Genomic DNA, 144,179 nt, shown 5'->3' on the forward strand with positions numbered 1-144,179 from the left:
AGCACACTTTCCTTCCCTGTCTGTCCCCCCTCTCTGTGTGTGTCAGTCAGTCAGTCAGGGATTGTTAAGTGAGTACAGACATAGTCTAGATGTGTATATTCATTTCCCCGTTGACAGAATGCTTGCCTCAGTGTACTCCTGTCCTGGCTGCCTGGGCCTCATGCCCTCTACGCTGACAGACGTAGGAGGCATGTATCCCAAATGGCACCCTATTCCCTAAATAGTGACTACTTCTGGGCCCTGGTCAAAAGTAGTGTACTAGATAACGAATAGGGTGCCATTTGTGACGCTTCCACAGACCACAGGCAGCGACACGTCTCCTCATCTCTCTATATCTCTCCGTGTCCAGCCAGCCGTCACTCTCTGCCACACACTGTGTGTGTGTGTATGTGTGTGACGTGCCTATGTACACTGTGTGACTGTTTTTTGTTGTGTCACTCACTGCGGCAGTAGGAAATGGAGCTGAGAAGACTGATCCCGTCTCCTGATAGGGGGTGACTGACAGGACAGGACAGGACAGGACAGGACGAGGGGGGTAGAGGAGGTGATGTGGCGCCCCTGGCAGACTGATTGGGCAGGTAGCAACATGTGGGCTTCATTCCCATAATCCACCTGGAGATCTGAGCTCTGACTGCTCCACTTACACACACACACACACACACATGCAGACAAAACCAAGGTCTTCACGTCACTGTGTCCAACCACAAAACGCTCAGACAACACAAAACACACAGAAAACATCCAGGCAGAGAATATCCATATAGAACACCTAGACAACATCCAATAGAACATTCACTTTAACTAAAGACTACTAGAGGCTCCAGAGAACAGAGCACACGAATGCAATGCTAACATTAAGTATATTGCCTAGAGAACACAGAATACTCAAGAACAGCACTTCATAAGCCAGTGTGGTTTTCTGTAAGGCAGAGAGGCCATGTCCTTCCGACTGCTCCAGTAGTGTTATAACTGAAGGTAGAGAGACTGAAGGTGGAAAGAATGATGTGTGCAGGGGAAAGAGGGGGAAGGCAACAGCAGGAAGCAAGCTCCTCTCTAGTCCCCCTGGCCCGCTCCATTCCCCCCTCTCACAACTGTGTGTGTGGGTAATGTCGAGTGACACGTGTAAGCGGGCGCTGTCAGCCCTGTGTATGTCACCCTGAGTGGCAGTGCTACTGAGGTCCAGCGACAGGCAGGCAGGCAGGCAGGCACACACACACACACACACACACACACACACACACACACACACACACACACACACACACACACACACACACACACACACACACACACACACACACACAGAGAGAGAGAGAGACACCATTCTATACTATCGTTTCACTGGGATATACACTCTTAGAAAAAAAGGTGCTATCTAGAACCTTAAAGGGTGCTTCAGCTGTCCCCATAAGGGAACCCTTCAAATAAAAATGTTTGGTTCCAGGTAGAACCCTTTTGGGTTCCATATAGAACCATTTCTACAGAAGGGTTCTACCTGGAACCAAAAAGGGTTTCCTATGGGGAAAGCCAAAGAACCTTTTTGGAATCCTGCTATATGTATCTGCTATACATTACACACACCACCAATACATTCACACCCACGCCACCCTGTTTTCCTTTTCAACATAGACACACACTCCTAGACACACTGCAAATACAAATGAACTCAAAAATGCATAGGCACACTCACAAATGAAAACCCACTGCTCACACAAACTCACATTCACAGCACTCTCTCGCAGGTACACACTTGCATGCTACATGGACCCGTAACATAGCTGGGACCGTTCTGTTGCTGCATGGACCTTGCTACATGGACCCGTAACATAGCTGGGACTGTTCTGTTGCTGCATGGACCTTGCTACATGGACCCGTAACATAGCTGGGACTGTTCTGTTGCTGCATGGACCTTGCTACATGGACCCGTAACATAGCTGGGACTGTTCTGTTGCTGCATGGACCTTGCTACATGGACCCGTAACATAGCTGGGACTGTTCTGTTGCTGCATGGACCTTGCTACATGGACCCGTAACATAGCTGGGACCGTTCTGTTGCTGCATGGACCTTGCTACATGGACCCGTAACATAGCTGGGACTGTTCTGTTGCTGCATGGACCTTGCTACATGGACCCGTAACATAGCTGGGACTGTTCTGTTGCTGCATGGACCTTGCTACATGGACCCGTAACATAGCTGGGACTGTTCTGTTGCTGCATGGACCTTGCTACATGGACCCGTAACATAGCTGGGACTGTTCTGTTGCTGCATGGCTGAGCAGTGTGTGTCAATGTTTCTTTCTGACGACTGTGCGTTCTGGGAACAGCATCTGTGTTGTCATCGGCCACTCTCTCACACTCTTTTCTCTTTCCCTTTTATCACCGTCCAGCTCTCTCTCTATATATATATCTCAGTCTCTCTGTTTCAGCACAGTACAGCCATAAAACTGTCAACAGCTCATCTAGAGCAGAGTGAGGAAAAACTCAAGCATGAAGCACTGTCAGAAATATCCCCTTTCTGGCATGGATTTGCACATCTCATTTTTCTGAGTGACAAAGTATATAAACATGCTTGGAGGAGCTGGGGCTGGCTTGGCAAGTGATCCTCACTACTCTGGTTTAGTTGGGTGGAGGAGTAGGGATTTGAACATTACTGTTTGATCTACAGGGTCCACAATCTCTTCTGGTGGTGATGAACGATGAGTCAAGTCAGATGGAGGGATTTTCATTTGCAACGCTATACAGTCTATGATAATTTGGGGTTAACCAGAGGCAGCTTTTGTCCTACATACACGTAAAGTTCCCTGAAGACTGTGTGTGTGTTTTTGCAGACAGACAGGTGTGTGTGTGTGAGCCCAGACAGGAAGTGGGTCAGCCTGAACGGAGCGGCAGACGACTGGTGTCCTTCAGCGTCTCATTTTCTCCTCCTCCTGGGCAGGCAGGCAGTGGTGACAGGTGACTGATGGGGTGACACACACCTGTCAGTGCTTAGTCTCCCCGCACTGACAGCCACTGACAGGAACGCCACCACCACCACAAACACACACACACACACACACACACACACACACACACACACACACACTGACTGGGACGCCACGAGACAAACACACAGCCCTTGAACCAACTCAAGTACAGCACAGTGTGTGTGTAGAAAAACTTGCCGCAGTTCACCGAAGTTTAAATATAGTTCTATTTTTGCATGTTGACTTAAACAAACCATAAACAAACAAACCATTGGGGCGGCAGGTAGCCAAGTGGTTAGAGCGTTGGACTAGTAACCGAAAGGTTGCAAGATCAAATCCCCGAGCTGACAAGGTAAAAATCTGTCGTTCTGCCCCTGAACAAGGCAGGTAACCCACTGTTCCTAGGCCGTCATTGAAAATAAGAATTTGTTCTTAACTGACTTGCCTAGTTAAATAAAGGGGGAGGAAAAAAAAAAAAAGTATAGGAATAATAAACCATACATGTCAACCTAAAGCTACATTATAAAAACATGTCACCAACCCTAAGCAAACAATAATAGCCATTGTCAAACACTGTCATGTCTCCTACTGTACGGCAATGATATTCATAACCAGTACAGTATAGAAGAAACACTCACAATACAGGTTGTAAATCATCTCTCTCCTAAACTACCACCATTGTGCCCTTGAGCAAGGCACTCCCAGTGTGTCGTGTGTTTGCTTGTTGGTGTGGTTGGGTACTGTGTCAGCAAAAAGAAGAATTTCCATTCAAAGATGTATAAAGACTTTATTAAGAGATTTACGTAAATCAAATTGATCGTGTTCCGTTTGGAGTAATTCATCTTGTGGTATCCAAGCAGAGGGCGGGGGTGTAGCGGAGGTTCATAGGCGGTGACTGATGGTCTTGGCTCTCCTCAGGGTGAGCAGGTGACTCTGGTGGAAGGGTACGGAGCAGAAGACTCTGTCTGAAGACAACAACGGGAGCTCTGCTGACGGGTTGGTGATTACAAACCTGCAGAGACAGTGGTACAGTAAGTGTGTGCCAACAGCAGAGGGAAGAGCAGCAGCATAGGTAGTGTACCTCTTCATGGAGGGGTTAGGAGGGTCCAGCAGGCGATACAGCCCAAAACACAGGATCTCCAACGAGTCCAGAGCCTGGCAGAACAACTCCTTGAAGTCCTCACACTGCAGAGGATATGGATGATAGGGAATCACTAGGACGTTTGTGTAGGTTGGCCTGTTTCTGTGTGTGTCTATATGCACTGAGAGTACAAAGCATTAGGAACCCCTTCCTAATTTTGAGTTGCGACCATTTACCTGGTCAATCTATGTCAGAGAAAGAGCAACTGTTCCTAATGTTTTGTACACTCAGTGTAGATGTGTGTCCATATAGGTGTATACTGCATGACCAAAAGTATGTGGACCCCTGCTCGTTGAACATCTCATTCCAAAATCATGGGCATTAACATGGACTTGGTCCCCCCTTTGCTGCTATAACATCCTCTTCTCTTCTGGGAAGGCTTTCCACTAGATGTTGGAACATTGCTGCGGGGGCTTGCTTCCATTCAGCCACATGAACATTAGTGAGGTCGGGCACTAATGTTGGGCGATTAGGCTTGGCTCACAGTCGGCGTTCCAATTCATCCCAAAGGTGTTCGATGGGGTTGAGGTCAGGGCTCTGTGCAGGCCAGTCAAGTTCTTCCAAACCAATCTCGACAAACCATTTCTGTATGGACCTCGCTTTGTGCACAGGGGTATTGTCATGCTGAAACAGTAAAGGGCCTTCCCTAAACTGTTGCCACAAATTTGGAAGCACAGATTCGTCTAGAATGTCATTGTACGCTGAAGCGTTAAGATTTTCCTTCACTGGAACCAAGGGGCCTCATCACGACTCAGGATAAGACCCAGATGTGGATAGTACGATTCTCTGAATATTTATTGTAACAAAGGGGGCCGGCAAAAGGCAGGTCGTTGGCAGGCAGAGGTTTGTAAACCAGGTCAGAGTCAGGCAGGTACAGGACGGCAGGCGGGCACAGGGTCAGGACAGGCAGAAGGTCAGAACCGGGAAGACTAAAAAACAACAGGAAAAACGCTGGTATGACCTGACAAGACAAGACGAACTGCCAACAGACAAACAGAAAATGCAGGTATAAATACAGGAGACAAGGAGACAGGAGACAATGGGGAAAATGGGGGGTACCTGGTGGGGGGTGGAGACAAGCACAAGACAGATGAAACAGATCAGGGGGTGACAGGCCTAGCCAAACCATGAACCGAAGCAGTCCCGTTCTCGTGTGAGCTTGTGTGACCTACCACTTTGTGCCTGAGCCGTTGTTGTTCCTAAACGTTTCCACTTCACAATAACAGCACTTACAGTTGACCAGGGCAGCTCTAGCAGGGCACAAATTTGACAAACTTACATGTTGGAAAGGTGGCACGTTGAAAGTCATTGACTTCTTCAGTATGGGCCATTCTACTGCCAATGTTTGGCTATGGATATTGCATGGCTGTGTGCTCGATTTTATACACCTGTCAGCAATGGGTGCAGTTGAAATCGCCAAATCCACTAATTTGAAGTGTCCACATACTTTTGTATATATAGTGTATGTCTGTGTGTGTTAGTAGTAGAAACTCACAGCGAGGCTGCAGAGGGGCTCATCTTGCAGTGCCAGCTGTGCCAGTTTGGAGCGTTGGCGCAGCGCCCACATCTTCATGGACATCTCCCCTCCCCGCAGCTGGTTGTCCTCTGCCAGCTGGGCCTCCAGTAAGGGGGTGTCGCCACCCGTCACCAGCGTACAGATCAGACCAGGCACGTTGGCGTTGAAGTACGTCTACACACCACACAGACAGACAACAGACAGGCAACCACTCAGAGGTAAGGTCAGATCAGGTTAGTTATTGGTTATGTTCGCTAACCCTCAGCTCACAGTGACACTGTGTGTTCTACCCAAGGCCAATAACTAGAAATAGAGTTCCCCCACCCTGTTAAAATATACAGGCAGTTTTTCAGGTTAGTTGACTGGTTAGCTAGCTATCTTGGGGAGGCTATCAATCGTCCACCATCTTTGGTGCTCCAAATGCATGATCTTATAGCATTAAGAAGAGAAGAATGGATAAAGTAAAACATAAGTGGTATCATGTGTCCCAATGGTAATAATACTTTCAAGCCATGAATTATAGCACTATTATAAGCAACTAAGTAGTACAACTATTGATGAATTACTATTGCTATGGATTGAATGCTTTCCAAATGGCTATGGCTATGCCTATGGAGAGCTGGTCAAAAATAGTGCACTATAAAGGAAATAGGGTGCAACTTAGTACTCAACCGTTGTGTTCTGTTCTGTCTACTCACGGCTGCCATGAGAGAGTCCAGTAGGTCGACAGAGAATACGGAGCCTACAGAGAAGGCCTGGCTCAGGGTCAGGCTGGAGGAGTCCTCTTGGCTGTCCGCCTCATTCACAAAGCACACGTTAGAGCTGTTCACTGGGGGAGAAAGGGACTAGTTAGTAGCCTAATTACAGTACAGTCAGTATAGAGGTCAGTGAAAGTTTCTGATTGGTCTAAAAGTTTTCGTTTAAACAGGGATCGCTGTGAATAATAATACTGTACTTAAAAAATGTTTTTTTATCAATTGTCACCATTCACCTATAACTACATGGTATTTCCTGGTTTTCTCTGACCATGTGACCAGACCAGGAATGTCAGAAAAATAAATCCTGTCCCTGTTTTGATGTAGCAAAGCACTAGGGATTGAAATAGGCACAATACCCAGCTCTACCAGCAGAGGGACAGTGGTGCCGGCGCTGTGTGCAGGGGTGACCTCAGCTTTCTCGGGTATCGTAGGGACGTGGGAAAAGTCTAGTGTGTCTGCACAACACAACACATAACACACTGTTACAATGGCACACGCTGAACACGGCAACTACAGAAGCATAAATCAGTGATACACATCTATACCCTTTTGACTTTACATTTTGGTCATTTTAGCAGACGCTCTTATAGTCAGTCAGTGTTATCAACTAAGGTAAAGCCTTCAAACGAATGGGATTCCCAAAAGCATTTGCATAACATGATTGGTAAAACAGTGATAATTTTGTCACTAAACACGTGAACATTTCAGGTATTAGTGTGTATTACTAGGACATGATGCACCAATGTCCCCTACAAAAAAATAACCCAACCTCAACACACACACACACACACACACACACACACACACACACACACACACACACACACACACACACACACACACACACACACACTCCTGTAGTACAGATAAACAGTCATTGATTGGCAGCCCAGGCGGGTCGGTCCAGCCACTGTATGGCTCCAGTGAGACAGCATGCCTTAATTATGGATTAATTGTGTCATTAGCACATTCTGCTGTTGGCGACACATTGAGCCTGTCAAGGTTAATTACTGGAACATGTTTATTTTCTGTCAGCTTCTATGGCAGGCTGTCGCGTACACACACACACACACACACACACACACACACACACACACACACACACAAGACACACACACACACAGAAACGCCATTCGCTCACACAATTCCCGGAACACTTCTGCTCAGCCTTCAGGACTTTCCCTCAGCTCCTGTCTGTCTGTCTGTCTGTCTGACCACAATCTGTATGGCGCTCATACCACGGACATGACACACACACTCTTCACAGACAATATAAACACACACACACACACACACAATCTCTCCTCTCACACTGACAGTCCAGCCTCGAGCCAAGCCAACTAATCGAATATTAAAGCAGCCAACAAACATTTAACAGTAACATTCTCCCAGCCCCTGAACATTCTCCATGAACCTCTCTGGTCCCTCTCACTGACCGTGGCTCGGACCACGGTTATGACCACCAAACCCATGACCAAGCTCCAGCCCCTGTCCGTGGCCGTGACTTTGAGTGTGACTGAGTGTGCAGCGTGGGCCTGGCTCGGGGCTGAAGCGGATGTGGTAGAGGTTGACACAGAAGTGGATGGTCTCCTTATCCTGCATGGAGGGCTCAATGTCGCTGGAGCTGGACAGAGAGCTGAGGACCACCACCATGGCACAGCGCTCCACCCTCAACGCACGCAGGTCTGCCCCACACAGAGGAGAGCCCTGGGGGAGAGAGTGGGGAGGGGGGAGACGGAATGAGAATAGGGATGGGGTGAGGGGACAGGGGGAGTCAGGCAAGGCTAGAGGACTGATACGTTCTATAGTCCTAGACACCTCTTCTACCTAGTTAGTCTCTTTACTAGGTCTTCTAGCGAATAGAGTATCCTGACCAGTGGAGGCTGGTGGGAGAAGCTACAGGAGGACGGGCTCATTGTAATGACTGGAATGGAATTAATGGAATGGTATCAAGCACATCAAACATATGGATACCCCCCCCCCCCCCCCCCCCATTCCATTTATTCCATTCCAGCCATTGCAATAAGCCTGTCCTCCTATAGCTCATACCACCAGCCTCCTCTGATCCTGACCTATGCCTGTCGTGCATGTCAGCAAAAAGTCAAGTTTCTGTAGAATAATGGATAGATTTCAGATCTATGATAGAGTATTCCCACATGTCCAGAGACTCACAGGCAGGAAGTAGATGTTGGGGAAGTATTGTATGTTGGCCCACTCCCTGCTGAAGTAGTGTGGGTCTCCCAGGAAGACGACCGTCCTCAGCTCTGGGGCCGTCAGGCTGCTGGCCCTCAGCGGCATCATGAAGTCCCCCAGGCCCAGCAGGCTGGAGCCCCCGTCCCCAAAGACACACACCACCACGTGGTCCTGCAGTGCCAGGGTACTGGCACTCTGTCTGGTCTGAGGAGGATACACACAGACACACTCAAATGCATGACTGTTGATGTTTATTATGTTATTATTACATGCATGTACTCTAGCTGGCTAGGTACAAGTAAGCTAGTGCCAGTGTGTGAGACAGTGAGTGTGTTCCTAATAGTGCTATTAGTACTTTTTGAGGACGGTTCGGTTTCGGTTCGATTCTTAGAAAATTATCACGGTTTTTGATTTCGGCTTTAAAAAAAAAAAAAACATTTTGAAAAATGTACATTCCAAAGCCAAATATAGTGAACATTCAATTGTCAAAACATTGAAAATATTCCATTGTCTCCGTCAGGTCCACATTGGGTAGACATCAACGGAAAAATATTAAATTATTTCAGTTGGGTAAATTACTATTTTATTTGTTGACTTTATTATTTTGAAAGTGATCATCTCACCTCTGTTCAGTCAGTAGCAGCCATTCAGCCAGCCAGACAACATTATCTCTGTGCACCCCAAACTGTACTGTCTTTAGTCATTCTATTCAGCTAGTCTAGCCTGCCTAAATATGCTGCAGAGCTGTCTGATCAAATCATTTTGCTACTTCTTCAAAGTAGACAACACACACTTTCAGGAATCAATCAAATCAAATGTATTTATAAAGCCATTTTTACATCAGCAGATGTCACAAAGTACTATACAGAAACCCAGCCTAAAACCCCAAACCGCAAGCAATGCAGATGTAGAAGCACTGTTTCTATCCCTCTCTCTCTTCTTGTTGTGTTGTGTACGTTCCTCTCTCATGCAGTCTAGGCAGTCTGTGTGTATCTTACCAAACATAGCAAGCGTAAAAGTGTCCGAGACAGAAATAACAGGCGCAATGGATTATGGTCATTGTAGTTAATTAACGTGTTTCTGCGCTGAACTAGGTTGAATATTTGCTTAATGAAAACTACAACTCCCTTCAGCCCAGAGTTGCACATAGTTCTTGACTTGATTTCTCTCGTGAATTATTTGATTTCTCTCTAGAGAAACAGCACGTTGTGCTCACACAAAATATAAACTAAATGGAATTCAAGTAATTGAACCGACGTCGGTCAATTAGTTGTTTAATAACCGGAAGAAAAAATATATGTTAATCGCTCACCATTAGTGCCTAATTGCCTATCTGTCCATGTCCCAGTCTTACCAGTGAGATGTCCTTCAGGGGAACAGGTGGGCACCAGTGGAACAGTCCTGTAGAGTCCAGCCCCACCTCCTGCTGCTCCTCCTGCTGCTGCTGCTGCTCCCACACACACTCCCTCTCTCGAAGAGTCTCTCCCTCTGGGCTACAGCAGAGGACACACACACACACAAACAAACACAAGCCTCAGAGAGAGTAGGGAAGAAAGGGTGGAGGGAGAGAAGACAGGAGAGGCACACACAGACTCATGCATAAAGACATATTACATACACACTGTCCAACCACTCTGGATGTCAAGAGCACAAAAGGGAAAATGAAAGGTATTCACTTGGGTAGTGGAATCACAGATAAAAAGGGTGGTGACGAGACCGGATAGACGGAGAGAGATAAAGAAAGAGAGGGAGACAGGAGTGAGAGGGATGGTGGGGAAGAGAGAGGAAAGAGAGACACAGAGATAGAAAGAGAGAGAGAGCAGGGAACTACAATTTATTTAATCTGTATTCTGCTCACTAACTCACCTTCTGACCGTGCTCTCTCCTCCCCCCTCTCTCCTCCTCCCTCTCTGTCCTCCCTCTCTGTCCTCTGACAGGATCTCCCAATATTAATGCCCAGAATGGGTTGAGTGAGGCGGCTGGGGAGCCGGCCCATTAATCAGCCTGTCAATCCCAGCCTGCTATTCCACTGTGCTCAGCTGTCCAGGACATAGCCTGCCCGCCCGCCCGCACCAGGCAGCCTCCACTAATGACAGTGCGATATATCGTGGTGAGTTTTAAATTAAGTATTTGTCTCAGCATGTTCAAAACAAACATATTCCTGTGTAGAAGGCTGTGATTTCTCACCTGAAGGGCAGAACTCCCAGTGATGGACGTCTGAAGCCTAGACTCATGGCGGAGGTGTTAGATGAGACTGATGGGACACACACACACGCACGCACAGATGAGAAACACACGGGTGAGAGACAGTCTTGCGGGTCAGACACACCCATAGGTGACAGACAGGCTCATAAGAGACATAGAAGGGTGACAGACAGCCATTCTGAGTCTCTGCTCTGCGTGAAAATGTGTAATGAGGCGAACAGGACAGACAGAGGCGCTTGGTGCTTTCTACTAATATAGGTCCTAAAGAAAAGACAGATTTTTCAGCCCAGTGGAGAAAAGTGGGATGAGGACTCCCCCTAGTGGAGGAGTTAGAGACTGCACCATCTCTGCACCTCTCAACATGCCGTCTCAGTTGCTTTGCTTCTTGTGAAACTGAGGTTAGTACTAAAAAGGTCTGCGAGTGTAAAAAGTCGTGTCTTGGTCATTGCATTGTTGCCGTACCATCTTTCTGCTCAGTGCACCTGCAGGGTCTCATCCTGGGCAAATCCTTGATGTCTCTGTGACACACAGAGCAGTACATACTCGCCCTGACAAACACACAGGTACGCAAAAATGACTAAGGTGAATACTCCCACTCCCTACATACAGTATTTGAGTCAAGGCTCTAGTTTATGAACTAATATTAGAGTGGCACAGTACCTTCTGGCATCACTGGCATTGCTGGCTATGAGGAAACCCAGAGTCCACAGCTTTATTTTGATGTGACTGGGAGGATTCACCAACACACTGAGAAACAACAAAACAACTTTACCAGGCAGGCCGCAGCCCATCCACAGAACTACAGTTAATGTGTAAAATAATCAAATACCTGTAAGCATTATAAAAATGACTGTCTACTACTACTACTGCCGCCTCTACCACTGCTACAACTACCACAGATAGAACAATGAAACAGATATTTTACTGTATAAATGTGAAGCATCTGCTTGGCATTTCCACTCACTACTAAATATGGTAGTTTTTTTAAATCGCGTTGTTTAGAAGGACTGCAAAGGCGAATTGAGTTATTGCACTTCCGCACTTCACTAAGTAGGCGTTCCCTAACGGATATATGCAGATAATGCTAGAACGTGCCAATAGGATCTCGCTAGCTCGTGCTTGGCTCTACCCCCCTCCTTGCATGTTCTGCCCACTATGGCTCATTTTCTCCCATTGGAAACAACTGGCTGTGGTCGATCTTGGTTTAGTTCTGAAAATCTTTGCTGCTGCTGCTACTACTACTACTGCTGCTACTACAGGAAGAGTGGAGATCCTTAATAAATACAAATACTACTGCTGCTACTGATACTACTACTACTTCTACTGCTCCTGCTACTACAGGAAGAGTGGGGATCCTTAATAAATACAAATACTACTACTACTACTACTACTGTTACTACTGTTGCTACTGCTGCTACTACTACTACTACTACAGGAAGAGTGGAGATCCTTAATAAATACAAATACTACTTCTACTACTACTACTGTTACTACTGCTGCTACTACTACTGTTACTACTACTACAGGAAGAGTGGAGATCCTTAATAAATACAAATACTACTACTGCTACTGCTACTAGTTACTTACTTGAAATCTTGGTCTCCGCTCTGATACTCAATCCCAATCAACAGCAACCTCAGCTTCAGGAAACATAGCCTGACACACAGACAGGCAGACAGGCACACAGGCAGACAGGCACACAGGCAAACAGGCAGGCAGACAGAGAGAGATCATGTTTGTTTGTAGTAATAGAACACTGATATGTCTCTCTGTAGCAGACTGACAAACTGACTTGCTGGCCTGAGCGAAGGACATCCCTATGAAGGAGGGGGACAGGTGCTCTGTGTAGATCTCATTGTAGAGGCCCTCTCTGTACAGGTTCTGCCAGGTGTCTCCATCCTGCTGTAAAACAAAATGGCAACAGATATTCAGTAGCAACAGAGATACCTGATAAAAAGTACAGCACTGTGATGGAGTCTAGTATAACAGTTAAAGCTCCTGACTTCGGACCACATACTCCCTGGCGACAGGGGTTGGCGCCATGTCTCTCGGCCAAGCCTGTCTGTGCCCCCATCTCCCTCTCTGCTCTCCCACCCTGCTTTCAAAAATACATTCAAATACTTAGTAAGGGATCAGAATAGTGCACTTTATTGTTGACGTACCTCGATCTCACTCTGCATGGTGAACAGGTTGGTCAACAGCGTGGAGAGGCCAGGCACCAGGCAGCTCTGAGACATGAAACCCAGTTTGAGCTCTGCCAGGCAGATCACTGCATCACCTCGACTCCAGTCCCAGTTAGGCACGTTCTGCAGGAATGCCTTGGGAGCACACACATAAGCACACACATAAGTGCATACACACACATGACACATCATCTAGCAACAATAGCCATACTTGTTTGTAAGATGTATATAGGCATCGGGGACAGGCAGCCTACCTTACTGTTGTGCTTCAGCATCTGAACTATAATCCTGGTGTTGGGACAATACTGTTTGATGGAGATCACCCTGACAGAGGACAAACACACTCTTAAAACATGTTGTTTTGTCTTATTATTTATCTTTAGTTGTGTGTCAGAAGGGATAACAAGGTAGAGAGCAGGTGAACGTGTGTGTGTGCGCACGTGTGCCTGTCTAGCTATGTGTGCATGCACCTGAGCCCTCCCTACCTCATGAGATTGGCAGCGTCCTCCTTATGCTGGTCTGAGGTGAACCTGTCACAGATGATCAGGCAAGCTCCTGCTTTATGCATCTACACACAGAGGATAGCATCAAGCCAGTACTACCATGTACCACAGTCACTAAACCATCATTACTCTGCATCCCTGTGTACCTCCTGTACCCTTCCCAGTTGTACGTGGTAAGCAGAGGCTAGCCAGTAACTTCTAGCCACTGTGGTGACGTGTTACCTTCCTGAGATCTAAGAGCCAACAGTCGCTCCAGGAGGAACAAGCTAGCTTCTTGCTCGAGATTCCACAACTGTGTACAGCTGGCTTGGAGTACAAATGCTAATGTTAGCATCCGACTGCTAGATGGTAGTATGTCCAGTAGCACACTCAGTCAAGTCGTAGAGTTTGTCTGGACAAAAATGATTACAAAACCATTGTGTGGTGTCCCCACTATTGGTGTGTGTTATAATATTTGTGCACACTAACTTGTTGTATCAAAACAGTTGCGTCAAATGTGTTGTACATCCGTTATCCAAACTGAGTTTGTACTTGGCTCCAGTACCTTAACTCTTTCCAGGTCTCTCCTCTGCATCACTGAGCCCTGGTAGAAGGTGACCTTCAGGAACCACCTCAGGAAGAACGCCTCCAGCTCCTGGTTAGGACGGAAGCTGGCAAAGTCAGAGATAGCAGTGTCTGAAACGGGACCCTAATCCCTATGTGGTGCACAACATTTGACGAGGGCCAAGGTTGGGCTCAAAGGTAACGCTGTGACTCACTTTCCCAGGAAGAGCACCTTGACGTCGACCTCTCCCCTGTCCTCATGTAGAAAATCTTTCATGAAGGCAGAGGCGCTGCTCAGAGTGATGTGACCACACACCACCACATGGCTAGCGCACGCGCACACACACACACACACACACACACACACATACACACACACACACACAGGGAGGAACATTAACATAGATCGTTCTTGTTCTAAGAAGCATTATATCAGATATACGGAGGATTTAGTCGTTTTTGTTTAGGTCCAGTATATATTATCATGTTGTGTGACATAAAGATGTACCTTGTAGCTGCTACTACACCAACTGTTTTATTTTGGTCATCTCCCATAAACTGTAGAAAGATGACTCACGTCTTGCCTGAGACACCCGTGAAGCTACCATCAAACCTCTTCCTGTTGATGATGATCTGAACCACCTCTGGGACAAAGTTGGCAAACAGACCCTGAGAGAGACAGAGAGACATGATGTGTATCTAAATCACATCCTCAATGGACCACTGACAGTGACTGCATCCCAAATGGCACCATATTCCCTATGAAGTGCACTATTTTTGACCAGAACCCTATGGGCCCTGTTCAAAAGTAGTGCACTATATAAGGCAGGGATGGGCAACTTTGAAAAAAATCTGTAGTTTGCGGGTCTGCGTACCTACATCCATACCCAGATATGCAGTCAGAGCCAGTCCTAGCCTTTTGGGTGTCCTAAGCAAAATCCCCAAAATGTTAGCTGACATGGGCTAATTTGTTTATTTTTGGAAATTTATCCACAGGCCTACAAAATGGGGGGCCACGGGCCGTATCCCTGATATAGGGGGATTGGGTGCCATTCGGGAAGCAGACAGTAGCTTTCATGGATTGGATTTCCATAGCACTTTCCTATGCTTTAAGACTCTTTACATTGTATGGGGGGAGTCAATACTGTCTTATGAGATTTACCAGTCCAATAAAGATGAAGATGATGACGAAGAGGCGTCCCAGGGTCGTCCTCAACTCCACGTCACCATAGCCCACCGTTGACATGGTAACAACCAGGAAGTAAACACACTCAAAGTAGTGGAGAGGTTGGGGGTTGGAGAAGTCCAGCCAGGGGTCACCTGAGTTCTCCAGCTGCAGCAAGACCAGGTCTCATGAGAGAGATTGGTTAAAGTTGAGATCTGCATAAGGTGAAACAGTGCCACTGGTCGCCCCAGGCCATTTGTTATAGTTTTGTTTATGAAACGGAGGAGATGAGCATCCAGCATTGTGGTAAAAAAAATTATATTGCGCGTTCAATGATGTCCAACATCATTTTTGTTGTTGAAGTATTGTCTTTGTTGTTATATCGCAAACAAACATTGCAGTTTCACCGCTACGGATTCCAGCTTTAATGTTAGCAGAATTACTCATTTTAGTATTAGATGAATTACTCATAAAAACACATTTACAACATTAGTGCAATAGTGCCTCAACTGTCTATCAAAATGGTTTGCTTATTTCTCTATGAATGTAAAGAGTGTGGAGAGAACCAAGACATGAATGCAAAATGACACAAACACACCAGGTGGATGAAACCAGCTGAGGTCAGCAGTGTGCCTGTTAGGATGGCAACCAGGCGGGAGAGTTTCAGAGTGGTGCTGGGAATACAGAGTGACAGAACATGTGAGCTGGGGCTGAGAGAATGTGAGTGAGAGAATGTGTGAGAGAGAGAGAATGTGTGTGAGAGAGAGAGTGAGAAAGTGCAATTGTATTAACAGGCAGACATGCATTTAAAACAAGTCACATTGCTTGTATCTCATACATGCTGAAAATGTGAAAGTCAATGGAATCATCATCCTACTTTTCATCCCTGTTCCGGCCTCTATTTGATGCACATTTGATGGAAATTGCACATTGTAAATATGGTACTGGAACGGACCCTGTATATAGTATTCTTACTTACTTTATCATTTTCTTCTTATTTATAGATCGTATGTGTTTTTGTTGTACCTTATTTTTAGTATTACATCGTTATTGATTACTGCATTGTTGGGGTTAGAGCTTGCAAGAAAGACATTTCACTGTACTTGTGCATGTGACATTTAAACTTTAAACTTGATGTAGATGTACCATATGTGTTGCTGTGTTACCTGTTGCTGTTGAAGACGTTGAGAATCTGCAGAACGACTGGTAACTCCAGTATGTGCAGAGCTCTGATGAACCTCAGACCTGGGCCAGATATACAAAATAATACATTAGCTTATAGGGTTGCAAAATTCCAGTAAATCTTCCAATTGGTGTTTCTGGAAAACCTGGGAATTGTAGGAAAGTTACCAAAATCTTGCAACACTAAGTAAGCAACACTAACTTTTAGGAAAGTTACCAAAATCTTGCAACACTAAGCAACACTAACTTTTAGGAAAGTTACCAAAATCTTGCAACACTCAGTTTGAAGAAGAAAAAATACAATAATAATAATAATAATAATAATAATAATGAAAAGCTTATACTGGTTATTAAAACCAATATTGGGAGAGATTTTGAACATCCCATCCCATGTTGCTTTAAATTACCCATAACTTTGATGGCGTATAAGTGTGTAGGCCAACTGTATGTGGGTCGTTCCACCAATTCGGTGCCTTTAGAGAAGTGTAACTTGGTAAAAAAAAAAAAAACGTTTCATTTCAACTAATTTTAACATTTTGTCATAATGCCTATATTCAACAAGTTTTCCCATATCAAGAGGTTAAATTAAAAAAAAAAATACTATAGTAAGTGCCAAATAAAGTTACAGGGTTGACTGTAACCGGTTGCCGATTTCATCATTAATCAGCCATAAATCCCATTGTGACAAGGCGAATGGAAGCTTGTTGTGTGCAACAGGGAGTGGAAATTGAATGCAAGCTTCACAAAAAAAAAGGTAATTGTAAAAAATAAATAAAAAATCTAGCCTATCTATGGGTAACTGGATTGACATGTTATGCTCGACCAACTCATTATTTTACCACAAAATGGACAAAAAGAGTAGAACCAGCTAACCTCCTTTTACACTATGTTTTGACTATTAGATGTTCAATGTTTCTTTTGAAAAAAATATTGTAAAAGGAATTATTTCACCAAATTAAAATGAGAGTTCAGTTCACGTAACAGGGTTGACCTTAAAATGAGGGGCCAACGTAAATGAATTACTAATGACATTAAATAAATAATAATCTTCAGAGATTACTTTGTCAAGCAAACAAAATAACTAGGGCTTTACGGTGGTGAAAAGTTGGGAGAAATGTTGGGGTTAAGTGGGTTAGAATCTTCCTAGAAGTGACAGAGGGTGCAAAGCGGGAATGGTCAAAATGCTGAATTTTGGCACTTTAGCAAGTATGTCAGAGGAGGCTGGTGGGGGGAGCTATAGGTGGACAGGCTAATGGTGATGGCTGGAATGGAATAATGGAAAGGTATCAAACATAGAGAAACCATATGTTTGATTCTATTCCATTGTTCCTTTCCAGCCATTACAATGAGCCTGTCCTCATATAGCTCATCCCACCAGCCTCCTCTGGTCTTTATTTATATAAAAAAATCGGATTAATTGAATTCTCCATGTGGTCTATTTTAAAGGGCACTTCATTTAATATACAGTAACATGCTTTCAAAATGCAATATTGGTTAAATACAATTTATAGTTAAAATATCAGAGGCACAAAAGGCACTATTTGTGGAATGACCCATGTATGAGTGTCTTACCCAGCCAGGCTCGATGGGAAAACAGGGTAACTAAGGATGGAGTGATGGTGAAAAAATCCACCAGGGATCTCAAGTCAACCCAAACCGTCAGCTTATCCTGGGCCGCCAAAAACTGGTGAACAATGACACACAGGAAAGACAGAGTAATGCACACTGCTTTGTCTAAACCCAAAATGTGTGACATTATTTTGTATGTGTCCTATTGGCTAACTGCCTCACCCTGAGCCCAAAATACAGAAGGTGGCAGATGTTGAAGCTCAAATCAATGAGGAAAGCTATGCTGTATTCTTTCATGCAGGACTCTACTGGGCTGAGAGGAGCAGGAGAAGACATTTTAGTTTCCCTCTGGCTCTTTGTCTTGGACCTTTCTAGTGAACAAACAAAACTTTGTTTTGATCCCATCACCATCATATCATGATGCAACTCACTCAGTAGAAAGGATAATATAGGTCAGGATGGAGCCAATGTTGAAACAGAATATCAGCACCATCTGTTCAGGAAGGAAAGCGTGAGAAACACAATAGCAGGACTGAAGAAGAAAAACATAAGAGTACTCTTCCTGCATGTCTTGTGACTTACTAGGACTTTGCCAGGCAGATGTTGAGCCGATATCACAGAGAACGCCCATTCCTTCAAGGCATTCCTCAGATTGAAATCTGTCTGCACACTAATGCTCTGCAACATCACAATAACAAGACAAGACTCTACCTGTTCATAGGCCGGCACAGTACACACCAGATTGACATGTGGTCACACTGTAGATGTAGGCTTACATAACTCTCCCTTCGTCATCCCTCTACTCTCTTCCTCTCCACCTTTTCCCCTCACCTGTCTGTGTGCCCAGCGCTGTCGTCGGGGTCTGAAAATCCCAATGCTATTGAACCCTCTGTGAGCAACCTTCCAGAGCAGCAGGGCCAGCAGCCCCCCCAGGAAGACAGACAGGGAGGAGAGGAGGAAGGCCCACCACAGCCTGTGCCCCCGGTAGAGGCAGTGGGTGTGGGAAATGGGAGTGTAAGTGTGGGGGATCTTCATGGCCATGGGGATGTGCCAGTGAATGTGCGGGGCAAAGGTGGGCGGGGTGGTGTAGGTGTAAATGGAGGCAGTCACCATCAGTTTTGCATTTCCTTTTGAGGCCAAGAAAAATGTGTTAGTCTAACTTGGCCTGTGTTATAGTGGAATTAATGGTTGTTCCATCTACTAGCTAGCTGTCAGTTACATTGTGGTATCCCTATGATGGCATCACATCATTGGTAAAGAAAATAAACCATTACATTACATACAAGTGTCAGTAAACTCCCTAATCAGCAGATGCCAATTTGTATGTTTTTGTGAACGACATAATGGCTAACTAACGTTACTGTAGGCTACAAACTTTAGCTAGTTAGCTAACGATAGTTAGCTGGCTATTACACAGATAGCTAATTTAGCTAGCTCGAATAGGATTCTGTGGCTAAAAGTCTAATTTTAAGGTCCCACATAACTACAAGATATGAAGTATTTAGCTGCAAAATCTGCTAACAATCCTAAATTGACAAGAATTGTAATTCAATTTGTGATCATCAGATAGCTAGCTACCTGAAAGGCAAAGCTTGTCTTCATCAAACCAGCCCGCGAGGATCGGTGGGCGTGGTTCATAACAAGGGTTCCGAATGATGATTGGTGGACAGTACAACCAAATATGAATCATAGTATGCAGAACAGGCAATGTGGTTAGTAGAGCCAAGCCCGAGCTAGTGAGATCCTTTTGGCGCGTTCTAGCATATTTGCACACGCTTACTTTGTGAAGTGCGTGTGTGAAATAACTCGTTGTAGTTCTTTCGCTCCAAACCTTTGACAGAGTAAAGTCTACAAAACGTAGTCCATTCTGCCAAAGTTTAGGAGAGCAAGAACGACAACGAGTTTTCACATAACATATTTTAGTTTTGGTAACTGAAAACTGTATTGAGATAAGAGAACATTAGCACAATGTCGCCCAAAATCTCTCACGCTCCATCTTGGTTTCACCAGTTACCATGGCCACAAAGGGTGTGTTCGTAAATTCACTCTGGAGTGCGCTCTGGGCGTTCGTGTCCGTTCGTACATTCAGGGCGTTTCGCTCTCGGAGCGCACACTGGACGCTCTGGCCAAGGAGTATGGTTGATCCGATGAGAGAACTCACTATTTTGCTCGCCATAGCAGAGCTGGTTAGGCTATTACCATGTAATGTTTGCTGCTGGCAACAATTTAATAACGGGGTTTTTTGCCGACGTTTACTGACACTGGTCATATTCGATAGGTGTCGCTGGTTCGGTGTTTGTATATTCATCAGTTGTTCTGCGCTCTGGCACACTGATGAGTGCTCTGAAATCAGTAGATCGCCTGAGTGAATTTACAAAGCCACCCAGTCTGTCGCTATATCCTAAAAATGTAATGTACAAAAATGAGCTGTTTTGTCTTCATTTAGGCTTCGGTTAGTCATAAGGTTAGCAGTGTGGCTAAGGTTCGGTTTAAAATCACATTTTATGAATATAAATTACAGAAATATTTTTCCAATCTTCACTGAATCACATTGGACACAGAAAATTGTTTATTTTGCACATCAGCATTTTAATTGGACAATGCAAGAACAAATATAGTAGCAGAAACATTACCAAACCCCCAGAGGAGAACACTTTTCAAAACTAAAAAATGTCAGAAATTGTCTGTAGACTGCCTAATCTGAATGATATTGTGTCCGTTCAAAGCAATCAATTCTAAGGCAACACAATGGGTCTGGTATTAAAACATGTCCACATATCTGATTAGCATTTCTGGTTCAGGTTTTCCATAAAAAATACTGATCTTACTTCATAGAAAATGGCAGAAAACTAAATTTATGCACAGAATTAGTATTCAAAGTCAAAATTGAGTGAATTTATGCACTGCATAGCAATGCCCTTTTCCCTTCCCAGAAGTCCATGCATCACTGTGCCAGTTACCATGGGTATGCACTTGATAGTGTTGCTACTAACAATGTTTAATTTCTTCAGTTAACAAAACAAAAAGATAGCACCAAACTCCCATTGTGAACATTTGCATTTTCCTTTATACAGTTTGAAATATATGTATGGTTATTTACACATGAAGCAAGTTGAGGCCTTCCAAAAGAAATACAGGGGAAAAATTGAATGCAAAAAGAAATTCTTGGAATAATTTTTAAAGAATGGAATACTGTGCAATATGTCTGCCCTTACAGAAAAAAAGCAGTGGCATCTATCCCTGCAATTGGTTTAATTGAAATCAAAATGAGAGAAGAAAAATAGATCCATTTTGATTACTTCCATTACTTTTTACATGATTCATTGCATCACTCAAAATGGAACATTTATCTTAAAAAAACAAAAAACAAATCACAACCACGTTATGTTGACTGTTCAAGAGTCCTTATGAAAATGGTAGCAGTTCGAGACACTAAACAAACCAACAAATGCACAAATCCAAGTGTCTCCTTAACAATTATATTACATTTACCGTTCACTTAAAATGGTACCGTCCTGCCCATGTAGTCTGTCTAACACAAGGGCAGCATAATACCTGTGTAGTTTATTCCAGTTCTCCATGGCTCCCCTTAACCTCCCATGAAATCAGTTTCATTGGCTTTAGTAGAGGTCAACTTCCACTTCAAATTCCATGTACCAACAAGTCTTAGTCTGCCACAAGTGGATGGGATATAACACAGATCCCGGTGATGCTCCAGTAGCCAGTAAAGAGTTGACTATCCCCCTATCAGTGTGTGGGGTATCCAGTGGCTCCCATACCGGCCTGGTTTGCTAACGTACTCCCATTCAATCCCTGTGTAGCTTCCATAACCCCACCGTTACTGAGGGCACTCACACCTGTCCACCCAGCACTGGCCGGTAAGTGACTGCAAACGGGAAAGAGAGAAAACGCCAGCAAGTTAGAAAAGAGGCGGCGACAGGGGCAAGACAGAGGCTTTGTCTCAAATGGTACCCTATTCCCTTTATAGTACACAACATTTGTCCAGGGACCAGGTAAAAAGTAGTGGACTTATATAGGGGATATTGTGCCATTTGGGACACAACCATAGAACACACCAAACTGAGCAAGAGCCAGCTGAGGAGAGGATGAAATAACAAAGGTCAGGGTGTGTCGGAGGATAAACCAAAATCTAAGACAGCAGAGAATATGGTAGGAATTGAAAATGGTAGGAATTGAAAATGGTAACAGGGCGAAGATATGGTACTTGTGGGTATGCGGACAGAGCATAGGCTCGGTGTATAGAATTAGTCACAATCCACTGCGGTGGAGATTTACTTAAAATAAATACATGTCTTTTGACTCCTCACATCCCAAACAAAGCTGCTGAAATTGGTCAATGTTGCAGAGCGCGGCTGAAGCAGGACCATCTGCATTTAAATTTGGCCGTGGAGTTGAATTTCACACTTTTTCCCTGAATCCTGTACCACTGCAAAGGGAAAAACATTTATAATTTCATGCCTAAACCCCATTCATGACTTTTGTTATTCCTAGTCAAATCTTTAGCAACATCCATTATGCAACAAATACCTGAATGGAAAAGTTAGCAATTTGGTCAGTCAGCACATTGTGTATTGAAAACAGTAACAGATAAGCTCAATATAGTAACAAGTAGGAGAACATGTAGCTCAGGCTGAGATTTATTTTAGGATTAAACTTCAAATATTGTTCATGGTAGCCTACTATATCATAATATTTTCATGGGCTCTCAAACAAAATCAGACATTTACATACAAATAAAATGTAAGCACAGTGCCACTGTAAAATATTCACATCCCTTGATTTATTTCACATTGTTGTTACAACCTTAATTAAAAATGGATTAAATGGATTACTTTTTTACCCATCTACACACAATACACCATAATGACAAGTTGAAAACATGTTTTTAGAATTTTTTGCAAATGTATAGAAAATATTGCATTTACATAAGTATTCACACCCCTTTGCTATGACACTTCAAATAGATAGAATTGTGATGAGGCCTATATCCGGGGAAGGGTATAAAGCAATTTCTACAGTGTTGAAAGTTTCCAAGAGCACAGTGGTCTCCATTATTGGGAAATTGAAAAAAACAGACTCTGGCTAGAGTTCGCCGTCTGACCAAACGGTCAAGGACCTTAGTCTGGGAGGTAACCAAGAACCCAATGACGACTGACAGAACTACAGATCTCCTTGGCTGAGATGGAAGAACCTGCCACGACAACAGTCTCCACAGCACTTCCCCAATCTGGGCTTTATGGGAGTAACCCGACAGAAGCCAGTCCCGAGAAAAATGCACGACTGGAGATTGCAAAAAGGCATGTGAAGAGAGATCATAAACCCGACAGAAGACTTTGTGGTCTGAAGAGACAAAAATTGGCCTGAATGCAAAGCGTCATGTCTGGAGAAAACCAGGCAGAGCTCATTACCCGACTCACACCATCAATACCGTGAAGGATGGTGGGGGCAGCATCATGCAATGGGGGACACTTTTCAGCGGCAGGACCTGGGAGCAATGTTCCCTCAAAAAGATTTCAGCACTGAGCAAATTTCAGGTCTGTTGAAGGAAAACTTCAAAGTTGTGAAAATTCTGGTGCACGTTTAATGTGAACAGAGGCTGTAGCCGCTTTAAGTTAAAACTAAGTGTTCAAGTAGGCTTCCGTGGCTATTTGATTATAATGTAAGCCTACCATAAACAATGGAAAATGCATCCCATAACATTTTAACATGGAAATAGCTGTTCTATTGTTCAGCCTATAGTAGCAGCCAATGTGTGGTGTTCAATGTAGACCTACATTCCATAACTTTGGGGAAAAAAACATGCACGGCTAGACATTAAACCTGTTCATCCACTATTCCTTCAGACAAGGTGGTGACTGAAAATGTGTTTGATGCAAGAAACCACTTTACAAAATAAAACGCATCATTATTTCCATACCATTAATACAGAGAATCAGACAAATTATGCCATCCTCTGCCAAATTGGCAACTTAGCTTATTCAAGCCGGTCTCAAAATACAACAATGACCCTTTAAGACAAAAGAAAAGTCCTTTACCTGACTCGTTTTTCAAAGATGACTAGAAACGGACGTTTTGTGCTCTCGTAGGAAGCAATAAATCTCCCATTGCTGACTACATATTATCTAGAACTTGGCTAATAACTCACTAACAAAGGATATGAACAAATGTGCACGTCGCTACATGTAGCTCTCGCTTTGATCTCAAAAAAGGGCATTTACTCACGACCGCACATGCTGTTAACAGTCCAGTTCCAAGAGAACGGCACAGATCCATATATGGTAATAATCTATTTTCATATAGCCCTACTGCAGCAGATTGGTTATGGCGCAGCGGCCTGTGTAGATTACGGGCCTGAGTTGTGCCTGTTAATGCAATAGAATCCTACTCCAATGTGTTCAGCCAACAACAAAATCTCTTGCATAGTTCGCTTTGTTTCAGTATGTTGCATTGAAAGTGGCTAATAGCGTTGATTCGATCACAATTCCCACAGTAAAAGGAAATGTTGAGTGTTAACAGGGAAAACTCCCTAAAGTTGAGTTAAGTTTAATCTGGTGCTTTTTTGTGCAGGCAGATATTTTTTCTGTGTGGCAGTCCCGGGGGAGGGAACATCAACTGGAAAGGATAGAGGGAACAATTAATGGAGCCAAATACAGGCAAATCGCCGATGAGAACCTGCTTCAGAGTGCAAACAACTTTTAACTGTGGCGAAGATTTGTTCCAACAGGACAATGACCCTAAGCATATAGCCAAAGCAACTCTGGAATGGTTTCAGAACAAGAATGTTATTGAGTGGCCCAGCCAAAGCCCAGACTTGAATCCCATTGAAAATCTGTTGAATGACTTGAAGATTGCGGTTCACCGCCGCTCCCCATCTAACTTAAGCGCTTGAGAAAATCTGCAAGGAATGGGCAAAAGACAAACCCAAGACAACTCAGCTGTAATTGATGCCAAAGGTGTTTCTACAAAGTAGAGACTCAGGGGTGTGAACACTTATGTAAATTGGATTTCTGTATTTCAATGAATTAGCTTTATTTTTCATATTTAAAAAAGAAAATGTGCATAAACATTATAGGGTATTGTGTGTAGATGGTTGAGAGAAAAAGCGTATTCAATTTTGAATTCAGGCTGTAACATAATGTGGAATAAGTCAAGGGGTATGAATACTTCATGAAGGCAATATATAATTGCAATTTCTATACAAGGACTTCTATTTCCAAAACTAAAACTTTCAACAAATGAATGGTTCATTAGATTAGATTTTAAAAAACAATCATATTACATAACTGCTGTGATATACAAGCAGTTAAAACAGGATTATTGTCTTATGCAGCACTCAAACCCCATTATCAATTTGAGACAAGAAAATGACTAGTGATATTTCAAATGTAGCTATAATCTAAACAAATTCATACTACACCCCATTTCTAGTAGCAATGTACTTAAACTCTTCAGGAGAAAAAAATATATTCAAATTTGGATGGCAAATGAAAGTTCATACAGCAACAACAAAACAAAAAATATGCATGAAGTAACAAAAGATGACATGGCACAACAAAAAAATGAATAAAGTGGATGTAACAATGGCACAATAAAATGATGTATCCCTCTGCACTGGGAGAAGCTTCAGAGGGCAGGAGGTCCCGTTTGTGTTTCAACAATCCCACTTTACTCACTGTCTGGGACTATTTAGTTCATTGAGTAGACACTCATATCGGGGACAAGCCCAATTCAACCCAGAACTGTGGCCATTTTGAAAGTCCAAAAAGGGCATTCATTAGTGCTCATTTTATTTTTTTTAAATGGATGAAAATGCTGTTATCTTGACCAATAAATCAAATCAACCAGATTTTTTTTATGTGTTTTGTCATTGTCCTCGTAAGCTGGATACGGTGGCGAGGGGAGGTTGAAGGACATTATGGCTCCTTCCTTCTCCTGGCCAGAGCTGCAGGCAACTGAGCTGGAGCCTAGCTGCCCTTGGGAAGCCCAAGGAAACTCAAAAGACTCAGCTGCAGCCCTGGTTGCTGGAAGAGAAGGGAGCCCTGCTGATGTCCGTATGTACTTACTTAAAACCCTGCTGGTTCCAGGCCTGGGCCTGGCCGTAAACCCCATAGGTGGGTACCTGCCACCCATTGGGGACGTACTGGCCAATCTGCTGGGCATTGCCGTACCACTGGGCATACTGGCCGTAGGGCTGGGCCGCAAAGCCCACTTTGTTCTGTCATAGGGGAGAGATGACAACAGTGTAAGAGTGTGTGTTTAAGTGGTGTCGATAAGGGGGAAGCCTCTGGATGTGGTTTCATACCTGGGGAACTTGTTGCACCTGCTGCATAGGACTCATCATGTCTGTGGTCTCTTTACCCCAATAACACTTCACCATATGGCCCTCTATCGAAGTCCCATTCACAGACACAATGGCATGGGCTGCTCCCTCGTGAGAGGTAAACCTGCACAAAGGAGAGGCGTCAAAATACCGATTGCAAGGTACTGAGAAACATACGCAGAAATTATATTTCACGGATACTAAATGTTTGTCAGAGGTCTGTTTAGTGATTTGATCATGACATACCGCACAAAAGAGTATCCTTTGTCTGGGAACACACGGATTTCCATGATTTGTCCAAAGGGGGAGAATGTCTGTCTCATCAATTGTTCTAGAAAAAAGGAGGGAGACACGTCAAAGACCTGTGTTTGTTTCTCTCACACACACACACACACTAGAAAGTGACCACTTCAATAACAGACTACTGACCTGTTAGACCGGTGCCGACTCCTCCACAGTACACAGTGCAGTTACTGGGGCTGGACTGGTTCACAACCTCATCAAAGGACAGATGCTTCGTGTTTGCTTTTGGAAACAGGGGAATTTAGAGTGACTAAATGCATTGCCATTCAACAAAAGAGGATCCGAGGGACATAAAATATAGTAAAATGTATATCATTTTTATCTGCACTTAACCAGTTTTAGAGGACAAAATAGATGTAAAAAAAATTATGGTAAGATAAAACCAACCATTTCTACTCAATGGCAAATTGGCTGGAAAGCCTATCTTGTCTGGACTCACTTTCATAGGTGGTTTTAGGAGCAGGGGGCTTTCTAGTGGCCCAGTTGGTCCTGATCTGTCTTCCACCTAGCCATTGACCACCCATCTGCTGAATGGCGTTCTCTGCATCCTGTTGGTAGCAACAGATATATTAAATCACATGACCCAGCGACACACCCAAATACCAAAGGATAATGTTATGACTACATATACAGGAACCCCTTCAGTTATGAGTTATGACTAAATCCTCTATGGAAGTGATTTCATCCAGCTATAACGCTTACCCACTTGTTGAAGAAAGAGACAAAGCCATAGCCTTTAGACTTCCCTGTCGCCACATCTTTGACCACGCGAGCATCCCTGAGGAGAAACACACTATTTACTCAATATGAAGGAGTAATGTAACCATACAAACTACTGTCTGATATGTCCTAAAGAGTAATGTGTTATATCAAGCCATCCAATGTATTATTATTATTATTAACTCATGAGTGACTTACTAATCTTGTGAGATCGACAGAGCACATAAACATTAATGAGGTACTTACGATATCCTCCCAAATGGACCAAAGGCCGCTTTTACATCATCTGTGGTGATTTCGGGGCTGAGGTCTCCGACAAAGACATGGAAATGATCTGTTGGGAGGACAGGAGATACGACTACTGTGACTCCTTGCTGAAAGCAGCACTTTCTGAAGAAATCAAGAATTGCCTTGTTTTTATTTCGAGGGGGGAGGGGCTTTATGGTCTTCCACACCATAGAGATATGGAAGTCTCCGGATAACAGCATCTGCTAATTGACTAAAATGTCAATTTAAAATTACCACATTCTCAGAGGAACCCTCACTAAGGTTTTCTATGGAACTGACTGAAAAGGTAGCTAGGCACTTACTGCTTGTGTCTTTTTTCTGACTGCTTGGCGTTGTGGCCCAGTTGACTTTAACCTCCTAAAGAGAGAAGGGAAGAGAGAAAACAAGCCAGGTAGGGTACGTTTATGTCATTTAGATACAGTATTACTACCTCAGTTTGTGTGGTGCTTTGTGTGTGAAAGAAATGAGCCAGCCATGACCAAACACAGTGTGAATCTCTGAATGCAGTGATGAGCAGAAAACAGAACACCTGAGCACTCAAACTGGAACATAAACAACGGAATAAAAGGTCCAAGTAACAAAGGACTTACAAACCAGTGACATTATCAACTTGTATTACTCTTCAAATGGTCCTTCATTACCTGTTGAGGATAACATAATTTGCACTGAATATATTTCTGCTGAGGTTAGGACCTATATTTGTTGTAAAGCTGTGGGTCTGGAAAAGGTACAGAAATTGTTTTAGTTGGCTATTGCACAGCTACTGTGGATTCCTTTGGATAAGGAAAGGGCCCATTTCCCTTGAAAAGATAGTGGTTTTCCAAAATAAAACAGTGATCGGTCAAGAACATATTTTAAATCTCTAAGCTATAGTCAAATCAACCACTAAGAGAGAATGCACTTGATGTCCATACAACAGACCTAGCCCACTCCATATCTGAAGAAACGGAATCAGACATTATACATGGACATGTCAGGTAATCAGCATTGCAACCAACTATGCAGGTTATGTCATTATTTTAAATCAGATCACACATCTATTAGTCTCATTTACTCTGGGGATGTACTTACTGCTGGACGGGAAATCGAAATAAGCCATCCTCACTTTACAAAGCAATTCATAACTTTGCCATTTCAACTTCGGTGAGATAGTCGCTGCCGACTCAGATAATGCTCTCATAATTTAGGCCTACTGGTTGGTCAAACTTCTGCAACAACCCACCCATCCCAACTCACCCTTTAGATACGATAGCTTACCTTACCCATAATTTTACGTCCATTCATGGCAGCCAGTGATGCGGCAGCATGCCTGTGCTCATAGAACTCCACAAAGCAGTATGGGTCATTGCCTGCAGTCTGTAAGAGGACAACAAGAGTTAGGCTACAAAGAGTCCAAAGCATTGTCTGTCAACCACATGTACATATCAGACAGTTAACATCACCATAAACATCTTTCGATTAAGAGTGAACGTTTTAACAAAATTGGGATAGTTAACAAAAAATCCCTAACCGAAAACAAATGCTGTAAGGTTAGATATACACCTTTCAAATTATTTTCCACAAATATAAAGCACTCTGCACGTCCGATGTTAAGTTGGGAAAATGTCCTGTATGGCAATACATTTTGGCGGTGAAATGTAAACTTTGTTACGTGGAACAGAGGCACAGTAATGGTAGCAATATTTAACCATCTGAAAAGGGTGAGAGCCAAACCGTTGCTAGCAGCAGCACAGGCCCCCAACAGACAAGACAGCTTCGCACAAAATAAGTGCGATAAGGTACGGAGTGAGAATATCACAGCTCTGACTACATAAATGATTGCAGTTCAAATGCAGCCATTGTCAATGGTTGAGGGTGTTGGCTTCAATACCCGATGGCATATCTAGAACAAGACTACAACATGGAATGTGGAAAAACCATGATGGCCTGGGTAGAGAAATCGTATCACGATTGCTCTGCAAGAACAAAGCATGAGCTCTCAAACCCCATAGGTGGCGTTAAGAAGAGATTGTTGGACATCTGAACGTGCTGTCATACATCATTGCAATGAGTCAATTACATTGATGATCAATTATATTGATGAGAAGTGGGACTTGAATTCGCTTGTACTGACCACTAAAAACATTGAGAAGCACACAGCCATAGAGATTAAGGACACATCTGTGGCATTCTAGCATCTGTAAAATCATGGGCAGTGCCATTGAGGCCATAGCCCATAGGAAACCCCACCCAGTTGACTACTTTGCAGGGGTTGGAACCGAAATGATCATTGTTCTCCCCCCCCCCCCATTACACTGTTACGACCAGCAAAATAAAAATTCTGAACTAGTTCAAACCCAAAAAAAGCACTGGTTTATATCATTCCCTTGTAAACATGTTTTTTTTTTACATTTAGTTCGACATTAAATTACTTCAATCAGTGAGGATAGAACAGCTTGCTATATAGCAGGTAAGCTATTTTATCTGTGTAGGAAAAGTAGTTAAAAGCTAAATTGTATTTTGCCAAAAGAGAATGGTTTAATCATATTGAAAGACAAATGCACTGTGCTGCCAGTCACTATAGACAGACCAGTTTAGGGCGTGATATGAGACATTTTATGGGTGGAAAGAAAGCGAGAGGGTGGAGGAGGCTTGGCGAGCATCTTGTTATGAGATGCCTGGGCATCTTGTTATGAGATGCCTGGGCATCTTGTTATGAGATGCCTGGGCATCTTGTTATGAGGCCCATAGAATTATACCTAAGGAGGAGCGGCTTGTATGGGAGAACTTTGAATGTCTGATGGCTTAACGTTGGACCAGACAAACAATAGGTAGCTAACAAGCTTGTGTGTGCCGAGCAACACGAGTTAAAAACACATCTTACCTTCTTGTAGTTAGTAAATCCAATGTGAAACGTGATATAGTATCATTAACTAGGATTAAACATTTTAAACAATTCTCTAATTAAACATCTCCCTAATTTCTGGATCACACTTGTAACATAAGTAGGGAAAGTAGCCTACAAACACACTGACAAAGATCGAGCTGGAAGGCAGGTGCTGGAATATGTTTGAATAACGGAGTGAAGACTTTGCATAGGTGCTTTGTTGCGATTTCTGTGGGACTGGGAGGAGAAAAGAAATGCCCGAAACCATAAAAGAACGTTATTAACCGGTTCCCATACTTTTAAAATAACAGTTCTGTTCCGGGAACAGTATAGATCACACTTTCGTTTGATTCTGTCCCTAAAATGATTGTTATTTTCTGGTATTCGGTCTGGTTCCGTGAACCAGTTCCAAACCCTGTTACTTTGACTACTTTAAAATGGAGGAAGCATGGTGGAAGCCCTCCATAGAGCCCCACGGTGGAGGGAGGTGTCATAACACCCATAAAACCTAGCAGTCAAACAGGGAAATATTTCCAATCGTTTTCCCACTACTCATTTTTCCCATAGATTTAATAAACGCTTAAAATAAGGACTGTGTTTTGAGTAGGCTTACCCTGGCGTGCCGTTTTGATAATCATGTAAATCTCAGACAAGGTGACTTATCAATATAATTTGGCTCTATTTACTTAGATCCAAAATGCTAATTAGCATCAAAGTAGACATCATGCAAGACTACAAATCCCTGCAAGCTCCTGCACGTCATCTCTAGCTGGCACCTTTGCTAACAGGTACATTTAAAGAAATGCAACCAATTTAATAATTACTATTACCTTTGCCTTGTTCGGAAGTCTCGTCCATATCATTTGTAGTTCTTTACGATAGCCACATTAGCAGCTAATTAGCCTTTAATTTTTTGGGAGGTAAATACAGGTGAGTATATTGATAAGCCACCTAGTCCGGAGAAAGATGTACATAAACTCAGCAAAAGAAACGTCCCTTTTTCAGGACCCTGTCATTCAACGATAATTTGTAAAACCCAAATATCTTCACAGATCTTCATTGTAAAGGGTTTAAACACTGTTTCCCATGCTTGTTCAATGAACCATACACCATTAATGAACATGCACCTGTGGAACGGTCGTTAAGACACTAACAGCTGACAGACGGTAGGCAATTAAGGTCACAGTTATGAAAACTTAGGGCACTAAAGAGGCCTTTCTACGGACTCTGAAAAACACAAAAAAAGAAAGATACCCAGGGTCCCTGCTCATCTGCGTGAACGTGCCTTAGGCATGCTGCAAGGAGGCATGAGGTCTGCAGATGTGGCCAGGGCAATAAATTGCATTGTACGCCTAAGACAACGCTACAAGGAGACAGGACGGACAGCTGATCGTCCTCGCAGTGGCAGACCACGTGTAACAACACCTGCACAGGATCGGAACATCCGAACATCACACCTGCGGGACAAGTACAGGATGGCAACAGTTACACCAGGAACTGCCCGAGTTACACCAGGAACGCACAATCCCTCCATCGGTGCTCAAGCCACAATAGGCTGAGAGAGGCTGGACTGAGGGCTTGTAGGCTTGTTGTAAGGCAGGTCCTCACCAGACATCACCGGCAACAACGTAGGCACAAACACACCGTCGCTGGACCAGACAGGACTGGCAAAAAGTGCTCTTCACTGACGAATTGCGGTTTTGTCTCACCCTGGGTGATGGTCGGATTCGCGTTTATCGTCGAAGGAATGAGCATTAGACTGAGGCCTGTACTCTGGAGCGGGATCGATTTGGAGGGTCCGTCATGGTCTGGGGCGGTGTCTCACAGCATCATCGGACTGAGCTTGTTGTCATTGCAGGCAATCTCAACGCTGTGCGTTACAGGGAAGACATCCTCCTCCCTCATGTGGCACCCTTCCTGCAGGCTCATCCTGACATGACCCTCCAGCATGACAATGCCACCAGCCATACTGCTCATTCTGTGCGTGATATCCTGCAAGACAAGAATGTCAGTGTTCTGCCATGGCCAGCGAAGTGCCCGTATCTCAATTCCATTGAGCACGTCTGGGACCTGGTGGATAGGAGGGTGAGGGCCAGGGCCATTCCCCCCAGAAATGTCCGGGAACTTGCAGGTGCCTTGGTGGAAGAGTGGGGTAACATCTCACAGCAAGAACTGGCAAATCTGGTGCAGTCCATGAGGAGATGCACTGCAGTACTTAATGCAGCTGGTGGCCACACCAGATACTGACGTTTACTTTTGATTTTGACACCCCTTTGTTCAGGGACACATTATTCAATTTCTGTTAGTCACATGTCTGTGGAACTTGTTCAGTTTGTGTCTTAGTTGTTCAATCTTGTTATGTTCATACAAATATTTACACGTTAAGATTACTGAAAATAAACGCCGTTGACAGTGAGAGGATGTTGTTTTTTTGCTGAGTTTAGTCATCAAAACATCACGCCAGGGTAAGCCTAGACAAAACACAGCCCTTAAGTGTTTCTAAAATCCCTTATTGGAAAAATTAAATGGTTGAAAAACTATTGGAATCATTTCCCTGTTTGACTGCTAGGTTATGGGTATCATGACTCACACTGTCATACTTATGGCACTGCCCATGCCAAAACAGCCTTTTGGCCACTAGAGGCCTCTATCATTCTCTAAGCACACAGCAGAGAACCTAAAATGGAATAACCTTTTAACGTGCAAGTTCCAAATATCTCTAACAGTTCCCCGGCGAGATTCTTTATGCGATGTCAAAATGCACTCACTGTTCCAAAATTCGATTGTTATGCAACAGGACAGTTAACCTCCACTTCACCTAGAAGTAGCCCATTTCACTGTGGTGGGCAATTTAAGTTTGGCTCATAGTAATGTCTCAGACAAACTTCTCTCTTCGATGAGAGCCCAAGCACTTCCCCAGGTCAAGTATGCATTTTCCGATTAGTGCCTGCATTGCTTTCATTGTCATTTTCCTTACTAATAACTTTGGACATGATTGCATTCCTAGCTAAGTGCCTAATTATGCTATCATTAGTGTATGTATATCGTGTTGTTTCTTCTGTAGCACACTGTATGTATGGTGCATAATGTATACTGCATGCACTTCTTTATAGCCACGTACACATATGGTACTAATTTCATAACCTATATGGTGTTATACTCAATTGCGCTCATGTAGCTAGCAAAATTCTATAAAAACTCTGTAAAACAATGCTAACGGCATCAGAGAAGTATTAAGTTTGTGTTGTATCCTTTGAAGCTGCCCTGGCCTTATGACCATGGCATGGGTTTTCTGCCCTGCCCCCTTGTGGAGCTCTTTGGTTACAGTTTCTTACGGTTATATTATTCATAATTGTGATTGTCAATGCAACTTATTTTTTATAGCAGTTACTCTTCTTAAAATGGTTTTGTTATATCCTGATATTGTATCCTAGTAATTCCTCTTTATTCTGTACTTTCAGAAACCACACACAGTATTGAACATAATTTGCCAACATCATAACTGGAGTTGGACATCTGTCTTGCCTGAAGAATGAGGACATCTTTTGTATTCTAGCAACATACTGTTTGGAGAGGGAGTAAAGAGGATGAGGAGTGGGGAGGTGGGTGAGATATTTTAAATATAATTGCAGAACAGCATTTGATTCATTTGTGAACTGTATGTCCCCAGTTCACCTGGCCGTGCTGCTGTAAACTGACATTTACTCCTGAGGTGCTGACCTGTTGCACCGTCGACAACTACTATGATTGTTATTATTTGACCATGCCGGTCATTTATGAACATTTGAACATCTTAGCCATGTCCTATTATAATCTCCACCTGGCACAGCCAGAAGAGGACTGGCCCCCCCTCATAGCCTGGTTCCTCTCTAGGTTTCATCCTAGGTTTTGGCCTTCCTAGGGAGTTTTTCCTAACCACCGTGCTTCTACACCTGCATTGCTTGCTGTTTGGGCTTTTAGGCTGGGTTTCTGTAGAGAATTTTGAGATATCAGCTGATTTAAGAAGGGCTATATAAATACATTTGATTTGAAAAAAACATGTTCAATAATCTTCTCACTTGTTAGCTGGTGGTGAACTATGTGGCTATTGAAGATAGCAGTGTCGATCAGATGTAAATTCTCATACCAATTGGTGGGTTTTAAGAGTGCATGCCACAAAGCTGTTTATCATATCCACCTTATCCAGTACCCCCGTTTTGCAATTATAGTCAAGCACATTGTCTGGTTTGATCTTTCTCTCTCCCATCAGGTGGTCCACCTTCGCTGTGGCTCCCTCTTCCCCTGTAACTCCAAGGCCTAGCGATTGGTGTCCTCCACTATGTCCCTGTCAGAAACAGCTTGAAGCACTCTGCTTCAGAGGGAGATGGCAAGAGACTTTGCACTCCAGACTGGGACTCAACACCAACAGCAGGGCCAGGAGGGGTGAAATGGCTGGTAGCCTTCCAACTACCGCAGACCTCTAATACTTCACTACCAGCATCTTAAGAGGGACCTGGGACTTTGTCGGTGGTCAGGGTTCTCAATGGCCACAAGGTTGGGAGCAGCTCCTCACTGTCAGAATCTGATACCTCAGAATAACTGTCAGAATTTACAAAAATCTCCTGAATTTCCAAATTTGTGAGTTGTCTCCTTTTGAAAGGCATTGCTAATGCTACAGCTTAGCCCACTAGGTACATACATAACACTGAATGGTGTCACATGAGTGTCGAGGGTGATGTGATTGGTTGCCAGTGTGGTGAAACTGATGACTTATTTACACAGATTGACTGTTTACATAATATGGTTAGAATTATTAACATGGCAAGTTAGAACTAACGCAGTAGGTTATGAAAATTAACGTAGGAAGTTAAGAGAACAAGGTTAAGGAAAGAGTTAGGCTTAGTTACAGTCAACAACTGTTGCCCCCGACGCGACCACTAGATAGAGATGTTTGTCGGCCTAACTACTCTATCTAGCCACAGTGGTAGAAACGTAAACAAACCATCTGTGGCAACAAATCACCACTATCATAATACAGGCACAGACCATTTGTATCAATTAATCACTATCAGAAAATGGTTTGTGTGGTAATAATTTATTTACTGTTTTATTCACATTTTGAAGTACTGGTGACATATCATACATTATGCAAGAATCAGAATGCAATGGACACATACTCACTGGTCAGTTTATTAGGTACACCCATTAGTAAAGGGTCAGACCCCCATTTGGTCGTCTGCTGCAATAGCCCATCAGTGACAAGGATCGACGAGTTGTGCGTTCCGAGATGCTTTTTCTGCACCGTTCCTTGTCTGTTCGTGGCCCACCTGTTAGCTCGTACGATTCTTGCCATTCTCCTGCGACCAATCATCAACGAGTTGTTTTCGCCCACAGGACTGCCGCTGGCGATGTTTTGTTTGTCACACCATTCTCAGTAAACTATAGACACTGTCGTTCGTGAAAAGCCCAGTAGAGGGCATACGTTTCTGAGATACTGGATCAAGCGCATCTGGTACATACGATCAAACCACGCTTAGGTCACTTGTTTTTCCCCATTCTAACATTCAATTGAACAGTAACTGAATGCCTCTGCCTGCTTTATATAGCAAGCCATGGCCATGTGACTGTCTGCAGGAGCGATCCGTTTTCGTGAACGGGGTGGTGTACCCGATAAACGGTCCAGTGAGTGTATGATGTGTGCAAAATATTTTTGGGCAGGTTGGACTGATTATGATGAGCTAATGCTAAACTATTTGCTGGCTATGTGTGGAACAATGTTTGTTTACATCATTCAATCCATTCTGGGGGTCACGTAAACGTCTGTCAGACCAAAGATGCTACGTTAACGGAAGTAACTGATGGTAGACCACACACCCCCTTCAATACGCATTCTGAAAACAGACCCAACTCATCACCTCTCATCTTTGGTTGACGCAGAAAAAACAAACATTGCGGCACACACAAACTACCCGCCGTCGGATTACTTTCGATGTTTAGAAAGTATTTTACTCAATTATTTAAATCACTGGTGAGCTCACCCGTGATGTGATGAATTGTAAATAGTAACTGGTTTCTATCAGCCGAAAGCTGCTAAATATGACCGCTTGTGTTAGCTCACTACTCAGAGATAGTACTACATTTCCAGATTTGGATGAGAATTGTGTTATGCTGCTTCTACTTCTGTGAATGTCTGAACATTGCATCCAAAAATAAACTGCTCACATTGAGGACATAACGTTGTAAAGACTTTGTGCTAAATATGTCAGTAAGACAAACATTATGGCCAGCTCGAACGCTAACTGTTGAGTTAATCGTAACTAACTTTCTAATGACGTGTTCTAATTACACTGGTTTGAGTATATGCTGCAGGGACTACTGTAGAATGATCACACCTGTGTGTTCATACACATCAAAGGGGTAACTACGTTACTGAGTGGGTGGGGGACAGCAGTAGATATAACTTCATTGCCTCCCTAGCGGTCATATGGAATAGGACGCAATCTGACCATATTTTGCATTGTTAATTCACATGGAATTTAATACATTTTTCATATCATTTTAATGGAAAAAAACAAAAATGGCATTTTAAACATTAAGCAAACATTACATTTGTCACATCCCTAATATCAAAATCATACAAATCCCAATCTCTCACTTGGGTCCAGGACCCAGGGATACTCACATCAACAATCATTTTACAGCTCTTGCAGGGGCCGATCTGTGTGAAAACCTGTAGGATGAGGGGCTCAGTGACATCCCTGGACAGGTTCCCTACATACCTGGAGTAGAGGGGAAAAGACAAGCACTTGTGACCAGAAAGTTACAACTTCCAGCAAGTTTACTTTGTCCAGGGAAGCAAAGGTTTAGGGTGATATGCAGTGGTGTACAGTACTTAAGTAAAAATACTTTAAAAAGTACTACTTAAGTAGTTTTAGAAATCTGCACTTTACCATTTTTGACAACTTTTACTCCACTACATTCCTAAAGAAAAGAATGTACTTTTTACTCCTTACATTTTTGCTGACACCCAAAAGTACTCGTTACATTTTGAATGCTTAGCAGGATACGAAAATTGTCTAATTCAAGCACTCAACAAGACAACATCCCTGGTTATCCATACTGCCTCTGATCTGGCAGATTCACTACACACAAATGCTTCATTTGTAAATGATGTCTGACTTGTGTACCGTTGGTTATCCGTAAATTTAAAAAAAAAATAAGAAAATTGTGCCGTCTGGGTTGCTTAATATAAGGAATTTGAAATTATTAAAACTTACTTTTTGATACTTAAGTATATTTAGAACCGAATACTTAGAATTTTACTTAAGTACTATTTTACTGGGTGACTCACTTGAGTAAAAGTATAAATACCTTAATATAAAGTTACTCAAGTATGACAATTGGGTAATTTGGTGGTATGGCTGCACTTAGCTACACTAGCTAGACAGTTACACTGAGTTATATAAGTTAACCTTCTCTAACACTTGTGTTTGAAGCATGGTTTTTCAAGTTCTGGCCTTCCCACTAAACTGAAAGCTACTTGTTGTCTGACTGTCGTTGACGTGGCCATCTTCCTCCCCAGAGGCTGGTAGAAAGGCATGCATTTTATTTTATAAAATAAGTGGCGGCCTCGATTTAGCAGCGGCAGTACACCACTGCTAAATGCATATCCCTTCGCTAGTTAGGCCACCTAGCAAGCCATCATATTAAACTAACAATCAGTCCATAACATACGGATAAAATGCAATACTAGGAAAATTGACTAACGTCACAGGTTCGTGGATGAGACGTCTGTCTCTGCATACCGTACTTGTAATTTGCCACTCTGTTAGCCAACAATGCTTGCTTCTCTGCCAAACCGGTACATGTAACTAGTAACACAGTAGTTAGTACCTAGCTAGAATTTCTGAAATGGACAAGTGAACCATGGCTACACTTAACTCACTGCCACGTTATTTTTATGATCAAGTAATGAACTAACTAGTTAACACGATATCTAACTAACCAATGTATTTGGTGAGATAACGTAACGTTAGTTAGCGAGCTAGTAGCTAACGTTACCTAGCTTGTTTGCCTAGCTATGTGTTCTGAGAAGGCTCGAGCGACGGACTGACATGATTGATTTGCACCATCAACTTTCTCTTAGTTAATGGTCACACCGTGACAGTCGACAAGACATGAGTACATATACGTTTTTAAATGCTGGAATATACTTTCTTTGTAGCCCCATTTGAAGTAGCTAGCTAACGTTACTGGATTGATATGGCTAACTAGCCCGTGTTAGCTACTTACAGGGTTTTGGGCTGTTCGTCGTCCATCATCATCATCATGTTTTCGTAGGTCGTGCCCTGGGTGAGTAATCCGTGTAGCTATGGTATTTTGAGTAATGCACACACACTTTCTAAATATGTGATATTTTGGATAATGCTCATGTAGACTTAAACAAGTTATAAAAAGGCGCATAAATCAACCCAGTCGCTGACCGCACACCAACAATTAGCTTGTATGAACAATGGTTGTACAACCGAAGAGGAAGATGGCGGAAAATCAGGGGATGTCCACCACCGTCGCATGCGCAATGAATGGACCATAATTAAATAATTTGTTTCGCATTTCAGCAGCAGCAGGCGTCAGTCAATAAACCACAAATACTAATCATATTTCAAAACAATCTCTGCGATTAATCTTTAGTTTTAGAATAATGACGACATTTTAATGAACAAAAAGAACACACGTCTGGGAAACCCACGTGACTGATCACAATTTGCCAACGTTTAGCTCGGACCTTTGGGAATGTTTGCTTTGCTTTCGTGCGTAATAAAAGCAAACACATAGGTAACGGTTGACAAATTACTCAATCCATACCTTTTTCAAACGGATAAGGAGTTTGGCGAGAGAAAAAAATGTGCGCCGCCCGGGAATCGAACCCGGGTCGAAAGAATGGGAATCTTCCATGATACCATTACACCAGCGGCGCAGATAATTTGTCATGAACATCCAAGGATCATAATGATGAGATACATGATTTCATAATTCAAATGATTACATATGTGTTTGTTGCATATTAGCTTTTATTTATTGTAAAACATTGTAGAAAAAACAAACAGGAAGGAATATACCTATGCATAAGATTAAATAGGCCTATACTTCAGAATAAATAGGCCTACCCCATATAAAAACGTACAGAATGTTTTTTTAATTTCAGTCAGTCTAGTCTAGTTAAATAAAGGTTAAATAACAAATACAAATAAATTGATAAGTGTGTGAATTGGACAATTCTCCTGTCCTGTTAAGCATAAAAAATGTAACAAATACTTTTGGGTGTCATGGAAAATGTATGGAGTAAAAACTAAATTATTTTCTTTAGGAATGTAGTGAAGTAGAAGTTGTCAAAAATATAAATAGTAAAGTACAGTTACTATCACGTTTGAAGGTAAGACCCGGGTGCAGACAATGTTGAAGTAACAAAAGTTTATTAATTAGAACACGGGCAGGCAAAGGTCAGGCAGAGGTCAGTAATCCAGAGTAATGGGGCAAAGGTACCGGAAGGCAGGCTCTGGTCAGGCAGAGGTCGGTAATTCAGAGTAGAGGGTAAAGGTACAGGACGGCAGGCAGGCAGAAAGGACAAAACCGGGAAAACTAGAAAACAGGAATATAGACAAGGCAGGAGCAAGGGGGAAAACGCTGGTAGGTTTGAGGAACAAAACGAACTGGCAACAGACATACAGATAACACAGATATATATATATACACAGGGGATAATGGGGAAGATGGGCGATACCTGGAGGAGGATGGAGACAATCACAAAGACAGGTGAAACAGATCAGGGCGTGACAGATGTCCCTAGCGGAGACCCAGCACCTCTCCTTCGGGCCATAACCCTCCTAGTCAACCAGGTACTGGAATCCCCTGCCCCGGGGTCGAACCTTCAGGAGACGCCTCACCATGTACGCCGGTTGGCCGTCGAAGAGATGGGGGAGAGGGGTGGGCCTGGAAACAGGTAGGAAGTAGAAGGAGGGTATGGGGCAACAGAGGACAAACAGCAGAGGGGCTAATGATCTTGGAGCAGAGGGGAAAGGTCTCGGCTACCGGAGGTGTAGCCGCGTGGCTATAGCAGCGTGCCAGCGCATCTGGCTTGACCTTCTTTGATACCAGTCGGGGCTGCGGAAGCGAAGTGGTCCGGGACTTACTGAACCCCTCCCAGAGGTCCTGGTACTACTCGGGGCTGGCGGAGAGATCCGTGGGAAATTCCAAGCACCCAGGAAGACATCCCGAGGCAGGCAGAGCTAACTTCAGGCAATGAGTGTGGCAGAACGGACTCCAGCCCACGATGGCACCAGTAGACCAGTCAATAGAGGGATTGTGTCACCGGAGCCAAGAGAATCCCAATACCACGGGAACCTGTGGAGACTCACCAGCAGGAATTGGATTGTCTCGCTGTGGTTCCCCGACACTCGTAGGTTGACTTGGTGGTCTGGTGGGTGACCCGGCCTATAGAGCGCCCGTCCAGTGCTTTAACACCCATGGGAATGGAGAGGGGTTGAGTGGGGATGCCCAGCTCGGATGCCAGAGTAACGTCCATAAGACTCGATAAGTACCTAGAGAGACTTGGACTGGTTGCCCCACCGCAGGATGGCGGTTCCGGACCGTGGACCGTCGTTGGAGGTTCCGGACCGTGGACCGTCGTTGGAGGTTCCGGACTGTGGACCGTCGCCGGAGGTTCTGGATTGTGGACCGTCGCCTGGAAGCTCAGGACTGGGAACTGTCGCCGGAAGCTCAGGACTGGGAACTGTCGCCGGAAGCTCTGGACTGGGGATCGTCGCCGGAAGCCTGGTACGTGGGACCGGCACTGATGGTACCGGGCTGGTGACACGCACCTCAGGGCGAGTGCGGGGTGGAGGCACAGGACGTACTGGACTGTAGAGGCGCACTGGAGGCCTGATGCGTGGGGCCGGTACAGGTGGCACCGGGCTGGTGACACGCACCTCAGGGCGAGTGCGGGGAGGAGGCACAGGACGTACTGGACTGTGGAGGCGCACTGGAGGTCTGGAGCATAGAGCTGGCACAAGGCGTCCTGGACAAATGACCACCTTCGCACGGCAAGTGCGGGAAGCTGGCACAGGACGCACTGGGCTGTGAAGGCGCACTGGGAACACAGTGCGTAGAGCCGGCGCAGGATGTACTGGACCCTGGAGGCGTACTGGAGACCAGGAGCGCTGAGCCGGCACAACCCGTCCTGTACAGATACCCACTTTAGCATGACAAGTGCGAGGAGCTAGCACAGAACGCACCGGGCTGTGAATGCGCAAAACATGGTGCCTGACCGGTAACACGTTCCCCACGGTGAGTACGGGGAGTACGGCCAACCACCCCGTGTGCCCCCCCTCAAAAAAAAATGTTGAGGCTGCCTCTCGGGCTTCCGTCGTGGCCGCACCTTCGCTGCTTCCGTCTGCTTCCACGGCAGGCCTTCATATCTCTCCAAGACTTCCTTCCAAGTCCAGGATCTTCTCTCCTCAACCTCCTCCAAAGACCAGGATGTCCTCCCGGGCACGCTGCTTGGTCCAGTTGTGGTGGGATCTTCTGTCACGATCGTTAGAATGATTGGACCAAGGCGCAGCGTGCGTAGAGTTCCACATGTTTTAATCAATGAAACTCACCAAAACAAATACAGAAAACAAACGAACCGTGAAGTAATTGCAGTGAAAACAGGCACTACACAAAAACAAGATCCCACAAAGCACAAAGGGGAAATGGCTGCCTAAATATGATCCCCAATCAGAGACAACGATAAACAGCTGCCTCTGATTGGGAACCATACCAGGCCAACATAGAGATATAATCACCTAGATGACCCACCCTAGTCACACCCCGACCTAACCAACATAGAGAATAAAAAGCTCTCTATGGTCAGGGCGTGACAGTTCTTCTCAGGCAAGATGAACCGTAGGCCTATCCTTACTGCAGATATGAACAGCAATATATGATTTTAACAACAACGATGTGTTACTAAACTAACGCTGTATTATAGCACAAAGTATGCGAAAACATGGTCCTAGTGTTTTTTTTTCTAGTTCTTATTCATTCTTGTTATATAAGGAGGCCATTGTGCTGATGTCTCAGTTCTCTGGAGCAAGATTCTCTCACTCATGAAGGTGGGCTCTGGCTTCAATCGCCTGGCTGTGTAGATGCTGAAGATCACTCCAGGGACCAGGAATGCACAACACCATCCCAGACACAGCCAGAATGTCACGACTTTCACCGAAGTCGGTTCCTCTCCTTGTTCGGGCGGTGTTCGGCAGTCGACGTCACCGGTCTTCTAGCCATTGCCGATCCATTTTTCATGTTCCATTTGTTTTGTCTTGTTTTCACACACACCTGGTTTCAATTCCCTAATTACATGTTGTATATGTTCCCTCTGATTCCCCCATGTCCTTGTCGGGAATTGTTTATTGCAAGTACGTGTGCTATGTTTGACTGGTGCGCTACGGGTTTTGTGCCCATGTTTTTGTTGTTTTTGTATGCCGGTAGTTATGTATATTAAACGGCTCCGGCTATTTACCAAGTTCTACTCTCCCGCGTTTGACTTCCCTGCCATCAGTTATGCACCCCTTACACAGGATGCATTCTTCATGCAGAGAGAGACAAAAACCTAGAGATTAAGACAAGTACAGACAGAGAGAGCGAGAGAGAGGTGAGTTACATGCTCAGATTGATTAGACAAAAGAGAGAAAAAGGGACAGAGAGAGGGAGATCAGATGACGTGGTATGTTTGGGATATAGTAATAGGGAAATCTCTCACCCGTGGATCAATCACATTGAGATAGACTGCTGTATACACATTGTCCAGAGACACAGCAAGTCAATGGCAATCCAAGACCTCATATAAGATCTATAAATCTTATAAGTACAGTCAGTGTCAAATATCAAGTTGGTCTAGTTTAATTATATTGTTCTCCATGGAAAGTACTCTGCATAGAAAAATTATATAATATAGGCTGATGTTTTGTGTCCTGTATGTAGGCTACTGTACATATGTACATTGACAGCTATTGTATGGAGATGATAATTAACCAATCCATCAGAGCAGTATGTTACTTGTCATGTCACTTGCTCAATGTACCCTCTTTAAAACCAAACAAATGGGATATCCTCACATCTATTGACACCCTACCAGCATGACATTATGGAGAACATTCCTCTGTCTTAAGAATCATGGCATTGGAACAACTGTCCATTACACCTTACTATTGCATAAGCTTTGGGGAGGGGTTATCTTTAGAGAAAAGTTGTCTCTTATGACTGCCTTAAGTGATTTGGTTCTGGGTGCTGAGATTAGAGAAAAGGGAAGAGCATGCAGAAGCAACTAACCAATATTTATATTGTATTGTATATGGTGTCCGAATGTAATACTCAGAGGCAGCACCATGGTGTCTGAAATACTTCCTGTGCATGACTTTTATTGTGTTTATTATAATATTGAGGCCCTGTATGTTAACACCATCACAAGTTCGTAAAGTTTGTGTGGAAGAGGAGGAAAAATGGTTGTTATTCATCCATAATGATAAGCCACCAAGTTTAGATAACCTAGATGGGAAACTATTGAGAATAGCAGAGGACTATATTGCCACCCCTATTTACCATGTCTTTAACCAAAGCCTAAAGGAGTGTGTGTGTCCACAGGCGTGGAAGGAAGCTAAAGTAATTCTACTGTCTAAAAATAGTAAAGCACTCTTAGCTGGCTCTTACAGACGCCAAATCAGTTTGCTCTTAGTAACTGATGGAGTGAATTGTGTTTGAACAAATGCAATGCTATTTTTTAAAGAACAAGTTAATAACTGACTTTCAGCATGCATATAGGGAAGGGCACTCAACTTGTACTGCACTGACTCAGATAACTAATGATTGACTAAAATAATGGATAATAAGATGATAGGTGGAGCTGTACTGTTTCAGTGTAGCCTTGCTGTTATTGATCATCATTTGTTATTGAAAACACTCACTTGTTATGGCTTTACATCACCTGCCATCACATGGTTGGATAGTTACTTTTCCAATATAACTCAGAGAGTATTCTTCAATGGAAGCTTTTCTAACATTATATGTGTACAGTGCGGTATTCCTCAGGGCAGTTTCCTTGGGCTGTTACTCTTCTCTATTTTTACAAATTATTTGCCACCAGAAATTAAAATTACTATGTATGCTGATGATTGCACACTCTACACATCAGCACCTACAGCCGGTGAGCTCACTGAGACTCTTAGCAAGGAGTTACAGTCAGTGTCAGAATGGGTAATTAACAATAAACTGGTCTTAAATACAGTACCAGTCAAAAGTTTGGACGCACCTACTCATTCCAGGGTTTTTCTTTATTTTTACTATTTCCTACATTGTAGAATAATAGTGAAGACATCAAAACTATGACATAACACATATGGAATCATGTAGTAACCAAAAAAGTGTGAAACAAATCAAAATATATTTTAGATTTTAGATTCTATATTGTGCACTACTTTTAACCAAAGCCCTATCAACATTTGTGACTGTAAAGGAAATAGGGTGCCATTCGGGATGCATCCTAATTGTAAGGTAGTTCCCGACCAAGTGCATAGTAGAGAACAGTGAGAGTACAAAGGAAAATAATGTAATATTGGTTAGTCTTACGTTTCCCACAATGTAAGGGATTTGGTAGTGGAGTGTGACTTGTCTGGCTCAAACTTTTCATGGTTTTGTCTACATTAACATAGTGTGAGAGAAATGAGCTGTTAATAGAGGGATCATCATATTCAAATAATCACATTTAAGGCTGTTAAAAACAGTTTTTAATGCAATTTAATAGTGGCACTCTAATAAGGAATTGAAAACCTACCTGATCTTGTACTTGAATCTGTGCCTGAAATTCACTACTCGATTAAGGTACCTTACAGATAATTGTATGTGTGGGGTACAGAGATTGGATAGTCATTCCAGAATTATGTCTATAAAAAATGTCTATAAACCAAATTCCCAATTTGATATTATGGGGTATTGTGTGTAGATCACAGACACAAAATCAAAATTGAGTCGATTTTAAATTCAGGCTGTAACACAACAAAATTTGGAAAAAGTTAAGGCGTGTGAATACTTTCTGAAGGCACTGTACCTGACCAATATTGAAAACTCAATGCCCCTTTTGCAAAAAATATTTGCTGAATACTCAAAAATGTCAGGAAGTAAAATTATCGTTAATAATAATAATAGGAAAAATACAAAAATAACTTACGGATCTACAGCAATCCTTTAAGTGAACCAATAAAAATATTTAAAACTTAGGATGCTTAATAAGTGACAAAACAACAAATAGATAAATAACTTCATGCATTGCAACTTATAAAATAAAGGTTAAATAAAATGTAAAAAAAAATAGAAAAGTACAGTATATTGTTCATTGTCCTACGGTTCTTCAATAAAAAAACATACAGTATATTGTTCATTGTGCTATGGGTCTTCAATAGACTTACTGTATATTGTTCATTGTGCTATGGGTCTTCAATAGACTTACTGTATATTGTTCATTGTGCTATGGGTCTTCAATAGACTTACTGTATATTGTTCATTGTGCTATGGTTCTTCAATAAAAACATACAGTATATTGTTTATTGTGCTATGGTTCTTCAATGGAGACTTACCGTATATTGTTTATTGTGCTATGGTTCTTCGAGACTTACTGTATATTGTTTATTGTGCTATGGTTCTTCAATGGAGACTTACCGTATATTGTTTATTGTGCTATGGTTCTTCGAGACTTACCGTATATTGTTTATTGTGCTATGGTTCTTCGAGACTTACTGTATATTGTTTGTTGTGCTATGGTTCTTCAATAGAAACTCACAGTATATTGTTCATTGTACTTTGGTTCCAAGCTGTTTAATGGCACAGTCAACTTAGTGTATGTAAACTCCTGACCCACTGGAATTGTGAGACAGTGAATTATAAGTGAAATAATCTGTTATCAATTGTTGGAAAAATGACTTGTGTCATGCACAAAGTAGATGTCCTAACCGACTTACCAAAACTATAGTTTGTTAACAAGAAATTTGTGGAGTGGTTGAAAAACAAGTTTTAATGACTCCAACCTAAGTGTATGTAAACTTCCGACTTCAACTGTATAGTCACCCTTTCAAGCTGCTACTAGCTTTCACGGTTCCTAAGGCCAAAACTGAAATAGGATAAATATAATTTTCCTATAACGCTCCTTGGTCTGGGAACGAGCTGCAAAAGACTTTAAAACTGGAGGAGAGGGTATCAATTGTTGAGTTTAAAGCTCTGATAGAGAAATGTTTTTGAATTGTATTTTGCTCTTTGTATATACTGTACACACTGACTACTTCCTGCAGACCTCTTGGCCAGGTCCCTCTCGCAAAAGAGGTTTCTAACCACAAATGGTATTTTCCTGGTTAAATTAAGGTAAAAAAATACAAAATAACACACACACAGATTTGCTGCTCCTATACATTATATACCAGCAGTAATTGCCCATCGTAGTTGAAGTTCAGCAGGCCCCGTCTGCCATTGTCAGGTATTATTTCAAGCCATTTAGGTTAACTGACCAATTCTGAGCACTCTGATTGAATCCATCCAAGAACTACAATAAATAAGAGAAGCACACAGGCACATAAATAACGGTCATAGGCAGTATAGTTCATTCAATGCCAATATACTGTAATGAAAGGTAGGCTACAGTAGTAACAGTGCCTTAGATACACTGGGGTATTTTTTTTATTTTTTACAGAAAACAAAATATGACACAATGTCAAATTGAGCAACACTTTGCTAGCATTGAGGAAGTCCTCCAGATCAAATAGCTGCTCCATGCGCATGCTAGGGAACAATGACTGTCATCTCGTACAGCCACTGAAACAAAGAGCACAGACAGGGAGGTATGCATGAGTACACCCAGAAACAGTGTACAAAAGCTGTAATCCAGTTTAAAGGGCTGAGACACCTTGTGACTGTGACTGAACATCATTGTGGAATGTGGGGGCAGTAAAACAGAAAAGTACAGATGCTCTTAGAGCAGCAATGGAGAGGTCACTGGTATATTGCTGAGGTGCTGGGCTGAATTTAGTGGGTATTAAAGCTGGTCTCTTCAACTGCTGTTGAAGTTTTGACTGATGTTGTTGAGGCTGCTGAAAATATCCTTCTGCTGGTCTAAGAACTGTGATAGAAACAACAGCAGGGGACAGAATCATTTGAATTAGTTGGGATGTGTATTTATTAATTTACCTATGGGTAAATAGGTTTTTACAATAGCCAAGTACCTAAAGATTCCCTATGCACAGATATTTCCCATTCGCCATCACTCACCTCAAAGATCTGTCCATGGGTCCAGCTCTGGCAGCCCAGGGTGTGGGCCTTCCCCCCATAAAACAACCAGGCTGATGAAGGGCCAGCAGAACACGTCATGTCAGAAGAGGACAGGATATGTAACCTGTGGGAAGATGCAGAACAGGGCCCGTATTCCTAAAGCATCTCATATTAGGAATGCTGACCTAGGATCCGTTTTTCAATTTACATCACAATGAATATGATTACATGGACGGGGGACTTGATCCAAGATCAGCACTCCTGCTTTTTGGCGCTTTATGAATACGCGCCCTGATTTTCTAAATCAGTTATACTTTGCTTATGCTTTGAACAGGCCAATTGCCGTGTGTTCCAGTTGAGCATCTGGGTACGTGGAGTAAATGGTAGGGTAGAAGATCGCATTCCCAGAGAGTGAGCAGCCACCATCAGAAGCACCATGACCAGCATCACCATGCTGTGTCACCACCACTGCCCACCTGCAGAGCACGCCAGAGAGCACACAGACGTCAATCCACATCGTTGATATGTAGCAAAAAGTATGTCAACGTCATTATTTTATAAGTGATGGAAAAATGTGTGTGCCACTATAGGGAAAGACAAGGGAGACAGATGTATACAGAAGTCTGTGGGTAAACACTATCATAATTGTTTTTGTTTGTTTAAGTGACACTCATGAAAAAGTGCTACTGAATTACTAGGCTACTCATCACTACAACACAAAACCTGTTGGTTTTACTACTTGATTGCTATTGAGATGTGTAGTAAACCAGTTGTGATTTATAAGGACGTTTCACTACTGGTGAACACTACATATTTCCTATTCAAATCACTACATAATTCTTCCTTTTAAATGACTACTGTGTAACTACTGAGCTTTTGGGTATATACACCACATAAAACCTACACAATTCTTACATGTTCACTATTGAATTACTACACAATGCTTACATTACTGCTGAATGCCTACTCAATCCCTATTGAATTACTACTGTAGTGTTCTGTCGCTACTGAATTGCTCCTGATCCTTTTTCCATTTTATACATAAACCCCTTTGAATTACTATTGGAAACTGAAACATTTACAACTGTTTGCCTATTCAAAATCACTATTGACATCTTGTTTCAATACTGCGTCACTACTAGACAAGTGCACATGTAATTTCCTCATGTTTTCTAACTGTAGTTATATCAACAAACAATAAGCTTGTACAAACTTATTTGGAATTTTTGTATTTATAAAATTATTCACATATTAAATTACCTATTTACACATTTTTGTTAATCCCATTGAGGTCTTCATTCAGCTTTGACTAAACTATCTTCAGAATCAATTTTTGTTGCAGCCACATTTCTCCACAACATAACCTTTTAGAAAATAAAGACAAACACAAGAGACAACCAATTATAAGCCATTATCATGCATTTGCTAACAGAGGTCACATAAGACAAGACAGATAAGATGAACATTGTTTAACAGCAATGGCCTCCAGTTTTCTTATTTGGAGGGCCTCCTTGGCAACAGGTAGGTAACTATTGCATTTTATCAATGGCAATTTGAATTCAGAGCTACGATAAGATCCTGAGGCCCATTATCGTGCCATTCATCCACCGCCGTTCACCTTATGTTTCAGTATGATAATGCACGGCCCCATGTCGCAAGGGTCTGTACACAATTCCTGGAAGCTGAAAATGTGCCAGTTCTTCCATGGCTGCATAATCAGACATGTCACCCATTGAGCATGTTTGGGATGCTCTGGATCAACATGTACGACAGCGTGTTCCAGTTCCCGTCAATATCCAGCAACTTCGCACAGGCATTGAAGAGGAATGGGACAACATTTCACAGGCCACAAACAGCCTGATCAACTCTATGCGAAGGAGATGTGTCACGCTGAATGAGGCAAATGCTGGTCACACCAGATACTGACTGGTTTTCTGATCACACCCCTACTTTTTTTTTAAAACGTATCTTTGACCAACAGATGCATATGTGTATTCCCAGTCATGTGAAATCCATAGATTAGGACCTAAGGAATTTATTTACATTGACAGATTTCTTTTTATGAGTTGTAAAGCTGTCAAATCTTTGAAATTGTTACATGTTGTTTAATTTTGTTCAGTATACATTTCAATGGGACTACCAAATAGCTAGGTTTAACACAAAACATCTATGACAATGGCTAACAGCTAAGACCATTTTGGATAGCAATCTTTTTGATGTTGTAAAAAGTTATATAAAAACGGCTTTACAATGACATGGGAGTATTCATAAAACAAAGGAAAGTTAAACTTAAAAATGGGCTATGAAAGACAGGATGACGAAAAATGAAAGATGATTACAGTCGGGATTGTCAAAAACTAGCTAACAACAACCAACTACTTCCTATTTTGTCTTCTGCCTTTGTAAAAAGCCAGTTTAGTTTGGCTGTAGTGTTGTGACTACTTATTTAGAACCAACATCAAGTAGTAAAATCTCTACCTGATAACTATTGAAAAGCCTGAAAGGTAAAGGAGTAGTGTTGTGACTACTTATATACTACCAACTTCAAGTAGTAAATACAGTTGAAGTCGAAAGTTTACAAACACTTAGGTTGGAGTCATTAAAACTCGTTTTTCAACCACTCCACAAATTTCTTGTTAACAAACTATAGTTTTGGCAAGTCGGTTAGAACATCTACTTTGTGCATGACACAAGTAATTTTTCCAACAATTGTTTACAGACAGATTATTTCACTTATAACTCATTGTATCACAATTCCAGTGGGTCAGAAGTTTACATACACTAAGTTGACTGTGCCATTAAACAGCTTGGAAAACTCCAGAAAATTATGTCATAGCTTTAGAAGCTTCTGATAGGCTAATTGACATCATTTGAGTCAATTGGAGGTGTACCTGTGGATGTATTTCAAGGCCTACCTTCAAACTCAGCCCCTCTTTGCTTGACATGGGAAAATCAAAAGAAATTGGCCAAGACCTCAGAAATAAAATTGCAGACCTCAACAAGTCTGGTTCATCCTTGGGAGCAATTTCCAAACGTCTGAAGGTACCACGTTCATCTGTACAAACAATAGTATGCAAGTACAAACACCATGGGACCACATAGCCGTCATATGGCTCAGAAGGAGAAGCGTTCCGTCTCCTAGAGATGAACGTACTTTGGTGCGAAAAGTGCAAATCAATCCCAGAACAACAGCAAAGGACCTTGTGAAGATGCTGGAGGAAACAGGTACAAAAGTATCTATATCCACAGTAAAACGAGTCCTATATCAACATAACCTGAAAGGCCGCTCAGCAAGGAAGAAGCCACTGCTCCAAAACCGCCATAAAAAAAGCCAGACTACGGTTTGCAACTGCACATGGGGACAAAGATCGTACTTTTTGGAGAAATGTTGTCTGGTCTGATGAAACAAAAATAGAACTGTTTGGCCATAATGACCATCATTATGTTTGGAGGAAAAAGGGGGAGGCTTGCAAGCCGAACACCACCATCCCAACCGTGAAGCACGGGGGTGGCAGCATCATGTTGTGGGGGTGCTTTGCTGCAGGAGGGTCTGGTGCACTTCACAAAAGATGGCATCATGAGGGAGGAAAATTATGTGGATATATTGAATCAACATCAAGACATCAGTCAGGAAGTTAAAGTTTGGTCGCAAATGGGTCTTCCAAATGGAAAATGACCCCAAGCATACTTCCAAAGTTGTGGCAAAACGGCTTAAGGACAACAAAGTCAAGGTATTGGAGGGGCCATCACAAAGCCCTGACCTCAATCCTATAGAAAATGTGTGGGCAGAACTGGAAAAGTGTGTGTGAGCAAGGAGGCCTACAAACCTGACTCAGTTACACCAGCTCTGTCGGGAGGAATGGGACAAAATTCACCCAACTTATTGTGGGAAGCTGTGGAAGGCTACCTGAAACGTTTGACCCAAGTTAAACAATTTAAAGGCAATGTTGCCAGAAACTAATTGAGTGTATGTAAACTTCTGACCCACTGCGAATGTGATGAAAGAAATAAAAGTTGAAAAATCACTATCATTCTGACATTTCATTCTTACAATAAAGTGATCCTAACTGACTTAAGACAGGTAATTTTTACTAGGATTAAATGTCAAGAATTGTGAAACTGAGTTTAAATGTATTTGGCTAAGGTGTATGTAAACTTTTGACTTCAACTGTATACCAAATAATGAAGAGGAAGGTCACTCTCACCTGCTATTGTGGTTGGAAGGTTAGGTTCCCCTAGATTAGAAGACACCCACTGGGCAAAAACGTCAATTCAACATCTATTCCAAGTTGGTTAACGTAATGTAATTTAATTTAAATAACGTTGATTCAACCAGTGTGTGCCCAGTGGGCAGCCGATAAACATGATTTCAGTTTGATTTCATCCATTCCAATGCAACAACATATCAAGAAGAGTTTGGCAAACATTTCCATTCTGGTATGGTTAAAACTAATCCTGTTTGTGTGCTCACCTGTTCAACAAGGCCTGCAAGGCTGGATACAGGTGGCACGTCATTCAACTTTTCAGCCATACTGGGGATCTACAATAAAAACACAAATGGATACTGTAACATTATTTAATACCAGTGTAACGAGTGCGCTGAGAGTCGGGAAGCAAGTTCAGGGAGTGAGGGTTTTAATAAATAAAATAAACAATTAACACAAAACACACACGCAAAACAGAGTCAATAACACCTGAGGAAAGAACCAAGGGGAGTGACAGATACAGAGAAGATAATCAAGGAGGTGATGGAGTCCAGGTGAGTGTCATGAGGCGCAGGTGCGCGAGACGATGGTGACAGGTGTGCGGGATAATCAGCAGCCTGATGACCTAGAGGCCGGAGAGGGAGTGTACGTGACATAACAGACACATGATACAAAAAACAAAGGGAAAATGTAATTTTCCTTGATCAGTCTCTGTCATATCCTTGGTTTTCGACAGACAAGAAAACTAGATTAGAGAAAGAAAGACCTGGCCTGTCCCCCAATGGCACCCTATTCCCTAAAAGGGTTATTCCGCTGTCCCCATAGGAGGACCCTTTGAAGAACCATTTTAGGTTCCAGGTAGAACTGTTTTGGGTTCCATGTAGAAACTTTTCCACAGAGGGCTCTACATGGAACGCAAAAGGGTTCTACCTGGAACCAAAAAAAGGTTATACTTGGAACCAAAAATGGTTCTCATATGGGGACAGCTGAAGAACCCATAGGAGAACCCTTTTGGAACCCTTTTTTCTATGAATGTAGGGTCAGGGACTTCACAGGTGGGGCACTTTCCCAGAATCTCCAATCAGCTCTGTAGCTCCTGGAGGCTTTTCTGCATCATTGTGTGATTGGCCTGCAAGTCTGTCTGGTCGCCTGATACAACTGCAAGTTCTCAATGGTTCTAATAGCATCTGTGGCCATACAGAGAGACACATGGGCCCATGTGGAGGAAAATGGAAGTCAATGAGATTCATCCACACTTGAATAGAACATTATAAACAACTGAAAGGCTGTGTATGTGTTATCCTATATATACACACTACCAGTCAAAGGTTTGGGGTCACTTAGAAATGTCCTTGTTACTGAAAGAAAAGCACATTTCTGTCCATTAAAATAACATAAAATAAATCAGAAATACAGTGTAGACATGGTTAATGTTGTAAATGACTATTGTAGCTGGAAACGGCAGATTTTTTATGGAATATCTACATAGGCGTACAGAGGGCCATTATCAGCAACCATCACTCCTGTGTTCCAATGGCACATTGTGTTAGTGTAACGGATGTGAAATGGCTAGCTAGTTAGCGGGTACGCGCTAGTAGCGTTTCAATCAGTTACGTCACTTGCTCTGAAACCTAGATGTAGTGTTGCCCCTTGCTCTGCAAGGGCCGCGGCTTTTGTGGAGCGATGGGTAACGACGCTTCGTGGGTGTCAGTTGTTGATGTGTGCAGAGGGTCCCTGGTTCGCGCCCGTGTCGGGGCGAGGGGACGGTTTAAATTTATACTGTTACATTAGCTAATCCAAGTTTATAATTTTAAAAGGCTAATTGATCATTAGAAAACCCTTTTGCAATTATGTTAGCACAGCTGACAACTGTGGTTCTGATTAAAGAAGCAATAAAACTGGCCTTCGTTCGACTAGTTGAGTATCTGGAGCATCAGCATTTGTGTGTTCGATGACAGACTCAAAATGGCCAGAAACAAAGACTTTCTTCTGAAACTCGTCAGTCTATTCTTGTTCTGATAAATCAAGGTTATTCCATGCGAGCAATTGCGAAGAAACTGAAGATCTCGTACAACGCTGTGTACTACTCCCTTCACAGAACAGCGCAAACTGTCTCTAAACAGAATAGGATGAGGAGTGGGAGGCCCCGGTGCACAACTGAGCAAGAGGACAAGTACATTAGAGTGTCTAGTTCGAGAAACAGATGCCTCACAAGTCCTCAACTGGCAGCTTCATTAAACAATACCCGCAAAACACCAGTCTCAACGTCAACAGTGAAGAGGCGACTCCGGGATGCTGGCCTTCTAGGCAGAGTTGCAAAGAAAATGCCATATCAGACTGGTAAATAAAAAGAAAAGATTAAGATGGGCAAAAGAACACAGACACTGGACAGAGGAACTCTGCCTAGAAGGCCAGCTTCCCGGATTTGCCTCTTCACTGTTGATGTTGAGACTGATGTTTTGTGGGTACTATTTAATGAAGCTGTCAGTTGAGGACTGGTGTCTGTTTCTCAAAGGATATTTTAAAAAAAATACAGAACAAAACTGGCAAGATTACATCATAACCAGTGCAAATTTCAAATAGCAAATACTTCATAACGGTCAGACTGGTTTTATCAATTGATGAAAATCTGAATGAGGAAAGAATGATCCCTTAGTCAGGGGAGACAGGTTCACCTCTTTGAAAAGCATGCGTTGCATACTGTTACCCCCAATGTTACCAGTGTGGGACAGAAGTTATGAAATTATCTGTTGAGCTGATATGATTGTAAAAGCTGTCCATTTGTCTTCATGTATCCTTGACACTGACTAAACAGTTACCAGTTAAGAATGGTCCCTACAAAAGGGATGTCATGCAATTGGACTCAATGGGCATAATGGGTATAACAGCAACATATGAATCAATATATCTGAGGGCAAGGGAACATCATGGAGACAGACAATTTTATCTCCATGAGAAACACAAGCACATACTTGTAGAATGTCTAATTGTTCAGTCTTTAAAGCTGTACATATGATATCTGAAAATAGAAATCATATCATACTAGTGTCATTGTTTGTCCCTTGAATCTGCCACTAAAACATACCTTCTATATGAGGGGATTGAGAACTAGTTGTACAGGGTTATATATGTTTGTTCCATGCAACATCTGAGTTGATTAATTGGCCCAATATATTCATAGACTTTAAAATAAAGTATTCAGTTTAGAGTGATTAACACAATGCTTAGCATATGTATATATTTTCCCTGACTGTAGCTAGGTTTCGATTCAATTGGCGACAGATTGTCATGATAATATTCTAAAATCTGCATACAAACAATATGAGCATTTTCCCACCAGAGATGTGTTTCCGTCAAATGGACTTGTTTTGCAGATAAAAGTTTGTGTGTGATGACGTAGGGCACATAAAACTACCTTTCGCGGTAAAATTTCCATGTACCGAATTAAAAAAAAACACAAGTGGGTTTCCATCCCATTGTCAACTCTTCTGATGGTTCTCACAAAAAAAAGTGCATTATATAGTGAGTGCCCACTCTCTAATGGGCACGTGCGCTCTAGGCAACAGCTTGCAGATACAGTGCAGATGGCCTATGATGAGATCATTATGGACAAAAAAGAGAGAGAGAGAGAGAGAAAGAGAGATTGTGTGTGTCAAGTCGAAATCAAATGAAAGTTTATTTGTCACATGACAGAATACAACAGGTATAAACCATACAGTGAATATTTTATATATATACTTACAAACTCTTCCTCAACAATGCAGGGTTCAATATCAGAGGTAAGATATTGTGTGTGTGTGTTAAAGGTATTACATTTTATTTGGGGTATCATCATTTAACTATTTTTCTCTTTTAGCATGTGATGTCTAGGGAAATAAACGTTTCATTGGTCAGGTGTATGCACAGTCGTCCTGGACAATATAGTGAGTGGCGAGGAGGAGCTCCACAGACCTGAAGTTATTTAGCCATTCATTGTTGCCATTGCGATCTGTAGATTGTTATTTTCTAGAGTTATCGTGTCAATTAATTCGTAATATTCCTGGATTACTCATTATATTAATAAATGCTGATTTAATCAACAAATACGATAGGCAGTTGAAAATGTTTTAATGGTACAACAGTGTCACAGGAGGTTGGTGGCGCCTTAATTGGTGAGAACTGGCTCGTGTTAATCACTGGAGCGGAATTAGTGGAATGACATCAAATACATCAAAAACATGGTTTCCAGGTGTTTGATGCTATTCCATGTGCTCCATTCCGGCCATTATTATGAGCAGTTTTCCCCTTAGCAGCCTCCTGTGATTACAGTGTACATATCTGCATGTGTTGGCAAAATCCCTACATATCCTATTGAACCAAGCGTGGAGAGGCTGCCTGTTGTCACAGTTCCAAGACCAGTCAGAAACGTCCAGTAAATGCCGCGTTCATGTGCCAGTCGGACCTACGAAATTTGCTAACAGCTAACTGGTTTCACGCGGCACGTGTATAACTACAACCAGTTAGCAAGTCTACAATGTCCGAGTTTCTTAGTTCCGAATAGCACATGAACGCGGCATACCCCTACGCCAATGACGCCGGTGGAGCTGATGCCGCATTCAAAACAACTGGAAACTCGGAAAATACGAGATCAAATCATGACGTCAGTGAAGAGGCCCGAGTTGGATGGCCGTTCAAATCAATTTTCCCAGTCGGACCTCGTTTTTTCGAGTTCCTAAATGGATTGAACGGAAGTCGGATATTTTCGAGTTCCCCGTTGTTTTGAACGCGGCAAATTATATCCTTCGCCACGGTGGTTTTATGGCAGACATGTCGAACCATGAGTATTCAACAAAACAATACATACTTTAAGTTTCTTTCCAGCGAATTTCTTAGTTAAATGATTGTATAACTAGCAAAGGAGTTTTGAAGTTGAGGGAGTAGTATTTATGAAGTTTGGCAATGAGGACTAGCCAACTAGTTTAGGTTTAGCCATAGAAAACCGGAGAAAATGAGCTCACGATACAGTTCTTATGCCCTGATATTAGGAGCTGGTGGCGAAAAGTTTGATTAAATAATTCAGAGACTGAAACAAATAAATCAGATGACTTATGTTTAAGGACAGCAGATCGATATACAATCCTGAAGTCAGCTGTAACCGTCGATAATAAAACAAAGTTTAAAACGATATTTGAGTGACCCTGAATACATCAAATGAATGGTGACTCCTCATCACTATCTATGGTCAAGGCCCTGCCAGTGATGTTGATGGGTAATGTAGTCCATTAGTCTTTGTCCTTCATCCATTGTCTCGCAAAAAAACTACAGTGTCGGTGCTTGAGTGGCACGCGCGATCGCGTGGGGCCCGAAATATTGTAGTTTTAAAGGGAAACCAAGGTTGTTGAGGTTCGTGGTGGGAGTAGCAGGATCTGGGGTATGTAAATAGGGATTTCCATTATATATATATTTTTACAGATACAATGTTGTGGACGTTTAACGAGCATGTGTAAACGTACTGTTCTTTTCAAAAGCTAACTAGCATAAAATAGCTTGGTGGGTCAAAACTAGCCAGCCAGGCAATATAGCCCCTCTTTTGTTCGATTGTCAGCCCGTAGCCAGCTAGCGGTCTAACTAGCTAATTGCTGTGTGGAAATTTGAAAAAAATGGCCACCTAACCGTTGTGCCATCTGAAACAATCTGGCTGTCTGAACACATTTTACATGTACGACCGCTCTAAAGTGTACCGGTGTCTTGTTAGCAGCACTGAATGTTGGCTAGCTAACAACTAGTTAGCCCTTAGTTAGCTTAGCTAGCGTGTGTTAGTCCATACACAATCAGTTTGAGGTGTCGTTAGCTAGGAGGAAAGACGCACTGGGATAAAATGCATGAGCTAGTTAGCTAGTTTACCTGTCACATTTGCAGGGTGTACTAAAATGTAAACAATTTTAGAATATAGCTTTAATTAGCTAGCTAACACAGCCGGTGTTCTGACAATCTGCTGATGGTGAGTTGATAATCCATTCCAGCCACAGTTCAACAATGCATCATACATACATCAATTGGAGGTACCCCAAACCTTTTTGCTTGCTGCAGGTGGACCTCAAATAAACTACCACTAGTTAGCTTGATAGAGAGAGACCCCCGCCCTAGCCTTACAAAGTCAGATGCTGCAGTGGAGGGGTTGGTCATTGTGAGACTTGAGAAGAGAGAGCCAGTTAAATGGGGAAAGCCTAGACAGGAAATAGGCCTAAACTGGCTTAGTATCATCAACCTCTCCCTGTATCTGTTCCCTGTGTAATTGTATAAGGAAACAATTGTCTCTCATTTGAGATGTGTTCACTGCACAGCCCCCAACATTGTAGGAAAACCTATTGCATACCTCTTCACCAGTTGTTATTTCTCAATGTGGTTATGGAAAACAAGAGCTTGTTTTATTTGGAGCATTACAGTGGGATTTCCTCTGAAACGGTCATTTTTAGTTCATTCTAGTCTGAGCAAAGGTCAGTGCTAAACTGCACATTGTGAAAAATTACCACTTTATGATGGCCTCTGCTTTTGGCCTCATTCAACACACTCATTTGACCAATTACCTGTTGTCAGATTGTTTGTCTTCTGTAGGTAGGCCAACCTTTGTGAAAAAGGCTTATTTTATTGTGTTTGTTCGTAGGCCTAGGCTATCTGATTTTAGAATTCCTGAGGTGTCTGATTTTATTTATTATAATGAAGAAATCTCAAAAAGTCAAGTCACCCTACTGAAAAATAAAACTAAATGTTAATCTTTGTCTCTTTCTTTCCTCCCTCTCTCTCTGCTCCCCTCCACCTCACATTTGGCCTTTTTGTTCAACTCTTTCTTCCTGCTCTGTGGTAAAGACAGCTGCTGGTTGCAGGCACTGAGCGGTGCAACAGAAGCAGTGTGCCGTCCCCCTGTCCTACTCTCATGCCCCCCTCCATGTATGTCCTCCCTGCCTGTTAGTGTCCCCATCTGGTCCCCTCATTGTCTCGCTACCTTCTCCAGCCTGAATCCCTCCTTTCCCTCATGCTTTGGACAAAGCCGGCACATTGCCAGCCCAATGACTGCCTGGATCGTCCTGCCTGTCAGCCTCTCTGCCTTCTCCATCACAGGGATATGGATAGTGTGAGTCCTGGCGGCCATGCATGTATCACAAAGTGATTGAAAGAGAAATATTCATAAGAAATTCATGATTGTGGGTTTGAATCATTGTTGATTTGTGTTTGTTTTCCCCCGCAGCTACGCCATGGCTGTGATGAACCATCACGTTTGTCCGGTGGAGAACTGGTGAGTGCTTCACTGAGAGTTTCATTAAAAGCAGTGGTAGTAAAGAAGGGTAGTAAAGAAGACCCAGTTTTGTCTTTGGATTTATAGCCTACATTGACTTGATATACTGCAGTATATCACCTGCTTGAAAAGAATAATAGCTAATTTAATTGTTTTTCTGTCTTATCTGCAGGTCCTACAATGTTACATGTACAGAGGAGATAGCCAGGCCAGGCTCCCCAAAGACATGCTGCACCATACAGGACATCCCCCTCATCAGGTGTTACATTCATTTATACTCTCTCTCTCTCTCTCTCTCTCATTCATTTATATTATCTCTCTCTCTTTGCGCCCTCTGTCTTTCAATTACATTTCAATTTATGTTTTTTTGTGGCATGGGGAACATATGTTTACATTGCCAAAGCAATACAAAAATTAACAGTAAACATTACACGCACAAAAGTTCCAAAAGAATAAAGACATTTCAAATGTCATATTATGTGAAAATAGTTCAAGTACAAAATGCAAAATAAATAAACATAAATATGGGTTGTATTTACAATGGTATTTACAACAATAAAATGACTGATGCATTCATCTACAAAGTCTTAGCCTTGTAACCAGACCAGAAGAGAAATAGTAACAACCTTGTAATAAACCAGTGACATGAAGGCCTTTTCCTAACATTTGAATCATGGGCATATATAGGCCTAGTCAATGTCATTCAATGAATTAAGTCTAGTGAGTGGATTTCTTATTCGTTTTCGGTGACATGTTGTTTCCTCCCCCATCTTGTGTCTTGTACAGTAAGTGTGGCTCCTTCCCCCCTGAGAGCTGCCTGTTCAGTCTGATCGGGAATGTTGGAGCCTTCATGGGTAAGTAAGGCCTCTTCTCCATTTCAAATGGCATCCATATGGCTCTGGTTAAAAGTAGTGCACTATGTAGGGAACAATAGGGTGCCATTTGTGATGCAGACCTCTTCTCTCATCACTCCACAGCCCACTCACTCACACTGACAATAAGCTGTGTCCTTTGTCTCACTCATCACTGATGTAGTGAAGAGCAAACTCCGTTTGCGCACCTTTTTTATTTTGTGAAAAGGGTTTACCCAGCCATTACTCTAAAGTGTTTTTTTTGCATTAGTGTTTAAAGCTGAAATCCTTAATGTTGGAACTGCTATGTCCACTTGCGATATTACAACAACAAAGAAGTTACTGCAAACAATAACAAAAAATGTCTCTCCTTCTGACGTTATTGCATGCACGATAGAGCAGCAGATTGTGAATTTTTTTACCATATTGGCCGATGCTCCTCACCTCCGCTTCGTCAACAAAACAGTAACAACGGCCGTTTGGCGGACAGTGGCGCTGTTTACCCTACTGTGGATTCCATCTTTAAAGGGATAGTTCACCCAAATTACAAAACGACACATTGGTTTCCTTGCCATATAAGCAGTTTATGGACAAGGTATGACAGCAATCTGTACTTTGATTTTGTTTCCCTGGAAACAGTGCCAGGGAAATTAAACCAAAGCATGGATTGGTGTCATACCTTGTCCAGACTGCTTACAAGGTAAGGAAACCAATATGTATTTTGTAGTTACTTGGCGCTCAGGGTTTACACACCTATTTTATAGACCTGTAAATATAGACTCTATCAGCTTTTTGCTGATTGGTTTCAAGAATATATCACCTCACAGAATCTTCTTTTCAGTACTGTAGTCAATTGTGTGCTTGGTTAATCTGAATAGTTTACAGAATTTCCTATTCAACTGATATTGTACACATTGTCTTAGCTATATACAGTGGCTTACGAAAGTATTTACTAGCGGTCGACCCATTAATCGGAATGGCCGATTTAATTAGGGCCGATTTCAAGTTTTCATAATAATCGGTAATCGTCATTTTTGGACACCGATTATGGCCGATTACATTGCACTCCACGAGGAGACTGCGTGGCAGGCTGACTACCTGTAAAATGAGTGCAGCAAGGAGCCAAGGTAAGGTGCTAGCTAGCATTAAACTTATCTTATAAAAAACAATCAATCTTAACATAATCACTAGTTGGATGATGATATTACTAGTTTATCTAGCTTGTCCTGCGTTGCATATAATCGTTGCGGTGCCTGTTAATTTATCATTGAATCACAGCCTACTTTGCCAAACGGGTTATTTAACAAGCGTATTCGCGAAAAAAGCACTGTCGTTGCACCAATGTGTACCTAACCATAAACATCAACGCCTTTCTTAAAATCAATACACAAGTATATCTTTTTAAACCTGCATATTTAGTTCATATTGCCTGCTAACATGAATTTCTTTTAACTAGGAAAATTGTGTCACTTCTCTTGCGTTCATTGCAAGCAGAGTCCAGGGTATATGCAACAGTTTGGGCCGCCCGGCTCGTTGCGAGCTATTTTGCCCGAATTTTACATAATTATGACATAACATTGACGTTTGTGCAATGTAACAGCAATATTTAGACTTATGGATGCCACCCGTTAGATAAAATAGGGAACGGTTCTGTATTTCACTGAAAGAATAAATGTTTTGTTTTCGAAATTATAGTTTCCGGATTTGACCATATTAATGACTTAAGGCTCATATTTCTGTGTGTTATTATATTATAATTAAGTCTATGATTTGATAGCGCAGTCTGACTGAGCGGTGGTAGGCAGCAGCAGGCTCGTAAGCATTCATTCAAACAGCACTTTCCTGCGTTTGCCAGCAGCTCTTCTGCTGTTAATGACTTCAAGCCTATCAACTCTCGAGATTAGGCTGGCAATACTAAAGTACCTATTAGAACATCCAATAGTCAAAGGTATATGAAATACAAATGGTATAGAGAGAAATAGTCCTATAATAACTACAACCTAAAACTTCTTACCTGGGAATATTGAAGACTCATGTTGAAAGGAACCACCAGCTTTCATATGTAATGAGCAAGGAACTTAAACGTTAGCTTTTTTACATGGCACATATTGCACTTTTACTTTCTTCTCCAACACTTTGTTTTTGCATTATTTAAACCAAATTGAACATGTTTCATTATTTATTTGAGACTAAATTGATTTTATTGATGTTTTATATTAAGTTAAAATAAGTGTTCATTCAGTATTGTTGTAATTGTCATTATTACAAATATATAAAAAATCGTCCGATTAATCGGTATCGGCGTTGAAAAATCATAATCGTCCGACCTCTAGTATTTACCCCCCCCGGCATTTTTCCTATTTTGTTGCCTTAAAACCTGGAATTAAAATATTTTTTTTGGGGGGTGCAATCATTTGATTTACACAACATGCCTACCACTTTGAAGATGAAAAATATTTTTTTTGTGTGAAACAAACAAGAAATAAAACAAAAAACTGAACTTGAGCGTGTATAACTATTCACCCCCCCCCCCCCCCCCCCCCAAAGTTAATACTTTGTAGAGCCACCTTTTGCAGCAATTACAGTTGCAAGTCTCTTGGGGTATGTCTCTATAAAGCTTGGCACATCTAGCCACTGGGATTTTTGCCCATTCTCTAAGGCAAAACTCCTCCAGCTCCTTCAAGTTGGATGATCTTTTTAATCATACCACCAATTCTCAATTGGATTGAGGTCTGGGCTTTGACAAGGCCATTCCAAGATATTTAAATATTTCCCCTTAAACCACTTGAGTGTTGCTTTAGCATTATGCTTAGGGTCATTGTTCTGCTGGAAGGTGAACCTCCTGTCTCAAATCTCTTGAAGACTGAAACAGGTTTCCCTCAAGAATTTCCCTGTATTTAGCGCCATCCATCATTCCTTCAATTCTGACTAGTATCCCAGTCCCTGCCGATGAAAAACATACCCACAGCATGATGCTGCTACCACCCTGCTTCACTGTGGGGATGATGTTTTTAGGGTGATGAGAGGTGTTGGGTTTGTGTCAGACATAGCGTTTTCCTTGATGGCCTAAAAGCTCCATTTTAGTCACATCTGACCAGAGTACCTTCTTCCATATGTTTGGGGAGTCTCCCACATGCCTTTTGGCGAACACCAAACGTGTTTGCTTATTTTGATCTTTAAGCAATGGCTTTTTTCTGGACACTCTTCTGTAAAGCCCAGCTCTGTGGAGTTTATGGCTTAAAGTGGTCCTATGGACAGATACTCCAATCTCCGCTGTGGAGCTTTGCAGCGCCTTCAGGGTTGTCTTTGGTCTCTTTGCTGCCTCTCTGATTAATGCCCTCCTTGCCTGGTCTGTGAGTTTTGGTGGGTGGCCCTCTCTTGGCAGGTTTGTTGTGGTGCCATATTCTTTCAATTTTTTAATAATGGATTTGATGGTGCTCCGTGAGATGTTCAAAGTTTCTGATATTTTTTTATAACCCAACCCTGATCTGTACTTCTCCACAACTTTGTCCCTGACCTGTTTGGAGAGCTCCTTGGTCTTCATGGTGCCGCTTGCTTGGTGGTGCCCCTTGCTTAGTGGTGTTGCAGACTCTGGGGCCTTTCAGAACAGATGTGTATATATTCTGAGATCATGTGACAGATCATGTGACACTTAGATTGCACACAGGTGCACTTTATTTAACTAATTATGTAACTTCTGAAGGTAATTGGTTGCACCGGATCTTATTTAGGGGCTTCATAGCAAAGGGGGTGAATACATACACGTACCACTTTTCCGTTATTTATTTGTTGAATTTTTTAAACAAGTAGTTTTTTCCCATTTCACTTCACCAATTTTGTGTATGTCCATTACATGAAATCCAAATAAAAATCAATTTAAATTACAGGTTGTAATGCAACAATATATGAAAAATGCCAAGGGGGATGAATAATTTTGCAAGGCACACATAAATACTAGTGTGTATGTTAGCCATTAGTTAGCAGCACGTGCAGAAGGGCTTCAAATAGGCTCTGCGATCAATAATGGATGTGACCTTTCCTCCACTCCTCCCCCTCATCATCTATCACCTTCCTCCATTACTTCCATTTCTGTCTTATATATCACCCTCACTCGGACCCCTTTCCCCTGTGCTCCTCTTCACCCATCTCTCTGCCCTCCCCCCTCTCTCACCATCCCTTCTTCCTCTACTCCTTCCTGCTCCTATCTCTCTTTCGCTCTCTGTCTCTCCAGTGGTGATGGTGTGCCTTCTGCGCTATGCCCAGGTGATTGAGCACAGCCACCGTTGCTGGATTAACACCAGCGCTCTGGTGTCTGGCTGCACCAACGCTCTAGGACTGGTCATGGTGGGCAACTTCCAGGTGATTCTTCTCACTTCATTACTCTATGTAAAGGCTGATTCCATGGGTGTGTCCAAAATGGTCCCATATCTGTCACTCTTGGCTAGAGCGACAATTACTAAGTGATGGTAGATTATATATTCTATATTTTCCTCATTTGTTATCTCCACTTGGTGATTCCCTGTGTTTTCTAACATGTCTCCATAAGTTAAAAACAAGGGGTATGGGTGGATGTGGGTGGCCATGTGCATAGGATTGGGAGGGTTCAGGGGGACGTCAATGGGATTTGGGTATTCGGAGTGGGTTCACTTGTGCATTAAATGTATGTTTTCAATCACAGTAAAAAATGCATGAATAGATAAATAAGATGTTTCCCTCCTTGGGCAGGTTGACCATGCCAAGTCTCTCCACTACGTTGGCGCGGGCGTGACGTTCCCCGCCGGTCTGCTCTTTGTGTGCCTGCAGTGTGTGCTCACCTACCGGGTGGCCGTCACCGCACTTGACTACTGGATGGCACACGTACGTGTGGCGCTGGCTGCAGGAGCCCTCGTCTCACTGGTCCTCAGTATCCTTCCTGAATCACTGGGATTGGTTAAGGGAAGGGTTGAGCGGCTGGGATTGGATGAGGGAAAGGGGTGGGGGCTGGGCATTAGACTGGTCGTGTTATTGGTCCTGATGGGCTCCACCAGTTAGTAAAAGGTGACTGATAATTTATCCTTAGCGTTATTTAATTTCAATCAGGCACAGTTAAAGATGGAATCCGCAGTAGGGGGAAACGGCGCCACTGGCCGCCCCACCACAGTTCAAATAGTTTTTGTTGCCGAGCTGAGGAGCGTAAAATTGCAGTATATATTGTGCTCTTCCATCACGCAACGATGTCTGAGGGGAATAAACAGTGTTTGTTGTTTGCAGTAACTTCTTTGTTGTTGTATCACAAACGGACAACATTAACATTAAGGATACCAGCGTTAATGTGGGATGTAGTATTGTCATTTCTCTTCTGTAATGAAACCTTGCAATGGCTAGTCTGTGATACCACCAAACAACTAGTAGGCCCCATGTGCTCCATATATATTTGGTAAGTCTAATTCCTTTGAGTGGTCTGTGATAAATAGGCAGATTTATAGTGGCTGTAGGAAAGGAGGGGCTGGGGGTCTGTAAAGGCCAGGGAGGCTGTTGGGGGACGGTTGTTTGGATAGGTAGCTAGGGTTCTGTGGTTGGCTAGCTAATACATATGTGTCTGTACAGGGAGGCTGTTGGGGGAGGGTTGTGAGTGTGACCAGTTGTTGGGCTAGATGGGTAGCTACGGTCATGGCTAGATTCTCCTAACCTGCAAGAGATGGCGCCGAAGAACATGGCTGACGTTTTACATTCTCTCAACCAATTGTGCAATCTTTTTTTTTTTTTTTGCGTTTTGTGTAACTTTTTTTTTAACTTATTGTGTACACAATGTTGCTGCTACCATCTCTTATGAATAAAAATAACTTCTGGACATCAGAAAAGCGATTACTCACGCGGACTGGAAGAAATGTTTTCCTTTAACGAGTCCGACGAGAAGATCCACACCTTTTGCATGAAGAAAAGACGCTGGAAAAGGGGACACAGAATGGGGATCCTTCTGAGAATCCGTAGGCAAGCGAGTAAACTCCCAATGCCTTCCATTCTTCTTGCTAACGTGCAATTGTTAGAAAATAAAATTGATGACCTACTATTAAGATTATCCTACCAACGGGACATTAAAAACTGTAACATCATATGTTTCACCGAGACGTGGCTGAACAAAGAAACGGACAATATAGAGCTGGCGGGATTTTCCATGCACCGGCAGAACAGAAACGCTACCTCTGGTAAGACGAGGGGTGGGGGGCTGTGTCTTTTTGTCAATAACAGCTGGTGCGCGATGTCTAATGTTAAAGAAGTCTCGAGGTATTGCTCGCCTGAGGTAGAGTACCTTATGATAAGCTGTCGACCACACAATGTACCAAGAGAGTTCTCTGTATTATTTGTAGCCGTCTATTTACCACCAAAAAGCGAAGCTGGCACTAAGACCGCTCTCAACCAACTCTATAAGGCCAAAAGCAAAGAAGAAAATGCTCACCCAGAAGCGGCGCTCCTAGTGGCCGGGGACTTTAAATGCAGGCAAACTTAAATCAGTTTTACAAACATTTTACCAGCATGCCAACTTTACTCCACACACAGAGATGCATAAAAAGCTCTCCCCCGCCCTCCATTTGGCAAATCTGACCACAATTCTATCCTCCTGATTCCTGCTTACAAGCAAAAACTAAAGCAGGAAGTACCAGTGTCTAGCTCAATACGGACGTGGTCAGATGACACGGATGCTACACTACAGGACTGTTTTGGTAGCACAGACTGGAATATGTTCCGGGATTCATCCAATGTCATTGAGGAATACACCACCTCAGTCATCGGCTTCATCAATAAGTGCATCGATGACGTCGTCCCCACAGTGACTCAGAAGCCATGGATTACAGGCAACATCCGCATCGAGCTAAAGGCTAAATCTGCCGCTTTCAAGGAGCGGGAGACTAATCCGGACGCTTATAAGAAATCCCGCTATGCCCTCAGACGAACCATCAAACAAGCAAAGCGTCAATACAGGATTAATATTGAATCCTACTACACCGGCTCTGATGCTCGTCGGATGTGGCAGGGCTTGAAAACTATTACGGACTACAAAGGGAAACTCAGACGCGAGCTGCACAGTGATGCAAGCCTACCAGACGAGCTAAATGTCTTTCATGCTCGCTTCGAGGCAAGCAACACTAAAGCATGCACGAGAGCACCAGCTGTTCTGGATGACTGTGTGAACTGCGTGAACAAAACCTTTAACTTCTTAGTGATCCCTTTGCGAGCCAATCCAGTTAACGGGATTGATTTGACAACACCCAGTGAAATAGCAGCGCGCCAAATTCAAAAACAGAAATACTCATAATAATAATTCATACAAGTGTTATACATCGGTTTAAAAATGAACTTCTTGTTAATCCAGCCACAGTGTCAGATTTCAAAAAGGCTTTACGGCGAAAGCAAACCATGCTATTATCTGAGGACAGCGCCCCATCAAACAAACACATGAAAATCATAATTCAACCCACCAGGCACGACACAAAAGTCAGAAATAACGATATAATTCATGCCTTACCTTTGAAGATCTTCTTCTGTTAGCACTCCAATATGTCCATTGAACATCACAAATGGTCCTTTTGTTCGATTAATTCTGTCGTTATATCCCCAAAATGTCAATTTATTTGGCGCGTTTGATTCTGAAAATACACCGGTTCCAACTCGCGGAACATGACCACAAAGTATCTAATAAGTTACCTGTAAACTTGATCCAAACATTTCAAACAACTTTCCTAATCCAACTTTAGGTATTTTTAAACGTAAATAATCGATAAAATTTAAGACGGAATAAACTGTTCAATACCGGACAAAAACAAAGTGGAGCGAGCTTTCAGGTCGTGCGCCCCAACCACAACAGTACACTAGACTCGACCCTCGTTCTGAACAGCTCTACTTATTCATTTCTCAAAGGAAAAACATCAACCAAGAAGTTAAACAGGTCAACATTCACAAAGCCGCTGGGCCAGACGGATTACCAGGACGTGTACTCAAAGCATGCGCGGACCAACTGTCAAGTGTCTTCATTGACATCTTCAACCTCTCCCTGACTGAGTCTGTAATACCTACATGTTTCAAGCAGACCACCATAGTCCCTGTGCCCAAGGAAGCGAAGGTAACCTGCCTAAATGATTACCGCCCCGTGGCTCATATCAACAGCATCCTCCCGAACACCCTAGACCCACTCCAATTCGCATACCGCCCCAACAGATCCACAGATGACGCAATCTCAATCGCACTCCACAATGCCCTTTCTCACCTGGACAAAAGGAACACCTATGTGAGAATGCTGTTCATCGACTCCAGCTCAGTGTTCAACACCATAGTGCCCACGAAGCTCATCACTAAGCTAAGGACTCTGGGACTAAACACCTCCCTCTGTAACTGGATCCTGGACTTCCTGACGGGCCGCCCCCCAGGTGGTAAGAGTAGGCAACAATACATCTGCCACGCTGATCCTTAACTTCTCTGGGATAGGTGGCCAAAATCTAGAAAAAATGTAGCACGCCAAATTCAAATATATTACTATAAAAATCAATCTTTCATGAAAACGCACATGAAAGTCACCAAATTAAAGCTAATGTTGTGAATCCAGCCAACATTTCTGATTTCAAAAAGGATTTACGGGGAAAGCACACCAAACAATTATGTTAGCTCAGTTCATAGCCACAGAAAAACACAGCCATTTTCCCAGCAAAAGATAATAGTCACAAAAAGCAGAAAAAGAGATAAAATTAATCACTAACCTTTAATGATCTTCATCAGATGACACTCATAGGACATCATGTTACACAATACATTTATGTTTTGTTCGATAATGTGCATATTTTTATCCACAAATCTCGGTTTACATTGGCGCCATGTTCAGAAATGCCTCTAAAATATCCGGAGTAATTGAGAGCCACGTCAAATAACAGAAATACTCATTATAAACTTTGATGAAAGATACATGTTTTACACAGAATTAAAGATACACTTGTTCTTAATGCAACCGCTGTGTCAGATTTAAAAAAAACTTTACGTAAAAAGCACACCATGCAATAATCTGAGACAGCGCTCAGATTTAACAACATTTCTCCGCCATGTTGGAGTCAACAGAAATACGAAATTACATCATAAATATTCCCTTACCTTTGATTATGTTCATCAGAATGCACTGCCAGGAATCCTAGTTCCACAATAAATCGTTGTTTTGTTCGATAATGTCCATTACTTATGTCCAATTAGCTACTTTTGCTAGCATGTGTAGTACACGTGTCCAAACGCTCGCGCAGATGCAGGCAAACGTTGGACGAAAACTTCAAAAAGTTATATTACAAGTCGAATAAACTGGTCAAACTTAGTAGAGAATCAATCTTCAGGATGTTGTTATCATATATATCCAATAACGTTCCAACCGGAGCATTCCTTCATGTCTGTATAAGTTATGGAACGAAAGGCAATATCATGAGGAAAGCGCGTGAGCAAGAACTGGCAATCTGCCAGACCAATGACTGAAACACCTCCCATCAGGCCCCACATCACACTAGAGGCTTCATTCAGCGTTCTACAGACTGTTGACATCTAGTGGAAGGCGTAGGAAGTGCAAACAGATCCATATATTACAGGGAATTGAATAGGCGATGACTTTAACATCGACCAGTCTCAGAATTCTCACTTCCTGTTTGGATTTTTTCTCAGGTTTTTGCCTGCCATATGAGTTCTGTTATACTCACAGGCATCATTCAAACAGTTTTAGAAACTTCAGAGTGTTTTCTATCCAATAGTAATAATAATAATATGCATATATTAGCATCTGGGACAGAGTAAGAGGCAGTTAACTATGGGCATGCAATTCATCCAAAAGTGAAAATGCTGCCCCCTATATCAAAGAAGTTAACACTGGGGCCCCTCAGGGGTGTGTACTTAGTCCCCTCCTGTATTCCCTGTTCACCCACGACTGCGTGGCCAAACACGACACATTCATTAAGTTTGCTGACGACACAACAGTGGTAGGCCGGATCACCGACAACGATGAGACGGCCTATAGAGAGGAGGTCAGAGAACTGGCAGTGTAGTGCCAGGACATCAACCTCTCCCTCAAGTGAGCAAGACAAAGGAGCTGTTCGTGGACTACAGGAAAAGGCGGGCCGAATAGGCCCCAATTAACATCGACAGGGCTGTAGTGGAGCGGGTCAAGAGTTTCAAGTTCCTTGGTGTCTACATCACCAACGAACTATCATGGTCCAAACATACCAAGACAGTCGTGAAGAGGGCACGACAAAACCTTTTCCCCCTCAGAAGACTGAAAAGATTTGGCATGGGTCCCCAGATCTCAAAAGGTTCTACAGCTGCACCATCGAGAGCATCCTGACCGGTTGCATCACTGCCTGGTATGGCAACTGCTCGGCATCTGACCGTAAGGTGCTACAGAGGGTAGTGCGAACGGCCTAGTTCATCACTGGGGCCAAGCTTCTTGCCATCCAGGACCTATATAATAGGCGGTGTCAGAGGAAAGCCCATAAAATTGTCAGAGACTCCAGTCACCCAAGTTATAGACTGTTTTCTCTGCTACTGCACGGCAAGCGGTACCGGAGCGCCAAGTCTAGGACCAAAAGGCTCCTCAACAGCTTCTACCCCAAAGCCATTAGACTGCTGAACAATTCATAAAAATCGCCACCAGACAATTTACATTGTACACTGCTGCTACTCGCTGTTTGTTTGTTACCTATGCATAGTCACTTCGCCCCCACCTACAGTTGAAGACGGAAGTTTACATACACCTTAGCCAAATACACTTAAACTTAGTATTTCACAATTCCTGACATTTAATCCTTGTAATAATTCCCTGTCTTAGGTCAGTTAGGATCACCACTTTATTTTAAGAATGTGAAATGTCAGAATAATAGTAGAGAGAATGAATTATTTCAGCTTTTATTTATTTCATCACATTCCCAGTGGGTCAGAAGTTTACATACACTCAGTTAGTATTTGGTAGCATTGCCTTTAAATTGTTTAACTTGAGTCAAATTTTTTGGGTAGCTCTCCACAAGCTTCCCACAATAAGTTGGGTGAATTTTGGCCCATTCCTCCTGACAGAGCTGGTGTAACTGAGGTTTGTAGGCCTCCTTGCTCGCACACGCTTTTTCAGTTCTGCCCACAACTTTTCTATAGGATTGAGGTCAGGGCTTTGTGATGGCCACTCCAATACCTTGACTTTGTTGTTCTTAAGCCATTTTGCCACAACTTTGGGAGTATGCTTGAGGTCACTGTCCATTTGGAAGACCCATTTGCAACCAAGCTTTAACTTCCTGACTGATGTCTTGAGATGTTGCTTCAATATATACCACATCATTTTCTTTCCTCATGATGCCATCTATTTTGTGAAGTGCACCAGTCCCTCCTGCAGCAAAGCACCCCCACAACATGATGCTGCCACCCCCGTGCTTCACGGTTGGGATGGTGTTCTTTGGCTTGCAAGCCTCCTCCTTTTTCCTCCAAACATACAATGGTCATTATGGCCAAACAGTTCTATTTTTGTTTCATCATACCAGAGGACATTTCTCCAAAAAGTACAATCTTTGTCCCCATGTGCAGTTGCAAACCGTAATCTGGCTTTTTATGGCGGTTTTGGAGTAGTGGCTTCTGCCTCGCTGAGCGGCCTTTCAGGTTATGTCGATATAGGACTCGTTTTACTGTGGCTATAGATACTTTTGTACCGGTTGCCTCCAGCATCTTCACATGGTCCTTTTCTGTTGTTCTGGGATTGATTTGCACTTTTCGCACCAAAGTACGTTCATCTCTAGGAGACAGAACTCGTCTCCTTCCTGAGCGGTATGACGGCTGCGTGGTCCCATGGTGTTTATACTTGCGTACTATTGTTTGTACAGATGAACGTAGATGAACGTGAGGTCTTGGCTGATTTCTTTAGATTTTCCCATGATGTCAAGCAAAGAGGCACTGAGTTTGAAGGTAGGCCTTGAAATACATCCACAGGTACACTTCCAATTGACTCAAATTATGTCAATTAGCCTATCAGAAGCTTCTAAATCCATGACATCGTTTTCTGGAATTTTCCATGCTGTTTAAAGGCACAGTCAACATAGTGTATATAAACTTCTGACCCACTGGAATTGTGATACAGTGAAATAATCTGTCTGTAAACAATTGCTGGAAAAATGACTTGTGTCATGCACAAATTAGATGTCCAAACCGACTTGCCAAAACTATAGTTTGTTAACAAGAAATTTGTTTAGTGGTTGAAAAACGAGTTTTAATGACTCCAACCTAAGTGTATGTAAACGTCCGACTTCAACTGTACATGTACAGACTACCTCAACTAGCCTGCACACTGACTCTGTACCGGTGCCCCCTTTGTATAGCCTCGTTATTCTTATTGTGTTACTTTTTATTCTAACTTTTTATTTTAGCCTACTTGGTAAATATTTTCTTCTTGAACTGCACTGTTGATTAAGGGCTTGTAAGTAAGCATTTCACGGTCAAGTCTACACTTGTTGTATTCAGCGCTTGTGGCAAATAATGTTTGATTTGATGTTAATTCTCCTAACCTTCTACAAAAAGTCAAATCTGATGTTAATTTGACAAAAGCTGTATCCCTTCTAGCCATTACCAGTAGCTACAAGCTAGGGTTCTTAAAACATGATGACTGTCCTCAGAATTGTGAGAAGTTCTCAGGGACAAGGCTGATCTTCCTCCTGCTGGAACTAAGTAGGGGTGAAGACTAAGAACAGATGTTTTCCTATCTATCTGCCTGGCAGGCTCAGCCATACTCTGAAGCTCTCATTAACATATTAATGGATGAAGAAGCATATTGATATATCCCTGCCTAAATATTTCCACAGCAACAGTACTGCACTCTGTGAACCGTGCACTCATTAATGACCATAGCATATGTTGCGTCCCAAATGGGATCCTATTCCCTTTAAAGTAGTGCACTATATAGGGAATCGAGTGCCATTTGGGACGTAACCATAGATTTCTTAATGTTGCCCTTCCTCCTCCATCGATGTGGTTGTTGCTTCTCCTTAACCGTTTTTCCCCAGGTGGTATTTTCTTCATCCACGAGAGCTTTGTCCTCCAGCATGCGGCGGCCATCTGCGAGTGGGTCTTCACCGTGGACATCCTGGTCTTTTATGGCACTTTCACCTATGAGTTTGGCACAGTCACCAACGACACCATGATGGTCGGCCTGCAGCAGACCCACCACCACTCGGGGGTCATGATGGGTGGCGCGGCCGGGGCCATGACGCTGGGCATGGGAGCCAAGGGCCTCAAGTCCCCTGGAGGAAGTAGCACATCCACCCATCTTAACTGCACCCCTGAGAGTATAGCCATGTTGTAGCTTTGTGGGGATCACAGGAGGTCACCACGCTGCGCAGAGGGGAATCACCACACAGGCAGCAGAAGTTAGGGCTCAGTGATAGTACTGGCCGCCAGGGGAAGGAGAAAAGACAAGACATTGAAAATCACAAGATATGATTGACACACCGGGTCGGTATTGCTGTATTGGCTTTTCGTGTTGTAATAAGCCGTCCATTTCTCCACTACGGTCTAATTTTCTTTGCTTCATCAGCAGGAAGGAAGACTTACAGGAAGGATAAATATGTGGGATGATGATGTTCTGAGTGTTTCCAAGATGACAGCTGGCACATGGGCCTCCCAGCACACTGACCCGATGATACCTTTTTTCTTTCTTAAAGATCAGTGTTTGACCGGTCACTGAGGCTTTTGCCAGTGTTCATCCTTGTCATGTCGGGATGGCAGACACAAACGGTTTCTTTTATATTATATTTTTTTTGTGGCACATTTTACAGACTTCCTCTACCTGGTGAATGAGAGAGTAGAGTACGTTGTTGGATTGATCAGACTTGGTTTGAGTTTTTCTTTTGTGTATACTCTGCCAATGTTAAAGCATCGTAGTAAAAACTATTGAATGTTTGAGAAGTGGAACTATTTATAGTATACTGTTATGTACATGACAGGTTGTATGCACACGCCTTTTTACTTATCAAATCAAGTATAAATGAACTGTAAAACGATTTGTGAACTCAGAAACATAATTTGATGAGATAATTTACACATTCTGTGCACAATATCTGCCCAATATCTCGAATAGCTGCCTCAAGGGCAAGTGATATAAACAACTTTATTTTAAAAATATTGTTTAAAATGATATCTCTGTATGTTTAGTTATTCCCTAGATAACATTTTATAGATGTATGAAATTCTATACATCTAGATGACATGATATGAGCATAGAATGCTCACACAAACCTGCTGGTCTGTTCTGCCCCTCTGTTACTGGGGCAACCTCTGCGTCTCAATCACTCTTGCTTGATTTGTTTTATATTTCCCATGTTGCCACTGAATTTCCCTCACCTGTTAGCCACTGGTAACATGGCTTATTGTGTTGTTTTTATGAGGTCACCTTATTGTTTTCCATCTTTGTTGGTGAAATAATGGCCATTTTATCTGCCAAAGTAAAGTACACTACAGAGTATGTGTTTGAAGCCTTGCTTTGGAGAGTTTTGAACACATTGCTCTTTGTTATATGTCATAGTACAACATGTAATTAAATATATGGTTATAAATATGTCAACCGATAGGCTACGATCCATTTTAAAAGGTGCAAATATGAGTAATTGAACAACAGCTGTCTTATCTGAAAAAAATACAGGGGTATCTACTATTTGGATTCCAGGCTGGTTCCTTGGAAGCCTTATTTGGAGACTGTGGGCAACACAATCTCTGTAAGAAACGTCTCGTCAAAGCCTGTCATTAATGTTCTGAGTGAGATACTGTGTTGAGAACAGTGCTCGTATTTATAAAGCATCTCAGAGTAGGAGTCCTCTTTAGTCCCCCCACGTCCATGTAACCTTGTTCATTATGATAAAAGTGATTCAGCACTCCTACTCTGAGATGCTTTATGAATACAGGCCCAGTTGTATCGACAGTAGGGACTAAAGAGGATGATGCCTATATAGACCTTGATCGTTTCTTGATAATGACGAGTGTCTGATGTGTGTCAACAGGTTGTGAGTATTGTTGAAATCCTTTCTGTCGTGCCTCTGATGTGGAAATGCATGAGGACATTTGTCGTTTAGAGTTGAGATGCTGCATGCATGTACTGTGTGGGCGACGGGGTGCAAAATTGTTAGACTGAAATAGATGTGTATGATGATATGACGACCATGACTTATGAATGACTTATTCAATTGTCTTTCTCATTGCCAAACATCTATAACTGAAATGGTACAGAATAAACCTCTCAACATTGTGACTGACAACCAACCAAATATACCCCAGGTGAGAGTCACCAGGAAACAAATGTATTTCTTTAACCAACCAGCGCCACCTTGAGGCCAATGATTGTCTCCACGTGGAGAAATCAAATGCAAGTCAGGAGTTTGTATGCTATGCTTTCTCTCTCTCTGTCTCTTTAGTAGGCCCCAGGGGCGGACTTTGCTATGTTGAAGGGGTTTCAATTAATTGAAACTGTCCCCAGCTGCCCATGGGAACCCCACTGACTGTTATTTAACAACTTTATATGGCCTATATATTCTGTGAAATAAATCTTTTCAATTGTGGGATAATAATCATATACGGTCATTTTCCATGGAAATATGTCAATTTAAGTCCGCCCCTGGTTGGCACTTTTAAGATTAGTGATCTATGATATTATCACTTCCACAGTATTCTCTATTGGGTCATTGTGTTCCTGGTAGAGTATATATTAAACTGTACAGTACAGCCACTGGATGGTTTTTCAGCCAACAAAACTATTTTAAACCGTGTTTTATAGTTTTCTTCATGTCAGCTACCTCTGTGATTGCGAGTGGACTTGATGTTATTCCAGAGAAGATGCATAGATTGTATTTCCTATTCCTATAGCTGGAAAAGATGAGAATCTACACTGGAATTTGATGGGTTGGCTCTGTTGCTATAAAACAGGCCACACAGAAAATACAAGAAAATGAAAGCACACTGGTGGTTTCTGATGCAAAAATTCTGTAGCTCCTGTGTATGTTCACTTTGTTCGATCTTTTGGCATTTTCCCCCTTATCCCGTACCAGCCAAAAAGTTTTTTCAAATATTTAATTTCAAATAACCTTATTTTCTGATGTATTTCACCACACTGTAATTTAGTATCAAGGTTAGACTTCAACAGGCAGCTTTGATGAAAATGTACCTACATGGGATTGGAACTATTCTGTGTAAACATTTGTGTTCTCTTACAGTGGACATGGCCAAAACATGACAAAATGGCATTTCTATACATGATTGTTTTTGTTTAAAAAAAATAAAAAATAGATTCCTGCACTCTTTCAAGACGTGAGAGAATAACAATTCCAGTAGCAGAAGACAGCCTGTATGTTAAATGATGTCTTGAAATCTAAATAACAGCAATGCACATCAAATGTCTTGAAAGATGTAATAGTCATTTTATAATTTTTGAAAACTATGTAAAACGGATGGTATGGGAGGGAAGTCGATTACCCCCTTCTGTAAATGTGTGATGTATCTATCATTTAGCTATTTTTCTTTTGTCAGAGATTTATATTCAAATATTAAATAAAATTGATGAATTATAAGCAAATTCTTTGCTCTTCGTATTGTTTATTCGTGGGCAGAAGATGGGTAAATCATGTTTTATTACACAAGCTGAAGGTTTGTTTCGACATGACTGATCTGGGATGAGTCTCAGCTGTATCCCCTCAGAGAAGGGAGTAGACTGGCTTGGCAGACATTAGCCTACCCGCTAAAATTATATTTCCTCAATATTGCATAAATCAACATTAGGCCTACCTTTGAGCCCAGAACATCAACTTCTCTCTTCCGCTCCTCTGCTCTAGCCTTTTGAAACCACACTAACTGCAATGTGAGATATTGCAAGATTACTATAATTAAACGTATCATGTGCTCTCTACAAGCCAGACCTTCGTTGTAGAGAGAGAAATATGGCAGAACAATTATCACTGCCTTGAAATAGTGCCTGTTCAGTACTGTCCAAATTTCACAGCAACTGTTTATTTTAAGGACTCACAGGACTCAGCAGTTGGGGGTTATTTTGTCATATGCCAACTGAGATACACATTGACATGAAGCACAAACCAGTTATGTCAGCCAGACCAACAACTGAATGCTATACATGCTTTATAACCACCCATTGGACTTAGTCTGTGTGTTAACAATGCTGGGTCATTCATTTAGTATTTGAGGAAATGCGATTGAGTTGACCTGAGAAAAACTACAGTTGTGAGATTGGTCCTTAATCTACAATGCCTTTAGAAATTATTAACACCCCTTTACTTTTTCCTAATTTTGTTGTGTTATAGCCTGAATTAAAAATGGTTTAAATTGAGATTTTATGTCACTGATCTACACACAATACCCCATAATGTCAAAGTGGAATTTTGTTTGTAGAATGTTTTTTTAATTAATACAAAATGTAAAGCTGAAATGTCTTGAGTGAATAAGTATTCGACCCCTTTGTTATGGCAAGCCTATATAAGTTCAGGAGTAAAATGTGCTAAACAAATCGCATAATATTTAGCATGGACTCGTGTTCAATAATAGTGGTTAACACACATTTTTTATGATTACCCCATCTCTGTACCTCACACATACAGATAATTGTAAGGTCCCTCAATCGAGTAGTGAATTTCAAGCACAGATTAAACCACAAAGACCAGAGAGGTTTTTCAATGCCTCGCAAAGAAGGGCCCCGATTGTTAGGTGTAAAAATATCCTTTTGAGCATGATGACGTTATTAATTAGTCTTTGGATGGTGTATCAATACACAGAGTCACTACAAAGATACAGGCGTTCTTCTTAACACAGTTGCCGGAGAGGAAGGAAAATGCTCAGGGATTTTACCATGAGTCCAATGGTGATTTTAAAACAGTTACAGAGTTTAATGGTTGTGATATGAGAAAACTGAGGATGGATCAACAACATTGTAGTTATGCCAGAATACTAACCTAAATGATATATTTTTTCATTTTACTAGGCAAGTCAGTTAAGAACAAATTCTTAATTTTACAATGATGACCTACCCCGGCCAAACCCTCCCCTAACCCGACGACACTGGGCCAATTGTGTGCCACTCGATGGGATAAAGTGAAAAGATGCCTGTACAGAATAAAAATATTCCAAAACATGTATCCTGATTGCTACAAGGCACTTAAATAATACTGCAAAAAATGTGGGATTTTTAAAAACTTTTTGTCCCAAATACAAAGCGTTATGTTTAGGGCAAATCCAACACATCACTGAGTGCCACTCTTCATATTTTCAAGTATCGTGGTGGCTGCATCATGTTATGGGTATGCTTGTCATTGGGAAGGACTAGGGAGTTTTTTTTTTAAATAAAAAGAAACAGAATACAGCTATAAGCACAGGCCAAATTCTAGAGGAAAACCTGTTTCAGTCTGCTTTCCAACAGACACTGGGAGATGAATTCACCTTTAAAGCAGGACAATAACCTATTAAACAAGGCCACATCTATACTGGAGTTGCTTAACAAGATGACATTCAATGTTCTTGAGTGGCATAGTTACAGTTTTGACATAATTTGGCTTGAAAATCTATGGCAAAACTTGAAAATGGCTGTCTAGCAATGATCAACAAATCAACTTGACAGATCTTGAAGAATTTCTAAAAGAATAATGGGAAAATATTGTACAATCCAAGCATGCAAGCTCTTTCTTTGAGACTTTGAGGCTCTTTGAGACTCTTTGAGACCCTAAAATACTTACAGCTGTAATCACAACCAAAGGTGCTTCTACAAAGAATTGACTCAAGGGTGATTACTTAAGTAAATTAGATATTTCTGTATTTCATTTTTAATACATTTGCTACATTTTCTGAAAAACATGTTTACACTTCGTCATTATGGGGTATTGTGTGTATATGTATTTTTATATGTAATCTATTTTGAATTCAAGCTGTAACAGAAAAAAATGTGGAATAAGTCAAGGGATATGAATAGACTATGTTCACAGGTTTTTTTCTGAGTGGTGTTCATTGAACTTTCTTCAATATCCTATACCAGGGTAGGGAGTTACTGCTGGTGCCAAAGCAATCAACACTATAAACAGATTGTTTTTAAAATCTGACAAATGTGAGGCCAGCAAAACATATGCCATTTAAAAATCTGCTTTGGTCATTATATTGCATCTTGGGGGGAAAGGAAAAGGAAGAGACATGGTATGACATGTTAACGCAGGGAATGTAGAGAGAGTTCAAACTGACTGAACTGCCTCAGTATTCCTTTCATATTGTATAATGATCATCCATCATTTATATCTGTATCAAAAAACAGGTCTTTGTACAATTGACTGTATATATGTAACGGTCGTCGAAGTCGTTCTCCTCCTCAGACGAGGAGGAGCATGGATTGGACCAACACGCAGCGAGGTAGGTAGACATAATGATTTATTATAACAAGACAAACTACCAAAACACTTGAATAAACTATAAAACAACAAACGACGTTAAACAGACCTGCACATGAGAACTACATAAAACGAAGAACGCACGAACAGGAAAAACGAATGAACGAACGAGACAGTACCGTGTGGTGCAACAAAACACAGACACAGCGACAATCACCCACAAACAAACAGTGAGAACAGCCTACCTTAATATGGTTCTCAATCAGAGGAAACGTCAAACACCTGCCTCTAATTGAGAACCATATCAGGCAACACATTTAACCCAACATAGAAACACATAACATAGAATGCCCACCCCAACTCACGCCCTGACCAACTAAACACATACAAAAACAACAGAAAATAGGTCAGGAACGTGACAATATAAAACTGACATATTTACAATACACACGATAAAACATAATAGCTAAACAATATTTTTTGCAGCTTTTGTCAATTGTCAATTCTATTGCGACCCAATGCAATAAATGTGAAATAAGCAATAAGTGTGCTCTGAGCCACTATGTGTACATGGCTACATGTAGATACTCCAGTCTATGTTCCCTCTGTTTTCTCTTATCCTTTAACAGGTTTAGTAACAGCCTGACGCTGACCATTTCTGTGTCCCAAATCAGCCAAATGGCACCCTATTCCCTATACAGTTTTGACCAGGGCCCATAGGACACTAAATAGGAAAGAGGGTGTCATTTGGGACACATCCAAAGTCTCAACTCTAAATGGGACAAGCATTATGATTATGATTTCCCATGCCAGAGTTCCACACACACCTTGTCCGTCTTAAACTCCTCATACTCTGGATTGTCGGTTGGTAGCTCGAGTCGGCATAGCGGACAAGAATTGGCCTGTAAAGATACACAGCAAAGGTTAGGATTCTCCAAGGGTTATATATTGTTCAGGTAAATAGTAAATTCACATCATAATCGACAGAATTGATCCGTGTGTGTGTGTCGATTCAGTGGCCAGGCCCTCACCTTCCTTAACCAGGGCAGGATACAACTAGAGTGAAAGAGGTGTTTGCAGGGCATCTCCCGCACTGTCTCCTGCTCCTCAAACTCCAGCAAACACACAGGACACTTCAGCCCTTTGCTGGATGATGGGAGAGAGGGAGTCCAATCACAGACAATAGACTACACTTACAGACTACATTGGTTGTCGTGCGAGCAATTATAATGAATTCCACTGAATTTTTTTAAATAATCAAATATTTTTTAGCGGGGTGGATCAGCTTTAACATTGCAAATAGATTGCTTCTTCTATGAATGTAATATTCTGAATCATTTCCAAACCCACATATTTAAAAAAATATATATATATATTATTTTAAATATATATATTTAAAATGTTGATATTTAATGCAGGGCCGACAGACAAGTTCCTTACTTTCTCCCCCTTCCACTTGCCTCTTCCATTTTTGCGGTAATGCTGCAATTAGTTGGTTGTAATTTTGGATAGAGCAGACATTTCCATATATTTTTGTTAGCTGCATGTGTGACATAACTCCACCAGTCCTATATATGATATAACTTACCAAGATTACACTGTACATTTTTTTTCCAACCCATTTGTATATTTGAGTTAAACCATAATATATGTTGTAATATTTGTTGTGACTTTTCTGGTGGATTGATCCGAAATTGCAACCGACTTTCTATGGCTTGTTTTAAAAACAGCAATATTTTGGAGAGGATATCATTTTCAAATAACCGAAAGTGAGAGGTTGTAATCTGAATAAAGGGAAAAAGGCCATTCTTGAACACGTTTGAGCCATTCTTACTAATCTGCTAGAGAACTCATTTGGATGTAAGTATAGCTTTTGTATGACTGAAGCCTTTAGTGAGAGGTCTAATGCTATAATATTTAATAATTTCTGCCCTCCAAATTCATATACATTATATAAATAGGCCCATTTAATTTTGTCTGGTTTGCCATGCCAAATAGACTGGAATATGTTTTGCTCATATCATTTAAAAAACAAGTAATTAGGTGTAGGCAGGGCCATAAGCAAATAAGTAAACTGGGATATAAATAAAGAGTTAATCAGGGTGATTTTTTTTCACAATAGACAACTATTTTCCACTCCATGGTAGCCAGATATGATCTATTTTTGCTAACTTTCTATAAAAATGTATTGTAGTGAGATAATTTCTTTCTTTCGGAATATAAATACTGAGTATGTCCACCATTTTATTGGTAATGTACACAGTAATGTAACAGTTGAATTTGTTTGTGATCCAATACCTAACACTTATCATCATTTGGTTGTAATCCAGAGAGGTTAGAAAAATTATCTAGATGCTCTATGAGCCTATGGAGGGATCCAAATTGTTGATTTAAAATAAAACATGAATCATCTGCGTACAATGACACCTTTGTGTCACGCCCTGGCCTTAGTATTCTTTGTTTTCTTAATTATTTTGGTTAGGTCAGGGTGTGACATGGGGAATGTATGTGTTTTTTGTAGTGTCTAGGGTGGTTGTAAGGTTTAGGGGGTTTATTAGAGTAGTTGGGTTTATGTTTAGTATAGAAGTCTAGCTGTGTCTATGGTTGAGTGTAGGTATCTAGGAAAGTCTATGGTTGCCTGAATTGGGTCTCAATTAGAGACAGCTGGTTATTGTTGTCTCTGATTGGGAGCCATATTTAAGGCAACCATAGGCTTTAGCTGTTTGTGGGGAATTGTCTATGTCGAAGTGTTTTGTGTCAGCACTTATGTTTGTATAGCTTCACGGTTGTCTGTTTTGTTGGTTTGTTTTGTTTTTCCTTCTTTAAATAAAAAGAAGATGTACTTTCCACGCGCTGCGCCTTGGTCCTCTCTCAGTCCCTTTGACGATCGTGACACTTTGTTTTAAGCCCTAGATTTCTAGCCCCTTGATATTATTGTTGTATCTGATTTGAATAGCTAACATTTCGATGGCCATAATAAATAGATATGCCAATAGTGGACAACCTTGTTTTACTCCTTTTGACAGTTTAATACTTTCTGAGAAGTAGCCAACTGAAATGTATTACCACATACGAGAACACATTATTGTTGTCTCATTTTTGAAGAGACAGTAGCCTATAATTCCCAAAGGTTGTTCACAGCTAAAGAGGGTAGTTTATGCAGGCAGCAGGATTCACCTGCTTGCTCTGGGGATATGACAACCACAGGTAAGGTTTGGACTGCTGTTTTAGCAGCTGGGGGAGGAAGATGCTGGTCCCAGTCTGATAGGTGAAATGCTCCTGAGTCAATGTCCAGGCCCTGCATCAAAGACCTACACAGAGGTCAACAGGCATTCAGTGGCAGTGATGCAAAATACAGACTGGATTGTGTTTTGCCAGAAGATACAGACCCTACACATGTATACACTGCACTATGGGTCGGAACACAATCATGGTTACATTAAGACACTGTGGAGCTGGCGTGAGATATGTGTCGGAAAACTTACCTCAATGCAGGGATGGGATGTGCCACTATACTCTGAATGTAACCTTTATCCACACTGTTCCATCAGGAAGATTGAAATACTTCTAGTTTTCCTGGAAAAGTGCCCTTTTCGTCCTCATTCAAGCCAATAACATTAACCACTGCAGCCATTTTGGAATGTTAGTGTCAGACAATCAGCCCATTTGTTGTTCTAGGTGACGTGCCATTCGATAATGGCTGCTGTGGCTCCTGCTAGCTAGCACGAAAAGGGCAATTTTCCAGGAAAACTAGCAGTATTTCAATCTTCTCATTGGAGCAGTGTGGATAAAGGTCAAATTTGGGGTACAGTGGCATATCCCATCACTGCATAGAAGTACATTTTCTGACCCATATCTTGCGCATTCTCCACTGGTGTCTTCTTATTAATGTACCCATGATTGAGTTCTGACCCCAGTGTAGATCATTGTAAACAAGCGTAGGGTCGGTATCTTCTGGCAAGATTGTGTTGTGTCTCCCTTGAGCTGGCAGCTAGCTAGCTAGCTAGATTATTTTATTCTCACCTGGCCAGCTCTGGTAGTGCATTCTGGCGGTACTGTTCTTCAGGATTCGTTGGTTCACAGTCATGTTCATCAAAGTAAATAGCCATCTTCTGTTTACAAATCTGTGGAACATCAAACTACTGTATTTTCCTTAGTTAGCGACATTAGCTAGCTACTAGCTAGGCATGAAACTAAGCGCATTTGACTAATTTTGACCTGGCTAAAACGAGATTTAGCAGAATTACACTCAAAGCACAAGTTACCTTCCCATTTTCAGTTGATTCAATAATGTTAGCTAACTAGTTAACGTTACACATTTAGCTAGATATAGTGGCTAGTTAGCTAACCCCTATGCTGCTCAATCACTCTTTTATTGAGCTGTTTTAGCCAAATTCTTGAATACAAAGACACGACAGTGAATATACTGTGCTATACTGAGAAATCTAATTAAAGTTATACAAAAGTTGGCTTATATTACCTGTGTTTTGGCATAACCTGAAACATGCAGCAACTAGCCAGCTAGCTACACCCAAAGATATTTGACCAAGGTAAAGTTGGTTTTATATTCACACATTCGAACATTCAACAGACATTCATCAGACATTCAACAGACATTTGCCAAAAGCCATTTCAATTGTAAAAAAATCAATAACTAATTCATTGATTGTCACATAACATTTGATTTATAATATATGATTTATTCTATAAATGTCTAGCATACTTTTACAACCTTTGTTTTGAATAAAAAAATCCAGTTTTGATTTTATGGAAATACATAACATCTTTAAAATGCAATTTAAAGATGTATAAATCAATAACTAATTCACAGTTTGTCACAGAATCATCAAACTAGATATGATTTATTCTATAAATGTGTATCATATTTTTACAACCTTTGTTTTGAATACAAATTCCAGTTTTGATTTGTTATAAATACATAAAATCTATAAGATGCCGTTAAAAGCGGTATAAATCATATGTATGGGAGGGGTTTAGGATAACAAGATATGGTACAGGGTTGGTTTGGGATTTTTATTGATAGTAGTTGAAATAGGGGTTTGGTTATCGAGGACTGATCCAGTTTGCAGCTGTTAACCTGTCAGCTCTCTTTCTCTCTGTCTCTCACTCTGTCTATTTAACTTGTCAGCAGCTCTCTCTCTCTGTAATACAAAGTCACTTTATGATGTGTAAATTTGTCACGCCCTGGCCTTAGTTATCTTTGTTCTCTTTATTATTTTGGTTAGGTCAGGGTGTGACGAGGGTGGTTTGTGTGTTTTTGTCTCGTCTAGGGTGTTTGTACTGTCTAGGTTTTTTTTGTAGAGCTATGGGGTTGTGTTCATTATAGGTGTTTATGTAAGTCTATGGTTGCCTAGATTGGTTCTCAATTAGAGGCAGGTGTTTATCGTTGTCTCTGATTGGGAACCATATTTAGGCAGCCATGTTCTTTGGGTATTTTGTGGGTGATTGTTTCCTGTGTCAGTGTTTGTGCCACACGGGACTGTTACGGTTTGTTCACGTTTATTGTTTTGTATTGGTGTTCATAGTTCAGTTTTCTATATTAAAACATGGATACCTACCACGCTGCGTATTGGTCCGATCCTTGTTACACCTCTTCAGAGGAAGAAGAGGAAGACAGCCGTGACAAAATTGTATATGTAAATTCACTCAATATGGGGCTACTTCATGATAACTTTCGTAACCCCGTCAAATGCTTTTTATGTACATTGCATTGGACCCCTTGACTTCCTCATTTTGTTTTGTAAAAGCCTTATTCTAAAATGGATCAAATAAAACATGTTCCTCATTAATCTACACACAATACCCTATAATGAAAAAGTGAAAACAGGTTTTTAGAATTTTGGGGAAATTTATTACAAATAAAAAAACAGAAATACCTTATTTACATAAGTATTCAGACCCTTCGCTATGAGACTCGAAATTGAGCTCAGGTGTATCCTGTTTCCATTGATCATTGTTGAGATGTTTGTACAACTTGATTGGAGTCCACCTGTGGTAAATTCAATTGATTGGACATGATTTGTAAAGGTACGCACCTGTCTATATATGGTCCCACTGCAAAAACCAAGCCACGAGGTCGAAGGAATTGAGTTCCGAGACAGGATTGTGTCGAGGCACACATCTGGGGAAGGGTACCAAAACATTTCTGCAGCATTGAAGGTCCCCAAGAACACAGTGGCCTCCATCATTCTTAAATGGAAGACATTTTGAACCACCTAGACTCTTCCTAGAGCTGGCCAGCCTGGCCAAACTGAGCAATTGGAATTGGGGTCAGGGAGTTGACCAAGATCCCGATTGCCACTCTGACAGAGCTCCAGAGTTCCTCTGTGGGGATGAGAGAAGGACAATCATCTCTGCAGCACTCCACCAATCAGGCCTTTATGCCATACAGAAGCCACTCCTCAGTAAAAGGCGCATAACAGCCCGCTTGGAGTTTGCCAAAAGGCAACTAGAGGACTCTCAGACCATGAGAAACAAGATTCTCTGGTCTGATGAAACAAAGATTGAACTCTTTGGCCTGAATGCCAAGTGTCACGCCTGGAGGAAACCTGGCACCATCCCTACGGTGAAGCATGGTGGTGGCAGCATCATGCTGTGGGGATGTTTTTCAGCGACAGGGACTGGGAGATGAACGGACCAAAGTACAGAGAGATCCTTGATGAAAACCTGCTCCAGAGTGCTCAGGACCTCAGACTGGGGCGAAGATTCAACTTCCAACAGGACAGCGACCCTAAGCACACAGCCAAGACAACACAGGACTGGCTTCGGTACAAGTCTGAATGTCCTTGAGTGGCCCAACGAGAGCCCAGACTTGAACCCGATCAAACATTTCTGGAGAACTGAAAATATCTGTGCAGGAAAGCTCCCCATCCAACCTGACAGAGCTTGAGAGGATCTGCAAAGAAGAATGGGAGAAACTCCCCAAATACAGGTGTGCCAAGCTTGTAGCGTCATACCCAAGAAGACTCGACGCTGTAATCGCTGCCAAAGGTGCTTCAACAAAATACTGAGGAAAGGGTCTGAATACTTATGTAAATGTAATATTTCAGTTTTTAATTTTTAATACATTTGCAAAAATGTCTAAACCTGTTTTTGCTTTGTCATTATGGGGTATTGTGTGCAGATTGAAGAGGGAAAAATACAAATAAATCCATTATAAAATAAGGCTATAACATAACAAAATGTGGAAAAAGTCAAGGGGTCTGAATACTTTCCGAATGCATTGTACAAACTCAATCAAAATGCTCCACAGAGATAACTTATCCATTTATTTTTTATTTTACAAATTGTGCACTACAGTTTTACATGTATTTGAGATGGTAATAGCTCAAGGGTAAACAAACAATTGGGAAAGGAAAGTCAGTAACAAATAGGGTAATCTCATCCACCAGCCAGCTAACAATTGAGCATGGGGATGCGGTTACAAATAGAGAGGACACCAAAATGACAAACTCATATGTTAAGAAGATAAGTGAAGACATGATGCAATTTCTCTGCAGCGGTTTTTGATACTGTACACATTGCTTACCTGTAGGCTAATGAATGACACATGTAACATAAATACTCACACTGCATTGCCCACAGAAACAAGCTGTCCTCAAACACAAGTGTTTTGTATATAAATAAAATTAAGTTCCTTTTCTTATGTTTCTTTTGCCCAGAAAAAAGGGAAGAATGACATGAAATGACTTACTCATAAAATGTCATGGCAATTATAATTTTGTGATGTCCCTTTTACAGCTTACATGGAATACTGGGGGGAAAAAAGGATACACAATTCATCCAACATACCCAAAGGCACAATATTTTTGATTTGAATTGACCAAACATTCACATATACCAAATCCTATGGTAAGGCTGAAGCATGTCTGAGTATGAATGTGAAACTAGTGAGCCTGACCAACTACGGCCAGTTGAAGGCGATACTGAATTGGGAAGCAGCTGAGCTAGTGATGGTACCATTTCATTCAACGATCTACACACTGAGCACGGAGCCTAAAATGCCTCTAAAAATAAACAATATCACAGATTAAAAAGTTAAGAAAAGCCAACCCACAAAACCTATATTGGGCTCAGGTGGAAAGCATGTTTGTGCTATCATCATACCAACTCCTTGTTGCTCAATGTCATGCCAAATGTTTGGTCCCAGATCTGGGACCAGGTTAATAAACCTATATATTCATCTACATCCACTATTCTTGTCTGATTGACTCCTTATTTCCCGGGGAGGCCTCGCTTGCCCCTGTCTCCATCTCCATCTTCCATCTTAATTTCCTCCATGGCCTTTGCTCTGACAGACAGTCGATGGTCCTAAGGCCCTGAGGTGGGCTGCTCTACAGCAGTGGAGCTGTTGTTTGAGCTGAGGCCGTCAGATCTAAACACTGACCATAAAACAATCGCAATGATGATGGCTGCCACGACAACCCCTATACCGGTCAGCAACACTTTCATTTTCATGTGTTCCCACCACTTCTGTTGTTTAACTTTTCCAGCAGACTTTGAGAAAGCCTTACTCTGAAAACACATAATTATAAGATGTTAATATCAAGATAGTAGGATGTTAATACCAAGACTCTATGCATCTATATCTGTCAGAATATGGGGGAGGGGGGGGATCTGCTTTATCCGTGCAATTGAGGTTATGGTGCATTGTACATATTTTAAAATCCAGAAAGAACTATTCTGTCATGAAACTTGCCATTTCTTGACAATTTGCTAGACAGAAGCCTTTAGTTACAGTGCACTCTACTTTCCCAATGATCTTCCAATGAATCGAGACTGGTGTTTTAGTTTTTCTTGACACTTCTGTTTTATTTTTCCCAGTAACCCAGTCAGCCAGCCAGTCCTCAGAGAACTATGGCTGTGTCCCATGTGGGCTCTAGTCAAGAGTAGTGCACTATATAGGGAATAATGTGCTATTTGGGATGCAACCCCAGTCAGCCACCTAGCGAGTCCTCAGAGAACTATGTGGTTGTTGTGATGTAAGCCTGGCTGGGGAGAAATGTGGGAAAGCTGTGACCTGGTTGGTTGACCCCAGGATGGACCAGGACGGACATGCACCCTGTGGCACATCCTGGACACCCCTCTCTCTATACCGAGGGAGACTAGTGGGTTTAATTCATCTTACAACAATAGGAAATACCTTTCTAAAAATATCACCTTAAACCACAACCAGGATGTAAATTGTACATTATTTCCCCTCTCCAATTCCACCTAAAGTGTATTTATAAACACCAATATGACATTTCCTGCCTATTCCCAGGACTTGTTTTGAACCATGGAACATTGGAAAACACTTTCATGAGACACCAAAGCTGGAGAATCCAAAGGAGAACCCTATTGTGCTATTTGTGTATGATAGCATTGGAATCATCAAAGTAAGACCTTCAAAGTCAGTGTCTTCATATTACGAATGCTTTGTTTTAAGTCATGATTTGGTTCCATTAAAGACATCTATTATTAAATCTAGGGTACATCCCAAATGGCACCTTATTCCCGATATAGTGCACCATTTTTGACCAGAGCTCTCTGAGAATAGGGCTCCATTTGGGACACACCCATAAACTTCAATCACCTTCTCCAGAAGTTCATCGGCCCTGTTCTCCAGTTCTCCCAGCTTGCCTGACCTCTCGTCAGCCTTGTTGAGATTATCTAGCATGATCACCTTCACCTCTTCCACCTCCTTCTGGGCCTGCTGCAGGCGGTTCTTCCCATTCTGCTGAACACACAACAAACAGTTTGGGGTTAATGGAAGATAAATCATGGAACCACTTCCGATTTGGTGTATATTTCATTAATGGTTTATTTGAATAGGGGTTGGTTTGAACCTATTGATTGACACAATGATTGAACAATCATCATAAGCACCATAGTGTGTGTACAGATGTAGGATCTTAACTTGAGCTAGTTTCCTACAGCAGGAAAATAATCCTGCAGCAACAGTAAATGTGAATAATTATGTGGATTATAATTCATGGACATTTTTGTAGAGATTGATGCATTTCTCGTAAAAGGAATTTCAAAGTGGAAATTATAAACTTTAGAAGCCTTTTTAAACCTCAAATAAACTAAATGTTTTAAATTTCCTGTGTTGCAGGAAGGTTATCCTGCAAAAGGGTGATCAAATTAAGATAATTACAACTGTAGCTCACACATTTTTCTTTATAGATTTGTCCCTATCTTTGTGTCACCATGTTAAAGGTAATATTTTGTATTTCTTATGTTGTGTAACCTATGCAATGGTTAACAATAGTGCATTGTTAACACAGTAACATTAATCATTAGTCATATTGGCTGAGAGATTACGTTTCCATAGAGCAAACAAGACAGAACAGGAATATGACAGCCAACAACTGAAGTGGGGCAGGTTTTCCTGGACATCTGGATTACTCTGTTTTCTGTAACCTCGGAGTCTGTCTGGAGGAACATGGCAGCACCCTACAGCTCTCCAAACAAATAAACCACTTTAGCCTGGGGCAACGAAGGTTGAACAACCCACTGTGACAATGACACTCTTGGAGGCCACCAAAATCTACTATAAACTATAAGGGCCGAATCTTAACTGAGATGTGCACACTTAGATCATGTATTGATATCAACAGAAGACGCAAATCTCAAGTTACTAAAAACGTTTAATAATAGGTTGTGCAGAGCTTGATTTATATCCTGATGGGACTGTCCTTGACCTGTTGCCCTCTGAGCCGGACAGGGAAGTGAGTGATTCAGGAGTCAAGGATGCTGAGTGCTCTAACACTAAAGCTCAGACACACCGGTAGGATTGTCAAATGTTTTCCCGCCGACAGTACTTAGCACTTCTGAACAGAATGTAGGCAGTCAATCTCTTTTGTGTTCACACAGCAGAGACCTTGACATCGTTAGCCACTCAGCCTTGTTAAAATACTCAAACCAGACGGTGGCAGTAGCATTGTTTGGCAATGCATGTCTGTGTGTGTTGCTTAGTTTATGGTCTAGATTCCAATGTTAGCTAGCTAGCTAATATTGCTATTTTGTAAAAAGCCATTGTTGAAACGTTCCAGATGGCTATAGCTAGATAACGACCTAGCAAGATAACAAAGAAACAATTCAATTCCCTCTCCATAATCCCAAACTGTCAGTGCCAGCCCATAACCAAATGTTTAGCTAGCTAACATTAGCATATCCATTGTGATTTAAATATAATGTCAATACTAGCTAGAGTGGTTAGCTAGCTTTGAGGAAGTATTTAGGTTTGTGTGCATTGCGGATTTATATTTATATTATATTTTTTATTTATATTGGAGAAGCAGTTACTGCCTATCTTCATACTGTACTGTCTTTGGTACCACTTTTGTTCTAGCAAGAGAAGGAATGGCCTCCCACTGTGAGTACTTTTCATGCAGGAAACCAAGAGACTGAACAAAACAAGTGCAATCTCAGCGACTCTGATGATTTCATATTTCACTGTCATTACTTCTTCGACACCCTTTCATACACACAAACATAGTGGGATATGACGAGGTTGGAACACTAGTTCAGTGCCCTCGTAGTGACAAGTTAGGACTAGCTGTTATAAGTTACCGGTCAATGCATCATGAGTTATACAAGCTTTAGTAAAAGCTGCATTTCTTTCCCATTTATATTCGCTATTACAGCTGTCATATGGTGAATAAGACTACATCTGGATTGCTGTAGTTAAATTGGACTGAGACATTTAGTTTGAGGATATGCATGGCACTGATTTAGTTCGCACCACCAGTTAAGTTTTAATAGCTGAACAATAGTCTGTTTAAAAATCAACTGGCGACAAAGTCTTCACACAGGAACTGCTGCCCCTTCCAGGAAATAGGACATTTTAAGTCTTATTACATACAGCCGGGAAGAACTAATGGATATAAGAGCAACGTCAACTTACCAACATTACGACTAAGAATACGACTTTCCCGAAGCGGATCCTCTGTTCGGACCATCACCCAGGACAATGGATCTAATCCCAGTAGCCGACCCAAAACAGACAAAACTGTCGCCGCAGAAGGGGCAGACGGAGCGGCCTCCTGGTCAGGCTCCATAGACGTGCACATCGCTCACCGCTCCAGAGTATACTACTCGCCAATGTCCAGTCTCTTAACAACAAGGTAGACGAAATTCGAGCAAGGGTTGTCTTCCAGAGAGACATCAGAGATTGTATCATTCTCTGTTTCACAGAAACATGGCTCTCTCGGGATATGTTGTCAGAATCGGTTCAGCCACCCGGCTTCTCCATGCATCGCGCCTACAGAGATAAACACCTCTCTGGGAAGAAGAAGGGCGAGGGTGTATGCTTTATGATTAACGACTCATGGCGTAATCATAACAACATACAGGAACTCAAGTCCTTCTGCTTACCCGACCTAGAATTCCTTACAATCAAATGCCGGCCATTTTACCTACCAAGAGAATTCTCGTCAGTTATTGTCACAGCTGTGTACAATCCCCCTCAAGCAGACACCAAGACAGCCCTCAAGGAACTTCACTGGACTCTATGTAAACTGGAAACTATATATCCGGAGGCTGCATTTATTGTAGCTGGGGGTTTTAACAAAGCAAATTTGAGAACAAGGCTACCTAAATTCTATCAGCATATTGATTGCACGACACGCAGGGCTAATACTCTTGATCACTGCTACTCTAACTTCCCGCGATGCATACAAAGCCCTCCCCCGCCTTCCCTTCGGCAAATCCGACCATGACACCATCTTGCTCGTTCCGTCTTATAGGCAGAAACTCAACCAGGATGTACCAGTGACGAGAACCATTCAACGCTGGTCTGACCAATTGGAAGCCACGCTTCAAGATTGTTTTGATCACGCGGACTGGAATATGTTCCGATCAGCCTCAGAGAACAACATTGACCTATACGCTGACTCGATGAGTGTGTTTATAAAGAAGTGCATTGGAGATGTTGTACCCTCTGTGACTATTAAAACCTACCCTAACCAAAAACCGTGGATGGATGGCGGCATTCGCTCAAAACTGAAAGCGCGATCCACCGCATTTAACCATGGAAATAGGTCTGGAAATATGGCTGAATATTAACAGTGTAGTTATTCCCTCCGCAAAGCAATCAAACAAGCGAAATTCCAGTACAGGGACAAGGTGGTGTCGCAATTCAACGGCTCAGAGACGAGACGTATGTGGCAGGGTTTACAGGAAATCCCTGACTACAAAAACAGCCACGTCACGGACACTGACGTCACACTTCCAGACAAACTAAACACCTTCTTTGACCGCTTTGAGGATAATACAGTGCCACTGTCGCGGCTCGCTAACAAAGACTGCGCCCCCCCCCCCCCCTTCTCCGTGGCTGACGTGAGTAAAACATTTAAACTTCTTAACTCTCGCAAGGCTGCTGGCACAGACGGCATCCATTGCCGCGTCCTCAGAGCATGCGCAGACCAGCTGGCTGGTGTGTTTACGGACATATTCAATCGCTCCCTATCCCAGTCTGTTGTCCCCACATGCTTCAAGATGGCTACCATTGTTCCTATACCCAAGAAGGCAAAGATAACTGAACTAAATGACTACCGCCCCATAGCACTCACTTCTGTCATCATGAAGTGCTTTGAGAAGCTGGTCAAGGATCATATCACCGCCACTTTACCGGCCACCCTAGACCCACTTCAGTTTGCATACCGCCCCAACAGGTCCACAGATGACGCAATCGCCATCACACTGCATACTGCCCTATCCCATCTGTTCAAAAATAATACCTATGTAAGAATGCTCTTCATTGACTAGAGCTCAAGCTCATCATCAAGCTGGAGGCCCTGGATCTCAACCCCGCCCTGTGCAACTGGGTCTTGGACTTTCTGACGGTCCGCCCCCAGGTGGTGAAGGTAGGAAAAAACATCTCTGCTTTGCTGACCCTCAACACTGGGGCCCCTCCTGTACTCCCTGTTCACCCACGACTGCGTGGCCATGCACTCCTCTACCTCAATCATCAAGTTTGCAGACGACCCAATGGTAGTGGGCTTGATCCCCAACAACGACGAGACAGCCTACAGGGAGGAAGTGAGGGCACTTGGAGTGTGGTGGCTTGTCACCAAAAGCACTCACAAACATTTACAGATGCACAATCGAGAGCATCCTGTCGGGCTGTATCACAGCCTGGTACGGCAACAGCACCGCCCTCAACCGCAAAGCTCTCCAGAGGGTGGTGCGGTCTGCACAACGCATCACCGGGGGCAAACTACCTGCCCTCCATGACACCTACAGCACCAGATGTCACAGGAAGGCCAAAAAGATCATCAAGGACAACAACCACCCGAGCCACTGCCTGTTCACACCACTATCATCCAGAAGGCGAGGTCAGTACAGGTGCATCAAAGCTGGGACCGAGAGATTGAAAAACAGCTTCATTCCTCAAGGCCATCAGACTGCTAAATAGCGATCACTAACTCAGAGAGGCTGCTGCCTACATTGAGACCAAATCACTGGACACTTTAATAAATGGATCACTAGTCACTTTAAACAATGCCACTTTAAATAATTATAAATCATTCCAGGTGAAGCTGGTTGAGAGAATGCCAAGAGTGAATGGAATGAAATAACACATATGGAATCATGTAGTATCCAAAAAAGTGTTAAACAAATCAAAATATATTTTATATTTGAGAATCTTCAAATAGCCACCCTTTGCCTTGATGACAGCTTTGCACACTCTTGGCATTCTCTCAACCAGCTTCACCTGGAATGATTTTCCAACCGTCTTGAAGGACTTCCCACATATGCTGAGCACTTGTTGGATGCTTTTCCTTCACTCTGCGGTCCGACTCATCCCAAACCATCTCAATTTGGTTGAGGTCGGAGGATTGTGGAGGCCAGGTTAACTGATGCAGCACTCCGTCACTCTCCTTCTTGGTAAAATAGCCCTTACACAGCCTGGAGGTGTGTTGGGTCATTGTCCTGTTGAAAAACAAATGATAGTCCCACTAAGCCCAAACCAGATGGGATGGCTTATCGCTGCAGAATTCTGTGGTAGCCATGCTGGTTAAATGTGCCTTGAATTCTAAATAAATCACAGACAGTGTCATCAGCAAAGCACCCCCACACCATAACACCTCCTCCTCCATGCTTTATGGTGGGAACCCCACATGCAAAGATCATCCGTTCACCCAGACTGCATCTCACAAAGACACAGCGGTTGGAACCAAAAATCTCAAATTTGGACTTCAGACCAAAGGACAAATTTCCACCGGTCTAATGTCCATTGCTCGTGTTTCTTGGCCCAAGCAAGTCTCTTCTTCTTATTGGTGTCCTTTAGTAGTGGTTTCTTTGCAGCAATTTGACAATGAAGGCCTGATACACAGTCTACTCTGAACAGTTGATGTTGAGATGTCTGTTACTTGAACTCTGTGAAGCATTATTTGGGCTGGTAACTCGTATGAATTTATCCTCTGCAGCAGAGGTAACTCTGGGTCTTCCATTCCTGTGGCGGTCCTCATGAGAGCCAGTTTCATCATAGCACTTGATGGTTTTTGTGACTGCACTTTTAACAAGGCACACCTGTTAATTGAAATGCATTCCATGTGACTACCTCATGAAGCTGGTTGAGAGAATGCCAAGAGTGTGCAAAGCTGTCATCAAGGCAAAGGGTGGCTACTTTGAAGAATATAAAATATAAAATATATTTTTGGTTACTACATGATTCCATATGTGTTAATTCATAGTTTTGATGTCTTCACTATTATTATACAACGTAGAAAATAGTACAAATAAAGAAAAACACTTGAATGAGTAGGTGTTCTAAAACTTTTGACCGGTAATGTATATCCATTGATTCTTGAAGAATGTAACTTATAAATGCCTCATGAGCTTAGTTCAACTGTCACACTCCATGAGAAACCAAAATATAAGTTTGGTTTTCTCCAATGTTTGTAAACATTGTAAATGTAAACAAACACTGTATAGCCTCATAACATGGTTAAAACATACATTTTCATATCATGGATGGTCAGTCATTGCATCTACAGCTCTGTCTATTAATCTGAGAGTGGCTACATTTCTCCAGGCCCATCCCTCAGCTTTTTACCAAAACAAAGGCGGGGTGGCAGTTTTGTTATTGTTTCATCTGCATATTATCAAGATATTAAAGTGTCACCAACAAAAAAGTAAACAATAGGCCTATAGCAAATGCAGAATATGGCATACATTTATCACATGTAAACAGCACTTTTCAATATGGCTCAAAGCATGCCATTCCATGAGCGCAGCATTATTTTTCAACTCAAATCAATGAGCCCAATCAGTCCGCCATGACAACAAAATCATAAACAACAGAGTAGGGCTGGTGGCTAATAAGTCCTTGATTTTGGGGTTATGCTCAGGTGAAACAATTTGGCTAATCTATATTTCCATAATTCCAAGTCCTGTTCTTGAAGATCAAGGGGTATACATTTTTTTGGAATGACTGGAATTCTGATAGACTTTGGTTTTTATTAATGTAAAGATATAACTTATAACTTAATCGTTTTATTATATGAAGTAGAAGGCGATGGGTTAGAAGAAGCCTAAATAACCAACCCATAAAGTAAAATTAACATCCATATATGGCCAGCTATGTAAACTTCAACAAGTTAAGTTACCGATTACAATTTTGGACATGTAACTAGTAACTGTAAAGGATTACATTTAGAAAGTAACCTACCCAACCCTGTCTGTATGAAATAATCTATTTGCATGAATTTGTTTGAATTCTGTATGATCTCTCATAAGTCAAATCCAAATCAAATAAAAACTATAAAAGGGAATATTTTAAAGTAAAGGTAACTGTATCACACGATGTAGGTTACATAACAGTCAAATTCAATGTAGGAAAACGGTCTAACGCAATTCAAAGCCAGGCTGTAGCCTAATGTAGGCTATACACATACAGTGATAAAGGAACGCTTCTTACAGGTCTGTGCAATATTGAGGTTAATAAACTAAATTATGAATACATAAACATATATAAATATAGTATTCCTTAATCCTTTATTTGTAAAAAAAATCATAGAAACTTACCATTGCTTTCACGTTACTATCTCTATTCCCGTCGTAAACTGTCACTGAACACAATGCATTGCGTCTTGGCATAAACTTTTGTGTTCAAACAAATGTTGTCTTTATCCAAGATGATTTTCCGATATCACAAACTTGTATTTTAACCTTATCTCATTTGCAGTTGGCTACAGTTCGTTGCAATCTTTCTTTTAGTCGACATTCTTTATATTTCCTGATCTACTCTCTCCCACTTTCACTGAAGTCTGCTGGTCGGGTCGGGTGACACCCACCCCTTTTCTGGAAGTCAGCAGAACAGACACTGTGACGTCGCGGCCGTAATGTCACTGAATTTAAATGCTGGTCCGTAATATTAGATGCGTGATCATACTACATAAGTGAAAGGGCAAAACCTTACACCTTCCCTATCATTTGAAAATCTACAGATTTTACAGGCTTTTGACGAGTGTTATAAAGCCTTCATTATATATTCATATTCAGCCGTTGCCTTTTACTTTCACCTAGGCTTTAAAGTATTACTTAAGTCATTTTTTGGTCATCCCTACTGCCTCTGATCTGGCGGAATCACTAAACACAAATGCTTTGTTTGTGAATTAATGTCAGAGTGTTGTACTGTGCCCCTGGATCTCCGTAAATAATAAAAAATAAAAAAAATTGTGCTGTCTGGTTTGCATAAAATATTGAATATTGAATATTACTTTTACTTTTGATAGTTAAGTTCATTTTAGCAATTCCATTTACTTTTGATACTTAATTATACTTAAAACCAAATACTTTTAGACTTTTACTCAAGTAGTATTTTACTGGATGACTTTCACTTTTACTTGAGTCATTTTCTATTAAGGTATCTTTACTTTTACTCAATTATGACTTTGAGTACTTTTTCCACCACTGCTACTATGACATTAGCTAGTCTAATGAGTGGGCTATATGACCATGGTTTGCCTTTTGATCAAGCATCAAACACATTAGTAGAGGGGATTGAAAACAAAAACTGCATTTTATGACAATTTGGCCAACATTCAACAGGCTCCAAAACTCAAACAATGGGTCCTTGTCTGTGTTCACTGTCAGCAACGGTCAGTAGCGTGGCTCTGAAACAATTTAGTTATGGGCTACCAACTTCCATCCCAAATTCCTTGTGCTTCTAGTGTACACCCTGTTCTGTTAATACTGTATTTCAATTCTAGTTTAACTCACAGCCTTAGTCTGTATTAATTCAGTTATAATACATAATAAATAACGCTCACCATAAGAGTTACAGTTGATGTAAACCTACATTCCACTTATGACAACTGACATAGCACAGTCATAATATGAAACTTTCATGCAGGACATCTAGGAAAGGAAGGGAGGAGTGGGGTGAGAGAGCACAAACCCCACTTACAAAATAAATCAGGATATTGAAAGTGAAGTAACACATGTGAGAGGAAGTAAAACTTTTCTCACAGTTAAACAAACTTAAAAATATATATTCCATTTGGTAGGGAATTCACAAGTTTTCAGTAGGAAAATAGAGTCTGAGTAATTTGATCACTGAGCTGAATGCACATTCTTACATTATTTCATCATTACAACTATTTCCATCAAGGTTTTGTGACATGAAACTAGAACAGAAACATGCATGTGAACGGAAACCACACTTTTTGTCTGAGTGCACTGTGTACCTGTATGCTTAGTATGTTTGTAATTAAGGTCATGCAGAAATATCTGTTGTCCTCCATCTTACCAATATGACATTAAACCAACCAACACTAACGTCATGTTTTCATACATTTTCATTAACTGTCCTTCAACTGTAATAAAGAAATCATAAATGGGTTACCTGGGAAGGCAGGATTTTCTCTTTATCGCCATCATCTGTCAACATTGACTTAATGATAAACATGAATAAGAAGTAAGCTATAACCCTGGTTGCCTGCCTTGGCTTTATCAGAGCATACTAGAGCTGTGCCCAGTGTTGGGGCCCTTAATTGTGTATGGGGGCAGGGATGGACTGGGACCACAAATCAGCTAACACATTGCCCATTTTTTTCCCTTGAAGCCCCTATATTAGGCAAATAATGATCATTCTGCACAAAACCCCCAATTTAGAACGGTCCACTGGGTTAAAGATGGACAGGCCCATCCGGCATTTACCCAAACTGCCCTATGGCCAATCCATTTCTGTATGGGGGCAGATGACAGCAACCATGTGAGGCTGTGTCAGGTCGTGTGGTACTAACCAGACTCTCTCAGGCCTGGTTAACAATGGGTCACGTCTGGGTCCGTTCCACACCAACACAAAGAACATATTCAGTCCACTTGGCCCTCCCTCCTTATCATTATGTAATATGGAGGAATGAGGACTCACATCCACATGACTTCCAATCAGAATCCGGACAGAATGCCTAGACACCATTTCCTGTCCAGTATAAATGGGCTCTTTTAGTTTCTTACATTGGAATCTGTTGTTTCAGGAACACATGACTGGTCATAAGGATTGCAAATGTAAATGTAAAATGTCATGTGAGAAGTACCTTGGTAATATAAGATATATTATATATAAGATATAATATATTTTTCATGCTTTGTTAAAAACAATCACATTCATTATTTGGGATAAACCAGAACTACTCTACTCTGTTTACTGTTTACCATATATCCTGATTCCTAGTCACCTTACCCATATACATTTACCTTATATACCTTAACCCCTATACCACAGGAGGTTGGTGGCACCTTCATTGGGGAGGGCGGGCTGGTGGTAATGGCTGGAGCAGAATCAGTGGAATAGTATCAAATACATCAAACACACGGTTTCCATATATTTGATGCCATTCCATTTGCGCTGTTCCAGCCATTATTATGAGCCATCCTCCCCTCAGCAGCCTCCACTGCCCTATACATATCTACCTCTATCGATCCAGTATCCCTTCCAATTAGTGGAAAAAATATCAGAAAGTGGATTGCCTGTGTTAACGCTAAGGAGATCAGATCCAAACAACCTGGACCCCCTTCCCGTCTGTGAGATCTGTGCTGTGAGATATCACACATGGATGGAGATTTAGGGATGTCCTTGAGGTCTTTGCATGGCGAGTAAAAATTGCAAGATGTTAACACTGTTTACGCCCACTGTAAAACCTAATATACAGTCCAAGTAAATACTGTTAATGGTTCCAAAGATATTAAATATTAGATTAAAACTCTGGGAACCTTGACTGTTCTGGTAATGGCTCAACTGTTCTTTTCTGTTGATTCAAGATAACACCTTCACAAAGTAAACACTTAATCAAGACTCCCCCCCCCCCCCCCCCCCCCCCTTTAGCTTATTGAGAGATCCCGGCAGTTAGAACACAGTAAAAACAACCTAAGGGTTATCCCCATGATCCTTTGAGCAACTATACCGACCTCTTTGTGTTAGTGTACTGTGTCTCCCTCTTGTGACTTTATGATCAAGCAAATATAATTTGAGACAATAGGAAAGAACAAAACAAAATCACTGCGTAAGGTAATACTATTTATTATATAACTAATCAGAAACAACATGATTGAACTGGCCCAATTTCCCAATACATCCTACTGGTCTAAAATATCATTATATCTCTGGCCCGGAGCCCCACGGCTACACATATCTGACCTTTATGATCGGACTGTAGCAAGGCACATTATGGTGGCAGCCTTATAAAAAAACATATATTTGTATATTTATATATAACATATATGTGCTCATACTTTTAACTAAGGGATTAAGGCAAAATTGTATTTCAATAATTTCCCATTATAAAAGTGTCAGGCATTTTCTAAGTATGTAGACACTTTTTAATCCAAGCATGTCATATCATACTCCTTCATTGGTATTGTTGATTAAAAATAACATTAATACAGTAATATGAAAAACAAAAGATGTTCAGAAGGGATGACAAATAGCCTTAAATGAACCTCAATGTTACACTACTTGGATGGTTTACAAATGTACTAACAGGTGAAAAAACTAAACATGAACTATATACACGCATGGGAGTTAACCCGTTGACCTCTCCAAAGCTCAGATGGTATTGCACCATTGGAGTGGGCAGTGGGATAAGTTCAAAGGCAAAAGTAGCTAAAGAATACATGTAGCAAAAGCTACTCTGCAATTTATCATTTTAATGGAGTCAAGATTACATTATCAGAATTAATACATTTTGGGGGAATTAAGACTAAAGTGGGCAAAGAAATAAAGGGGAAGAAATAGGTAAGCAATTACTGAATTACAGTACATTACAATTGAAAGATAGTGTCTTCCTAAAACAAGGCAGTAACTAAGCCATGTCATGACAGCAGTCATAGGAGCTTTAGACATTAGTTTAGACCAGCAGGGGAGTTGTTAGCTGTTCAATCATCCCTCTCTCACAGCAGCTTGACTGGAGTTAGCCAGGGTTTCCAAGACCTGGGTACATGGAACATGATAACAAGCATAGGTTCCAGAGACAAGAGTTCCAGCAGGTTATGTATGATGGAGTATCAGAAGGTCATGGATAGAGGTGTAAAGACTGTTCACTTCTCCAGAGTCTCCCACCATTCTCTCTCTTTCCCTCTCAGTTCCCAACAACCTATGTCTCGTCTGTGGCCTCCGATGCTTCCTTTAACTGTAACATTGCAAGTCAGAAAATCTGTTCTCCCATCTTTCAAAACAAAAACACTGTGACAGCCGTTCTAGTAACCAGCTCAGCTAAAAACCCATTCAAATACGGTGGAAAAAGTGAGAAAAGACTAACTATACAAACAATTTAAAATAAATATCAGCAACAATGACCACGACAAACACACATCTCTACAGCACAAATCTTTTCATATCTCCCATGTTCACCCATTCAAATCTGTCCTGACCTTTGACCTCTTGGAGGCTTAACTCCTTACCCCTGACTGTGTGTGGATCACATTACATACCCTCAAAACACCAAATGGATAGAAACCATAAATGCCAGCATGAATTTAGGACTGTGTCACAAATAACATTATATAGGCTACAATGACAATATCTACCCCTTAATTAGTACTTTGGTATTCCCTGAAAAACATTTGCGGCACAGCATTAACAGAGAGAGCAGGGGAGTTAGTCGTTTTTTTTCTTCAAATGAACCATATGGTGTTTGAATGGCCAAAGACTGGTTAGACGGAGGGTGTGAAGCTGTACAAGAGTTAAGACAGTGATGTATTTAAGAAAAAGGGAGAAAATGTGCAAATAAGTTAGGGTTATTCATAAAAGCCAACATGCATCATTTCAAAGTGATGACGCATTGTTGAACTGTAGAGTCAACAGTAGCTATTGATCATGAGCCAAGTTGGTCTCGAAGTTGGGCTTCTCTTGAAAGAAATTGCTCGGGTGGTAAGTAAGCTAACAAGTATGTGAGTGTGTATGTGCGTGTGTGTGATGTACTGTAAATGTGTGTCTCCGCCATGGGGGGTTATTGCGCTTTCGTGGGTGTGGGAAGAGGGGGAGCAGGCGAGGTAGTAGGGATGACTCCAGTGGCGAGCAGTACGATGATGAGGATTATGACGAGGACGATGACCACTATCACCACCCACAGCTTCATGTTCTTCCACCAGTAGGAACGAGCCACCTTCTGAGACGTGTGCTTGAAGTTCTGAGCCTGAGGGAGAGATGGGATGCTATTAGAAATATGCTAACAAAAATCATACCATTTGCATTGTTTTGCAGTAACCAATGCTTTGCAAACTGTGTGTGTGTATAATGCATTTTGTTTTACTGTAAAGTGTATTGCGAATTTTAAATGCAAGTTTGATTTGATTTAATTAGATTTAAACTGAAGTACACTACACAAACCCAAACTGTGGGTCACAAACTCTTCAAGTCCACAGACTACTTTAAATCCAATTATGGATACCTAATTTGGATTAACTATGAAATAAAATGTAAAAAAACAGTAGAGGAGCACACAAGAGGGGAAGAACAGTGTTGTAGGACTGACCCCAGCCTGCAGGTCCTCTGACTTGCCCATCAGGTCGTCCAGCCTCTCACCCCGGGCCAGGATCCGGTCCACGTTCTGGGTCATTATGTCCTTCACCCCATCCACCTGAGATTGCAGGGTCTTCACCTTGTCCTGCTCCACCACCTCACCCTGCTCCTGGAGAAAAACAGAGACAGACAGTGATAGAACATGAGAGAAAGAAAGTAATAGAACAAGAGAGGAGAGAGAGAGAGAGCATGAGAGAGAGAGAGGTCAATGAGGATAATACGCTTCCGCACATGTTTTCGGAAACTGGTGATATCTGCGTGAGTTATTTTGTATTCTCTCACAAAAGCTTTATCAAAAATCTATTTACAACAGTAGGGAGGGGACCCTGTGCAGCAGTTTTACACCTGTATGTACTGTATCTTTAGGTCATATCTACAAGTCATAACTGCCTTTTAATGACGACGTAAGACCTGCACACAAAAACAGGTGTAATCATTGGTCCAAAAAGTTTTGCAACAGCATACGTTTACTCCAAACGGAGAACGTTTTGCAACGAAAACGAGTTTCCATTGGACAAATTCAGGTAGGTCCCTCCCCGCTTCTTTCCATTTGCTTCCGTTTGGAATACACCCAACGATCCAAGTCAGAATCAGGAACATATGTATCTTTCAACTAGGCCTATTTTATTGCCAGGAGGCGTACATGAAAGAAAGGCCCCTGTAACTGTTCATCACTCCATGTTTTTTTATTTGCATAGTAGATTGTGCATATGTAATTTTCGTTCATATTTCAGACAGCTTGTGTGTGAACTTCGACACCTTGAAGTGTAAAAGATGCTATAAGATGTTGCTGTAAGCCGTTGAAGTGTTATGCCAATACTATATGTATGTGACAGAAAGGGGGGGGGGGGTGTGTGTGTTGCACATTTTTTCCAAACCCAGTGAGCCCTCTGCCTCACAAACACAGGAATCTCTTCTTTCTTTCTTTCTTTCTTTCCACTCGGTGAGTCTCCTCGCTCTCTCCTTCACAACCTGCTCTCTCCCGGCACAGGACTCTGCCTGCATGAGGCATACTGAATGGCAGACTGCTATCAAATGACAAGTCCCACTGAGAGCAAAACATTACATACTGACGAACAAAAAAAGTTCACTGATGTTAGAGAGACTAGTAGGCTACATACAGTATTACACAGAATCTTACTCAAATATACTCGAGAAGCAAGCCCTTTTGAAGCTCGTTGAACATCTCATTCCAAAATCATGAGCATTAATATGGAGTTGGTCCCGCCTTTGCTGCTATAACAGCCTCCACTCTTCTGGGAAGGCTTTCCACTAGATGTTGGAGCATTGGTGCGGGGGCTTGCTTCCATTCAACCACAAGAGCATTATAAAGGTCGGACACTGATGTTGGGCAATTAGGCCTGGCTCGCAGTCGGCGTTCCAATTCATCCCAAAGGTGTTCGATGGGGTTGAGGTCAGGGCTCTGTGTAGGCCAGTCAAGTTATTCCACTCCAATCTCAACAAACCATTTCTGTATAGAATTCCCTTTGTGCACAGGGGCATTGTCATGCTGAAACAGGAAAGGGCTTTCCCCAAACTGTTACCATAAAAGTTGGAAGCACAGAATCGTCTAGAATGTCACTGTATGCTGTAGCGTTAAGATTTACCTTCACTGGAACTAAGGGGCCAAGTCCGAACCATGAAAAACAGCCCCAGACCATTATTCCACCTCCACCAAATGTAAAATTTGGCACTATGCAGTCGGGCAAGCAGCGTTCACCTGGGATCTGCCAAACCCAGATTTGTCCGTTGGACTGCCAGATGGTGAAGTGTGATTCATCACTCCAGAGAACTTGTTTCCACTGCTCCAGAGTCCAATGGCGGCGAGCTTTACACCACTCCAGCCGACGCTTGGCATTGCACATGGTGATCTTAGGCTTGTGTGCAGCTGTTCGGTCATGGAAAACCAGTTCATAAAACTGCCGACGGACAGTTCTTGTGCCGACGTTGCTTCCAGAGACAGTTTGGAACTAGGTAGTGAGTGTTTCAACCAAGAACAGACGGTTTTCACACGCATCAGCACTCGGCGGTCCCGTTCTGTGAACTTGTGTGGCCTACCACTTCGCGGCTGAGCCGTTGTTGCTCCTAGACGTTTCCACTTCACATAACAGCACTTACAATTGACCGGTGCAGCTCTAGCAGGGCAGAAATTGTTGGAAAGGTGGCATCCTATGACGGTGCCACATTGAACATCACTGAGCTCTTCAGTAAGGCCATTCTACTGCCAATGTTTGTCTGTGGAGATTGCATGGCCGTGTGCTCGATTTTATACACCTGCCAGCAACGGGTGTGGCTGAAATAGCCAAATCCACTGATTTTAAGTGGTGTCCAGATACTTTTGAATATATAGTGCATGTCTGTCGGCTCTGATAGAGAAAGTACATCCAACAGATAATCCCTTCGCTAACATAAATGAGGAAATTATTGAGATGAATTATGGATCTTAGGTCAGTAAATAAGTGCCAGTCTGTGCTATCATGCCAAACATGTTTGACAATTACAGCAACAAACAGATCTGGGACCAGGGCAAGCTATAGATAATAATTATGTTTGACAGCAAACTAGGTCCAGTTTCCTTTCTCAGATAACCTTCACTAAATGAATCCCAGTCTGGTCAGAGGTTGCCATCAAATCATAGTCAATCTGTTTCAGAGTAGCTCATGTGTACATGAACCTGAACGAACAGTTGTTCATCTGGGATAACTACTGTGAATTAAGAATAAATTACTTTTTGTGTGAGAGTATAGGCTTGAACAGGGCTGAAGAATGTTCTGTTCCATTTAACCTCTATCATAGATTGCTCTAAAATGTACTTCTAAATGCCAGGTCATTTCCCTAACATGTTGGTCAGTGACATTGTAGCCTATCAGGTTTTAATTTCCCAACCATCACTAAGTATTCTGTTTTATTTTGTTCTAAAATACATCTCAGGGACGTTGTGGATTTATGGAGCTACTGTAAGACATTGATGTTGAGCCTATCGAGTGGTCCGTCTACAATGTACCCTTCACGACTATGCAGCCCTGGCAACTAACACAGTAAAAGTACCTACCAACCTGCCAGCTTCCTAAACTCCGGCCTAGATTAGACCGCTTGACTTTTCCCACATTTTGTTAGGTTACAGCCTTATTCTAAAATATATGAAATAGTCCCCCCCCTAATTAATCTACACACACAATACCCCAAAAGCAAAAACAGGTTGACATTTTAGCAAATATATATAAAATAAAAAAAACTGAAATATCACATTTACATACGTATTCAGACCCTTTACTCAGTACTTTGTTGAAGCACCTTTGGCAGTGATTACAGCATTGAGTCATCTTGGGTATCTCCCAGTCCCTGCCACTGAAAAACATCCCCACAGCATGATGCTGCCACCAGTATGCTTCACAGTAGGGATGGTGCCAGGTTTCCTCCAGACATGCCGCTTAACATTCAGGCCAAAGAGTTCAATCTTGGTTTAATCAGACCAGAGAATCTTATTTCTCATTGTCTGAGAGTCCTTTAGGTGCCCTTAGGAAACTCCAAGCAGGCTGTCATGTGCCTTTTACTCAGGAGTGGCTTCCGTCTGGCCACTCTACCATAAAGGCCTGATTGGTGGAGTGCTGCAGAGATAGTTGTCCTTCTGGAAGGTTCTCCCATCTCCACAGAGGAACTCTGGAGCTCTGTCAGAGTGACCCTCGGGTTCTTGGCCATCTCCCTGACCAAAGCCCTTCTTCCCTTATTGCTCAGTTTGGCCGGGCGGCCAGCTGTAGGAAGAGTCTTGGTGGTTCCAAACTTCTTCCATTTCTGAATGCTAGAGGCCACTGTGTTCTTGGGGACCTTCAATGCTGCAGAAATGTTTTGGTACCCTTCCCCAGATCTGTGCCTCGACACAATTCAGACTCGGAGCTCTACGGGCAATTCCTTCAACCTCGTGGCTTGGTTTTTGCTCTGACATGCACTGTCAACTGTGGAAACTTATATAGACAGGTGTGTGTCTTTCCAAATCATGTCCAATCAATTAAATTGACCACAGGTGGAATCCAATCAAGTTGTAGAAACATCTCAAGGATGATCAATGGAAAGAAGATGCACCTTAGCTCAATTTCTAGTCTCATAGCAAAGGGTCTGAATACTTATGTAAATAAGGTATTTCTGTTTTTTATTTTAAATTGATTTGCAAACATTTCAAAAAACCTGTTTTCACTGTCATTATGGGGTATTGTGTGTAGATTTTAGAATAAGGCTATAATGTTACAACCATCAAGCGCTATGGCTCTCATGAGGACTGTCACAGGAAAGGAAGACCCAAAGTTACTGCTGCTGCAGAGGATAAGGTCATTAGAGTTAACTACACCTCAGATTGCAGCCCAAATTAATGTTCAAAGAGTTAAAGTAACAGACATCTCAAAATTAACTGTTCAGAGGAGACTGCGTGAATCAGGCCTTCATGGTCGAATTGCTGCAAAGAAACCACTACTAAAGGACACCAATAATAAGAAGAGACTTGTTTGGGCCAAGAAACACAAGCAATGGACATTAGACTTGTGGAAATCTGTCTTTGGTCTGATGAGTCCAAATATGAGATTTTTGGTTCCAACCGCTGTGTCTTTGTGAGACGCAGAGTAGATGAACGGATGATCTCCGCATGTGTGGTTCCCACCGTGAAGCCTGGAGGAGGTGTGATTGTGCTTTGCTGGTGACACTGTCTGTGATTTATTTAGAATTCAAGGCACATTAACCAGCATGGCTACCACAGCATTCTGCAGCGATACACCATCCCATCTGGTTTGCACTTAGTGGGACTATCATTTGTTTTTCAACAGGACAATGACCCAACATACCTCCAGGCTGTGTAAGGCTATTTGACCAAGAAGGAGTGATGGAGTGCTGCATCAGATGACCTGGCCTCCACAATCAACCGACCTCAACCCAATTGAGATGATTTGAGATGAGTTGGACCGCAGAGTGAAGGAAAAGCATCCAATAAATACTCAGCATATGTGGGAACTCCTTCAAGACTTTTGGAAAAGCATTCCAGGTGAAGCTGGTTGAGTGAATGCCAAGATTGTGCAAAGCTGTCATCAAGGCAGAGTGGCTACTTTGAAGAATCTAAAATATATTTTGATTTGTTTAACACTTTTTGGTTACTACATGATTCCATATGTGTTATTTCATAGTTTTGAGGTCTTCACTATTATTCTACAATGTTGAAAATAGTCAAAATAAAGAAAAACCTTTGAATGAGTAGGTGTGTCCAAACTTTTGACTGGTACTGCATATTTGACATTTGTATCTTAAAGCTTAATTGAGTAATAATCAATTGAAGTTGGAACATTTGTGACATTTTGGTCTTACCCAGACATTCTCTAAAGCTGAGATCCGCGATAGGCGCAACAGCGCCACTGGCCACCCCAAGCGCATTTGTTATTGTTTTGAGGGAATGAGCATTCAGCATCATGGTAAAAAAATTAAATGTGTACATACTCTGATGTTCTATTATAGGTGCAATGATGTCCGACGGAAAAAAACAGTGTTTGTTGTTTGAAGTAGCATCTTTGTTGTTGTCATATCGCAAACGGACGTGGCAGTTTCAACGCTATGAATCCCAGATCTAATGTTTCATCTGTAGGTGCTACAAAGCAAAAATTGTTGTCATTTGAATCTTTACTGCTTGCTCTGTAATAGGAGTAGTATTTTCATTTCAATAACAATTGTCTCACATTAATTTATGAATACTGAAAAATATAAACGTGCATATTGTTGAACATAATAAATTGATCTATGGGCATATCAAAGTTCCAGTGGGATCTCTGCTAGTTTTAAGGTTATGGCCCGTTTTATACAGAGAAATTGGCATAGTAAGCAATGTAACCAAACCCAGCACTTCTTTTACTTGTATCATTGCATACCCTGCAAATAACCAGCAGAGAGCTACCATTTTGAATCCATTTATACATTGACTATGTTGGTAACGCTTACAAATTGGACCATAACCCTAAAAGTAGCAGAAATACCACTCAGGAACTTGGATATGCCTGTAGAGTATATTATGTTAAACAATATGTAGAACATTTGCCATATCATATTTTATCCATTAATATATTTTCAATATTCAATATACTACTAATATTACAGAGTCAGCGGTAAAGCTTCTTATGACACACATTTTCGCTTTGTAGCACCTACAGACTAAAAATTATGTAGTCTTAAAGGGTAAAGCCAAAATGTCACAAATATACCTCTTCAATTTATAATTCTTTCCAATTATGCTTTAAGATACAAATGTCAAATATGTCAACAATCTTTCTTCCAAAGGACCCTTCTATGGATTATATTTAATGAAAATACAAATAAAATAACATTTTTCCTTTTAGGAATCATCCCTTTAGTCAATTGTACACTGAACAAAAATATAAATGCAACATTTTCAAATATTTTACTGAGTTACAGCTGACTGGGAATACAGATATGCATCTGTTGGTCACACATACCTTAAAAAAAGGGTCATGGATCAGAAAGCCAGTCAGTAGCTGGTGTGACCACCATTTGCCTCATGCTGCCCGACACATCTCCTTCGCATAAAGTTGATCGGGTTGTTGATTGTGGCCTGTGGAATGTTGTCCCACTCCTCTTCAATGGCTGTGCGAAGATGCTGGAAATTGACGGGAAACGGAACACGCTGTCGTACACGTTGATCCAGAGCAACCCAAACATGCTCAATGGGTGACATATCTGGTGAGTATGCAGGCCATGGAAGAACTGGAACATTTTCAGCTTCCAGGAATTGTGTACAGATCCTTGTGACATAGGGCCGTGCATTATCATGCTGAAACATGGCGGCAGTTGAATGGCACGACAATGGGCCTCAGGATCTGGTCACTGTGTCACTGCGCATTCAAATTGCCATCGATAAAATGCAATTGTGTTCGTTGTCCATAGTTTATGCCTGCCCATACCATAACCCCACTCCCACCATGGGACACTGCTCACAACGCCATACACGCGGTCTGCCATCTGCCTGGTACAGATGAAACCAGGATTCATCTGTGAAGAGTACACTTCTCCTGTGTGCCAGTGGCCATCGAAGGTGAGAATTTGCCCACTGAAGTCAGTTAGGATGCCCAACTGCAGTCAAGATCCTGGTGAGGACAATGAAACAGTTTCTGACAGTTTGTGCATAAATTCTTTGGTTATGCAAACCCACAGTTTCATTAGCTGTCCAGGTGGCTGGTCTCAGATCAGCCTGTAGTGTGGTGAAGAAGCAGTTGTGCGGTTGTGAGGCCAGTTGGATGTACTGCCAAATTTTCTAAAATGACATTGGAAGTGGCTTATGGTAGAAAAATGAACATTCAATTCTCTGGCAACAGCTCTGGTGGACATTCCTGCAGTCAACATGCCAATTGCACGCTCTCTCAAAACATGAGACATCTGTGGCATTGTGTTGTGTGTTAACACTGCACATTTTAGAGTGGCCTTCTATTATTCCCAGCACAAGGTGCACATGTGTAATGATCATCATGTTTAATCAGCTTCTTGATATGCCACACCTGTCACCTTATCTTGGCAAAGGAGAAATGCTCACTAACAGGGATGTAAACAAATATCTGCACATAATAAGAGAAATAAGCTTGTTGTGCGCATGGAACATTTCTGGGATCTTTTTTTTCATCTCATGTAACCGACACTTTACATGTTGCGTTTAGATTTTTGTTCAGTAAACTTCAAGACTTTATTACATCCTCTCCTGAGGAGGAAGCACAGTACAGTATTCCACAGTAAGTTCATACGGGGTTTTCCAGTATTCTCCCATAGAGCCCATAAAGAGTAAGGTGTAGTATTTAAGTTAGCCTTGTATATTTGACTATCATCTCCTTCAAATTTACACAGTTGAAGCTTCATGTCGAGGTTGTCTTTGAGGTGTTAACTAATTACAGTTTTCTTGTAATATTGTTCAAGATATTGTTTCAAGCTTTATTGTTATCTAATAAATATATTTGGCTACATTCAAGTGTGATTATCAAATCAAACGATACTACCCAAAAGTAACAACTGTTGCGCAGGCGCCAGTAGAGAAATGTACAATTTCAACACTTTGGTCCATTTCCTCAAAAGCGACATTGCCGCGACATCTTGGTCAGAAAGAATTTGCGGTGAGGGCAAAACAGAACTTTTTCATAACATAATATGAAGCCCAAACAGGAGACGAAATTATCAACCTGTTGCATTTAGATTCTCAAGTGAGAAAGATAGACTGTGTGGACTCGACTGAGACTGGTTATAACGCTGTAATGTTTTGTTTTCTAATCAAAACAAAATATTTCAAGCACATCAGAAAATAACGATTGTTCCAGCACCTACCAGATCATTATACATGTTGTTGGAAAATGGAGTCCTTTGCCACCGGAGTGATAACTTCTTTAATCCTGATGCATCAAATGTGTCGAACTTTTGTATTGAGTTTGTGGTCCCCGTTCAACAGCCGATTACGTTACCTCCTACCTACTTCCTGGTTTGTTGTTTTCTCCCTCAAAGTGAATCGCTTCGCTTTGACCCTGCTCGAATGTTTTGCTTCCACTTGCCTCCTCGTGAGGGCGTCAAAGCGCGGGGTTCTAACGTCCACCTGCAGCAAGTAAGAAAAAGTAGACCCAACTCAGGAGAATGTCGTTGATGCTGGTTGTCCCACACACTTTAACATCAGAATTCTTGATAATAGTTATGTGTTCATATGCTGGGGCCTGGAGATTACAGTAAAGAACATTTTCCTTTTTATCTGCAATTTATCTGTGTGCATGCACTGTAGAACATACAGCAGCAGGTGGATTGACATCTCACCCCTATCAGCTGGCATGCCCGTAGGGGGCACAGGGGTACGTGCCCCATAAGATTTGTCCTGTTTCAAAAATAAAATATATACCGTATTTAAAAAATATATACATTTTTGTCTGTTTCTCTCAGGGTTTGGAACCAAAATATTTTTGGGGTTTTGTTCCACTGTTCCAACTAGCAAAAATAAAGTTCTGAACTGGTTCCCGAACCCCAAAAAAGTACTGGTTTATATCCTTCCTTTCTGTTCCTTTTTTAACCTGTGAAATCAACAGTTTTTACATTTAGTTCATTAAATTACTTCACCAGTCAGTGAGGATAGAGCAGGCAAGCTAGTTGTTACATGCGTAAACAAAAATGTTGTAGGTGTGGAGAGTGTGAGAGTGTTGAGAAGAAAGCTTGAAGCTCTGGGCATCTTGTTATGACATGCATTAAATGAATTACAGTCAGTGGAGGAAAAAGTACTAAATTGCCATACTTGAGTAAAAGTAAAGATACCTTAATAGAAAATGACTCAAGTAAAAGTGAGTTACCCATTAAAATACTACTTGAGTAAAAGTCTAAAAGTATTTGTTTTTAAATATACTTAAGGATCAAAAGTAAATAGAATTGCTAAAATGTTCTTATGTATCAAAAGTTAAAGTATAAACCATTTCAAATTCCTTATATTATGCAAACCAGACGGCATCATTTTTTTATTGGCGGATAGCCAGGGGCACACTCCAACACTCAGACATAATTTACAAACTAAGCATTTGTGTTTAGTGAGTCCGCCAGATCAGAGGCAGTAGGGACGACCAGGGATGTTCTCTTGATAAGTGTGTGAATTGGACCATTTTCCTGTCAAAATGAGTACTTTTTTGGGTGTCAGGGAAAATGTATGGAGTAAAAAGTACATTATTTTCCAGTGAAGTAAAAGTTGGCAAAAATATGAATAGTAAGGTAAAGTACAAATACCCCCCAAAAAACTACTTCAACAAAAATACTTTTAAGTACTACTTAAGTACTTTACACCACTGATTTCAGTGCATTCGGATAAGTATTCAGACCCCTTCACTTTTTCAACATTTTGTTACATTACAGCCCTATGGATTAAATAGTTTCCCCCCTAATCAAACGACACACAATACCCCATAATGACAGAGAAAAAAACAGATTTGTTGAAATTTTAGCAAATGTATAAAAATACTAAACTGAAATATCACATTTACTAAGTATTCAGACATTTTACTCAGTACTTTGTACCTTTAGAAGCTATTACAGCCTCGATTCTTCTTGGGTATGACACAAGCTTGGCACACCTGTATTTGGGGAGTTTCTCCCATTCTTCTCTGCAGATCCTCTCAAGCTCTGTCAGGTTGGATGGGGAGCGTCGCTGCACCGCTATTTTCAGGTCTCTCCAGAGATGTTCGATTGGGTTCAAGTCCGTGCTCTGGCTGAGCCACTCAAGGACATTCAGAGACTTGTCCCGAAGCCACTCGTCCTTTGCTCTGTTAATTTTTCCCTCGATCCTGACTACTCTCTTAGTCCCTGCCGCTGAAAAACATCCACACAGCATGATGCTGCAACCACCATGCTTCACCGTAGGGATAGTGCCAGGTTTCCTCCAGACGTGACGCTTAGCATTCAGGCCAAAGAGTTCAATCTTGGTTTCATCAGACCAGAGAATCTTGTTTATCATGGTCTGTGAGTCCTTTAGGTGCCTTTTGCAAACTCCAAGTGGGCTGTCATGTGCCTTTTACTGAGGAGTGGCTTCTGTCTACCCTCTACCATAAAGGCCTGATTTGTTGGAGTACTGCAGAGATGGTTGTCCTACTGGAAGGTTCTCCCTTCTCCACATAGGAACTCTGGAGCTGTCAGAGTGACCATCCGGTTCTTGGTCATCTCCCTGACCAAGGCCCTTCTTCCCTGATTGCTCAGTTTGGCCGGGCGGCCAGCTCTAGGAAGAGTCTACATGCACATTTGTGGCCTGCTGGAGGTCATTTTGCAGGGCTCTGGCAGTGCTCCTCCTTGCACAAAGGCGGAGGTAGCGGTCCTGCTGCTGGGTTGTTGCCCTCCTACGGCCTCCTCCACGTCTCCTGATGTACTGGCCTGTCTCCTGGTAGCGCCTCCATGCTCTGGACACTACGCTGACAGACACAGCAAACCTTCTTGCCACAGCTCGCATTGATGTGCCATCCTGGATGAGCTGCACTACCTGAGCCACTTGTGTGGGTTGTAGACTCCGTCTCATGCTACCACTAGAGTGAGAGCACCGCCAGCATTCAAAAGTGACCAAAACATCAGCCAGGAAGCATAGGAACTGAGAAGTGGTCTGTGGTCACCACCTGCAGAATCACTCCTTTATTGGGGGTGTCTTGCTAATTGCCTATAATTTCCACCTTTTGTCTATGCCATTTGCATAACAGCATGTGGAATTTATTGTCAATCAGTGTTGCTTCCTAAGTGGACAGTTTGATTTCACAGAAGTGTGATTGACTTGGAGTTACATTGTGTTGTTTAAGTGTTCCCTTTATTTTTTTGAGCAGTGTATATATATATATATTTTTTTACATACAATTAAGCATAATGATTATGGCTTTAGATTGCAGTTAAACACTTTCAGGTGTTTGAAAAAAAGATAAATTCTCCAATTTACAGACGGGGGGGGGGGGGGGGGGCCTAGCCCTCTGGACCACCCCCCAGTTATACCCACATATTTGTGCCCCCTCTGATTTTCTGGGGTGCATGACTCCTCTTAACATCCCAGTGATAAAGATGGATCTTGTCAAACAGGATGGATCTCACATGCTGAGATAGGCTACTATATCTGATGGCGGTTCAGACAAGCTTTTAGGTCGACAGTCTTGAGCTGGTACTGGTAGGCTGTTTGCTGTAAGCTTTTGATGCGTACAGACAAGTGTCAAGCTAAATCTCCTCATACAGCACATTATGTGATACCCTGTTAATGCTGAGTGGGTCTATGGAAAGCAATTATTGCATTTACATTTGTCATTTAGCAGAGGCTCTTATCGAGTGATTTTATAGTAGTCAGTGCATACATTTTTGCAGTGCACTTTCAGTCATGATCTGCTTTTAAATTCCAAATGTAGTGTGTCAGTCAAGGTAAGGAATGGGGTGTGCGATGCACTGCATTCATCATTCCATATAGAATCATGTTGAATAGAGTTTAAGGCAGTGTAACATGTATACAAAATATTCTCAGACTAGCCAGACTATAACCTTGCAAACCTCCCTCTACAGCCAGCCATGTGTGCGTGATTGGACCCAGCCCAGTCACGCCTGCTGTACCAGTCATGCTGATGCAGTATCACCCAGCCCATCTGCACTGCTAACCCTGACCAACCGGTTTTAACCATGTGTCTGCGTACCAAATGGCACTCTATTGCCTTAAGGCTCTGGTAAAAGGTAGTGCACTATGTAGGGAAAAGGGTGCCATTTGGAACACAACCTCTCGGTGACAAGGCTGCAGGGAGTTCGCTACAATCCAATGACGTCTGTTTACTGTAGAATAAGGTACAGCATAAATAACCATTCACAAAAAAATTGCTACCCTGCAGTTTGCTTTTGTACACAGGAACCAGGTAATTTAGAAAACAAATGTTTTATTTGTTTTGGTATGTATGTACATTCCACCGTTGTGAGGAAGGCAGGAGTGAAGGATTTAAATTATCTACACACAATAGACGTAGAGGGGAAAAAAGGACAGATTAAACAAAGTACAGGTAAATGTTTAAAACACTTCAGGTAATAAAATAGATGAGTAATTTTAAAAAAAGGGCCACTTATTATACATTTGAGAAATAACATCTTTCACAGGCTCAAAATCTAAATGTGAGGGTGCCTTTGCTTGACATGAATGGCCCATAATTCATCGTATACATAGAAAAGGTGAAATTAAGCAGATTGAAAAGGAAATAACTCTGTCCCATTGTCTATCCCTTTTCATTGACCTTGCTTGATGATGATATCTGACATGTCGTCCACCTTGATGAGCTCCAAATTCTGTTGAATGAAACAATGAATAAGTGAGTGCTGTGATTAACTCTTCCGTCACACTCAACCACCAAGTGAAAACAGTTGATACCGAAGACTATCTGAAATTAAAGACTCATTTCAAGTTTATTTGGCTGTGTTTACACAGGCAGCCCAATAATGATATTTGTTTGACCAATCAGATACTCTGAAAAAGATCTGATATGAAAATCTCATGTGATTGGTCATAAGACCAATTTAGTGAATATCAGAATTGGGTTGCCTGTGTAAACGCAGCCTCTTTGGCACAGCCAAGATCAATTAAAGTACACCATGATTCCTTGCACAAACCCTCTCAACTAATAAAACCTCAAAATAATTTGTTTGTTAATAATGTAGCTTTGTACAACTACATGTTATATGTCAACATAATAACCATGTCTAGAACCAACTTATTTTAGGAATGCTATGATGCTGGCAGTCAGAGGAGTAGCTACTCACCTTCTCATTGGCCAAGTGCAGCAGGGCGACGAACGCCAGGGGCACAGACAGGTTCTGAGCCATGTTGGGGGGCAAGCTTAAGTGACAGGAGAGGAAGGAGAAGACATGGGGTTTATTACATTATTTATCAGCACGTATGTCCTATCTACATCCATTTGAGCAAATGAATGTTTGGACCATCCAAAGGCCCTCAGTTGGCAGCAGTGTAAATCAATTATTCATGTCTATCTAGCTACCAGTTAAAAAAAAGAAAAAAAAGAAGCAAATCCACCACAATTTCCAAATTGTTCTCCAATGGCAGCTGAGAAAGAACACTAGAGCCATTTGAGAATGGGCCCAGTGCTGATATTAAGGCTTGGTACCTTTGACGCAGGGTCTGTGTGGTCTGGCTGAAGACCTTCTCCCCAGACACTTCTGAAGTCTCCACATTTTCAACCTCCTGCTGAGAACACAACACTGTTAATCACAAGGAAGCAGTCCTGGGTTCAAATACTTTTTGAAAATAATTTCAAATACTTAATCTGAGCTTGATTGCACCTGCCCGTTACAATGGTACCAATAGTAAAATGCAAACACTGCCCACCTGGCACTCCAGGCAGACTTAAGCAAACACTTAAAGTATTTGAACGATTTTAAATAGTATTTGAACCCAGGCCTGTAAGGAAGAGGCATGGAGAGAAAAGAAAAAAACATTTGCAGACCACAGAATACAATCAATGAGACCTGGGGGGGAAGAAACCTGGAAAGACTTAAAATTGACCTTGGCTGGTTTTTCCAGACTGTCAGTCAGAAGATTCCACATGGTGTTCTTGAGTCTCTTCATGTCCATCTTCTTGGCTGTCTTGGCGTAGTTTATCTCAATCTTGTTCACCTGAAATGAAAAGTAAAGCTAGGCTTAACATTTAAAGGGATAATTCAGCCAAATTAGAAAACGAGATGTTGGTTTCCTTGCCATGTAAGCAGTCTATGGACAAGGTAAGACAGCAATACATGCTTTGGTCTTGTTTATCTGGCCACGGTCTTCAAAAACACACTTGCTTAACATTGGCTTCCCCTTCCCTCCAGTCTTACCCTGTATGGCTCTGGCACCAGGTCATCCTCCCCATAGGTGGACACGTCATCATGGTGTGAGGAGGCGGGGTTACCATCCACAGAAGGCTGGGTGTCACCTGTACCCCCACTGAACCCTTCACCATCATCATCACTTTCACCACCCTTATATATATATAGATTGACAGAGATGTAGAGAGAGATTACCCCATTATTTGAAGCAGCTACTAAACAATTGAGGGTCCAAAATGTGGCGTTGAGGAGGGAAAAAGAATGCTGTTATAATGGCTACTTATTACAAGTTGACAAAAAGGTATCCGAGGGAAATGAAACGTTGAAAAAGACAGTGTGAGATTGACAGTAGGGTGGTTTCAGACCTGCAGTCCGGGGCAGAAGTTGGCTGTGTCATTGGCATTGTTGTAGTCGTAGTCTCCGATGCCTTCCCCCAGCTCTCCAGACAACCTCTTCTGGCCCTCTTTACATAACTGACGTAGAACACACAAGTTAACTGACATAGAGCACATCACGTGTGTGAGTGGCATCACAATTCTCACTTCTAATTAGTCAATGTTTACCATCAAGGTTCCACATTAAATGTGTCATTTCCCCCTCCATTTGTGTGAGTGTGTGTGTGTGTGTGTGTGTGTGTGTGTGTAAGAACAGTGAGAGAAAGAGAATAGGATTGAGGGGGATAGGTCAGAGGGGTAATAAATAGGGCAGAGAGAAAAAGTGAGAGACGGCGTGCAAATCAAAGATGTTAATAGTACAATGGACAACATTGTAGCAGCATATCAGTTCCAGTCAGCTACGGCGATGAAGGTCTGATTGTATCTGGTGGCGGCTGCACATTGTTTTAGCACACCACTGTCCCTCTGTATCGCCATAGACACGCAGGACAGGGTCAACTGGTGTGCGGTACGTTTATTTCTAGGCCGTTTATTCCATGCTGGTTGTTGGGATAAAGAGTAAGGGAGACCTTACTGTGCTGGCGGGCTTAAGGCTGAGTTGGGACAGGGTCTCAGGGGGGAACTGGAAGTCTGCAGCCAGAGTGGTCTTCTTGTTTCTTGTGCTGAGGGCTGACTTGGTGTTAGTGGTAGCGGCCTGGGAGAACAGAAAGGAACATAATAGACAGAAGTGAGAGAACTGTTTGAGTTCATATATGAATGGTTGGAAAACTCCATCAGCAACTAAAAATCACACTTCCTCTGTTGCAGTGGCTAACATGAAACTGCACAACTGCCTCACACACAGCCTGGGATTGTTAAGACACTTGACCCACGTATTAGCATCAAAACAAATTTACACAAGTGAATAAAACAGTAATTGTCACAATGGCAATGCTTCAGAAAACTGGCACTTAGTGAGTGATGCTCTTGGTTACGGATCAAACAATGAGGATGAATTGAGAGGGATTGCATCAGCGAACTAGAGGGGCAACCAAGGGCTTACTCTAGTGGTGCGGAAGTAGGTGTCAAAGTTGACATCGTCATTAAAGTCGATTTCAAAAGCCTTCTTTGGCTTTCTCTTGCGACCCTCCTTCTCAGGCACGTTGTCCTCTAAACACACAGAGCGGGACAGAGAGCAAGAAGGGAAGAATTAAGATATATTTGGAGGGCAATGCTGTTAAGGGAATATCCCAAACATAGGTAAACAACATATACAACAACTCTGTGTACAACCACCACTCACTTTTGTGCAGAGGCTTGAAGCGCCAGTAGCCAGGGCCTGCCCAGGTAGCCATGGTCCTGGGGCTGAAGTAGGAGTACTCTCTGGGCTGGTCGGACAACTGCAGACACATGGTGGCTATGTCCCCCTCTCCGATGGGAATCACATCCCTGTGAACAGTCATAACATCACAGAACCATGTTCAAATTCCTTTGAGATGAATTATTAGAAGACAAAACATCAGTTCTTATTAAGTCTAGGCTGAAAAAAAATAATGACCCAATTTTTGTGTAAAATAACAAATTGACTTACTAACACGTCATCAGTTCTGTAAGACAAATTACTTCTGCTCTGATAAGTAACTCAATTCTAAAGCTTTATGTCTGGACTGAAGTTAAGTAGCTCATAGTCAGTCGTAGATCTGTTTCTATCCAGAGTCAAATGGTGTCTCTTCCTTCATCCTGACATCTAAACTGGATATTTAAAAGGGGCAACTGTTTTTTCTTCGTATAAATGAATGATATACACTGAGTGCACAAAACATTAGGAACACTTGCTCTTTTCATGACAGACGGACCAGGTGAAAGCTATGATCCATTATTGATGGATCTGTACATCACTTTGAGATATCAGCTGATGTAAGAAGGGCTATATAAATAAATTTGATTTGATTGATGTCACTTGTTAAATCCACTTCAAATCAGTGTAGATGAAGGGGAGGAGACGGGTCAACAACAAAAAAGTTCAGCTTGAGACATGGATTGTGTGTGTGCCATTCAGAGGGTGAATGGGCAAGACAAAATATTTAAGTGCCTTTGAACAGGGTCAGTAGTAGGTTCCAGGCGCACCGGTTCGTGTCAAGAACTGCAAAGTTGTTTTCAAAGCAGTTTTCATGCTCAACAGTTTTCAGTGTGTATCAAGAATGGTCCCAACACCCCAAGGACATCCAGACAACTTAACACAACTGTGGGAAGCATTGGAGTCAACATGGGCCAGCATCCCTGTGGAACGCTTTCGACACCTCGTAGAGTCCATGCCCCGACTAATTGAGGCTGTTCTGAGGGAAGGGGGGGGGGGGGGGGGGGGGGGGCTGCAACGCAATATTAGGAAGGTGTTCCTAATGCTTTGTACACCCAGTGTATACCCATTGATTCTTGAAGAACGTAACTTAATAAATGCCTCATGAGCTAAGTTCAACTGTCATAGCCCATCAGAACATTAAATATACGCTTGTTTAACTCCAATGTCTGTAAACAAAATAGCCTCAAAACATGGTTAAAACAAATGTTTCTGGTCAGTCCCTGCATCCATAGCTCTCTCTATGAATTTCAGAGTGGTTCCATTTCTCCAGCCTCATCCCTCAGCTTTTTGTTATCGTTTCAACTGCTGATAGACGCTTTACTGGGTCTGAGTGTGTTACTGTCATAAAAAAATGTTTTAACACTCAGGAGATCATGGTAAAAACTCAAGACAGATCAAAGTCACTTCAAGCTACCTGACCCATTTAGAAATTGAATACCCCTTGGTGCCTCATGAAACATCCCTGGGATCCTCTACAGGGATATACACACAGAGTACCAAAAAAAATTCAAAAATACTCAGTACATTACCCCTAGGTTGTTAACACCCTGTAAAAAAAAAAAAAAAAAAAAAACTCAATATCCTCACCTTCCTCTCCCGGGCCCTCCAGCCTCACAGCGATCCTTGTGTTCCTTGGAGCCTTCGCCACCATGGTCCCCCTGACCCTCCTCATAGTCTCCATCAAAATCATCCCCAAAGTCCTGACACTCCTCCTCGTCTGCCTCCGCGTTAACGTCAAACACGTGATCCCCCTGCTTTATCTTCTCCAGCATCTGGTTCATGGTCTGTATAGGACAAGAGTTTATATAGAGACTGTGGTTAAGATACTCTGAAGCTGTATAGCTACCGTTTCAAACTATACATCCAATCTGACCATCTGTATCATTTCCAAACAATAATAAAGACATGTGTGTCCCTATTCCCTATATAGTGCACTACTTTTGACCAGTGCTCTATAGGCCTTGGTCAAAAGTGGTGCACCATATAGGGAAAAGGATGCCATTTGAGACACAGGCTGTGTATATTGCCAGTGTATATGTTGCTCTGACCTGGTCAGGGTTCCAGCTGGTGAAAGAGAAGTCTGCCAGGGAAGGGCAGATAGAGCTCTTCTCCTGGATCCGCTGGAGACCACCTGTCAATCACACAATCAACATCTTTACATGCTTGATACTATTATCGGAACATGTAGGCCAACTGCCAATACTCAATGATCAGTAGAACCAGATGTGTCTGCTAAAGTCAAGAGATACTATGCTAGTCCATTAGGGGTTAGTACAGAACAAAAACAGCCCAGGGGCTGTATTTATCATGCATCTAAGATTAGAAGTGCTGATGATATCAGGCTCCCCTTATTCATATCATATTATTTAAAAGGAAAAACTGATCCTAAATCAGCACTTCTACCCTGAGGCGCTTGCTACATATGGCTCAAAGTGTGATGACACGGTCAGTGTTACCTGTGAAGGGCGTTGCAGGGACGTGCTGCGGTGGAGGCTGGGAGTAAGAGGAGCTGGAGTGCAGCAGGGTCATGTGGGAGGGAAAGAGGAGCTCACAGCGACTGTCCTCACTGAACAACACTGACAGGAAGACGCCTGCCGTGCTGCTCTCATCGAAGGACGACGCCATGCGCTGGAACATGGGGTCCACCTGGAGTTGGAGGGACAATAACGAGGAGGGGGATAATATGTGTGAGTTTACCATGAATGAGCTTTGTAGAAACTCACACAACCCAGACTGGATCCATACTCTCAGGAAATATGATAATAAGTCCTCACATTAAATCAAGGCATTCCTAATCAATTCCATCTCTATTCAGTGTCTGGCTATCAGTCTCAAAGATTTCCAGGTGAATCCACAAGTGTAGCCTGGGGTGAATCCACAAGTGTAGCCTGGGTTGCATCCCAAAGAGCACCCTATTCTGTAAATAGTGCACTACTGTTGACCAGATCCTTCCCTATATTGCGGGTGTAGCATTTCGCTACACCAGCAATATATGTGTATGTGACCAATCAAATTTGATATAAGGAAGAGGGTGCCATTTGGGACTCAAGCACTGTTTGGCTACCAGTCTCGAAGATTTCCAACTGAATACACAATGAACACAACAAACACAGGCATAGCCTGGTCCTTTAACTCAGGCCAGTCCTGGAGCAGGAAACCATCCCTTACCTCACACTTCATCTCAGACTCAGAGCTGTTGATGTTGCTCAGGTTCTGCTCCACAGTCTTCTTGGGAGGCCTCTTCTTCTTCACCACCTGCTTAGCAGCCAGCTCACCTTCAGCCCCCTCCTCCATCTCTCCTCCTACCCCTGCTCCATGCTCTATACACAGACAGGCACACAGACAGACAAGGTTCAAACAGAAGCTGTTGATCTTTTATTAAATTACAGAAAGTCAGTGTTGCACCCTATTCCCTATATAGTGCACTATCCTATGGACCCTGGTTAAATGTAGTGCACTATAGGGGGAATAGTTTGTCATTTGGGAAAAACGGGACAGTTTATAGATGTTATAGTTAAGAGGCACTCACCTTCCCCAGGCTTGGTCTCAGCACCCAGTCCTCCCAGCACTCTGTAGGCATCAGCATGGACAGCATCCACTCTGACCGCGTAAATCTTGGTGCTGGCGTCCAAGGTACCCGCTGCCACCTTGGCAGGGACAGAGAGAAACAGTATGAGATGGTTGCTCTCTCATACAGCCAACAGACGCTAGGCCAGTAAAGTGAAATTAATAGTCTATCATAAGCTTCATTATTTTGGAGTAGGCCTATAAAAACAATGAATATCTTAAGTGGTTGGGCTATAAGTGCATTTCTTCTCCCTCCATTACCAGATTATACTTTCATCTCCTCAACAGTAGCACAAATCTGAAGAAATCCTTGTGTAAAGAGGAAATTCAAAGAGACAAATAAACAGAAACTACAACAATGGAATAATTTGTGTCTAAAGCCATACCTTGAAATTTGTGAGCTCAGAATCCTTCTGTTTGAGGATGTCAGCCATGTAGTCAATCAGGTGGAGACCAAAGGCATTCTTGGTGGTAATTTTCTACAAAAATAGAACAACAAGGCTTTGTACATCTGAGATGCCAGTTTCTAATAACTTGCATGGTTGCAGATATGATGCAATAAGAAATGAGGAGGGAGAGCAACAACATTTCCTTGGGATGGACTCTGCCCCTCTTAGAAGTGGCTGTTAAGGATAGTAAATATGTGAATGGACATTCTGCTTACATTTTCAGTGGAGAGTTTGATGCAGGTGGAGTAATGCTCTGAGATCTGTGCATTTGACAGCTTAGGCACAGCGGCAGGGGTCCCGGTGGTGCTGAATACAAACACGGATTGTATCTTATACAAAGGTCTAAAAATCAATATGATACCTGTCAAGATTTCGTTAACTTGATTACTAGCAAAAATAGGGTTTGGGGTGCCCTACCTATGAGAGGTAGATTCATTAAATGAAGAGTCAGCGGCGGCTTGCAGATCAATGACCCGGGATCTGCGCCTCTGACGCCGCTCCAGCTCATCATCGTTGCCAGGGAAAGATGCGAGGAGCGGTGTGCTGATGGCGGCAGGAGAGGCGCCCTTGTGCTTCAGGGACGGTGAGGCCCACTGACGCACCCGGGAGATAGGTGTGGAGGATGCGCTCATCGTGACTGTCCGGGGGAGAAACGGACACAGTGATGCACAGTTCTCTATTCCTCTGCTTCCAAAAGTTGCATTTAGACAAGTTATACTGTAACTAGCTACCGTTGCCATTATCTGTTAAATTCAACAGTTGGATATAGGAACCTAGCTAACACTACAAAGGCAAAGAAGGCTTGATTTGACAATCAGATCAGTAATAACATTTTGTTGTTGGCAAGTAACCGTACCTAGTTAGCAGGGCTGCACAAGCTAAATCCAGCCTAGCTAGCTAATGTTAGCTTGATAGAGCAAGGTATCGTTTGTTATTGTTGTTACGGTTAGCAGTGATACCATCGTTAACTAATCAACGATGTAGCGTAAAGACATGACACGCTGGATTAGTTTGCTAAATTGCTATAGGTATCTGACATCAGTGAGTGAACTAGCTAACGTTAGCTAACTTGCTATCCTACAGAACATGTTTAGCTTACGCTAGCTAGCTACGAATGCTGGATGAAAACAAAAAACCTGTAGCTCGATTTCATACATTACCTCGATTATATCCAACAGTGAACGTATCTTTCTTTATATAAAGATGAAACTGCCTAAATTAACATGAAGCGTGTTTTACTTTGTACTGATGCACTTTTCTTCCTGATAACATTTGAATTTTTGCGCCGAACGGTTTACGTAACGAGAGTATGCGTCACCACGTGGAATCAAAAACGTAAACACTCAACTCCGCCCATACCCACAACCCCAACCCCTCATTCTCCCATCCATCCCTCCCCTCCCTCCCACCAAGGCATCTATAAAAGTAAGTTAAATAGGAATGAAAAACAGAAACAAACAGTAATAGAAACAAAAACAATGGGGGAAAAAGTTAAATAAAGATGCTTATCTGCACAAATGGCCACTAGAACAGACATTACTGCTTACCAAACTATGCAAGTTACACTAAGTAAAAGACAGGCTCTCCATTTATTGTATTAATGGGGACCAGGGGACCAACTCTACGGCATGAGAGGACCTTAGTGAGAAAGTTCTAATCGCAGCACAAAAGGCTTATAGGGCGGTATGAGCCACAGTCTAGGGGATTCTTGTCTTTTTTAAGCAAAACCGAAATAGTCGCCTGGGTAAGTGTCTGTGGGAGTTTCTGACTAGAAAGGATTTCATTGTACATTGAGCTGAGGATAGGGGATAATTTAGAGGAGAATGCTATATAAAATGTAATAGGGAAGCCATCAGACCCAGGGGCTTTACCACTCTGCATGGACTGAATTGCCAGAGTAGCTTCATCATCACTTATTGAGGCATCCATGTTGGTTTGTTCATCTGAATTGAGACAGGGGATGTCCAGATTGTCTAGAAATGCATGCATGCAAGATGTGTCAGGAAGAGCCTCTGACAAGTAAAGAGCAAAATATAATTGCTTAAATTAATTGTTTTTAAATTTAATTTCATTTCACCTTTATTTAACCAGGTAGGCCAGTTGAGAACAAGTTCTCATTTACAACTGCGACCTGGCCAAGATAAAGCAAAGCAGTGAGACACAAACAACAACACAGAGTTACACATGGAACAGTCAATAACACAATATGGTTCTGCTATCGTCCGAGATCCCTAAAAATTGGAAAGCTGCCGCGGTCATCCCCCTCTTCAAAAGGGGGTGACACTCGAGACCCAAACTGTTACTGACCTACAGTTGAAGTCGGAAGTTTACATACACCTTAGTCAAATACATTTCAACTCCGTTTTTCACAATTCCTGACGTTTAATCCAAGTAAAAATTCCCTGTCTTAGGTCAGTTAGGATCGCCAGTTTATTTTAAGAATTTGAAATGTCAGAATAATAGTAGAGAGAATTATTTATTTCAGCTTTCATTTCATTCATCACATTCCCAGTGGGTCAGAAGTTTACATACGCTCAATTAGTATTTGGTAGCATTGCCTTTAAATTGTTTCGCATGGGTCAAACGTTTTGGGTAGCCTTCCACAAGCTTCCCACAATAAGTTGGGTGAATTTTGGCCCATTCCTCCTGACAGAGCTGGTGTAACTGAGTCAGGTTTGTAGGCCTCCTTGCTCGCACACACTTATTCAGTACTGCCCTCAAATCTTCTATAGAATTGAGGTCAGGGCTTTGTGATGGCCACTCCAATACCTTGACTTTGTTGTCCTGAAGCCATTTTGCCACAACTTTGGTAGTATACTTGAGGTCACTGTCCATTTGGAAGACCCATTTGTGACCAAGCTTTAACTTCTTGACTGATGTCTTGAGATGTTGCTTCAATATATCAACATAATTTCCTTCCTCATGTTGCCATCTATTTTGTGAAGTGCACCAGTCCCTCCTGCAGCAAAGCACCCCCACAACATGATGCTGCCACCCCCGTGCTTCATGGTTGGGATGGTGTTCTTCGGCTTGCAAGCATCCCCCTTTTTCCTCCAAACATACGATGGTCATTATGGCCAAACAGTTCTATGTTTTCATCAGACCAGAAGACATTTCTCCAAACAGTACGATCTTTGTCCCCATGTGCAGTTGCAAACCGTAGTCTGGATTTTTTATGGAGGTTTTGGAGCAGTGGCTTCTTCCTTGTTGAGCGGCCTTTCAGGTTATGTTGATATAGGACTCGTTTTACTGTGGATATAGATACTTTTGTACCCGTTTCCTCCAGAATCTTCACAAGGTCCTTTGCTGTTGTTCTGGGATTGATTTGCACTTTTCGCACCAAAGTACTTCATCTCTAGGAGACAGAACATGTCTCCTTCCTGGGCGGTATGACGGGTGCGTGGTCCCATGCGTGGTCCCAGCCCATGAGAAGCTTCTAAAGCCATGACATCATTTTCTGGAATTTTCCAAGCTGTTTAAAGGCACAGTCAACTTAGTGTATGTATACTTCTGACCCACTGGAATTGTGATACAGTGAATTATAAGTGAAAAAAATCGGTCTGTAAACAATTGTTGGAACAATTGTTGGAAAAATGACTTGTGTCATGCACAAAGTAGATGTCCTAATCGACTTGCCAAAACTATAGTTTGTTAACAAGAAATTGGTGGAGTGGTTGAAAAACAAGTTTTAATTACTCCAACCTATGTGTATGTAAACTTCCGACTTCAACTGTAGGTCAGTGGATAATGACTCCACCTTAGCCAGCACAGTCTGTTCAGATTTAATGATAGCCGCCATTACTGTGGCTAGTTCGGAGGGATCAGAGTCCGTGTCAGGTGAGCCCGAAGCTTCAGCAGAGAACTGCTCCTTTGTGGCCCGCGGCCATTGTTGTCTCGACATTTTACGATTAAAAGGCCAAAAATTTCAGGTTAGTAAATTGGGTTTGATTCCAATTGAAATGTTACAAAATTAACACGTGGGGAGGTGTTGGTCAAGTATTAATATTAAATTGTTTGCCCTGGATCAGAGCACCGAGAAAACGCGGCTTCACATGTTGATGCTCACCAGCGTCCCCGTCAACAGCCATTTCTACAGTAACATCTGTTATTCCCAATATCTATTTTGCCGTCTCCACAATAACCTTCAACCTGGCATTTCTGCTTTCCACAACCCGAGTCGTATTGATAACCTTACCAATAAAAGTTATGAAGTCAACTTTATGCATTATCAAAGTGTCCTTTGAAACCGCACCTTCATGAGCACAAGATTTCTGAACAGGCCTCGAAACTATGCCAGGACCATCAGAAGCACCACCCCCGACAGCAGGTCCACTTACTACAGGTACATCTATGTAAGCTCCTCGCTCCCTGCAAACTCCTGAGAACTTCCTTTGTCTGTCACCTAAGGACATCCTTTGCTTTCCCACATCGTCTGGTGTTGCCTTCTTTTGACTTGAATTCTATGGTTGAGAGAGCTGGTTAAGTTTTCCTTTTTCATTGGCAATCTGAAGGGCTGCTGTGTTTAGGAAAAAGGCAACAAATCCTCATAAAAAGTTGTGAATGGATGTAAACCTTGAGATATCACAAATGTCGATATTATTGTTGTTTGAAGAGACTCTACCTGTGAGGTATGTGGTGAGAGCATTTGTGTCCAAACCATTACAGTGTGGAAATTTTAAAGGATATGGTCACATGTCAAATGTTTGCAGACGGGAGAAGTATAATATTGAAGAATCTGTGAATGGAAAATGTTGCAACTGTGGTGGGGATCATCCTTCGGACTTCCTTGAGTGCCCTGTTAGGGTGAAGGAGGTCGAGGTGTCAAGGATCAGGGCCACACAGTGGATCTCTTATGTGGAGGCGGTGAAGAGCGTTGAAGGGGCAAGAGGCAACAGTGTTGAAGATATGGTGGTGGATGGATTGCAACCAGTTGATAGTGTTTTAAGTCAATCGGGTGATTTGGATACACTCATTACTTATTAAAAACATATATATATATTTTTTTTTACACTCATTGCGAAGGTGGATTTTGTGGCATTTATAGCCACAGTGATTCATTGTACAGCACAAGTGTCTAAGTCAAAGAATCTGGATATCATTATATCTGCAGCCGAGAAGTTTTTGGGGCCCCAAGACCTCACGGCAGAAGCACTACAAGGACTTTTGTCAATAGAAAATGGCTTCTGAGACTATTTTGGGACCTGATTAGAATGAGGTTTTTACAGAAAAGCAGGTTGATTTAATATTTTTTTTATATGTTTTATTTTTACCCAAATGTTTTTTCCTTTTTTGGGATCCTTATTATCCACCCGCACAGTAGGTGGTGGAATGCACATTTTAATTGTTGCGAACGCCAAGAAGAAGGCCCTTATTCACAATCGCAGATGTACATTTCTTTCGGGGGATAACTGAAGACAGTAGCCTAGTGTTTCAGATTAGTAACACTAGGCAATATTTGCCAGTGATAAAGAAAACTACTGGAGGGGCGCCGGTGGTGTCGTCAAACCGTATTTGAGCCTGAGTATTCTGACAAAGAATTTTGGCAAATTGAGCTTCAGATGGCAGCCACTGCTGTAGCCACCGAGACCCCAGCCCCAGGATGAACACAGATCGGTGGTGCAGTTGTGCTAACTGGGCTCCAATACCGACAGAGAATTTAATTACATGACAGGAACTTATTGATGATGAAGAGCAGTTTGTTTGCTTTCACGACCACAGGGATTTGCCCACATCAACTCTGGTGTCCTGTAAAAAAAAATCTGTATCCCAAAAAGAAATTGGAGACGTTACCCAATTCCACCTGGGCCAAATGGACAATTATCAGACGACTAAGTATCTGAACTTTACTTTATTGAATGATCGCTTATCATAAACCTCCATGAGCTGGACCGTTGTGGGTTTATGTTTTTAGATTAGCCCAAACACTGCCCTGATATGTTTTTGGCATATTTTACTTCAGTAGGATATAGAAAACATAGGCCTACACACTGAACTTGAAATAACAGCAAAATCTAATAACAGAAAATAAGAACCTTATATTGTCAAAAAATAAAATGTAAATCTGCTGCTTCAGATTCTCAAATCTTTAATCTACACTGAACAAAATAAAAACGCAACTAAAATAATCCCAGAATTTTTCCACCAAAAGTATTTATCTGAAATTTTGTTTACATCCCTGTTATTGAGCATTTCTCCTTTGTCAAGATCATGTATCCACTTGACAGGTGTGGCATATCAAGAAGCTGATTAAATAGCATGATCATTACACAGTTGTAATAAAGGCTACTAAAATGTGCGGTTTTGTCACACAACACAATGCCACAGATGTCTCAAGTTTTGAGGAAGCATGCAATTGGCATGCTAACTGCAGAAATATCCACCAGAGCTGTTGCCAGAGAATTGAATGTTCATTTGTCTACCATAAGCCACATCCAATGTCGTTAGATAATTTGGTAGAACATCCAACCTGCTACACAACCCCAGACCACGTGTAACCAAGCCAGCACAGGACCTCTATATCCGGCTTCTTCACCTGTGGGATGTCTGTGACCAGCCACCCGGACAGCTGATGAAGCTGTGGGTTTGCACAACTGAAGAATTTCTGCACAAACTGTCAGAAACCGTCTCAGGGAAGCTTATCTGCGTGCTCAATGTCCTCACCAGGGTTTTGACCTGACTGCAGTACGGCGTCGTAACCGACTTCAGTGGGCAAATTCTCACCTTCGTTGGCCACTGGCATGCTAGAGAAGTGTGGTCTTCACGGATGAATCCTAGTTTCAACTATACCGGGCAGATGGCAGCGTGTATGGCGTTATGTGAGCAAGTGGTTTGCTGATGTCAACGTTGTGAACAGAGTGCCCCATGGTGGGGTTATGGTATGGGCAGGCATAAGCTATGGACAACGAAGACAAATGCATTTTATCCATGGCAATTTGAATGCACAGAGATACCGTGACGAGATCCTGAGGCCAATTTTCGGGCCTTCATCCGCTGCCATCACCTCATGTTTCAGCATGATAATGCACGGCCCCATGTCGCAAAGATCTGTACACAATTCCTGGAAGCTGAAAATGTTCCAGTTCTTCCATGGCCTGCATACTCACCAGACATGTTTGGGATGCTCTGGATCGATGTGTACGATAGCATGTTCCAGTTCCCGACAATTTCCAGCAACTTCGCACAGCCATTGAAGATTGGAACAACATTCCACAGACCACAATCAACAGCTTGATCAACTTTATGCGCTGCATAAGGCAAATGGCGGTCACACCAAATACTGACTGGTTTTCTGATACACACCCCTACCTTTTCTTTTAAGGTATCTGTGACAAACAGATGCATATCTGTATTTCCAGTCATGTGATAGATTAGGTTAGGGCCAAATTAATTCACTTCAATTGACTGATTTCCTTAACAAGTGAAACGAAAGGGAGATACCTAGTCAGTTATATATTAACTAACTTGGTGAAATCTTTGAAATTGTTGCATTTATTTTTATGTTCAGTGTATAATTGTCATTCCAGACAGTTCTTATACCTCATAATTTTGGAGTGGGTCCTCCGCGGTGAGACACTGGGTCTAGGAGTCAGGATTATTTCCCCATCCTACATGGTAAACACCATCTGAGCCAAATATCCATCACCTACACTGGTTTTCAGGAAGTGGAAGACTCCCAGCACTTGTGAATAGTCAAAGTTACAGATTTATGCTGCTTCCAGCCTGTGATGTGTCAGTTTAGGTACTGCGACTGCAAAAATAATTAATTCAGAGTGCAGTTAGACATGTTTACATGGCAGACACACACACTTATTCTCAAATTACAGTTAGTTTATGTTGTAACAGGAAAGGTGGTTCTTTATATTATGATAGACATAATGTATTCAAAGTGTGATGTACAGGTGTGATACAGTGCCTTCAGAAATTATTCACACCCCTTGACTTTAAAAAAATGTGTTACAGCCTGAATTTAAAATGGACTAAATTGAGATTTTGTGTCACTGGCCTACACACAATACCCCATAATGTCAAAATGGAGTTACGTTTATTTGACAAATTAATATAAAAATATATATAAGTATTCAACCCCTTTATTATGGCAAGCCTAAATAAATTCAAGAGTAAAGATGTGCTTAACACATAGTATAAATATATTTTTTCATGTGCTTTATGCTATTTACCTCATGACTCCTGCGGGCTTTGTTGACTATGAACTTGCTTGTTTACCCGACCGTGGGACAGACTATGTTTGTTCCCACACTCGGGACTCTCTCTATTGGTTTCACGGACACTTGGCCTCTCATCCTATTCTAACCACCTCTCGCCGGCTTTGCATTCATGTTACCTGATGAAATTGCTGTACAATATGATCTTGTTGCCATCTAATGCACATTCAAATGTCATAAATCAACACTGCAGAGCTCTACCTGTCCTCTGCCGTGCCCTGATTGTATTATTGCTGATGATACCTGTAGCTCAGGACCTGAAGCAAGGATATACATATTCTTGATACCATTTGAAAGGAAACACTTTGAAGTTTGTGGAAATGTGAAATTAATGTAGGAGAATATAACACATTAGATCTGGTAAAAGATAATACATAGAAAAAAACATGTTTTTTTTGGTATTTTTTTTGTGCCATTATCTTTGAAATTCAAGAGTAAGGCCATAATATATTATTCCAGTACAGGCACATATTTAGACTTTGGCCACTAGATGGCAGCAGTATATGTGCAAAGTTTGACTGATCCAATGAACCATTGCATATATGTTCCAAATTTTGTATCAAGACTGCCTAAATGTGCCTAATTGGTTTATTCATACATTTAAGTTTATAGCTGTGCACTCTCCTCAAACAATAGCATGGTATTATTTTACTGTAATAGCTACTGTAAATTGGACAGTGCAGTTAGATTAACAAGAATTTAAGCTTTCTGCCCATATCAGATATGTCTATGTCCTGGGAATTTTTCTTGTTTCTTACAACCTCATGCTAATCACATTAGCATACACTTTTTTCCCCCCCTCCAAGATGGCATAGCAGTTAGACGTCTTTTTGTCCTCGTCTTGTCGTGTCCCGTATATATATATATATATATATATATATTTACACCTTTCTTCGCATATCTTTTATATATTTTATTTTCCAAAAACTCAACTTCAAAACACTTTCCTGCAACCCGCCTCACCAATTAAAAAAAAAAAAAAAAAGTATTATTTACCTCAAATCTGAAATCCACAATTGAAGCTAGCCAGTTTACTGGCTAACGTTAGTATTTCAGCTAACCACGGTTTGTGGTCATCAGCTATTCCTTTAGCTCGAAAATCTATCGCCACTTTTGTACAACGCAACTCAGACCAGAACATACCGGACCTATTTTTCTCCATATCCCCGGATTTCAACCACAAGCTCTGGACATTTACACCTGTATTTCGCAGCTAGTTAGCTGCTACCCGTGTGTCTATTGGCTTATGCCGATCCCGGAGCATTCATCAATTATTCCGGAGCTAGCCAGCTGAAGAGTTCCATCAGCCACTCCTGGGCTACAATCACCTATCCGGACCCGTTTTACTGCCAATGCGGAGCCCCACCGGGCCTTCACGACTGGACTACTGATGTTATCTGCCCGAGGGAGTTATCCAACTGGCACCTCCGTCGCGACATTACCCGAACGCCAATCTGCGGCCCGCTAATCGTTAGCTGTCTTATCGGCTGCTATCTGAATAAGTCTATCGGACAATTATTTTTTTAATATTTTAATTTTTTATTATTTCTTTTTTTTTTCTTGGGTCACTATAACTATATCTATTTTGCCAATTGGATTGATCCCCTCTACCACACGGAACCCCACTAATCTACCGACGGAAACGCACGAGGTGGCTAAAAACAGACCTCCATCCTATGCTACCGATGGCCCGGCTAGCTGTCTGAATCGCCGTGACCCCAACAAACCTCTACTCACTGGACCCTTATGATCACTGGACTAAGCATGCCTCTCCTTAATGTCAATATGCCTTGTCCATTGCTTTTCTGGTTAGTGTTTATTGGCTTATTTCACTGTAGATCTTCTAGCCCTGCTCACTATACCTTATCCAACCGTTCAGTTCCACCACCCACACATGCGATGACATCACCTGGTTTCAATGATGTTTCTAGAGACAATATCTCTCTCATCATCACTCAATACCTAGGTTTACCTCCACTGTATTCACATCCTACCATACCTTTGTCTGTACATTATACCTTAACTATTTTATCGCCCCCAGAAACGTCCTTTTACTCTGTTCTAGACGAACAATTCTCATAGCTTTTAGCCGTACTCTTATCCTACTCCCCCTCTGTTCCTCTGGTGATGTAGAGGTGAATCCAGGCCCTGTAGTGCCTAGCTCCACTCCTATTCCCCAGGCGCTCTCTTTTGATGACTTCTGTAACCGTAATAGCCTTGGTTTCATGCATGTTAACGTTAGAAGCCTCCTCCCTAAGTTTGTTTTATTCACTGCTTTAGCACACTCTGCCAACCCGGATGTTCTAGCCGTGTCTGAATCCTGGCTTAGGAAGACCACCAAAAATTCTGAAATTTTCATCCCTAACTACAACATTTTCAGACAAGATAGAACGGCCAAAGGGGGCGGTGTTGCAATCTACTGCAAAGATAGCCTGCAGAGTTCTGTCCTACTATCCAGGTCTGTACCCAAACAATTTGAACTTCTACTTTTAAAAATCCAACTCTCTAAAAACAAGTCTCTCACCGTTGCAGCCTGCTATAGACCACCCTCTGCCCCCAGCTGTGCTCTGGACACCATATGTGAACTGATTGCCCCCCATCTATCTTCAGAGCTCGTGCTGCTAGGCGACCTAAACTGGAACATGCTTAACACCCCAGCCATCCTACAATCTAAGCTTGATGCCCTCAATCTCACACAAATTATCAATGAACCTACCAGGTACCACCCCAAAGCCGTAAACACGGGCACCCTATCATCATCATCCTAACCAACTTGCCCTCTAAATACACCTCTGCTGTTTTCAACCAAGATCTCAGCGGTCACTGCCTCATTGCCTGCATCCGTAATGGGTCAGCGGTCAAACGACCTCCACTCATCACTGTCAAACGCTCCCTGAAACACTTCAGCGAGCAGGCCTTTCTAATCGACCTGGCCGGGGTATCCTGGAAGGATATTGATCTCATCCCGTCAGAGGATGCCTGGTTATTTTTTTAAGAATGCCTTCCTCACCATCTTAAATAAGCATGCCCCATTCAAGAAATTTAGAACCAGGAACAGATATAGCCCTTGGTTCTCTCCAGACCTGACTGCCCTTAACCAACACAAAAACATCCTATGGCGTTCTGCATTAGCATCGAACAGCCCCCGTGATATGCAACTTTTCAGGGAAGCTAGAAACCAATATACACAGGCAGTTAGAAAAGCCAAGGCTAGCTTTTTCAAGCAGAAATGTGCTTCCTGCAACACAAATTCAAAAAAGTTCTGGGACACTGTAAAGTCCATGGAGAATAAGAACATCTCCTCCCAGCTGCCCACTGCACTGAAGATCGGAAACACTGTCACCACCGATAAATCCACTATAATTGAGAATTTCAATAAGCATTTTTCTACGGCTGGCCATGCTTTCCACCTGGCTACCCCTACCCCGGTCAACAGCACTGCACCCCCCACAGCAACTCGCCCAAGCCTTCCCCATTTCTCCTTCTCCCAAATTCAGTCAGCTGATGTTCTGAAAGAGCTGCAAAATCTGGATACCTACAAATCAGCCGGGCTAGATAATCTGGACCCTTTCTTTCTAAAATTATCTGCTGAAATTGTTGCCACCCCTATTACTAGCCTGGTCAACCTCTCGTGTCGTCTGAGATTCCCAAAGATTGGAAAGCAGCTGCGGTCATCCCCAAATTCAAAGGGGGGGACACTCTTGACCCAAACTGCTACAGACCTATATTTATCCTACCCTGCCTTTCTAAGGTCTTCGAAAGCCAAGTCAACAAACAGATTACCGACCATTTCGAATCCCACCATACCTTATCCGCTATGCAATCTGGTTTCAGAGCTGGTCATGGGTGCACCTCAGCCACGCTCAAGGTCCTAAACGATATCTTAACCGCCATCGATAAGAAACAATACTGAGCAGCCGTATTCATTGACCTGGCCAAGGCTTTCAATCACCACATCCTCCTTGGTTTCTCAAATGATTGCCTTGCCTGGTTCACCAACTACTTCTCTGATAGAGTTCAGTGTGTCAAATCGGAGGGTCTGTTGTCCGGGCCTCTGGCAGTCTCTATGAGGGTGCCACAGGTTCAATTTTTGGACCGACTCTCTTCTCTGTATACATCAATGATGTCGTTCTTGCTGCTGGTGAGTCTCTGATCCACCTCTACGCAGACAACACCATTCTGTATACTTCTGGCCCTTCTTTGGACACTGTGTTAACCCTCCAGGCAAGCTTCAATGCCATACAACTCTCCATCCGTGGCCTCCAATTGCTCTTAAATACAAGTAAAACTAAATGCATGCTCTTCAACCGATCGCCGCCTGCACCTGCCCAACATCACTACTCTGGATGGCTCTGACTTAGAATATGTGTACAACTACAAATACCTAGGTGTCTGGTTAGACTGTAAACTCTCCTTCCAGACTCACATCAAACATCTTAAATCCAAAATTAAATCGAGAATTGGCTTCCTATTCCGCAACAAAGCATCCTTCACTCATGCTGCCGAACATACCCTTGTAAAACTGACCATCCTACCAATCCTCGACTTCGGTGATGTCATTTACAAAATAGCCTCTAATACCCTACTCAATAAATTGGATGCAGTCTATCACAGTGCCATCCGTTTTCACCAAAGCCCCATATACTACCCACCACTGCGACCTGTACGCTCTCGTTGGCTGGCCCTTGCTTCATACTCGTCGCCAAACCCACTGGCTCCAGGTCATCTACAAGACCCTGCTAGGTTAAGTCCCCCCTCAGCTCGCTGGTGACCATAGCAGCACCCACCTGTAGCACGCGCTCCAGCAGGTATATCTTTCTGGTCACCCCCAAAACCAATTCTGCGATCCTGTAGAGGTTAATGAGTGTTCAACAGGAATCTGTGTGTGTGGCCTCACCTGGTGTCCACACTAAGTAGCTGAAAAACATGAACGGACACACGAGGACAAACAATATAGCGTAGTTATAGAAATAATGAAGTGTCATACTATTCTCCATGGTTGGCCCTCTTGCCTGTTCTTTGAAGGTGGAAGGAGTCATAGTTATACACCTGAGCCTGCTTACTGCACAACACAATCCATCAATCAGATTGATACATGGGTGTGTAGGTGTGGGTTATAGGGTGTCTAATTGTTCTACATTTTTTCAATATGGGTGACTTAAAATCGCCTGTTTTGTTTTTGTACAGACATCACACCCTTACCTAAACAGCACCCTCACCTGAGAAGTAGAAGAAACGGGGAATTGAATAACTGCAGTTGACATAGCTAAGTAAATGGAAGAATGCTCTTATTGCAATGTGGATGGCTCTTAAAATAGCCTTTGGTTGTGCATAGTGTAGTCTATGGTGTTGCCTGGGAACAGCACTCTCTTTGAAGAAGTAGGAGGTGAAGATCCCCAGCACACGGATTGCCTCTCATGCTGTTTTGCTGGACCTCAACCTTGAAACATCCTGCAGAGCACCAGACTTCTCCTCTGGCACACGTCGGCTGCATATCCCCTCCTGGCCCCCGTGTCCATCCTCATGAAGTTATGCAGGACACAGGTAGCCTTCACATGCCGGAATTTCTCCAGGAGGCAGTCCCAGATGGCCCTGGTCACCCAACCTTGCAGTGCCCTACACGGTAACTGTAGGCAATCGTTTTGAAGGAATCTCCAGTTACAAGGTATCTAGGAATATGGAAGATAATGTTATTATTAGACTTTTACATCACCAGGTCATTGTGGATTACTAAAGTATAATATCCCTTATAACAAATCATGATAACATTGGATTGATAGATGCATGGGCACACACGTGCATGTGTAGCATGTGACAATAACAGGATCATATCAAGGATAGCATCACAAATGAATACATAAATACCACTTGAAGCTTGATGATGAGTTGATCATTTGAATCAGCAGTGCAGTGCTAAGGCAAAAACAAAAATGTGCACCCCTTTGAGTCCCCAGGACCAGGACAGAGAACCACTGCTCTTCGTTGGGACCTCTTCATATGTAGACTGGCTTTCATAGCTCTCTTAATCTGAGGACAGAAAACCTCACAACAAACAGACTTCATTATACTCAAATTACACTGCACTGAATATTATGTTACTATTATCTTCCTCACTTCTAGGGACTGGAACTACACAAAAGTACCTGCCCTATCTAGAATAGCCTACTCTCTCACTTTGAAAGTTGGGGCTGCTAACATTATCCTTTCACCTTCCTCCATGGCTGTTAGCTAGCTACCTATAAACACATCAAGATAGTTAGCTAAAATTAAGTCAGGTAGCTGGTGATATTTAATTCCCTTAGCTAGCTATCTATACAGTATGTAAAGTTGACTAGCTAGTTCATTTAGCTGCTCATTTGAGTTAGCCTGCACTGTAGCTAGTTACCTAATAATATTTTTTTTTTTTACATTTTCAAAATGTATTTACTTACTTGAATAGGTTCTCCCAGCCATGTGGACAATTGGAAACAGGGCAGCAAAGTTTGTTTGTCACCAGAGCGTTTTAGAGCATATTACTATTGAACTATTTACCCATTTAATAACCTGACCTTCATACAAACTTGCTATGCTGAATTATTGACGCACAATCGAACATGCTGGCACAAGCGAGTCACAACGGGCGGCCTAAGTGGCACGCGGCAATTTACCGCTTGCTAGTGAACATGCCACGTCACCCGCACTCTCCGCTCCTCACCCCTTTCCTCCATTGAAAATGAATGGGAAGCAGTGTTTCACCGCGCGGAACCGCGTGCTAGTGTACACGGGGCATCAAAAGGCAAACTCCAACTACATAGTTTCAATGTATGGAATCGCTTGGTAAATTTAGGTAAACTTCCCCTTTAACTAAACGTCCTCATCAGTCAGATCCTCTGAAGACAGGGATGCTCTACGGTTTATTTGAACAGGTCGATTACCGGAGCACACGCCTAAATATCCTCCTCCTCGTATTATCAAGCAATAATTGGAGGACATGTTTCGGCTCAGCAGGCAACATAACGTAACACTGCTCTTAGCAACATGCTACTGAATGTGGGGATAAATGTCATACCGAGTCATCTGCTCCAGTTCCTTTCTGACAGGTGCCTTTGTCTGGGTGGCAGAATATTTTTTCTGTGGGACATGTGCCTTTTTTGGAGGGGCAGAATATTTTTTCTGGGAGGCAGAAGACCCACTCTGATCTTCTGTTAAATCCTATTTTCCTGCTCCCTTTTCACAATATCTAATTAGAAAATAATATAATTGTTAAATGCACTGTACCCTCTCTTTATTTAAACTGAATGAAAGTAAAACCTATTGTAGTTTCTTGTCAGAAAGCCAAAGCAGAGAGGCTTCCCTGGCCCCTACCACAGGAAATAATCTGGAAATCCAAGAGCCATGAGTCTGCTCCTCTCTGCAGTCACACGTCTTATCTGAGGCCACACACTGCATGCAGAGTGTGTGGCCTCAGATAAGATGTGAGACTGCAGAGACGAGCAGGCCATTATGCTGCCCATCATATATTGGATAATGACATTATAGTTTTGAATAACCCATGGTATGTTAGATTTTCATACAGAATACTGAATCAGGCATTCATGGTTGATGACAACCTTTACAGACCAGTATTTTCTTTAGAAGTGAAAGATTTGGCAACCATTTTACATTTTAGGCATTTAGCAGACAGTCCAGAGCGATGTACAGGAGCAATTAGGGTTAAGTACGTTGCTCAAGGGCACATCGACAGAGCCTTGTCGATGTGCCCTCAGTTACTGGCCCAACACTCTAACCGCTAGGCTATCTGCCGCCATACAACATCACATTAGTCTTGTAAGAATTTTCTCGTTAGTTATTTCACAATGTTGTGGGAGACATTATCTTGCACCACCAGACTGTAACCTTTTTTTAAAATAACTTACAGTACCTGATAAAAGTTTGTACACACCTACTCATTCAAGGGTTTTTCTTTATTTTTACTATTTTCTACATTGTAGAATAATAGTGAAGACATCAAAACTATGAAATAACACACATGGAATCATGTAGTAACCAAAAAAGTGTTGAACAAACAAAATATATTTTAGATTTTTTCAAAGTAGCCACCCTTTGCCTTGATGACAGCTTTGCACACTCTTGGCATTCTCTCAACCAGCTTCATGAGGAATGCTTTTCCAACAGTCTTGAAGGAGTTCCCACCTATGCTGAGCACTTGTTGGCTGCTTTTCCTTCACTCTGTGGTCCAACTCATCCCAAACCATCTCAATTGGGTTGAGGTTGGGTGATTGTGGAGGTCATCTGATGCAGCACTCCATCACTCTCCTACTTGGTCAAATAGTCTCTACACAGCCTGGAGGTCAGTTTTGGGTCATTGTCCGGTTGAAAAAAAAAATGATAGTCCCACTAAGCGCAAACCAGTGCGAATGGAATATTGCTGCAAAATGCTGTGGTAGCCATGCTGGTTAAGTGTGCCTTGAATTCTAAATAAATCAGTGTCACCAGCAAAGCACTCCCACACCTTCACACCACGTCCTCCATGCTTCACGGTGGGAACCACACATGCGGAGATCTTCCGCTCACCTACTCTGCGTCTCAAAAAGGAACTAAAAATCTAAAATTTGGACTCATCAGACCAAAGGACAGATTTCCACCGGTCTAATGTCCATTGCTCATGTTTCTTGGCCCAAGCAAGTCTCTTCTTATTATTGGTGTCCTTTACAGCCAGCAGCATACCATCCTGCATCCCACTGCTGGCTTGCTTCTGAAGCTAAGTATGTTTGGTCCCTGGATGGGAGACCAGATGCTGCTGGAAGTGGTGTTGGAGGGCCAGTAGGAAGCACCCTTTCCCAATACCCCAGGTCAGTGACTGGAGACATTCCCCTGTGTAGGGTGCCGTCTTTCGGATGGGATGTTAAACGTGTGTCCTGACTCTTTGTGGTTACTAATGAGCCCATTGAACTTATTGTAAGAGTAGGGGTGTTAACCCTGGTGTCCTGGCTAAATTCCTAATCTGGCCCTCATACCATCATGGTCACCTAATCATCCCCAGCTTACAATTGGCTCATTCCTCTCTCCTGTAACTATTCTCCAGGTTGTTGCTGTAAATGTGTTCTCAGTCAACTTACCTGGTTAAATAAGTAGTGGTTTCTTTGCTCCAATTTGACCATGAATGCCTGATTCAAGCAGTCGTGTCTGTGTCTGTTACTTGAAATCTGTGAAGCATTTATTTGGGCAGCAATTTCTGAGGTGCAGAAAACTCTAATGAACTTATCCTCTTCAGCAGAGGTAACTCTGGGTCTTCCATTTCTGTGGCGGTCCTCATGAGAGCCAGTTTCATCATAGCGCTTGATTGTTTTTGCGACTGCACTTGAAACTTTCAAAGTTCTTGAAGTTTTCCAGATTGACTGACCTTCATGTCTTAAAGTAATGATGGACTGTCGTTTCTCTTTGGACTTGGTGTTTTACCAAATAGGGCTATCTTCTGTATACCACCCCTACCTTGTCACAACACAACTGATTGGCTCAAATGCATTAAGGAAAGAAATTCCACAAATTAACTTTTAACAACACATCTCTTAATTGAAATGCATTCCAGGTGACTATCTCATGAAGCTGGTTGAGAGAATGCCAAGTGTGTGCAAATCTGTCATTAAGGCAAAGGTTGGCTACTTTGAAGAATCTCAAATATATTTTAATCTGTTTAACACGATTTTGATTACTACATAATTCCATGTGTTATTTCATAGTGTTGATGTCCTCACTATTATTCTACAATGTTGAAAATAGTACAAATAAAGAAAAACCCTGGAATGAGTAGGTGTGTTTTTGACTGGTACTGTATATATTTATTAAAATCCCATTCACAGAAATGTTTGGTTTCTTGGAAAATAATAGGATAACAATTGAATCAAGGATAAAAGCTAGTTTATTCAAGTTTATATTTCATGTAGTAAGCTATTTGAATGTACAATGTGCAAATGAAAAAAACAAACCATCCCACAGGTAAGACAGTTATCATTTCTAAAAAGATACGGCACATTTTTCAATAGTTTTAAAGCCTGAGTGATTGATCCATTACATTATTGCTATCTGAAAGCGTGTTTCATATTGCATAATTGTTGCTTAATGCCTGCCTTCCCCCATTAAAAATGCATTCTCTTTGGTCCAACATCATGCCTTTTAGGCCTCCGAGTCCAAGGTAAATCGAATCAAACCTTTAGCTTTCTCTTTAAGACTTAACCCAAACAGAATACAAGTATTTAAATTTGTATCCACTTAGAAGTAGTGCTGAGCGATTAGTGCTTTTTGAGGTCGGTTCGGTTTCATTTCAATTCTTAAAAAATAATCCCGGTTTTCGATAATACATTAATGCATTATGTGGGTTGAATGCGGTAACACAAAATAAAACAATCATTAAAAGTCCGATGATGGTAGTGACTGCCCATAACTGCTCATCACTTATTAACCATCATTTATTCACATTACTTTAAAAAAATATTTGAGTTGTGTATATTACATTTGTTTTATTTTGATTACTTTTTAGTTTTTTTATTTGATGACAATTTAAAAAATATATATTAGTCATCCTCTCTACAGAGCTTCTGCCTATGCTGTCTGACAAAATAACAATTTTAGTAGTTCTTCAAAGTAAATAAGGCATACTTTTGTAGCTGCTGAATACCAGTCACTTAGATAATGTATTATCAGATAGATACCTCGCGAAGCAACTGCTCTCTATCCCTCTCGATTGCGCGTTCTTCTGTCTCAAGTAGGATTTTGGTCATGGTAGTTAATTACCACGTTTTCTGCACTAAACCATGTAGAATATTGTCCTGTTGGAAACTACAACTCCCTCCTACGTTGCAGTTCGGGCTTGATCTGGTTTATCTCTAGAGAAAATGTGCATAAAGGGAATTCAAATATTGAACCGACATTGGTCAATTGGTCATTTAGAAATGTTGTTTAATTGCTCAGCACTACTTAGAAGTCCAGTAAACATTGTGCACATACCTAAAAAGGTGCCACAGGATACACAATCAAGTCATAGTAATGTCTAGACAACAATATCAAATCAATGTGGAAAGTAGAGATCTTTGGTCAACATAGACACAATGCAAGGGATCTGCCTTTTGGCAGTAAAGCCGGGCATGTTGGAGAAAGACTCGAAGTCAAGTGCCACCATGTGGTTGACACGTGTCATGATCTGCATGATCTCCAGCTGTTTGCCGTACCTTTGTAACATCTCACAGAGGGCCTGCATGAACCAGGAGCCCTTCTGGGTGTTCCTCCAGGAGTAGTAGCCTATGGAGAGGCATGGACGTCACAAACCAATCAGACCAACCAATCACTGTAGCAATGTTGTACATTGCTACAACCTCTCTAAAGCACATACAGTGGTACATGGTCGTTTTTGTACATGGTACAGTGCAATTACCATATAAGTATACATGGCTATAGTAGTAGGCTTATAGTCTACTGTCATACCCGTTTGCAGTTTGTGTGTAAAAGTTATAACATATATCAGTTGTAAGTACTACGTAACATACCAATGTACCATGTAAATGTAACATATGTAGTATGCACGACTGTAGACGTTTTTTTTATCTCAATACCAAATAATTTCTTGGTAACAATTAAGTAACTTACTGCGATTGTTTTCAATTAAAATGGTGATGTCACTAGGCTGGCAAAACTCTATCCACCAAAACGTTTCAAACAGCTCTTACACTAAAAAGGCATTATCATTTCCACAATTTCAGTTATTACAACCTCAGTGTGGAAATAAATATTAAAAAATCACATTTTTGACTGCCATGGGCCTTTAAAGTGTGTCAAAGTGGGGCATTAATAAAACAGGGTTTATTACCTGGGGCTGTAGAATAAGCGTAGAGAAAGTCTGCCTCAACAGGAATCCTCTCTGGAGAGTCATCAGCAACGGCGTCTGTCTCTATGCCACCATCCAGGTCAGTGCCACGGCACGCCTACTCACCAGGTCCACAGGAAGGATCAGGGGTTAAGGGTCAGGGGAAGATAGGCTACACTTAGCAATGTACCACTGAATATCAGTCATGCAAATACATGTTCATCACTTCAGTACAGAAATTTGGAACAGGCAGCTAAAACCTTACAGTACCTGGATAAAGAAGAGTTTGGGCTTGCCCACCAGCGTTTTGCAGCGGTCCCCCCTAAAGAGGCCAGTGAGCTTCTTGAGTTCTACGTTGCCATCTGTGCCATAAAACACCCCCTCGTCTCCATGGCTCAGCATCACACACACAAAGGAGGCCGACTGGCTGTGGTCGTCTTGAGACACTGAAAATGTCACACGCACGCACACACACAGTGGCTCTTGAAGTCAATCAAACTTAACATTAAAAAGAGATTTCCTTCAGTTGATCAAATTTTGCCAGATGTCACATCACTACTACCAATACTAGTGCAACTTATTTGTATACAATCAGAAAGAAACTTCTCAAATGACTCCACAAAAAAAGACAATCTAACTCGGACACTCACATCACAACTGCTGAGCTTACCTTTGTAAAGCAGCTGTTGTATCTGTTGCACAGTCTGGTCATTGGCAACCTTCACTTTGTACCCCAAACTCGAGAACACTTTGATCGCATGTCCTGCATCCACGTCTGTTCCATTGCGAAAGCTCATTCCTTTAAAGGGAAATAACCAATGAAGTGTATATAACAAAAATCGGACATACCATCATAACCTGAACAAGTGAAATGGACAAAAATACATCGTACAAACTTAGGCCTACCTGTGTGCTTGTCAAAGTTCTTGTTGTTGATGATGACACACTGTCCAAGGCTGGGGTAGTTCATCTTATATGTGTACATGTCAGCCGGAGGCTTAGCGTCTACTTCAGGATTCTTTGTCGTAAACCTTTGCACTGAGGGACTGCCCAGCCTGGAGCAAAAGGAAAAAGTTCCTTTTAACACTGAATCGGCTGCGGCACAGTGGGCGGACAACAACACATTGCAGAAGTCCTCGCAGAGTGATTAAAATGTCTACACGCACTTTTCACTGTCCATGTTAAACTGGCTGCACAGGTACGTTGAAAATGCATGTTGTTTGGCTAATGAAGCCAGCTGACATGCTTGAAGGCACAATGACAGCAGGTTTTGGCTTATGATCAGACACGCAATGTCACATTGCATTCTAATGCAGCTGAGAGAATACTTTGTCCGACACTATTCAAGGATAAAATGACGTTAAAAGATGCTTTCACAGAATGTGACAGCTGATAGAACTATGTAAAAAGAGGCTCACTCGCCCAGTGCATGCCACCCAAATGGGTATCTAAATAAAAAATCAGAGTGCAAACTAATATAATAAAATACAGTGCCTTCAGAAACTATTCGCACCCCTT

General features: G+C 42.0%; 8 protein-coding genes, 1 long non-coding RNA gene and 1 other non-coding gene across 14 annotated transcripts in view; 2 read left to right on the plus strand and 8 right to left on the minus strand.

The window, feature by feature from the left end:
- Positions 1-3,746: 3,746 nt before the first annotated feature.
- Positions 3,747-19,034, minus strand: LOC120051458 (calcium-activated potassium channel subunit alpha-1-like). Its single transcript, XM_038998327.1, has 27 exons — positions 18,753-19,034; positions 18,504-18,599; positions 18,353-18,414; positions 18,144-18,234; positions 17,925-18,036; positions 16,337-16,415; positions 15,769-15,844; positions 15,168-15,338; positions 14,583-14,674; positions 14,221-14,331; positions 14,007-14,112; positions 13,445-13,527; positions 13,214-13,283; positions 12,939-13,094; positions 12,412-12,678; positions 11,656-11,660; positions 11,437-11,523; positions 11,239-11,324; positions 10,759-10,825; positions 9,926-10,064; positions 8,551-8,775; positions 7,815-8,085; positions 6,735-6,833; positions 6,319-6,449; positions 5,600-5,794; positions 4,045-4,148; positions 3,747-3,975 (listed from the first exon to the last, which is right to left on the minus strand). The coding sequence occupies exons 1-27, from the start codon at positions 19,032-19,034 to the stop codon at positions 3,846-3,848; spliced, it is 3,393 nt and encodes a 1,130-aa protein (XP_038854255.1). The 3' UTR covers positions 3,747-3,845.
- Positions 19,035-20,477: 1,443 nt separating this feature from the next.
- LOC120039548 (nucleolysin TIA-1-like) lies at positions 20,478-38,971 on the minus strand. The gene is made up of 12 exons (XM_038984995.1): positions 38,711-38,971; positions 37,101-37,197; positions 28,831-28,929; positions 27,876-27,930; positions 27,532-27,619; positions 27,268-27,343; positions 27,005-27,113; positions 26,692-26,787; positions 26,509-26,593; positions 26,245-26,386; positions 26,006-26,157; positions 20,478-21,807 (listed from the first exon to the last, which is right to left on the minus strand). The coding sequence occupies exons 1-12, from the start codon at positions 38,746-38,748 to the stop codon at positions 21,669-21,671; spliced, it is 1,176 nt and encodes a 391-aa protein (XP_038840923.1). The 5' UTR covers positions 38,749-38,971; the 3' UTR covers positions 20,478-21,668.
- Positions 23,019-25,788, plus strand: LOC120039647. The gene is made up of 2 exons (XR_005475473.1): positions 23,019-23,476; positions 24,510-25,788. It is a non-coding gene; the product is annotated as an uncharacterized LOC120039647 (long non-coding RNA).
- A 353-nt stretch (positions 38,972-39,324) lies between the features above and the next one.
- trnag-ccc lies at positions 39,325-39,395 on the minus strand. The gene has a single exon. It is a non-coding gene; the product is annotated as a tRNA-Gly (tRNA).
- A 17,913-nt stretch (positions 39,396-57,308) lies between these two features.
- On the plus strand, positions 57,309-76,663 carry LOC120039711 (transmembrane protein 150A-like). Of its 2 annotated transcripts, none has more exons than XM_038985139.1 (8): positions 57,309-57,376; positions 58,813-59,077; positions 59,192-59,239; positions 59,412-59,498; positions 60,026-60,093; positions 64,322-64,449; positions 64,816-64,993; positions 73,116-76,663. In XM_038985139.1, exons 2-8 carry the CDS (start codon positions 58,896-58,898, stop codon positions 73,412-73,414), a joined length of 990 nt encoding a protein of 329 aa, XP_038841067.1. In that variant the 5' UTR covers positions 57,309-57,376; positions 58,813-58,895; the 3' UTR covers positions 73,415-76,663. The 2 variants fall into 2 exon arrangements, with proteins under 2 accessions (XP_038841067.1, XP_038841120.1); XM_038985192.1 differs by having other exon boundaries at positions 57,335-57,376; positions 58,817-59,077.
- A 3,133-nt stretch (positions 76,664-79,796) lies between these two features.
- Positions 79,797-84,738, minus strand: LOC120040096 (E3 ubiquitin-protein ligase RNF181-like). 2 transcript variants are annotated; one of them, XM_038985381.1, is made up of 4 exons: positions 83,950-84,738; positions 83,493-83,593; positions 80,501-80,615; positions 79,797-80,371 (listed from the first exon to the last, which is right to left on the minus strand). In XM_038985381.1, the coding sequence occupies exons 2-4, from the start codon at positions 83,576-83,578 to the stop codon at positions 80,264-80,266; spliced, it is 309 nt and encodes a 102-aa protein (XP_038841309.1). In that variant the 5' UTR covers positions 83,579-83,593; positions 83,950-84,738; the 3' UTR covers positions 79,797-80,263. The 2 variants fall into 2 exon arrangements, 1 of the variants encoding a protein (XP_038841309.1); XR_005475588.1 differs by lacking the exons at positions 83,493-83,593; positions 83,950-84,738 and adding an exon at positions 82,647-82,966 and having other exon boundaries at positions 80,255-80,371.
- Positions 84,739-86,735: 1,997 nt separating this feature from the next.
- Positions 86,736-96,774, minus strand: LOC120039907 (vesicle-associated membrane protein 5-like). 2 transcript variants are annotated; one of them, XM_038985325.1, is made up of 3 exons: positions 96,507-96,774; positions 89,065-89,205; positions 86,736-88,004 (listed from the first exon to the last, which is right to left on the minus strand). In XM_038985325.1, the coding sequence occupies exons 1-3, from the start codon at positions 96,576-96,578 to the stop codon at positions 87,801-87,803; spliced, it is 417 nt and encodes a 138-aa protein (XP_038841253.1). In that variant the 5' UTR covers positions 96,579-96,774; the 3' UTR covers positions 86,736-87,800. The 2 variants fall into 2 exon arrangements, with proteins under 2 accessions (XP_038841253.1, XP_038841190.1); XM_038985262.1 differs by having other exon boundaries at positions 89,065-89,208.
- Positions 96,775-99,989: 3,215 nt separating this feature from the next.
- On the minus strand, positions 99,990-111,050 carry LOC120040251 (vesicle-associated membrane protein 8-like). Its single transcript, XM_038985486.1, has 3 exons — positions 110,851-111,050; positions 102,458-102,613; positions 99,990-102,118 (listed from the first exon to the last, which is right to left on the minus strand). The coding sequence occupies exons 1-3, from the start codon at positions 110,863-110,865 to the stop codon at positions 101,933-101,935; spliced, it is 357 nt and encodes a 118-aa protein (XP_038841414.1). The 5' UTR covers positions 110,866-111,050; the 3' UTR covers positions 99,990-101,932.
- A 3,863-nt stretch (positions 111,051-114,913) lies between these two features.
- Positions 114,914-123,888, minus strand: LOC120055008 (condensin complex subunit 2-like). Of its 2 annotated transcripts, none has more exons than XM_039002848.1 (18): positions 123,764-123,888; positions 123,021-123,240; positions 122,819-122,909; positions 122,541-122,633; positions 122,117-122,234; positions 121,756-121,907; positions 121,044-121,233; positions 120,636-120,718; positions 120,175-120,371; positions 118,531-118,676; positions 118,291-118,397; positions 117,823-117,942; positions 117,219-117,326; positions 116,863-117,006; positions 116,552-116,662; positions 116,154-116,230; positions 115,792-115,867; positions 114,914-115,320 (listed from the first exon to the last, which is right to left on the minus strand). In XM_039002848.1, the coding sequence occupies exons 2-18, from the start codon at positions 123,233-123,235 to the stop codon at positions 115,261-115,263; spliced, it is 2,088 nt and encodes a 695-aa protein (XP_038858776.1). In that variant the 5' UTR covers positions 123,236-123,240; positions 123,764-123,888; the 3' UTR covers positions 114,914-115,260. The 2 variants fall into 2 exon arrangements, with proteins under 2 accessions (XP_038858776.1, XP_038858768.1); XM_039002840.1 differs by having other exon boundaries at positions 116,154-116,233.
- A 17,388-nt stretch (positions 123,889-141,276) lies between these two features.
- LOC120040359 (caspase-3-like) overlaps positions 141,277-144,179 on the minus strand; it is a 5,191-nt gene continuing 2,288 nt past the window's right edge. Inside the window, exons 3-7 of the mRNA XM_038985569.1 lie at positions 143,568-143,716; positions 143,332-143,460; positions 142,932-143,107; positions 142,665-142,779; positions 141,277-142,099 (exon numbers count right to left, since the gene is read on the minus strand). Coding sequence (XP_038841497.1) covers positions 141,870-142,099; positions 142,665-142,779; positions 142,932-143,107; positions 143,332-143,460; positions 143,568-143,716 — 799 coding nt within the window. The 3' untranslated portion in view covers positions 141,277-141,869. The remainder of the gene's footprint in view (positions 142,100-142,664; positions 142,780-142,931; positions 143,108-143,331; positions 143,461-143,567; positions 143,717-144,179) is intronic.

Source organism: Salvelinus namaycush, chromosome 1 (genome assembly GCF_016432855.1).
Source record: "Salvelinus namaycush isolate Seneca chromosome 1, SaNama_1.0, whole genome shotgun sequence".
Taxonomy (NCBI): Eukaryota; Metazoa; Chordata; class Actinopteri; order Salmoniformes; family Salmonidae; genus Salvelinus; species Salvelinus namaycush.

Coding starts and splice junctions, on each gene's coding strand:
- LOC120040096 (XM_038985381.1), bottom strand. CDS start 83,578: ATGGCTATTTACTTTGATGAACATGACTGTGAACCAACGAATCCTGAA. Junction 80,616..83,492: donor GCACTACCAGAGCTGGCCAG/GTGAGAATAAAA, acceptor CCCATCATCCAG/CAAAGGGCTGAAGTGTCCTG. Junction 80,372..80,500: donor TCCTGCCCTGGTTAAGGAAG/GTGAGGGCCTGG, acceptor GTATCTTTACAG/GCCAATTCTTGTCCGCTATG.
- LOC120039711 (XM_038985139.1), top strand. CDS start 58,896: ATGTCCTCCCTGCCTGTTAGTGTCCCCATCTGGTCCCCTCATTGTCTC. Junction 64,450..64,815: donor TCATGGTGGGCAACTTCCAG/GTGATTCTTCTC, acceptor CTCCTTGGGCAG/GTTGACCATGCCAAGTCTCT. Junction 64,994..73,115: donor CCTCGTCTCACTGGTCCTCA/GTATCCTTCCTG, acceptor GTTTTTCCCCAG/GTGGTATTTTCTTCATCCAC.
- LOC120040251 (XM_038985486.1), bottom strand. Junction 102,119..102,457: donor CAGAGGACCTGCAGGCTGGG/GTCAGTCCTACA, acceptor TCTCTCCCTCAG/GCTCAGAACTTCAAGCACAC.
- LOC120039548 (XM_038984995.1), bottom strand. CDS start 38,748: ATGATGATGATGATGGACGACGAACAGCCCAAAACCCT. Junction 37,198..38,710: donor GACGAACAGCCCAAAACCCT/GTAAGTAGCTAA, acceptor CCTCTACTCCAG/GTATGTAGGGAACCTGTCCA. Junction 26,158..26,244: donor AGGTGCAACAAGTTCCCCAG/GTATGAAACCAC, acceptor CCCCTATGACAG/AACAAAGTGGGCTTTGCGGC.
- LOC120055008 (XM_039002840.1), bottom strand. CDS start 123,235: ATGAGCGCATCCTCCACACCTATCTCCCGGGTGCGTCAGTGGGCCTCA. Junction 122,910..123,020: donor AATGAATCTACCTCTCATAG/GTAGGGCACCCC, acceptor GTTTGTATTCAG/CACCACCGGGACCCCTGCCG. Junction 122,634..122,818: donor TCAAACTCTCCACTGAAAAT/GTAAGCAGAATG, acceptor CTATTTTTGTAG/AAAATTACCACCAAGAATGC.
- LOC120051458 (XM_038998327.1), bottom strand. CDS start 19,034: ATGGTGACTGCCTCCATTTACACCTACACCACCCCGCCCACCTTTGCC. Junction 14,113..14,220: donor AAGGTGCTCTTCCTGGGAAA/GTGAGTCACAGC, acceptor TGACTTTGCCAG/CTTCCGTCCTAACCAGGAGC. Junction 8,086..8,550: donor CCAACATCTACTTCCTGCCT/GTGAGTCTCTGG, acceptor TCTCTCCCCCAG/GGCTCTCCTCTGTGTGGGGC.
- LOC120039907 (XM_038985262.1), bottom strand. CDS start 96,578: ATGCCAAGACGCAATGCATTGTGTTCAGTGACAGTTTACGACGGGAAT. Junction 89,209..96,506: donor ATAGTAACGTGAAAGCAATG/GTAAGTTTCTAT, acceptor TTGTGTGTTCAG/CAGAATGGGAAGAACCGCCT. Junction 88,005..89,064: donor CCGATGAACTTCTGGAGAAG/GTGATTGAAGTT, acceptor ATGTGTTTTCAG/AGTAAGGCTTTCTCAAAGTC.